Genomic DNA, 143,305 nt, shown 5'->3' on the forward strand with positions numbered 1-143,305 from the left:
CATTTTTTAAAAAAGGGGAACTGTTTTTGCTGCACTATACTATTTCAGATTGCATGACTGACCCTCTCCTCACTCTCACCATATAAAAAAGCATCTTGGGTGGAAGTCTGGTTTAAAGGTTATGTCAAGCTGGCAGGCCAAAGTTGGGGCATTCCTCCACACCTGGTATGTTACTTAAACCCAGGGGTTGTTTTGTAGAAAAATAGGTGGTGGAGCTCACCCAGGGATTGTTATGCAGCTGCACCTACTATTCAATGGATAAGGTGGGAAGGAGGAGGTGGAACTCTCAGAAAGGTTCAGGAGCTGTGCTCCTGTGAGCTACTGCTGAATCTGAGGCCTGTTTAAACCTGCAAGTTGGGGTGCACATCTCTGCATGTATTATTCACATGTTAGCACTCTCTGCCCTGGGAAGGGTTGGGGTGTTGATGTTTTAATTCTGAGGACCTATTTTAAAGAAAACTGTGGTTACCTGGAATAGTAGGCAGCCAAGTTTTCCCTACGGTTCAGTATCACATCAGTCTGGTCTGAATTCTCTGTGATATGTTTTGCTTCCTGCACAAGGTCCCCTTCCCCTGCCCTATCATTCAGTGGTCCGGTTCAATGCAAGCTTTACTACTTGATTCTGGAAGGCCAGGATGGGTGTGTGTGCCCGAGATCCAGCAAGCATGCCAGAGAACTGTATTTTAACTCCTGGTCTACATATGCTTAGTACAATTCCTCTGCTGGGGGTGGAAATACTCTGCTCGTAAGAGAAGGCAGGTTGGATCAGGCCAATGGCCCATCCAGTCCAACACGGCATCACACAATGGCCAAAACCCCCAGGTGCCATCAGGAGGTCCACCAGTAGGGCCAGGACACTAGAAGCCCTCCCACTGTGCCCCCCCCACAAGCACCAAAAAATACAGAGCATCACTGTGCCTCTACCTCAGACAGAGAGCTCCAACAATACGATGTGGCTAATAGCCACTGATGGACCTCTGCTCCATATGTTTATCCAATCCCCTCTTGAAGCTGGCTATGCTTGCAGCCACCGCCACCTCCTGTGGCAGAGAATTCCACGTGTTAATCACCCTTTGGTTGAAGAAGTACTTCCTTTTACCCATTCTAACCCGACTGCTCAGCAATTTCATTGAGTGCCCTCGTAGTTTCTCTACCTTCTCCATCCCATGCATAATCTTGTAAACCTCTACCATGTCACCCACCCTCAGCCGACGTTTCGCTTCTTCGGGGCCGCCGCTGCCGGAGAAGGGGGTGAATCCCGTGCACGTGCTCAGAGGAGCCTTCCCCTCTTCAAACAACGCACTATTACCTGTTCAGAGGAGCCTTGTCCTCTTCAAAATAAAGCACTATTATCTGGCATCTGCGTATGCCGGAGCGTTCCAATCCAAGCGCATCGCTCCTGCGATCTCCGCGCAAAAGAGGCCGTCACTGGTATCCTCCTACGGTAAATGGGGCGGGGGGGAGACGGACAGAAGAGGTAGGCGGCGAACGCGCCAAGGAGGTAGCCCATCCCCGCCCGCCCGCAGCACACGAGCTCCGCCTCGCCTAGGCCAGCCGCCCCACCCCTCGGCGGGTCATTTCCTCCCAGCTTTTCCCGGCGCGGCTCAGCTCCTCCCCTCCTCGTAGCTTTCAGGCCGGCCACGCCGCCGTCTCCGCCTCCTTTCGCGCTTGGTCCACGCCGCTCGCAGCTCCCCGCTTGTCCCCGGAACGGCCCGCCGCCCTCCCCCCTTCCCACGTGCAGTAGCTGGGCGACGCGGCGCGGCCATGGGCAGCCTGGTGCTGGAAGACGGGACGGTGCTGCGCGGTCGCTTCTTCGGGGCCGTGGGGGCCGCCGCTGCCGGGGAAGTGGGTGAGTCCCGTCGCTAGCAGAGGCACAGGGGGGAGGGGGGAGGGTGGGGGGGGGACAGCAGCAGGCTCACCCTCCCCCCCACGTGGAGGCCCGCCCCTTCGAGAAGCGTGCCTACGGAGGCGGAGAATGGTGAAGCTCGCATGCTTTGTGGGACCAAGGGATGTTCAACTTCCAGACGCGTTCCGTGGCTGCCCGGTGTGGTTCTCGACCTGCTTGGGTGCTTGCAAAGTTCAGGAGCGTGTGCAAAATGCAGCTAGTAAAGAGTGCCTCTGAGCAGGTGCAGCGTGCTTAAGGCTTCTGGACTGCTCTGTCGGAAGAGCGGGTCTAGAGCTCCAGGATCTGTCTGGAGCCCAGTGACGTTTTGGCTCTGCCGCTGGTCTTCCTGGGGCGGCAGGATGACAGAGTTAGCCGCTGTATCTCTGAGACCGACTTAGAAGGCGTCTGTGGCAGAGAAACAGTCTCTTCAGGGAGCACAGCACCCTTCTGACATTCTTTCCAGCCCTTGGGTTTAGGGTTGCTAGCTCCCGGTTGGAAAATACCTGGTTTTGAAGTGGAGCCTGTGGAGGGCGAGGTTTGGAGAGGGAGTTCAATGGCAAAGAGTCCACCTTCTCCAGGTGAACTGATCTGTTGCCTGGAAATCATGTGTAATCTCAGATCTCCAGCCACCACCTGGAAGTTGGCAATCCTACTTGGGTGGTACAGTAGCACCTAAATGCTCAGTCATTTTACTTGCTTGTCAGGGATTAGTCACCTCCTCCTATTCTTAACTTGCCCCTCACTCCATCATTCCACTTCCACTGTTACAATGCTCAGTTTAAGCATGATGGTGGTGCGAGGCAGAGAGCTTTCTCTTGTAATGAGTAGCTGACTCATGGAACTCAGTGCCACAAGGTGCAGCAATGGCTGCTGGCTTAGATAGATTTGAAGGGGGTGGGGTTTGGACAGATTTATGGAGGGTAGGCTTGTCCTTGTCTAAGGTAGCCAATTCAGAGGCAGCATTCCATTGATTGTCAGCTGCTGAGGAGCAGTCAGCAGGTAATCCCATCTGCTTGTGTGCTTCCCTGGGGCATCTGACTAGCCACTGTTGGAAACAGGGCTAGAGAGACAATCAGTCTGAACCAGAAGGTGACTCTTGACTTTTGTGGGCTCAGTGTCTCATTGCTGTCACCCCTGCAGAGCATCTACATGTTTAGTTTGCTGGCCAGCACAATGAACGTGATACACAGATAGATCCAAATAGGCAGCAATAGGAGAACAAAATAGGAGTCAATTGCACCTTTTAAGACCAATGTAGTTTTATTCAGAACATAAGCTTTCGTGTGCATGCACACTTCTGCAAATCTGTGGTGTGCAAACTAAGCATGTGTGGCCGCTTTGTTCAAGCTGCAGCACAACTTGTGCAATCTTAGCATCTCAGTTAAGTTCACCCAGAAAAGTTCTTTGCTTAAAAGGTATTTTAAAAGATGCTTTTAAAAATATTGATAGAGATAGCCTAGTGGGGCTCTTGTTCCCCCAGTCATGGCCATTCACTCCTTTTCTTCCGGGGTTTTGCTCTTCAGACTGGGCATCTAGCAGGCTGAGATGTGAGGCTGGATGCATCCTGTGGGGGCCAACTCTGTGCCTTCAGTCTTCCATGCATTAGCAAAGTGCTAATTGCATACACTTCACTTTGCATGCAACAGGGCACAGATAATGCCAGGCAAATTATTTGAACACAACGAGCCCTTGCTCAGATGGGCCACATCAAAAGTTGTTCCTCTCTTAAAGCTTGCTGGGCTGCTTCTTGCTAGCAGGTGGGGATTGCAGCCACAGGCCTTATTCATACAGTACCTTATAGAATTCATTGTCATGGTGATGGGGAAGGAGTAATAACCGCTAGTCTAGATGGCTTTAAAAGATGATTAAACAGATTCTTGGACAGTAGCTCCATTAGTGGCCATTAGACCTCATGACTAAGGGGGACGTCCATGTTCCTGGTATATCAGTACCAGGGGCAAAAATGTCCTTTAATGATACAGCTCTAATGCCCTAAAGACCATGAGCTGAATCAGAATAAAATTTGTTCAGTCACAATAACATTTTACCCCTGAGGTAAAATCATACAGTCAATTTCTATCTATCATTTCCTTTCAAATGAATTTTGCAATTTACAGGGTTACATTAGGATCTGCCCCAGCCAGTAGGAATTTCAGTTTGTCGTTTATGGACACATCAATAACTTTTTGCAAACAAGGATAAATCAATTTATTTCTTATATGTGTGTATAGGATATACTCTAAAAGACAGTGTTCCAATGTGTCTATTTGTCCCAATGCACACAAGCCTGTTACTATATTGACCATATAATCTGGGATAGTTTGCAGGAGACAGCATAACAAGCCCTCCAGTAGTGTGGCAGTTATAAAATATATAGGCAGGAGGGCCTTGTGGGTACAAAAGATCCAAGTAGACTGGAACAAATCCTTTAACTTCACATACAGGAGCTAGATAGATTAATTTAAAAACTGCTTGGAGATTAAGGTACTAAGCCAGCCCTAAGGATGTTAGTTCCTTAGGCTGAAAACCTAATAGTGAGGGTCTTGATTCAGCTAACTCCCTCCAAGGATTTGAATAAGGATATTCTTAACAGGGATAAATATCTACCATTAGTGTATCTGAAGGAGTGAGCAGTGATTCACAAAAGCTCATACCCTGCCACAAATTTTGTTAGTCTTTAATGTGCTGCTGGACTCTTACTCTTTTCTACTCTTTTCTACTACCATGAGCAAACAATATTTTCAGCCAACACCTAAAGGTGGGTGGCTCTCCATGCACGTACCTTGAGTGAATGTAAACCTAATTCTAGCCTCAGAACAATTCCAGCAACACATTATGATGCCCCCATAATATTTCGAAGAGCAGATAACAATACATTATCTAGAGCAGGGGTGTCAAACATGTGGCCCAGGGGCTGAATCAGGCCCCTGCAGGTCTCCTATCAGGCTCCTGAGCAATTGGTTGTCATCTGCTTCCTTCTTCCTCTCTCTTGCTTCCTTCTGCATCACAGCTTGCTTTGCAAGGCTTGCCCAACTGCATAGGAGCTACAGAGCAAAATTTCTATTTTCTCCATTGGCTGAGGATCCTCCCTTGGGGCAGAGCTTGCTTTGCCAGGCTCACTCAATTGCACAGCAGAGCTACTGAGCCAAGCCAGAGCTCCCTTTGCCCAGTTCCCTGGCTTCCATGGGAGAAATACAAAGAAAGCATCCTTAAGACCAAGTGCTACTGTTTTAAGCATGTTTTGTTTTAAGGGTTTTTTTTTTAAAAAAACTTTAATTGTGTTTGTCTGTGACCTTTATAAAGTTTATATCTCTGCTACCCAGGGCTTTTTTTGAGCAGGAATGCAGTTCTGGCTGGCTTGGTTTCAGGGGGTGTGGCCTTATATGCAAATGAGTCCCTACTGGACTTTTTCTACAAAAAAATCCCTGTGTGAAACAATGATGACATCAGGGGATGTGGCCTAATATGCAAATGAGTTCCTGCTGGGCTTTTTCTACCAAAAAAGTCTTGCTGCTATCTAATCTTAAATAGGTACACACATGGCCCAGCAAGGTCTCATTTATGTTGGATCTGGCCCTCATAACAAATGAGTTTGACACCCCTGATCTAGAGATTCATCGATGCCTCTATCCACACAGGAGCACCATATAATAGCTGGGAAATGACCTTGCTGTTAAATACAGCAACAGTATTGGGGACAAAATAATGGGGAATCCTCTGTACTCTGCTTGTACATTTTCAAGGAAAGCTGGTTGGGCAGTGTAGAAAACAATTTGCTAAACTAGAAGGACCAGTGGTCTGTTCCTGCACAGTTGCTCTTATGTTACAATATTCCAGGGCTGTCTTAAGGGTCAGCTCAGCCTTGAAGTTATGGAAGTCTGGGGTGAGGACCAGATGAAACAGCAGTTCAGGTTCATTTTGCATGGAATGCAGACAGAATAGACTGGTTTGAGGCTTCTGCTGGCATGAAAAGCCCAAATTCATGCTGCATTAGGCTAATCCTCCTCTGAGGTTAAGTGTGGCAGAAGATGGTCACGATATGAAGGCAGGAGGCATCATTGGAATGCCAGAGAGGCTGATTTGGACATCTGGAGAAAATAAAGGGAAGTTTTGGAATGCAAGTACTAGTTTTGGAAGCTGGTCTAACAAGACTGCATGCACTACCCGTTTATAAGCCTGAGAATATTGGGCTGTTGTTAACACGCACCTAGTCCTTATGCAAGCCAGGCATGAGGTCTGTAATGTGGAAAGGACTGTGTGGGAATTTGATGGAAAATTCAGCAAGGCTCTTTTTATGTTCTTATGATCTGATTATGTCTGTATGATACAGCTAGTCTTTGCTTGTGATCAGAAAGCATGAAGTCTCATATCTGGGAGGGTAGCACATTATGCCTGTTGAAAGAATCAGTGTAATTTGTTCCATGTGTAGGAATAACCCTAAATGGAGGACAGGGGTGGGGGGCTTCCTGGCTGTGGAATTTGTGGAGGTTGGACAACTGCCAGCCACACTTTTCATAGCTGCTTTGCCCTTTCTTTTGCTTGGTGCATCATGGCAGCAGCACCTGATACCCTGACAGTGTCTGATGCAGCTCTCATTGGGTGTCACCTGAGATGACTGGGAATGTAACATCAAGGTCAACATGTCCTTAAGCTATGTAGATGGATAGAAGCAGGAAGAAAGAGAGAGAATGGCTGGGAGCATAGAGTCAGGTCATGCCATGTTTCTTGGTCAGTCTTTTTCAAGCTTTGTGGACTTGACTGTGTTGTCTTCTGGGTGCAGTGTTTTGCCATAGACAAGGGTTCTTTTAATGGATTTGGGCAGTCAAAGAAGCTCAGTGAGGCAAGGTACTTGGAAACAAATATACTTCAATTACAGAAAAGGACTTGGTTTATCATTCGAACATTAGACAAGGTCCCAGCTTCTGTAGTTCTTTTTCACTCATCCAGAAACCATGGACCTCTGGGTCTCACAACCTACTGAGTCACTCTCCCAGTGGTTCTGAAGATACCCCCTGGCAATGCGACAACTCAGTCTGGATACAATCAGGAACCATGCAGATATGCTGAGGGGGGGAGCATTTGGTGCTCCCTTTGGCCTACTCATCACTAATGGACATGACTGCCAGGTATCTTAATTCTTATCTTTTCCCACAGTCCATTATTCCTCTTCTGATGACCCCCAGATGTCTCCATCCTACATCTCTGGGCCTACTTAAGGAGGAATTTGACAAGGCCAGTGTTCACGGGGTCAGCACAGAGACTGTGCTTTCATCAGTTTCTACAACACTAGTGAACAGCTAAGGTTTGCTTACCTTATCTGCAGCTGCTAGGCTCCCTCCAGTCCCTCCGGCAAGAGTGCTCTTTGCAGTTGTGACATTGCAATTTTATCCTGCAATTTCCCACCCTTTTTTTGGGCAGTTTTCCAACATTTCCAAGTCATCCTGAGAGCTGTCAGAGGACCAATTCAGCCCCCCTTTTGGCTTTTAGTCCCCAGTTTCCACCCCTCATTCCACTGGGATCAGACCATTACCTTCTGCCACCTTAGAGTCCTAAGCAACCGTGGGGAGCAACCCAGTTCAATAGCCGAGCCATTATGCCCCATTCCAGCAAAGTAGCACATGCAGGTATCTGGCTCTTCTCCAGCCCTTTACTGTTTGTCTTGCTTCACAGAGACCATCCAAATATCATCCTTGTCACCAATTGTTTTGCTATAGGCAAGGGTTCTTTTGGTTGGTCCAAGAAGAGAGGCAAGGCACTTGGGTGACACTAATATATTTCAGTTACAGAGAAGAAAATAAGCTGCAATATAAACAAAGACAGAACATACATCCCTCTTTTTCCATTCAAGCCCACTGGCTACTGCTTCCTGTTTTATACTTTCCTGCCTGTTTAGATGCAGCCCTCCCAGTAGAAGTAACACCTGGTAATCAGGCCAACTTTGGGTTAATGCATGCCCAGGGACTTCCTTTAGAAAGGCTGAATAAGTAGGAAGTAATCCTGCAGCTACTTTGGTGATGGACCCTGGCTGCAGACATACTTGACATCAGGATAAGGTCACCCGACAACACTGTTCCCTAATCCTCCTGGGCCAGGGTTCTTCTGCATTGGCACTATAGGCAGGATGCAGTGGGTTGTTCTGTAGCAGGGGTGGCTAAACTGTGGCTCATGAGCCACATGTGGCTCTTCCACACACATTGTGTGGCTCTCAAAGCCCCTACCACCCAGGACTTTCTTTGTAGTAGGAACTCCTTTGTATATTAGGCCACACACCCCTGAGGTAGCCAATCCTCCAAGAGCTTACAGGGCTCTTCTTACTGGGCTTACAGTAAGCTCTTGGAAGGTGAGGATTGGCTACATCAGGAAGGCATGGCTTAGTATGCAAATGAGTTCCTGCTACAAAAAAAAGCCCTGCTACCACCCCATTGGCTGGCTTGGAGAAGGCATTTCTCTCTTTAAATCACTTCTCCAAGTCAAGCCAGCCGGCAGCTTGGAGAATGCATGTAAAGTTAAAGTTGCTTTCTTTCCACCTCTCTTTCATTCCTCCCCATCTATTTTCCTTCCTTCCTCCCTCCCTCTCTCCCTTCCATGTTCACATCTTGCAGCTCTCAAACATCTGATGTTTATTCTATGTGGCTCTTACATTAACAAGTTTGACCACCCCTGTTCTGTAGTATTGTATTTAGTGACCCTGGAGCACAACGGAAGGATGTACAGATGCTGAATATAACACCTGTCACTATGCTACTGCTTCCCAGGGGCAGGTGATAGCCCTGTACTGTGGCTGTGAGACTGCATAGGAGAAAGCACGTACTGAGCTTGGCTTTGCTGTTTTGGGGCAGGATGCTATATCTTGTGCCTTGGGTGTAGTATGTACATATATCCTGGGCACACTTGCCAAGCTACTATGGACCCAGTCCCCTGGTATGACCTTGTGCTGGTGATCTGATTTGTGTTCTTTCCCCTGGACTTGCAGTCTTCCAGACGGGCATGGTGGGATATCCTGAAGCACTGACAGATCCCTCCTACAAATCCCAGATCCTGGTTTTGACGTACCCTCTCATTGGGAACTATGGCATTCCTCCAGACGAGTTGGACCAGTATGGACTCAGCCGGGTGAGTGTGAGGCAGCAGGGAGAGCTCACTTTTGTTTTTTAGGTGCCAGCACTGCAGAGAAGTGAATAAATATTTCAGATTACTCCGTACTGGCATCCAATTTCTAGGCTCTGTGAGGACTGAGTTAAGGGAGATTGTTCCAGCATAGGTTAAAAGGTGATATGGCTTTCTAGCTATGGCTCTGACCTGGCAAATAACTCTCAGCTAAACTGGCATTCAAGCTCTCGGTCTGTTAATGCTGTACTCTGTGGATACACCTGGTCTGTCAACAGGTTCTGCTAGACAAAGGGTGTAGAGTATATTGTAGAATACAGAGGATGCTGTCTTGAAGAAGATATTCTGGAACAGCACATTTATTGATCCTATTTGGGGTATTTATATCCTGCTTTTCTACTGTGTAACTAAAAATAACACACCTTGAGTCTGTTTATCAGAGAAAGGCAGGCTAAAAATATCTCCTATAATAGGTAACATTGAAAAAAAATACTAAAACATGTACAAACATGCCACCTAAAATAATTAATAAAATATATAAAAGAACAAATAAACTCAAAGGGTAACAGCAAATAAAGGCAGTAATCTAAAAATTCCCTACCTTTGAATGCCTTCTGAGATTAAAAAAAAGTCTTAACAGAATGCTGACGGTAAGGAACAAGAGGATTAGGCTGGCTATTTGGGGAAGAGAATTCTAGTCAGGGCACCATAGCTGAAAAAGCTTTGTTGTACATACCCTCCAGTCTCACCTTTGTTAGCATGGGCATACACAGTGGCACCAACCAACACTCCCTCTAAGCTGTGGAGTCTTGAGCAAAAATTCAACTTTGTGAGCTACTGGCATTGAAGTTGTGAGCTACTGCTCTGGGGCCATAAATTAGTTTGCTCTGGGGCTGAGTTAGTGTGAGCTAAGACAAAAATGTGTGAGTCAGAGGCTAACAAACTGTGAGCTAGCTCACACTAACTCAGCTTAGAGGGAACACTGGAACCAACTGCTGGTCTCCAGTCATGGGCTGGTGCATAGGCACAGAGATGGGCTTAAAGTATCGTTCTAGGCCATTTAAAGTTTTAAAGGTTAGAACCAGGACTTGCAATGGAAATAAAATTGGCAGCCAGTGAGTGGTGTGTGCTCCACCTGTGGGTTCCCATCAAGACTTTCTCTGCTGTTTTCTGGAGATTAATCAATTGTATAGTACATTACAGCAGACTAACTAGCCCCGATGAGCCTGAGATTCACCGGACTCAGATGCTAAGCAGGGTTGGGTATGGTCAGCACTTGGATGGGAGACTATCAAGGAAGACCAGGGTTACTGTGCAGAGGAAGGCACTGGCCTAACACCTCTGCTCATCTCCTGCCTTGAAAACCTCATGAGGGGTTGCCATGATGAGTTGGTTGCAACACAGCGGCACTTGATTATGGTTACTTTATTACAGCGTGTTACTGTGGTCTAATCAGGATGCTTTGCCCTGACCTGGATAGCCCAGGCAACCCTGATCTTGTCAGAGCTCGAAAGCTCAGCAGGGTCGACTGTGATTAGTACTTGGATGGGAGACTGTCCTTGAAATACCCAGTTGTGAGGAGGAGTCAGGCTTATTCAGCCACCTCCCTGAATATCCTGCAGACCCTGAGTAGGGGTCAGTCACCAGAGGTTCCAGGTGCAGACACACACACGAAAAATAAAAAAAGGAATCTGTTAAGCATCAGGATACTTTCAAGCAATGTGTAAATGATCAGATCCACTTTATTCAGCAGTGGTCAGTGCTGGCAAAAAGCACTTCTGGCTTCTTCTGTCATTTAGTATCCCACCCTGAAAATGCAGTCCTTTGAAAAGGAAGGCAGATCCACCCAGATCTGATGGTGTCTCTAACCCTTGAACAGCATTCTCTTGGAGCAACAGTGATTCTGGGCATGCATATCCCAAAGGGAAGGGAAAGGGGGTTCTGGTGTCCCCAAAGTAGCTGCCAGTGGGCTGACCACTTTGGTTCCCTCATTTGAAGAAACACGTTTCTCCAGTGGAGTTGGGATACTAGAGTGTGTTCAGCCCTTTTCCTTTTGCCTCCACAGTGGTTTGAGTCCTGCCGCATCCACGTGGCGGCTCTGATTGTGGGTGAATGCTCTCGCAGTCCTAGCCACTGGAGTGCCACGCGCTCACTTGACCAATGGCTACAGGAGAATGGCATTCCTGGTCTAGAAGGTAAGAGGTCCCCAGCAGACAGACTTGTGGGGAGGATTACTTTGGCGGGGGGGGGGGTGCTCACTAAAAAAACTAGCAGATTAGGTTTCAAAAGATTTGGAGGAGTGAATGCTTCCACTGGAGATACCCATCTTGGAATTTTCTGGTAAATTCTCGGTTTTAGCCACAACCATGTATGATACAGAGATTTCTGGAACCAATGATTTTTGAAGTAAGAATGTCCTTTTAATCTTTGATACCATAAATACGCATGCCAACCCAAATTGATGTTGTGTCCCTCTAGCAACAACTGTCTCTTATCATTCAATAGTACCCAGACTCTTACCTACTACAGAAGCTCTGTAGTACAATTGCCAATCTGGGAGGCCCAAGCCTGCTCTCAGTTTAGAGTCTTGCAGTATCTTTAGTTTGATTCTTGGTTTTTTGCCTTGCCAGATATAATTAGAGACCATCTTATTCAATTCTTGAAAAAACACATTAGTTAAGAGTACTGGGATAGTTTGAAATAAAAACAACAATCTTGGCAAAATGTTCGTATTTATTGAGGCTATTCTTCCCATTAGTGATAAGTTCAAATCTTGCCATTTTCCCAGGTCTTTTTTAATTTCTTTAAGTAATTTATCATAGTTGTCCATCTTTAAGCTGCTACACTTATTTGAAATGTGTACACCTAAGTAATTCTTTTCTCATACAGAAAACCTGATTTTTGCTGGAGAACTTGAATTTGTTCTGTCGTCATATTCTTCGTCAGGAATTTTGTTTTGTGATAATTAATCTTCAATGCTGCCCAGTAGCCAAATTGGTTAATCTTATTTATCAAACAGTCAATTGAATCCGTTGGTTGCTCTAATATAAAAACCAAATCATCCGCAAAGGCTCTCAATTTGTATTGTTCACCTTTAATCACTGCTCTCTTAATACTTATATCTTCTCTTATTTGGTTATTCAGTATCTCTAAGTACAAAATAAAAAGGAGTGGTGACAGTGGGCAACCTTGTCTCGTACCCTTTTGAATAGCAATTGCTTCTGTTAGTTCACCATTCACCATCACCTTTGCCCTTCGTGAGGAATATATTGATTGCATTGCTCTCAAAAAATTCTCACCACATTCCATTCCCTTCAATTGTTGCAACATAAATTGCCAACGAACGTTAGCAAAAGCCCTCTTTGAATCCAGACAGATTAATGCCAATTGTTTCTCTGGATGCTTCTCATAGTATTTCATTATATTACATACTATTCTGACGTTGTCTTTCAGATATCTTCTAGGAAGAAATCCTGCCTGGTCTTGATGCATTGTGGACTGTAAAACCTTCTTCAAGCATTGTGCCAATATTGCTGCAAAAATTTTGTAATTCACATTTAAAAGAGAGATTGGCTGGTGTTTTTTTATATCTTTCAAGTCTGCACCTTGCTTTGGAATTAGAGATATTGTAGCTTCTTGCCATGAAACTGGTAATTGAACTTCCTCTTGAATCCTTTCAAGAAGAAGTTTAAATGGCAACAATAAAGGCTCCTCATAAGCTTTATAGAACTCAGCAGGTAGGCCATCTGGACCAGGAGCTTTGCCAGTCTTTTGGGATGCCATTGCATCTCCCACTTCCCTTATCGTTATTGATTCATTTAAAATTTTTTGTTGTTTTTCTGTGAATTTATTAAGATTATTTTGGTTAATATATTCTTCTAAGTCTACCTTTTGAACTTGTTTATCTTCATATAATCTTTTATAAAATTGTTCTGGACTTCCTCTGTCTGGACTTTCTCTTTGTTATTTTCATCTTTCAATACCAGTATTATTCTTTTGGCATTCTCTCTTCTCATTCTGTAGGCCAACCACCTTCCAGGTTTATTAGCATGTTCAAAAAAGTTTTGTCTGGCAAATCTCAATTTTTTTCTCCATTTCCTCTATAAGCAGTAAATTAAGTTGGTGTTGTGTTTCTTTGACCTTATTTTGAAACTCCTGTTTTGTCGGTTGTGCTTTTACATTCTTTTCAGCTTCTCCTGCTTGCGATAATAGTCTTTGATAATGTTCAGTTCTTTCTTTTTCTTTGCACTGTATCTAATTGCAAGGCCCCTAAAATATGCTTTAGCGGTATCCCAAACTACTTGCATCTTTACATCTTGAGTTATATTCTATTTAAAGAAAGATTCCATTTCAACCTTGGATTCTTTAAGAAAGTCTTTATCTTTTAAAATAGAAGTATTTAACCTCCATGTTCCTCTCAATTGTGTACCTTTAAGTTTTATCATTATTGGACTATGATCTGATATGACTCTTGTTTGAATTTCGGTCTCAACTAAATCTTTAACCAAGTTTGTGGAGAGCCAACACATATCAATTCTTGACCACATTTTGGTGGCTAACAGAGTAATATGTAAAGTCTTTTGAATTTGGGTATCTTGTTCTCCATACATCAACTAGCTCCAGTTTATTTATTTATTTATTTTATTTATATTAAGATTTATACCCCGCCCTTCTCACCTAAGTGTCTCAGGGCGGCTTACAACATGATAATTCAACAACTTCAGCTTAAAACATTTAAAAATACAATCAAACCATAAATTAATAAAGACAAGATAAAATAAGATAAAATAGAACCGGCGGCCTATAAATACATTTTGTTCCATCCAAGATGTTTCCATTGTCAGTTGATGTCATAGGCCTGCCGGAAGAGGACTGTCTTACAGGCCCTGCGGAATTGCCCTAGATCCCGCAGGGCCCACACCTCTTCCGGCAGCTGGTTCCACCAATAAGGTGCCGTTGTTGAGAAGGCCCGGTCCCTGGTGGATTTTAGGCGGGCCTCCTTTGGCCCGGGGACTACCAACAGGTTTTGTGAACCTGAGTGTAGTACTCTCTGGGGAACGTGTGGGGAGAGACGGTCCCTAAGGTAGGCAGGTCCTAGGCCATATAGGGCTTTAAAGGTAATGACCAACACCTTGTACCGGACTCGGAATATTACTGGCAGCCAGTGCAGACCCTGGAGCCCCGGCCGAATGTGCTCCCATCTTGGGAGCCCTAATAACAGCCGGGCAGCAGCGTTCTGCACCAACTGCAGTTTCCGGGTCCGGCACAAGGGTAGCCCCATGTAGAGGGCATTACAGTAGTCCAGCCTCGAGGTGACCGTAGCATGAATCACTGTTGCCAGGTCGTCACGTTCCAGGAAGGGGGCCAACTGCCTCGCCCGCCTAAGATGAAAAAAAGCGGATTTGGCAGTGGCTGCTATCTGAGCCTCCATCGTCAGTGAAGGCTCCAACAGCACCCCCAGGCTCTTGACCCTGCCCGACGCTGTTAACGGAGCGCCGTCAAAAACTGGCAGGGGGATTTCCCTTCCCGGGCCGCAGCGACCTAAGCAAAGGACCTCTGTCTTCGCCGGGTTCAGCTTCAGCCCGCTCAGCCTAAGCCACCTAGCCACTGCCTGTAACGCCCGGTCCAGATTTTCTGGGGCGCAGGCGGGCCGGCCGTCCATAAGCAGATAGAGCTGGGTGTCATCAGCATATTGATGGCAACCCAGCCCATACCCTCAGGCCATCTGGGCAAGGGGGCGCATATAGATGTTAAATAACATCGGGGAAAGAACCGCCCCTTGAGGCACCCCGCAATCAAGCGTGTGTCTCCGGGACAGTTCCTCCCCAATCGCCACCCTTTGTCCCCGACCGTCAAGGAAAGAGGAAAGCCATTGCAAGGCCAACCCCTGGATCCCTGCGTCGGCAAGGCGGCACGCCAGAAGCCGATGGTCGACCATATCGAACGCTGCCGATAGGTCCAACAGCATCAGCACCGCCGAGCCGCCTTGATCCAGATGTCGCCGAAGGTCATCCACCAGGGCGACCAGCACCGTCTCCGTCCCGTGGCCCGGGCGGAAACCAGACTGGTAGGGGTCAAGGACAGAAGCATCCTCCAGGAAACTCTGTAGCTGCAACGCCGCTGCCCTCTCTATAAGTTTGCCCAAAAAGGGCAAATTCGATACCGGCCGATAGTGTGCCAATTCGGTCGGATCTAACGTTGTTTTCTTCAAGAGGGGACGGACCACCGCCTCTTTGAGCGCTGATGGAAAATGTCCCTCCAATAGGGATCTATTTATGATATCCCGTATAGGATATCTTAGCTCCCTCTGGCAGGTCTTAATAAGCCAGGAGGGGCATGGGTCCAATTTACAAGTTGTTGGGCGTGCAGATAGGAGGATCCTGTCAACTTCTTCCAGGCTGAGCGCGCCGAAGCCGTCCAGGACACAATCCGAAGACAGGCACGGAGCCTCAGGTCCACTAGCTGTATCCAATGTGGCAGGGAAGTCGGAACGGAGCGATGCGATTTTATCCGCAAAAAAATCCGCAAAAGCCTCACAGCCAATTTCCAATTCATTAATATTTGGTCTGCCCTGTGGCAGCGTAGTAAGGGTCCGAATTGTATTGAACAGTTGTGCCGGGCGCGAAATTGCGGACGCAATCTCTGCTGCAAAGTAAGTTTTCTTTGCGGCCTTGACTGCCATCTCATAGGACTTCATAACCTCTCTATAAGATGTTCGAGTCGCTTCGTCTCGAGTACGCCGCCATTGCCTCTCTAGCCGTCTGAGTCCTCGTTTCAACCGCCGCAACCCCTGGTTGTACCAGGGTGTCGGCCTTGAACGAGGGCGCAGAGGACGCCTAGGCGTGATCTCATCGATGGCCCCGGTAAGCCTATTATTCCAAGACTCCACCAGGTCATCGAGGGAATCGCCAGGGGGCCAGGGATCCCGCAGAGCCGTCAGGAACCGTTCCGGGTCCATCAGGCTCCGCGGGCGAGCTAAAATAGGCTCGCCGCCCAAACGGGGTTGGGGTGGGACGTCCACACGAGCCTTGAGGGCATAGTGATCCGACCATGGCACTGCTATAGAAGCAAGATCGTTCACTAAAACTCCCGACGCGAAGATCAGGTCTAACATGTGACCGGCCTGGTGAGTGGGTGTCGTAACTACTTGGGAGAGTCCTAGTGTCGCCTGATTGGAGGTCACGTCATCGGCATGAGCATTGAAGTCACCCAGGATCAAAAGCCTCGGGTGCTCCAATGCCCATCCTGCTGCGGCCTCCATCAGTGATAGTAAGGCGCTGGCCGGTGCGTTAGGCGGTCGGTACACCAGCCAGATCGCCAACCCCTCCCCAACATCCCACGCCAGGCCGGCACATTCAATGCCCTTGATCTCCGGAGCCGGGAGGGCCCGGAAGGAGTAAGCCTCTCGAATGAACAGGGCCACCCCTCCCCCCCGCCCGCTAGTCCGCGACTGGTGAAAGACCGAGTATCCTGGGGGCGCCATCTGGGAGAGAGCTACGGTCTCCCCATCGCGGACCCAGGTCTCGGTCACGCATGCCAGGCCCATGTCCTGCTCAAGCAGGAATTCCCTGAGGATAGAGGTCTTATTATTAATGGACCTGGCATTACATAACACCAGTGACGGAGGCGAGTAATTTCGCCTTGCCCCGCTACCTGTCACCATCGGGATGGGACGCAGGCTGGAAGGTGGTCGAGCACTATCTTGTCTCGATCTCCTTCCCTTCCATTTCTGCCTGTTCCCACCGTCATACCTTCCCCTCCCCAGGAGTATCGGAATCCCTAGGCCAATCATCTCTCACTGGTGCCACCAACCCTTCTACTGACAGATACTTGGTTTTGTCTCTTCTCAGCCCTCCCACCTCTGATTGGCCTATCAATAAATACCCACTAATATCTAATAGTTACTTAATCTAATAGTTATTTAATCTACCCCCCCCATCCAATCCAATTCACTAGCTAACAATAATAATTTATAATTCCAATTGGCTTCTTAATTAAAACTCTACAGTCCTTATCCCTTTTCTCCAATTAATTTGCCATAAATAATTCCATTAAATTAGCTAGTCAATAACCAATTTTAAATAACCAATAATCAGTCCAATCTTAACCATTTAAATAACCAATAAAATTACAATTTAAATAACCAGTAAAATTACACCAATCTTAATAATTTGGGAGATAGGATCCAGTGGGTAGGAGGGAACAGTTTGTACCAGCTAAAGTGCCGGGGGCAATAAAGTGCAAGTGTTCTTAGTAGTCTTATTTGGCTAAAGTGCTGCTGTTTTAAGTCCAGATGTTTTAAGGTGCTGGTGACAATGGAGTGCAATTGATCTTGATTTAAAGTGCGGTAGTGTCTATAAAGTGCAGGTGTCTTGGTCTGAGTCTTAGGCGCTGATCTCACATTTCTTCTACAAGCAGTTCTTCTACAAGCTTCCAAAAACTTGTTGGTAGTCGGAGACCCTTGGCTTTAGTATGTTTGTGTGTTTTTTTATCCAATTGTCTGTCAGAAACTGTGTTAAAGTCTCCTACTATGCAGTATGCTGCATCATCCAAATTTGACAACCTAAGATGTAAATCTTTGAAAAAATTTTCTTGGTGATCATTCAGTGCATAAATATTTGCCAATAAGATTTTTTTATTGTCCACCATTCACCAATAGGATTCTTCCATCTTCTGAAGCATACTGTAATTGTGGATTAAATTTATCCTTAACGTATGTTGCCAATCCCCTTTTCTTTTTATTTGTATCTGTTTTCTGTAAACAAATTGCCAAGTTTCTTATTTTTCAAAAAATGTTGGTCTTTGGCCAAAATATGTGTTTCTTGTAAACAAATTATATCCATTTCCAGTTTTGTTAGATATCTAAAGGTCTTCCTCCTTTTTATAGGAGAATTAAGTCCATTCACATTAATAAAGATTATTGATGCCATTATGGATTTTTCTTATCACTATCTTTCTTATCTTTTTTAGTCTGCAATCTTGTTATGTATTTCCGTGGTTTGTTTGGATCCTCTTCATCTGAGCTTTCTTCTTCCTCTTTATCTTCCTTTTGTTTCTTCCCCTCTTTTTTCTCCACTCTCTCCAGAAAGTTTTGAGCTTTAAAGATAGAGTTTATCCTATATCTATTCTTTTCATACGTAAAGAGTAAGCCTTTTGCATTAGCCATGTATACGGTATTTCTCTTTCTCTCAGAAAGTTTGTCAGGGTTTGATATTCTTTTGTCTGACTGGCCATGGCACGTCTCTCAAAATTTTTGCTGTATTTCCTGCTATCGTCACTGGTTTATCTCTTGCTTGCTTCAAAATATTGTCTCTGGTCTTCTTTCTTGTGAGCTTCAGATGGATTTTGCTAGGCAATTTATTCCTTCTCGTAAAACTTGATGGTACTCGCTTAACTTGATCAAATTCTTCTTCCTTCCTTTCAGGTGTCACCTGTAAGATTTCTGCCAAGGCCTCACTTAGTATTTTCTGTAAATCTTCAGGGGTTTTTTCTGGTACATTTTGGAACCTCAGCATGTAAGCTGCTCTATCTCTAGCTGTAGGAGTCTACTATCATATACTGTCTGTTCTTTTCCCAGCTGTTCCACCTTTTGTGTGTTATCAGTCACCTGTGCATCTAGTACCTTTAAAGCTTTATTGGTCTCTGCTGTCTTTTTTCTGTTCTCTTGAAGCTCTTGTTGATTTCTGCCATCTTTTCTCCTATGTTATCTACTTTACCAGTCAGCTGTGCTATGGCACTTAATAGAGTATTTTGCATCTCATTCATATCCCCCTGCATGGTTGTAAACTTCCCTGGACCAGACAAAGAGCTGGGTGAGGGGATTGGTGGTTTACCTTCTCGATTATCTTTTTTTAAAATTATCTCTTTTAAGTCAGTAGCAGCTTTATTTTCCATCCATATTAGTATATTTGCACTCACAGCCACAAATTTCATGCAATGCCTCTTCAGTAGTTTGTTTTGGAACAAAGTGTTCCTGTTTATATTAGTTGAGTTAGTATCTATCAGACAGTGTCAATATTATACAAATATAATAGTTTGTTTAAAAAAAAACCCTTCTTGCTTCTATCAACAATTTGACAAACCCCAAACAGCATTAAACAAAACCTTTTTACCACAACAATCTTTAGTATCACCTAGACAAAACAGTACAACTCACTGAAACAGGGACAATTCACTGTAGTGTCTTTTCCAAAGCAAATAGTTCAATGAATCCAAGTCCTAACAAATTCATCCAACTGCTCCAAGCTATAATTTGTAATTCAGGGCTGGCTGCCCCATTTGTATAACCCACAGGTAAAATCAGAGGTTGAAAAGTAACCCAGAAAAAAAAAGATAAAAATACAGCAATCCAGATGTTCCCAAAATAAAAATGAAGGAATGAAGACTCCACAGAAAGTGAAGAAAAGAATATAGAATGGAGAAAAATAATTGTAAAAAAGGTAAAAAGGAAAAATATTCAGACCATATAAAAATAGAATCAAAATTAAAAGGTCATATCCATAATATCCACCATCAGAAGTTTATAATCCACTTAGAAGCTTTCACAGCTATTTTTTCATCAGCCAACAATATAGCTGCATTTTATATTGTACAAATATAAAATGTACACTGTACAAATCCCATAGGAGTTTAAATCTCTGTTTAGGACCCACAGAAGCTTATTCAGGATACTTCAACTTAAACTTCAAACTCCTTCCTTTTCTTATATCTTTCAAGGTCTCAAAAGTTTATATAGCAATGTATCTGTCCTATAGGATTCAATTCTTTATACTGTTCATTGACAACTGTGCCTTCTTGCACCAACTGTCCTTCTCATCCACATATGCTTGCAAGCAACTTTCCAACAGCAAAGTCTTCCTCCCAGAAAAAATAAGATAGGTCAGTTCAATTCAGCCATCAAGTCTTTTCTATCATTAGAAACTGGTGTGATTCATATTTCCCATTGTAACATTAGAAAAGTCACCAGGTTAGGCAGGAGCTTTTGGAAGCCTCCGAAGAGAAAGGGAGAGCATTATACCCCCCCCCTTTCTCGCTGCCTTTGCCTCTGTCTGTGTTCCGCTTTGCTCCCTACTCTCCAATTCTCCTGGTTAGACAAGTAGTACTTCAAGACTCAATATTAGAAGAAAAAAAAAGACTTACAGTCTTCATAATCTTATTCAGCTCATGCAGAAACGCTTGATAAAGAAGATAGAAGAGGTCCAGCAGTCAACCCCGATGCCATTTAAAAATGGCGATCGGAGCAGCGAGGCTCATAGTGAGCCGGGCTCAGGAGACAGCCGCCGCTGTCAGTCCCAACCCTCAGCACAAGCTGTCTACCTTCTGGGACCCTTCCTGGATCCCAGAGTCAGGTCTCCCAAAGAGAGAGACCCCTCGACTGTGCGATTAAGGAGCGGCTCTGGACGAGCTGGTCTGAGTTGCTCCTTAGTTCAGGTCGCTGAAACCGGATATGAAGAATTGCTGAAAAATGATAATCAACTGAAAACTAGGGAAGAGTTGGAAAACATGAACATTAAAATGAGTTGGTGGTTGAGAACACGTTGAATCTAGATATGCCAAAGACAAGATAACAGATTTTAATACAGAACATTATCTGTTTGACAAAATCTTCTTAGGTTCTCAAGAAAAAGTAATTTCCAAGCTATATTCATATTTATTACAAATGAAGATGCAAGATGAGATAGTAAAAGATTGTATGGTCCAATGGGTGAAAAACTTGGGGCATAACATCATGTTAGAAGAATGGAAGAAATTGTGGAAATTCAATATTAAACTAACTAAAGGGTGATTAACATGTGGAATTCACTGACACAGGAGGTGGTGGCGGCCACAAGCATAGCCACCTTCAAGAGGGGTTTAGATAAAAATATGGAGCAGGGGTCCATCAGTGGCTATTAGCCACAGTATGTGTGTGTGTGTGTGTGTATGTATATATATATATATATATATATATATATATATGTAGGCCACTGTATGACACAGAGTGTTGGACTGGATGGGCCATTGGCCTGATCCAACATGGCTTCTCTTATGTTCTTATGTTCTTAACTAAGTCAGTAACCTTTAAAGAAAATCTGTACAAGATGTTTTATATATATATATATATATATATATATATATATATATATATATATATATATATATATATTGTGTAAGATGTATACTAACATGTCTAACAAATGTTGGAAATGTACTAAACATGTGGGGTCTTTTTATCATATGTGGTGGACCTGTGGGGTGGTGAAAGACTATTGGAAGATGGTACTAAATAAATAAATAAATATCCTACCCTTCACTCTAAATCTCAGAGTAGTTTACAATCTCCTTTATCTTCCTCCCCCACAACAGACACCCTGTGAGGTAGGTGGGGCTGAGAGCGCTTTCACAGAAGCTGCTTTTTCAAGGACAGCTCCTGCAAGAGCTATGGCTGACCCAAGCCATTCCAGCAGGTGCATGTGAAAGAGGGGAATCAAACCCAGTTCTCCCAGATAAGAGTCTGCACACTTAACCACTACACTAAACTGACTCTCAGTTACTTTTGGGTTACTTTTGCAGGTATGCCACCTGAATTTCAGTGTATATTCGTTAAAGGGTTTTCATGACATCTGTTGCTCTTGGCAGGAAGGGGTTAACCTTCTTTTTTTCCTGTTTGTTTAAACACCATTTCCTGCAAACCAGAAGACAGGATAGGATGCAGTTTGGTTTTTTAAGTCCTCATGAAAGTTATTCATGGTGATTATGTACAAGGATCAATACTCTAGGTCAGGGGTGGGAAACAGTGGCTCTACACTGTTTGCCTACAACTCCCATCAGCCCTAGCCATTGGCCATGCTGGCTGGGACTGATGGGAGTTGTAGGCAAAAAAAAATCGGGAGAGCCACTGTTCCCCACCCCTGCTCTAGGTGGGCAGTACTAAGAGGCAGTAATGGATGAAAGCTGAGAAGTTTTTGCAACGATATGCACTTATCGCCTTGATGGCCACTTAAATGACTGTCTGTTTCTCCTTGTCTTTGCTTCGTGAGACATACTACAATGTGTGCGTATTCTGAGGTTGTGTGTATGCATTCTGAGGTTGCTTCAAGTCAGCCTTCATTGAATTATTTCTCCCAGTGAGTGCAGGAAGTTATAGGGGAGATCCATCTCTTTTGGTACTCCTTTATTTTTTTACCTCCACAGGAGTGGACACACGAGCACTGACCAAGAGGATTCGGGAAAAGGGGACCTTGCTGGGCAAATTGGTTTCTGATGGCACCCATAACCGGAACTTGCCATTTGAGGATCCAAACAAGAGGCATTTAGTGAAGGAGGTCTCACTGAAGGTCAGTGTATGTATGGGGGTGGGTGGGGGCAAAGCAGTGTGGCCCATAAATAGTAGCATGTGAGATATTGAGGGTCTGAACCAATAAAGTGCTTTATCTATCCAGATAGCAATCTTGGTCAAACTTCAGTCAAGTGGTGGTCAAAAATTGCCTGCTGTTTGGAAGTTGACTATATGTGAGAGATATTTCTGCCCTTGGTTTTATCGCACTGACCTTGCTCTGCAAGAGCAATGGTGATTGCCTGCCTTATGAGAGGATCTTCAGGAATACGTTTATTTTCCTCAGCACCTCCTTCCTGAGCGCCTCCCTCCAACACTGAGGAGGGAAGGAGTGTTGGCATTGGTACAGAGTAGTGATGAAAATACGATCTTTCTGGCGACGAGTTAATTTGAAAAGGGGTTCTTTGTGCGCATTGTGGGGTAGATTTTTTTCTCCCTTTGCTTTAAAAGTATCAAAAATATAAGATACACATTTGCTTATTATGATTTCTTATAAAAGTACTTGGCAGTTTGTGTTGTGTATGTATATGTGTGAGTATATGTACTGAGTGTTTGTTTGTATTGAAATAATATTTTTAAAAGTATCAAAATGTTTCATTGAGGAGACTGAGGTGTAAGGTATTGTGAGTATTAAGGGCTGAATTTTTTACATGATTGAGTAGAGGAAAAATCTTCCAGTCCAGCCCTTAAGATAAGGAGGAAATAGCTGGGACTGGCTTGTGATTGTCTTGATTAAATTGATCATTCATCAAATTATCAGGAAGGGTAACTGCTTGGGTCTTAGCAGGGGTGGGGGGAAGGCTCTTTGGTTGACTGCCACTGGAGATGGGCGTTCTCATGAGTAATGGAGGAGCTGCCTTCACATTCCTTTCATGCCCTCTGCATGACTCACTGTCTCTTTGGTGTCAGTTTGATCCAGGCTCCATTTTTAATTGCTGGGCTCATGCTAAGGTGTGCACATGTACAGGGATCAAAAATGGCAATCCCGGGGGGGGGGGGGGGATGTCCTGGGGCATCAGCCCTTGGGGTTGCTATTTTGTAGTGGCATCCATCACTGTTTCTAAAATGTCCATGAATGTGGTCTCAACAAAGTCAAGGACACTTATGCTGGAGGAAGGGAATGTTTTGACTGGGTTTTATCTGATGCTTGAGTTTTTCTTCCCTCCCCTCCCCCCCATAATATCACAGGCACCCCAAGTTTTCAATTCTGGCGGTTCTGTGCGGATCACAGCTATTGACTGTGGCTTGAAGTACAATCAAATTCGGTGTTTGTGTCAACGCGGTGCAGCTGTGACCGTGGTGCCCTGGGATCATCCACTGGACAGTGCAGGTGAGTAGCTCAGGGGAGAGGCTTGCAGGGCCCTCACCTGTGTGGGGGCTGATGGGATGCCTTAGCCATGGGGCCACTAAGAATATGCAATGACACTGAAGAGCCACATGATGGCTTACCCTGGCAGCTTGACTTATTTGAAATGATCCTTACCCAGTTTTCTGTGTTTGATGTTTAAAGTTAAAATAATACTGTTAATACAAACAACATATCAATCCACAGTCCCAACAATACAGAAAGTATATGTCGTTGTTAGCAAGAAAAAAACAGCAGCAAAACAAAGAAAAACTCTCCCCAACTTTTTAACTTGCCATCTAAAGGGTAGCACTGATTATTGTGTGTGGCTAGTTAAGTCAATAAAGGGCACTATTGGCTAATAGCATCAGCTGCTCTTTACAAGGAGGAATTATGATCTGCTAGTCTGAAATCTAATGGTTCATTACAAGGAGACAGTTTTCTAAAGTCCCTGAAAACTGGCAGAGAGAAGGGCAGTACATTTCTTTTGTTGTTGGTTGTTCTTTCTTTTGCTTTTGACATGGAAGAGCACTAAGATTCCCTTAGAGCTGGAGTGGGCCTGAAAGGCACTTTGTTGAATTGGCCCCAGTCTTATACTACCTGGGCCCACATATCTGAAGCCCTGTCTCTCCTGGTGCTGCGTCAGTTCAAGTTCCCAAATGTAGCCTCTCCTCTAATGTGTTACTGTAATGTGAAGCTGACATTCCAAGAACACAAATCTCTTTGGCAAGGTCACCCTTATCTAAGAGAGAGTGCAGCTGGTGGAGCAACTGAATTTGGTGAAGGGTACTTCAAACTACAGACACCTCTTGGGCTTCTGTAAATAAAGGTGACTCCAAAAACACCCCTATTCTGCAAAAAGGATATTGCAGCCCTATCTGGTACAAAATGACCACCTGAGTCCTAGAAAGTTAAAACCACCATTTTCATACCAGGATTATTCTTCAGTTTAGTAGCTTGCATCCCAGCACGTTGCTAGCACCAGGCTTCTGTTCAAGACATCCGCAGCCTCATTTGGATCAAATTCCCTCTTTACCCTCCCAGAATTTGATGGGCTTTTTATCAGCAATGGACCCGGGGACCCAGTGTTCTGCCAAGCAACTGTTGCCAACCTGCGCGGTGTTTTGGAACTGCCAGCCCCTAAGCCTGTCTTTGGGATCTGCTTGGGCCACCAGCTGCTAGCACTGGCCATTGGGGCCAAGACCTACAAGATGAAGTAAGTGTGCATGCTTGGGAAAGGGTGGGGAGGGCTGGAATAGCCAGGTGAGCTTTCTTGAGAGATGCTAACTGGCCCAGCCTCTTCACCACAAAATAACCTTTCTTTGTGGATGGGCTCTCCAGTTGCTCTCCCAGGCTGGGCCTTGTTTCATCTTGTCATTTCCTCCTCAGGTACGGGAACCGTGGGCACAACCAGCCTTGTCTCCATGAAGGCTCTCAGCGCTGTTTTATCACCTCCCAGAACCATGGCTTTGCAGTGGACCCAGCTAGCTTGCCAGCTGGCTGGACACCTCTCTTCACAAATGCCAACGACCGCTCCAATGAGGGCCTTGTGCATGACTCAAAGCCCTTCTTCAGGTGGGAGCAGCCCCTGGGGAGAAGCCATGTGGGGGACGCTGTGATCTCTGTGGGAAGTGGCTGGCTTAGGGAGGGGCACAAGGTGAATTGGATGGAGCACTGGCTGTCACAGTGTATCGTGTGCCTGTGTAAGTCTGAAGGCACTTAGGACATCAGCTGTGGTTTCTGACCCTCACATGTTCCCCTGCTTTCTCCCCTCCCAGTGTGCAATTTCACCCAGAGCACAAAGCTGGCCCAACGGACCTCGAGTGTCTTTTTGATGTTTTCCTGGAGACCGTACACAACTTGATTGCTGGAGGGCAGAATCCCAAGACAGGTGAGAACAGTAGGGCAAGGCTGGTTGTTATTTTTTTTTTTTGAGGATCCATGGAAAGCCTGGTTTTGCTCTTATACTGCACCCAAACTGGGGAACAGTTGCTGAAGTCACCCTCCCTTCTTTCCTGTCTGGGGTTTGCATGGCTGGCTTAGATGGGTTTGGGGGGCTTTGCATGGGGAAGAGTAACAGATTTCCCTAATTAATGGGATTGGCTTTCATCTGTCTCTCTCTAGTGCGTGAGCGGCTGCAGGACTGCCTGCAATCTGCAGAAGCCCCGCTTGCCAGTGATGTGTCCCGGCCTCGTAAGGTGCTAATCCTGGGCTCTGGGGGCCTTTCGATAGGGCAGGCGGGTGAGTTTGACTACTCTGGCTCTCAGGTGAGTGTAAATGTGAGGATGTGGAAAGTCTGGAGGGGTGGGTGGGTATTGTTTGTTGTGAATGAGAGTTATGAGGGGAGAGCAGGAAAAACAGGTGGTGCAAAGGTGTTAAGTTGGTACAGGAGATCTCCAAGGAGAACTGAGAGGCATCTGGAAAGTGCAAAAAATGTTTCTCAGCTTGCTCTCTGGTTGTGGAATCTTTGGTGTCATCATGTTCTCAAGGTGATATCAGAGATTCTTTTGTAGGAGAGCACTTGGTGGCTGAGGTTTATCAGCCCACACTTACTGCAATACACTACAGTAAAGTGTTCAGTAAAGCACATACCTGTCAGCCAGACAACTGTATGCATTTACATCCCCCTGTGTCTTACAAGGTGAAGGGATACATGAAATCACCCTCTCCGGAAGAGTGACCCAAACTCTGTAAACACCACCTTTGAGCTATTCTCTAGACATTTTTATTAATGCCTAGAGTGGTACAGTGGTTACAGTGTCAAACCAGGACTGAAGAGACCTGGGTTGAAATTCCTTCTCAGACATGAAACTTTTGGAGGGACCTTTGTTCAGGAACTTGCTATATTCCCAGCCCACCTCTTGGGGTTGTTTTGAGGATATAATGAAACCTAGTTTCTCTCCTTACCAGGCTATCAAAGCCCTCAAGGAAGAAAGCATCCAGACTGTGCTGATCAATCCCAACATTGCCACGGTGCAGACCTCTAAAGGCCTGGCGGACAAGGTCTACTTCTTGCCCATCACCCTTGACTATGTTACCCAGGTGAGTTGAGCTTTTCTATCTCACTCCACCCTGTGCACTGTGCCATACCTGTCAAATCTCTGCTTCCATTTGACCTTTGTCAGGAAAGTGTGACACCAGGATGGCCTGGCTTTGGGTGGAAGGGTAGATTTTGATGGTAGGTGTTACCTATCCCACTGCTGCAGTCCTATTGTGTCCCCCAACACAAACAGGTTGTGTCTGCTTTCATTGACCCTTGAAGTCAGTGCTGTTGAGCTACAAACCAGCTCCTCTTGGGTTTCTACCACCATTGTTTTCTTTTACTTGGGAAACTCAGCAATGCCTTCCCTGGTCCCTGTGGTGCTTTAGATTGAGAGGGACCATTGCCTCTGTGGAATAAAATGTATCATGCACCTCTTATTCACAAATCTACCTAGCTTCCATCCAACACTTTACCCGCTGGCAGGAGGCTAACAAGGAATGTAAAATAGTGAAGGCAGTTGCATAGCTTAAGAATGGGTATGCAAGGGCACAACATTCTAATGTGATTTCTTGCTTGCTGTTCTGTGTAAGGATACAGCACTTACCTGTTAGCCAGACAGCTGTATGCATCTGCATCTCTTTCTCTCTTGCATGGTGAAGGGATACATGAAAACAATCTCTCTGGAAGAGTGACCCAGACTCTGTAAACTTCAGCTTTTTTCTCTCTCAGGTTTTTGGTCCATCTTTTAAGGACTAGCAATTAGGTCAGTTCATTCCTTGCTTGGCAAACTGTCTCATTGATCCCTCAACTGAGCCAGTTCAATCCAGCTACTTTTTAGCCAGGTTGAATAATAGAATAGAGTTGGAAGGGATCTCCAAGGTGATCTATCCCCTTCACAATGCAGGAAATTCATAACTACCTCCCCCCACCCCCAGTTACCCCCGCTTCATGCTCCAAAGATGGAAGGAAAAAAAAACACTCCAGGATCTTTGCCCAAACTGGCCTGGAGAAAATTATTTCCTGAGCCCAAAGTGACAATCAGCATTTCCCTGGGTGTGTAAGAAAGGGCCACAAGAACTAAGCACTGATGCAACCCTCTCTGCCCTCCCTCTCATGATCTGCCTAAGTTCACAGAATCAGTATTGCTGTCATCTAGCCTCTGTTTGAAAACCTCCAAAGAAGGAGAGCCCACCACCTCCTGAGGAAGCCTGTTCCACTGAGAATCTGCTCTAATCATTTGAAAAGTGGAAACTAGAAAAGTGAAACTCGGGCCTAAAGGTGTGGTTCATCTGCTTTGCATGCTGGAGGTTTCAGGTTCAATCCTCAGCATCTCGAAAGGACCAAGCAGTAGTTTTCTGCCTGAGACTTGGAAAGCTGCAGCCAGTAAGAGTGGACAACACTAACCTTGAAAGACCTGTGGTCTAACTTGGTATAAACCAACTTCGTGTGTTCATCTCCACTTTCCCTTCTATGTGTTGATTATCATCTCTCAGATGAAAAATTGGACCATTTCTTTCAGTGGTGTTCAGGAGTGAACAAGGCTGATTAATGTTCCAGGGCAAAATTCAGGAATTAAAGAATGCCTTTTGTCTGTCTTTGTGGAATACAAGACTGAAGTTTGCCATGAGTTGTATATGGAGAAACTTCCTTGGCCCTTCCCTCTTCCACAGTGGCCTTTTTCCTCCCTATGGATAGGTGATCAAGAATGAGCGTCCAGATGGTATCCTGCTGACCTTTGGAGGACAAACAGCACTGAACTGTGGCGTGGAACTGACCAAGGCTGGTGTGCTGGAGCGGTATCAAGTGCGTGTCCTGGGCACCCCCGTGGCTTCCATTGAGATGACTGAGGACCGCAAGGTCTTCGTGGAGAAGATGGAGGAAATCGGAGAACACGTGGCCCCCAGTGAGGCCGCCTGCTCCATCGAACAGGTATGGGGTTAACCTTGCTTTGACAAATGGGGTTTTCTTTGAATAGCCAAAGTGACTATAACGTTCTGACCCTGACTAATTACATGGCAAGAATTGTACTATGATGATGAGTGCAGTTCAGGGAGGAAAGCTCAAGGTTGACTAAAGGGAACCTCCACATCCAGAGGCAGTAAATCTCTGAATGCTGATGGTACTAGGAGATGACATTAGGGCAAGGTCCTGGCTTTATATGCCTTATTTGTTGGTCCTCCAGGCAAGGTAGTTGGCTGCTGTGTGAAATAACATAGTGGACTGGTCTGATACAATGGGGCTGGTCTTTTATTCTTAGGAGCTCATTTCAGCCAAGGCTCAATATAGAGTGCCTCAGTACAAATACAGAATGCCTTTTCCCCTCATCCAGTGATCACAAACTGCCCCTGTGTTTCTGGGATTAAGAGAACAGGTTCCCAGTGAAGATTTTGTGACTAGTTCTTGGAGGTGGATTGCTGTGAAAGCATTATTCTTGGCATAATCTCTAGGAAGGGTTTTCTGGCCTTTGGGGAACAGTGAATCTTGGGTAGGATACTGGCAGTGACTTAGAGCCTACCTGGCTAAATCATACCTGGATGCTGATGGTATCTTCTTGTGTGCTAAGTCCATGGAGACTTGTGTTCCTAAATGCTTCCTCTTCATCCCTCAGTAGTTACTATGGCAGTGGAGCAGCCTTTCCTTCTCTCTCCCCACTCACAGGCTCAGGCAGCAGCTGAACGGCTTGGCTATCCGGTGCTCATGCGTTCAGCCTATGCGCTGGGTGGGCTGGGCTCTGGCTTTGCCAATGGAAAAGAGGAACTGACGGCACTCGTGAGCCAGGCCTTCACCCACACCTCGCAGGTGCTGGTGGACAAATCACTCAAGGGCTGGAAGGAGATAGAGTATGAAGTGGTTCGAGATGCTTATGACAACTGCATCACGGTAAGAGCCTTGGGGATTTGGGAATGAGGGCAGGGTTTTTATCTCTGAGTCCAAAGGAAAGGAGGCATGGCTAAATTTTGTAGAATGGTTAGCATAATTAACCAGCCAAATCTTTGGCTGCAGGGTATTTGTCTGTACAGAGGCTGGACTGTAACTATTCATGATTTGTAGCAACTGGTCCTTTCTGAGCCCTGTGTACATCTAACAGGGTGCAAGGTGCAGAAAAACAAATTAGACTACCCAGACTGAACCACTTTTAGTGTGGCAGGATTGACCAGGCCCCAAAATTCTGTGGTCTCTTGTCTGTGACTTGCCCTCTGTTCTTCTGCATCACTTAAAAAAGAGAAGGGCCAGGAGTGTTTGCTTCTAAAAATAATGATTCCCCCTTTGACTGATGTGGTTAATCCTGGCAGCCTTGCATCAAAGTTTGGCTCACTGATTCAGATATGTACATGGCATTGAGTGTTGCCCCCTTGCTTTGTCAGGCCTCTGGCTTCCCCCCTCTCATTCCTTTCTCAGCATATAAGGCCTCCTATCCCTGTACTGTCTACGAGGTCTCTCTCCAGGTCCAGTGGCCTTTCTGTTTGCTCCCTCTTTCTCTCTGCTTGTTTGGTGTAGTGGTTAAGTGTGTGGACTCTTATCTGGGAGAACCGGGTTTGATTCCCCACTCCTCCACTTGCACCTGCTGAAATGGTCTTGGGTTAGCCATAGCTCTGGCAGAAGTTGTCCTTGAAAGGGCAGCTGCTGTGAGAGCCCTCTCAGCCCCACCCACCTCACAGGGTGTCTGCATTATTTACAGCATTTATTTCCTCTGTTCCTCAGCCCACACTCTCTCTCTTTCCAATGAATCTGCTTCTTCGTTTTCTGTCTCATGGGCCTTAGTGCTGCTTCCCCTCTCTCTTCCTTTCTGCCTACCCAACATTTCTGCTTCTCCTTCCTGGCAAGTGGAGACAGTTCCTCCCATTTCCTGAAGCCCTGTGGTGCTGCCTAGGTAAGCTGGCAAGGCCAGTTCACCATCCAGCTGACCACGTGGGCAGGCACCAAATCAATGGGAGTGGATGGCAGCATGGGAAGAGCTGATGCAGGCTACAGAAGACATGTTATTTCTGCATCCACCCAGTCTTGGCTCAGGAGAAGGGGGATTTGGGTTGGCTCAATTGATCCAAGGCTTGCTCATTGTTTCTGTCTCAGAAGCTGCGCTGTGTGCTGATATTCTGTTGCTGACACTTTCCTCCTCAGTAATTAGAACAATGCTGCAGCTAGGCTGTTTTCTCATCTGTCAGTGCCAGCATCTTCACCATCTCAGCATGAACTTCAAGAAGAAAAAGAGTTGGTTTCTATACTGTGCTCTTTTCTACCTTCCTGAGTCTCAAAGGGTCTCTCTTTCCAGTATGGTGTAATGGTTAAGAACTGTGGACTCTAATCTGTAGAACTGGGTTTGATTCCCCACTTCTCCCAAGAAGTCTGCTGGATGACCTTGAACCAGTTTGAGAGTTCTCTCAGAATCTCTCAGCCCCTCCTACCTACCGAAGTGCCTGTTGTAGGGAGAGGAAGGGAGAGTGATTGTAAGCCACTTTGAGATTCTTTAAGGTAGAGAAGGCAGGGTATAAAACCCAACTCTTCTCCTACTTCTTCCTTTCCCTTTCCTCCCCCAAGCAGTGTAAATCAAATTATATCATTAAAGTTGGGAGATCTTGGGTTAATATGTGGAAATCTAATTTTTGTACATGATGGACAGATCTGATCTGTGTGACTGTGGCTTGGTTTGCTGTTGAGTGTTCTGAAGCAGGGAACTTCCTTCCTTCTCCCCTTTCCTTCTCTCCTAGGTGTGTAATATGGAGAACCTGGACCCTCTGGGCATCCACACTGGGGAATCTATCGTGGTGGCCCCCAGCCAGACACTCAACGACCGGGAGTACAACCTGCTGCGCACCACGGCCATCAAAGTGGTTCGGCACCTGGGGATTATTGGCGAGTGCAACATCCAGTACGCGCTGAACCCAGAGTCTGAGCAGGTGAGCCTCTGCAGGGGTAGAATTGCGGACATTGGTCTGAGCTGTGGCTCAGTGGTAGGGTGCTGGCTTTGCATGCAGAAGATCCCAGGTTTGTCCCCCTGGCCACATCTTCAGCTAAAAGAATCTCCAGTAGCTGGGCTGGTGGAATGACCTTTCTCTTCCTGAGAGCCTCTGTTAGTCTGATTCAGTACAGCTTCATTTGACTCCCAGGAATTCTATGCCTGGAGGTGGGGAGGAGTATATTGGTGGTGGGAGTAGGCAGACTTCTTTGCTCTGCTCACCATAGCTGGCCTTTGGTTGGCCTTGTTTGCTGCATTTCTTTCTGTCTCTCCCCTTTCCCAATTCCACAGTACTACATCATAGAGGTGAACGCCCGGCTCTCACGGAGTTCTGCATTGGCAAGCAAGGCCACCGGTTACCCATTGGCCTATGTTGCTGCCAAGCTGGCTTTGGGCATCCCTTTGCCTGTCCTCAGGTAATGTCTGTACAACTCTTGGGGCTTGGGGTGGCGGTGTTGGTGTTGGTGGTGAGAATGCATTGCATTGCTTGATCCTACCTTGGAGTCTGCTGACTCACTTCTTCTCATTGGACAGGATGATGTTTCATGTAAATGAAGAGAATTTGGCGACCTTGCTGTTTTTCAGCCTGGCCTACCTCATATTTTATTAATTTTTTTCATTTATACGCCACAAAGTGGCTTGAACTTCCCTGTTTTATCCTCACAGTATCCATGTGAGATAGTGTAGGGCAGCTGAGAGTTGGATGACTGGCCCAAGGTCACCCAGCAAGCTTCCATGTAAAGTGAAGATTCAAACCTGGGTCTTCTAGATCTGTCTGACATGCTAACTGCTAAACCACAATGGCTATCTAAGGGTTGGTTGGGACAGGGGAGAACTGTGCATGCTTGCTTTGAGGTTTTTGTTTTTTTTTATGAACGGGGGATAAAATATACAGAAGTGTTCTTTCTGCTTGACTCTTTTAGAGCAAACCTCTTGCTTTGCCATAATTTTCCTTGAAGCATGTTGGACCTAATTTGTCTTTTAAAAACTACATGCTTGCATAAAGGGTTGCTCGTCATAGCTGCTTTGGCAGCATCTCAGATTTGATTATTTATTATTTTTTATTTATAACCCGCCCTTCCCCTAATGGGCTGTGAGCAGGTAACAATAATTTTACATCATCTGGCTCAGTCTCCTTTCTCTCACAGCACAATGGCTCAGAGGGGAAGAGACAACCCCTGCTGATTTGGAGACAAAGAACCCAGGCTTTGCTCTGTCTTGGATGTTCAACTTTGCTTCCTTTTGTCCTCTTCATCATGGTGTGCTGATGCTCACTTTATTCTCCCTAAGCACACACTCCATTTCGGTCTCCTAGTACCCACTAGCCCTGCCTTCCTTTCCCACCCTGCCAGCTACAAGAGTGTGCTTCAAGAGCACACTTGACAACATCCCCCTCCCCCAACACTCTGCAAAAGTATTGATATCAAAGCACTATTTTAAAAAGAATTATGTGAAAAGAGAAGGTGAACTTAGAAAAAGCTCTTTCCCAGCCTGGCTTTCCCCATGTGTGAATTTTCCAGCATTGGGATGGGGTGAAGTCGTAGAAGATTGGTGCCATTACTCCTTTCTGGCTGTAATGACTCCCTCATTTTCTCATGGAATGGGACATGTCGCTACCTTGGTGCCTCCATCTCCACCCTGCCCTGGGCTGACCCTTCTTTGTTACTTCCCTGCTCCAGGAATTCTGTCACCAACTCCACCACAGCCTGTTTTGAGCCCAGCCTGGATTACTGTGTCGTTAAGATCCCCCGTTGGGACCTCAGCAAGTTTCTGCGTGTCAGCACCAAGATTGGCAGTTCCATGAAGAGTGTGGGTGAGTGGTGGGGGAAGACTTTGCTGGTGATGGGTCCTGAAGCTGAGAGGAGCAGGGCTTTTCCCAGAATGCTGATCACCTACACTTGGATGTTCCATTGGTGTTCCTATCAGTTGCCTGTGTTACTTGCTTCTGTTATCCCCTGCTTCCTTTGCCAATTAATCTGTTTTGCATCCATGTTCATGGTGTCAGGGCAGGTCTGGTGACGTGATTCTGATCGCACAGGATCCTGCATCATGCTTTGAAACTCCACCCCCCATGTCTCTTACTCTCTCATTTTGTACTGAACATTTAGTCTAATAAAGGAGACTGGAGAATTTGATAGCCTGCACTGATTGCTTTGCAGTAGCTTAGTCCTCATAAAAGGAGGGACTGTGGCTCAGCATCTGCTTGGCATGTAGAAGATCCCAGGTTTAATCCCAGGCATGTCCAGATAAAAAGACCAGGCAGTAGGTGATGTGAAACATCTCAGCCTGAAAGCCTGGAGAGCCGCTGCCAGTCTGAGTAGATAGTATTGTGACCCTGATGGATCAAGGGTCTGATTCAGTATAAGGCAGCTTCAGGTATTGACTGACTTGCAATTGTACAAATTTTTCCGCAAAGCAGAGATGCAGTGGTTGCAACAAAGAAGCACCATCAGTTTGGTATTAACAGACATGTGAAAATGGCAGTGTTTTCAGAGAAGTTTCACTGGTACCCACTATTCTCTTCTGACAGGTGAGGTTATGGCCATTGGAAGGAGCTTTGAGGAGGCCTTCCAAAAGGCGCTGCGCATGGTGGACGAGAACTGTGTGGGGTTTGACCACACTGTGAAACCAGTCTCTGACATGGTAGGCTTTCCATTGGAAGCAAAGGTGGGAGGGATGCCTAATGGACTTCCATGAACTTGGGAACAAGCACTCAGGGCTGTGTCCTGTCACCTTTCCCCACCACTACAGGAACTGGAGACTCCGACGGACAAGCGGATTTTTGTGCTGGCAGCTGCCCTGCGGGCTGGCTACTCCATTGAGCGCCTCTATGAGCTCACCAAGATCGACCGCTGGTTCCTGCACAAGATGAAGAACATCACTGACCACGCCCTGTGTCTGGAGTCATATCGCCAGGCTGAGCCGGGCTCCATGCCAGCCACGGTGCTCAAGCTAGCCAAGCAGCTGGGCTTCTCAGACAAGCAAGTGGCTCAGGCTGTCCTCAGGTACTTGCAAGATCGTGGAGCTGAAAGCAACCGCAATAATCTGTGTAATTCAGAAACCTGCCTCAAAGCAGAGACATGGAACCAGCTTCCTTCCTCCATGCCAGACAGCAGGGACATTGCCTGCTGGGGGAAGGATTAGGGAGGAGGAGGCAGAATCTGCAGAAAGAAAGATGGAAACTGCGTGAGAAAAAGCTGCAGGCTATATTGTGCTGATGAGCTAGTGTAGGTGTCCATCATGTGGTGCTTGTGAGGACTGTAGCACCTTTCTTGGTGCCCACCAATGTTCCCTCTAAGCTGCAGCTTCTTGTGAGCAAAAATTCTACTTTGTGAGCTACTGGTAGTAAAGTTGTGAGCTTCTGGCATTCAAGTTGTGAGCTACTGCATAAATCATTGTGCTTGGGGGCCATTTTTCCTGAGCTAAGGCAAAAAAGTGTGAGCTGGAGGCTAAAAATCTGTGAGCTAGCTCACACTACCTCAGCTTAGAGGGAACACTGTGCCCACCCAGTGTTTTTAGAAAGTGGGTGGGGCTCCTGCCCACCTGGGCTTCTGATTGGCCACTGAAGATCTGATTGAGTATGCAGATTTGTTTTATTTTCTGCACCCCTCTTTCCCAAGATATTTTTAATTAATTCTCTTCTCCCATTCACCTGGGCTTCCTCTGGGAGTGTGGCTCCGCCTCCTGTGGTAGCCATTTTGTGGTTGCACCCATTACTCTGTGTCAAAATTCTGAAGATACCCACAGACACAAAAAGGTTGGGGATCCCTGTGTTACAGTGTCAGATAGGATTGGGAAAATCCAGACTTGAATTCCTAATTTGCTGGGTGATGTTGGACCCAGTTACATACTCTCAGCCTAACCTCTCTTGCACAGTGGTTGTTCTGAGAATAAAACAAAAGCATGGAGAACAATATTGTGTGATAAGCCACTTATGGTCCCATTCGGGATCAAAGTAAGATAATAATATCCAGATAAATAAATAAGGAATTAGACTTTGCTTCCTGCTGTGCACTACTCTTACTTTATGTAAGAATTTTTAAATCCATCCCTTTCTTCCAAGCAGGTCAGGGAAGCTTACATATTCCCCCCTTCTCTGTTTTATCCTCATACCCTTCTGTGAGGTATGTTAGGCTGAGGGAGAGTGACTGGCCCAAGATCATTCAGTGAGTTTACACGGTGGAGTAACAATTTGCACCGGCGTCTCCCAGGTCCTGCACTCTAAACCCTACACTAATCTGGGCAAAAACCCGTTCACCCACCCTGCTCTTATCTATCTACCTCCCTCCATCCCTCCCTTGCAGTACAGAATTAGCTGTGAGGAAGATGCGGCGTGACCTGAAGATCCTGCCGGTGGTGAAGCAAATAGACACAGTAGCGGCTGAGTGGCCAGCCCAGACCAACTACCTCTACCTCAGCTACAATGGAACTGAGCATGACCTGGTCTTCCGTGAGCCTCACGTCATGGTCATTGGCTCTGGCGTCTACCGCATCGGCAGTAGTGTAGAGTTTGACTGGTGTGCTGTTGGATGTATCCAAGAGCTGCGCAAGGTGAGAACTTACATTCCTTTTCCCAGTGGACATCCTGAAGCCTGCCTTGAGACAGTGAAACATCTAGAAGCCAGGATTCCTTCCGTTATTCTCTTAAGTCTCACAAATGTCTGCTCCTCTCCATGTCCTAGCTAGTGATGAATGTTGTGCTGCTGCACATTAGGGAGTTAATTGGTCTTGACACCTGCGAACCCTCATACACTGAGCACTCAAGGCAAGCGGTGGTTTCCTGAAATAGCAGGCCAGGTTGGGCTAGCCTAATCTCCACAGCTTTATTGACATTGAGGGACTTGCTCTTACTCATGTGGTGGTAGCTAGATTGGAGGGGGTGTTACCCAGATGGGCCAGTGGTGTGTATACTTTGATCAAAGGTGCATCTTTCCTTTAAGGGGTCAGAAGCTTTTCCACACCTGTGCTTGGGGCAAATATGATTGAGACCATATTACTTCTGTCTACCAAGTTCCAAGATCTGATCTGACACCTCATAAGGGGGTACATATTCTTATAATAAATGGGCATCGGTTTAAAGTTATGGATCTAGGAAGAAAAAGAATAATAGCAAACTGGATACAGAGTTCAAAACATGTGCAATCATATGTTCTAAATAAATGTTGTACAAAGGTTAACTTCTACTAACCTAAACAAATAGTACTGAATAAAAGAGAGTCTAAAAAGAAACGGGGGCAGGGAGAAGGAGTGAGAAAGATATATTAGCCTGTCCTGGTGAGTGAAATCTGGTAGAATCTGTCACAGGAAGGAGTCAGCAGTGTGAGAGAAGACAAGATGGAGGAACTGAGCACAGTTGCTTGCATTGGGATAGCTGGTCCAATGCATAGTCACACACACCTTCCCCCAAGGCTCATTTTCATCCAGAAGTTTGTGGCCAGTAACTAGAGCCCACTATTGAGATGGGACCCAGCAGCTGGAACACAAAAACTGGGATTCTTCTGGCTAACTTTATACCGCATAAGTGTGAAGACAGAAGAGAAATAAGATGCTTTTCAAAGCAGATTTGTTGGGAGTCAGAAGTTTCAAACTTCATTGGCAGATCAGGAACAGAACAAGGAGGGGGAAATTTGGAGTATTTATTACTTCTTTGAAGAGCTCCATGGTGCAGAGTGGTAAGCTGCAGTACTGCAGTCCAAGCTCTGCTCATGACCTGAGCTCAATCCCCAGCAAAAGCTAGGTTCAGATAGTCAGCTCAAGGTTGACTCAGCCTTCCATCCTTCCGAGGCCAGTACAACAAGTACCCAGCTTGCTGGGGATAAAGTATAGATGATTGGGGAAGGCAATGGCAAACCAACCCGTAAAAAAGCCTGCCATGAAAACATTGTGATTTGACATCATCCCAGAGTCAGAAATGACTAGTGCTTGCACAGGGTTTACCTTTATTGCTTCTTTGAGGAAGTGTATGGCCCAAATAGAATAAGAAGCTTAGGTTATGTGGTCACTGTCAGTTTGGATTGAATTCCAGGAGAAAATATAGTGAAGGAAATAAATATATTGAAATCAGAGACTGATGAGTTGATGTGTCCTTCTTAACTAATGGACAGATCCTGTTATTGCTTGTGGAATGCTGACTGTAATTAATTGAGATATAGTTATTAGTTTTGAAGAGGAGGGGAGAGTGAGCTCACTCACATTTGCCTTTTCCCAAGCATGGGGGCAATAACATTACATTCTCTCCTTTAAGTGATGTGATTTGCTTTACAGTGTTTTCCTTCTGCCCCCAGATTGCAATCTACTAGTTCAAGCTCTGGTAGAAACAAAACAAAAAGGATTCATAGCCCTTTTGGGGATAGTATTTTTTATTTTATATAAATAATACAAACATTGAAAAAAGGCAAGATAAGATAGAAATATCAGTGTTTCATTTATACATAAACAGTCATATTTTGATCAACAAAAGCATAAATATCAATAAATGAGAAAACCCATCATTTATGATAATGTCTAATAAATTGTAATTGATAGCATTTTTCTATCTATAAAATTGTTGAACAGATCTTTTGTTATGTACAAATTACTAGTATACATTTGTTTTGGTCTAGTCTACTTTCAATTACATTTTAATTCCTAACGTTTCTGACCTTAGGTTTTTGTAAGCATAAACATTATAAATATAGGTTTCTCAGTTCTGTCTCTTAATCCTTCTGGACTTCATCATTTGATTCTTATTTTAATCTTTAAAGCTTTCCAGCCTAATTTGATCAAATGTATGCAAAAAATACATTCCATTTTTCTTGATGCATAACCCTTCTGGAGGATCGGTGAAGGGATCCCAGCTAAATACATAAGTGCTGATTTGAAAGCCTGCTCGTGGGGTAATAGATGGGAAGCATAGATTCCAAAAGAAGTTCCACGTGCCTGGATAATATTTCTTCTTTCTTCCCCCCCCCTCCCCACCACAGATGGGCTACAAAACCATCATGGTGAACTACAACCCTGAGACGGTGAGCACGGACTATGACATGTGTGATCGTCTCTACTTCGATGAGATGTCCTTTGAGGTGAGTCCTGCACATTTGTATTCTGGGGGCCTGGTAGGCGGTTCTCAAGAGTGCTCCCCCCCCCACAGTTGTAGAATTCAAGGGGAGGCAGTGAGCCAGTGTAATGAGAGAAAGCAAGTGTGGCCTAGTGATTAAGAGCTGTGGGCTCTTATCTGGAGAACCGGGTTTGATTTCCCACTTCTTCTCCACATGAAGCCTGCTGATTGACTTTGGGCCAGTCACTGTTCTCTCAGAACTCTCTCAGCCCCACCTACCTCACAAGGTGGCTGTTGTGGGGTGAGGAAAGGAAGGTGATTGTAAGCAGCTTTGAGACTCCTTAAGGAAGAGAAAAGCAGGATATAAAAACCAACTGTTCTTCTCTTTTCTGCACTTTGCCCCTCAACCTGGAGAATTTCTCTGCTTTGTTTCCAGCTGTAGTTCGGGGTCCCTGCCAGTCTGCCAAGTTAGAACCTCTGCTGTGGCAGGACCTCTGGGATATGGGGGTCCCATGTTTGAATCCCCACTCTCCCATTGTAGTAGTCTGGGTGATGCTGGATTGGTTGAATTGTTTTAGCTTAACCTACCTCATAGGGTGATTGTGAGGATAAAATGGAAGAGGGGGAGAAGAAGGAGAAATGATGATGTAAGCAGCTTTCAGTCTCTGTTGCAGAGAAAACCAAGGTAGAATTATCTAAATCAATTAAAAGGTGGGGTTTCCTCTCTCCTAGTTCTTTATTTCCTTTCCGTATAGAAAGCACTTACCTAAGATGCCTTCTGAAATCCTCTAATAAATAACTTGGATTTTCTAATCCTCTAATAAATAACTTGGTCGTTCCCCACCCCCCACCCCCCAAAAACCTCTTTTGTGGGGGGTGGGGAACGACTCCTTGGCACTGTGCAAAATTCCTTTGAATACCTATTGTGTGTAGGTTGTTGGCTATGCTAGTAAGAACTGCATCAGTATAGTATAGTTGTTACAGTGTGGGGACTAGAATCTGGGAGACCTGGGTTTGAATCTCCGCTCTGCCCTGAATGCTTTTTGGATGGCCTTTTGCCAAGTCAGTCTTCCTCTCAGCCTAACTTGCCTCATAAGGTTGTTATGAAGATAACATGAAATAGGAGAGAATGTTGTGATCTGCTTTGTGTATCCCTTGGAGAGAAAGGGGGGGGGGGCGGGTTATAAATGGAGTAAAATAAATACAAATGTCAAAATTCCAGAAGTCATCTGTGCAGTGAGAATTAGAAGAAGAGACTGGATTTATACCCTGCCCTTCACTCAGAGTCTTAAAGTGGCTTACAGTCTCCTCTTCCTCTTCCCACAACAGACACCCTGTGAGTAGGTGGGGCTGAGAGAACTCTGAGAGAACTAGGGTTGTACCTGGGACAGTCTGGATGGGAGACCACAATACCCCGCTGATGACATTGGACTAAATTTGTGAAATCAAATTGGATTGGTTACTGCTCATAAAGGTACTTTTGTTTGCAGAAAATGCGAGGATATAGGTTTATGTTTTTGCTATTGCAAGGCTGGATTTTTTTGGAGCTGACTATGGGGTTCTCATAAGCTGCCTCTGGTTTCAGCCGTGTGAAGCATTCACTCATCCTTACCTTATTCTATTTTCCTCCCTCCTCCCCCCCATCTTGCTTGTGACAGGTGGTGATGGATATCTATGAGCTAGAGAACCCCGAGGGTGTGATCCTGTCCATGGGAGGGCAGCTTCCCAATAACATTGCCATGGCGCTGCACCGGCAACAGTGCAGGATCCTGGGCACTTCCCCTGAGGCTATCGACTCCGCCGAAAACCGGTTCAAGTTTTCCCGCCTTCTGGACACCATCAACATCAGTCAGCCCCTCTGGAAGGAGCTGTCAGACATGGAGGTAAAAAGCCCACAGTTGGTACCCAGGAACTTCTGGCAGGTCTGCAAGACAGAGTAGGCAATGGGTCTCCTTTAATGGCTCCCAGGAATTGGCATTGTGACATTGGCAGGCATAGGATAAGCTGAAATTTTTCCACCTGGGGTGTTTGGGGTGAGTGGGAGAGAACTAGGATCCAAGCAAGACTCACTCCTCTGCTTTCTTATGAATAATACAAAATGGTTGTGGGGACGATGACAACTGATTTTCTGAAATTGTGGGATGTTTGCTTTTGCTTGCCTTGTTGAGCTGCACGTGGATTTAGGGGAGGGACCTGGGCTGCTTCCACATGGAGATGATTCTCACTGTAGCTCTCATTGCTACTGCAAATGGCAGAGCAAGCCTGTAATGCTTCTGGTTGCAGAGTTATAAGAAGAAATGTGCAGCCATTACATCTCCCCTTATAACTTTGCAACCAGAAGAACTAGAGGCTTGCTGTTTCTTAAAATGAAATTTGGGAACTAGTACATATTGCTACTACCAATTAAAAAAGAAAAGACCTGGGGGGAAAATTCTAGTGTGTGCATGTGAGGAAATCACTGGCTCTGGAACTGAGGTAAGGAAAATGATGCCAATGTGGGTAGGACCTGAAAAACGTGCACTTTCACATCCACATGGTGACCAAAGGGGCTTTGACAGTGATGTTTCTGAAAATACCAAGCCATGTTTGGGAAAGAGTTCAATACAATGTGAGAAATCACAGAAAATGAGGTCACTTGAATGCTCCTGAAAAAATTGCTGCTTTAAGGAAGCCAAGATGGAGCAGAACTTCCATGTGGAAACAGCCGAAGATGCACTCAGGGACTTCCTTATAGTAAAAAGAGTTTGGAGGTCCCTGTTCTTTGCCTGAAAATGTAAATAGAAACTGTGACAGAGGATGTGCCAATGTTGGCAGGGTGTGTGTGTGTGTTGTATCTCACTTCAAGTACCCTCATCACCATCTAGTGACATTTATGCATGTCTGTCCTGCAGTCGGCCAAACAGTTCTGCTGCAAGGTGGGATATCCCTGTGTGGTGCGCCCTTCCTATGTACTCAGCGGTGCTGCTATGAACGTGGCCTACTCAGACAGCGATCTGGAGAGGTTCCTCAACAATGCTGTCGCTGTCTCCAAGGAGCAGCCAGTTGTCATCTCCAAGTTCATCCAAGAAGCCAAGGTGAGCGGGGTTGTTGGGGTGGGAGTCAGGTGTGATGTTGCCAACAGCCTGTTGCAGAGATGCTCATAGCATTGCTCTGTTGTGGGATAGCAGATGGGCTTGCACCAAGATAACTTCTGAACTATGGACCACCAGAAAAGCAGGAGATTTGCTTGGCCTGCATGTAGTTCTCCTCCAAGGAAGTGGCACTAGGAAACCCCTGCTAAGCAAACAGGTTTATTTAGGAGATTTAAATTAAAACGTCTTGGGCTAAGACAGTAGGAAGCAAAGGAATAAGAATAAATGGATATTGCTGTTTCTCTTGCAACATGGAAGCAAACTTGGCCTTTATGTTCCTCTTTTGAGGCTGGTTTTTACTAGTGTTAACAGAGAATCAAATTCAGGTTTCAGAAGCTAACAGCAATATTTTCCTTTGTACTAAACTCTGGAGCATGGCTAATCATCCTTCTTTTTTTTTAAACTTTTTTTTATTTAGTAACATATGGTAATAATATCTAATACTAATAACATAAAAATAAAAACACTCTATACCTATCCCATACATTACTCAATTTTACCCTCCCTTCCCCCCATATCAAGACTCCCGCTGGTGTCAATTACTTAAAATACTAATAAAAAAAAGGTAACCTTATCACTTAAAGAATTTCCTTAAAAAATAAAACTACATATCATCCTACAAGGGAGTAAACAAAATCTATATAAACCAACTCAGTTTAGTCCATTTTCATTATTCAATTACTATCAAAAATCACCCATGAACATATGAAGCTGCCTTATACTGAATCAGACCCTTGGTCCATCAAAGTCAGTATTGTCTTCTCAGACTGGCAGCGGCTCTCCAGGGTCTCAAGCTGAGGATTTTCACGCCTACTTGCCTGGATCCTTTTTGGAGATGCCAGGGATTGAACCTGGGACCTTCTGCTTACCAAGCAGATGCTCTACCACTGAGCCACCGTCCCTCCCCTCAATGTCCTTTTATTTTCCATTCTTTTTCCACATATCTTCTGAACTTCTCTCACTCCATTTTAAATCTCTCCAACTCATAGTCTTTTAAAATTCTTGTAAGTTTATCCATTTTACTGCAGGACATAACTTTTAAAATCCAGTCCCATTTTTCTGGTAATTTCTCTTGCTTCCACAACTGCGCATACAATGTCCTAGCAGCTGAAAGTAAGTACCAAATTATTGTTCTGTCTTGTTTTGGAAAATTTTTCCATTTGTAATCCCAATAAAAAAGTTTCTGGAATTTTATTGAACTCATATCCCAAAATTTTTGAAATCTCTTGTTGAATCATTTGCCAAAACTGTTTTGCTTTTTCACACGTCCACCACATATGGTAGAAAGAACCCTCATGTTTTTTCAAGAATATATAAATTACTATTGAAATGGTCTACAAAAGATGAAGCAGTAAAATCACAAATGATAAAGTGGGCAATTAATATAAATAAAGAAATACAAATGGAATCATGGGAATGAATGCTTATGGAAGAACTCTATGAAGATATCAACGTGTTATAATATTAAAGAAAATTGTTTTAAAATGATGTACAGATGGTATATGACACCCAAAAAACTGGCAAAAATGAACAATAAGGTGTCAGATAGATGCTGGAAGGCTAATCATCTTTCTTGAGGGGCTGCCACTTAGAATCTTGCAAAGGCTCCAAAGTGGCATCTGAAGAGAAGTGAGAGAACCCAGAGTTTAGTGACATGGAAAGTGAGGAGAGGGATCGATAAGCCATGTGCATCCTGAAGTATTGGTCCTAACAGCTTGCCAAGGAGCATTTGGGGCTTACCAACACATGCCCTCTCTCAGGATTTGACTGTAGAAGAAGAGGAGATTGGATTTACACCCTGTCTTTTGCTACCCAAAGGAGTCTCAGAGCAGCTTACAATCTCCTTCCCCTTCCCCTCCCCACAACAGACATCCTGTGAGGTAGGTGGGGCTGAGAGCTCTGACAGAAACTGTTCTTGAGAGAACAGCTCTGGCAGAGTTGTGGCTGACCCAAGGTCACTCCAGCAGATGCATGTGGAGGAGAGGGTACTCAAACCTGGTTCTCTCAGATGCACTTAACTACTACATGCACTTAACTACTACAGCAAACTGGCTTTGTATCTTACAGGGAACAAGCCCTTAGAAAGCTTTTGTTTTAAAACCCTCTCTCTGAGGGACAAGGGGTAGAGGGGGATGGGATGTGGTGTGTTACGTGGAGGAATGGTGGGGCCAAGTGGTCATGTTCATGTATTGTGGGAAGGCAAATGCTTCAAAGGACAGGTGGGGATTCTGTTCCCGCCTTAACTCCCTCAGAGATGATTGCTGATTTGCAGAGTATGTGGTTCATGCTTTGTAAACAGATCCAGTGAAGTTGGGTGCTTGGATGGTTCTGATCAATCCCTGCACCACTATCACCTGCCCCTATTTAACATGGATGCTGGAGTCTAATAGTGGAAGGGTCTGTGAGTTCTGCAGTGTGTTGATGCTTCTGTTCCTTTTTCTCAACAGGAGATTGATGTTGATGCTGTAGCCTGTGACGGGGTGGTGGTGGCCATTGCCATCTCTGAGCATGTAGAAAATGCAGGCGTGCACTCGGGAGATGCCACACTGGTGACCCCACCCCAGGACATCACACCTAAGACTCTGGAGCGGATCAAGGCCATCGTGCATGCCATTGGGCAGGAGCTACAAGTTACGGGGCCCTTCAATCTGCAGCTCATCGCCAAGGTAACTGGAATGGGGCAAGAAAGTAGGAGGCAGATATGGATGTGGGTTTGAATCTCTGTTCAGTTACAGGCTTGCTGGTTGGCCTTGGACGCCATCTGTGTGGCTGTCCCAGTAGTCTACTGATGAAATGGCAGGAATCGTGAACCACCTCACAGTGTTTATTTGTATAAAGGATAGTAAAAGTGCTAATGGAATTCTCTGTCTGGGGCAGTGATGCTCTGTATTCTTGGTGCTTGTGGGGGGCAGTAGTGGGAGGGCTTCTAGTGTCCCGGCCCCACTGATGGACCTCCTGATGGCACCTGGGTTTTTTGGCCACTGTGTAATACAGAGTGTTGGACTGGATGGGCCATTGGCCTGATCCAACATGGCTTCTCTTATGTTCTTATGCTTCATTTTCAATGTTGGTAGTTGGCCTCTGACCTTGATAGGGAATCTTCTGTGTTTTCTCAGTCAGTAACATCAAAGAGGGCACCGGACAGTTTTGGAGGTGATTAGACAACTGTGTTCTTTGCTTTCCAGCATGACCAGCTGAAGGTGATAGAGTGCAACGTGCGGGTATCCCGATCCTTCCCCTTTGTTTCTAAGACTCTGGGTGTTGACCTAGTGGCTCTTGCCACACAAGTGATCGTAGGAGAGGAGGTGGAGCCCGTTGGACTTATGACAGGCACCGGCATTGTTGGAGTCAAGGTGAGTGGCCAAGGTGTGGGTGGTGGTGGTACTGGTGGTAATCTGCCAGAAGGCAACAAGATCTATCATTTCCTCTTCCTGGAAACGTCTTGCTGCTTAAAACGCTCACCTACTTATCTCTGCCTTCCCATTCAGGTTCCCCAGTTCTCATTCTCACGCCTGGCGGGTGCTGATGTTGTGTTGGGTGTGGAGATGACCAGCACAGGCGAGGTGGCTTGCTTTGGCGAGAACCGTTGTGAGGCCTACCTCAAAGCCATGCTGAGCACCGGCTTCAAGACTCCAAAGAAGAACATCCTGCTGACTATTGGTAGCTACAAGGTGAGTAGAAAAAGGAAGAAGAGCCACTTTGGCTATATGTGGAACCCACAGGTGCTGATGTCTTAAAGGTACTTCCATCAGACTCCCTATTGTTTAATGATTAAATATACACCTTTGAAACTTTACCAGTTTTTCTTTTCTCCACAAATGTGTGTGTGTGTGTGTGTGTGTGTGTGTGTATATATATATATATATATATATATATATATATATATATATATATATGTATATGTATGTATGTATGTAAAATTCAACTTATATCCTGATCTTCCTGCAAGCAGGCTCAGGGCATTCCATCAGTAGGGCGGGTTATTGCTTATGAGGCCATAATAGAAAAGCTGGCCTAATCTAGATGGCCCAGGCTAGCCCAATCACATCAGATCTCAGAAACTAAGCAGAATTGGCCCTTAGATGAGAGACCAATTCTGGGGTTCTGGGGTTGCTACAGGGATTGCTACAGAAAGGCAGGCCATGGCAAAAGTCACCTTTGTTAGTCTCTTGCCTTGAAAACCCTACAGGGTTACCATAAGTCAGTTGTGACTGAATGTCACATGTTACTCTTTGCAATGACTTCCGTTGAATGTTCCATTTTATCTCTTGGCTGGCTAGTGCTCCTTCCAATGCTTGTGTCCTGTCTCATCTTCTTCCTTCCGCTTTTTCTTCCACTCCTTTTCCAGAGGTTTCTCAGTTGCCCTTTTTAAAAAATCTCCCAGCATTTCATATCACTCTGCTTGCAGCTTCTCCACCCATTGATCAGAGTGAGGATTCCATGGCATCATATTTTAAAGCACATTACTTTATAAAGGTGTCACAAATTGACTTAGATTGCATATGCCTGAGAGAAAACACTTGAAATTTAAACAAGCCTTGAAAATTTATGGGAAACTGAAGAGGAGACTTGGTCCATTTTGTATGGGCTTTAGAACCCCTTTTGTCATCCGAAGGCATCACACACCTTAAGGATAAAACACTGTCCTTCTGCACTTAATGAAGTTTTAATCTGGGTTTTCCAAAAGTCAGTCCCTCCCTTCCTTCCTTCCTTCCTTCCTTCCTTCCTTCCTTCCTTCCTTCCTTCCTTCCTTCCTTCCTTCCTTCCTGCCTGCCTTCCTTCCTGCCTTCCTTCCTTCCTTCCTTCCTTCCTTCCTTGAAAGGAAGAGGCAGTGGCAGGACAACTGTGAGAATGTGACTTCATTTATTCAAGAATTTCTTATTGCACTTTTCTTATCACATTTCTGAATGTAAAAAGTCCTCCCTCCCTCCCTCCCTCCCTCCCGAAGCCAAAGAGTAAGTGTGAAAGGGACCCGAGTTTGAGGACAGGATGGGGTGAGGTGAGATGAAGGGTCATGAGAAGATCTTAAGGGATGGAAGAAGGGAGCTCCACTCTCACAGAGGGGGGGGGGGTAACTTAGGATCAGGAGTGCCCAGCAGTGGATTCACTGAAAGTAAGTGCACCTCTGACATGGAAGGGGGTGTCCCATATCTTTCCTCTTGGCATCTCTTTCAGAACAAGAGTGAGCTCCTTCCTACAGTGCGCACCTTGGAGAGTCTGGGCTACAACCTGTATGCCAGCCTGGGCACTGCTGACTTCTATACAGAGCATGGCATCAAGGTGAGTATAGATGGGCAGGTAGAGTCTTGCACTAGGGAGGCTTCGGTAGTGTCTCTGTTTGTGCCGTGAAGTTTAGGGGAGTTCATGTCAGATATCGTGGCTGCTTTTTGTCAGTCTTTGTTTTGGAAAGGAAGAGGCAGTGGCAGGACAGCTGTGAGAATGTGACTTCATTTATTCAAGGATTTCTTATTGCACTTTTGTTATCACATTTCTGAATGTAAAAAGTTCAGCACCTATGTGGGAAACGCGAAAAGGACAGTAACTTTTATTTAATCCCAGGGACAGGGAATAATGTGATTTAGAAAAGAGGATAAAAACTATTTACAGATATAGCATGGTCTTGCTGGGCCTATTCATTTATAAGGTTACAGGTGATAATTTAGGAGTGTAGAGAGCAGTTAGTGCTCAAGCTTATATATTTGAAGTGAATATTGGCCTCCCTTTTACCTCAGGATTCCCCCTCAGAATCCACAGATCTTTTACTGGTTTCCTTCAGAAATTGAGGCTTCAAGAAGCTACAGTCTTTTCCTCAAGCTAGCCCTTCTTTATCACAAAGGACGGGTTCTAAGAAACCCAGTGTGCTGGGTGTAACTTTTTTCCTGAACTTTTCTCTTGGGGTAGGTGAAGGCTGTGGACTGGCACTTTGAGGAGGCTGAGGGCAATGAGATACCTGGCAAAGACACACAGCAGCGCAGCATTTTGGACTACTTGGCTGAGAATCACTTTGACTTGGTGATCAACCTGTCCATGCGCAACTCAGGCGGGCGCCGCCTCTCCTCCTTCGTCACCAAGGGATACCGCACCCGACGCTTGGCTGTCGACTACTCTGTGCCCCTCATCATTGATATCAAGTGCACCAAGCTCTTTGTTGAGGTAGGGGAGATAACCAAAGGAGAGGAGGGAGAAAAGGGACTATAAAGGGTCTCCTTTGCTCAGCCTGGACTTCTTAGGCAAGTGGGCCTTGGCGTAGTGGTAGGCCATCAGCTTAGCATGTGGAAGGTCCCAGGCTCAATCTCTGACATCTCTAGTTAAAGGGATCAGGTAAGGTGATATGAAAGAGCCTGAAACTTTGGAGATTGGCTGCCAGTAACAGGACACAATACTGACCTCAGATGAAAGGTTGGTATAAGGCAACTTCACATGACATGTGGTTCTGCCTGTGAGATTTGAATCCTTTCTCCATTCTGCACAGGCATTGGGCCAGATTGGGGGCCCGCCTCCACTGAAGATGCATGTGGATTGCATGACCTCGCAGAAGCTCATTCGTTTGCCAGGTAGGTCCAGAGTTGGGGTGGCCTGGAACTTTTGTGTGGAGAGTGGATGAGTGTCCTTTTCCAAGGCACCATGTCCAGCATCTTCCAAGTCATGGTACTGGAGCACCTCAAGCTGTGTTCAGAGTCCTGTGAGATGGAAACTGACCAGTACCATTTGTGGGCTCAGAGTGGACTCCGCGGCCCTGCAGCAGATGTGGGGTGGGTCATTCCTTCACCACCTGGGCTGCACATTCCCTCCTGGAACTTTTCTCCTGGTGTTCTGAATAGCTGCCTCTTTGGGCTTCTGCCAACCTTTCCTCAGTTCCTCAGGGTTTACAACTGATGGGCTTTTGTTCTTTGAGCATTTGGAGTCTACACCTGTTGCCAAAGAACAAGTCGAGCTTCATTGAGGAGAGCTATCCAGAGACAATATAGTCTGACCCCCCTTAATGTTCCTCAGAACACCAGGTGCTCCTCATAGTATCCAAGTTTTTTTTAGTTATTAACAAAACAAATAGCAACAGCACAGTGGTTCTGGCTGCAAAATCATTTGGTTTGTTGTACTCCTTTAGAAAAGCTTAATTCTGCTTCAGGGGCATGAGACTCAGTTCCCATTGGAAAAGACCTGGTTTTCTGAAAGCTTTTGTGCACGTATACTGTACAGATCAAACCAAGGTTATCACAGCCTATCCACTTAAAAGGAAGCCATGCTACTGGCTCCCTGACAAGTGTGCTGTACAGTGCCTACATAATATGTATAAACATGGGAGCCAGAATTACATTACGAGCATCATGGACCCAGGTTTGAATCCTCACTCTGCTGTGGAAGCTTGCTGGGCTAGTCACTGGCTCTCAGCTTCTCTACCCGGGAGAACAGGGTTTGATTCCCCATTCTTCCTCCACATGAAGGCTGCTGGATGACTTTGGGCCAGTCACAGTTCTCTCAGAACTCTTTCAGCCCCAAGTGCCTGACAAGGTGGCTGTTTTGGGGGGAGAAAGGGAAGGTGATTGTAAGCCACTTTGAGACTCCTTAGGGTAGAGAAAAGTGGGATATAAAAACAACTCCTCTTCTGCCTCACAGGGTTGTTGTGAGGATAAATTGGGGAGAGGGAGAATGTGTAAGGATCCCCCACTGGGGGAGAAAAGGGGAGTATAAATGAAGTAAAAGAAAATGTACTTGGGTTACATGATGTGTGAATGTGACATTTGAGGTTTACTCTTAAATGCCTTAAGAGTCTGCCTTTAAAAAATCTATATAAAATCTATAAAAGAGTGCCTTTTTTCCTATAGTTCTACACCTGCCACAGTGGAGCACAGAAGTAATAGGAAGGGAGGATGATTCCCTTCCCCCAACCTTTAGTAATGGTTGCTTTCCTATTCCAGGACTGATTGACGTCCATGTACATTTGCGTGAGCCAGGGGCTTCCCACAAAGAGGACTTTGGCTCTGGCACAGCTGCTGCCCTGGCTGGAGGCATCACCATGGTGTGTGCCATGCCCAACACCACCCCTGCTATCACTGATGCTGGATCCTTTGCCCTGGTGCAGAAGGTAATTGTGGACCAGGCTTATGAAGGGAGACAGGGCAGTGGATCATAGCAGAACAGAGGGCATGCACATCGTAGCCATTGGAGAATGGGCACGTATGAAGAAAGCCCTTGGTCTGAATTAGGCAGAGGTTTAGGGTGGTGTAAAGCTGCTAGATCAAAATGCAAAGTCATAGAATCATAGAGTTGGAAGGGACCTCCAGGGTCTTCTAGTCCAAACCCCTGCACAATGCAGGAAACTCACAAATACCTCCCCCTAAAATCCATGCATGGTGAAGTGTTAAACTAGGATCTGGGAGACCCAGGTTTGAATCTCCACTCTCCCATGGAAGTTGATTGGGTGACTTTGGGACTGTTTCTCTTTCAGCTTAACCTGCTTCATAAGGTGAGGGTTGAAAGTATAAAATGGAGGCGGTGGGGAGAATACCATCAAGAGCTTAGGAGTGACACTGGATATCTCGCTTTCAATGGAGGCCCAGGTCACACATATTGCCAAGGTGGCATTTTTTCATCTCCGTCAAGCCCAGCAGCTGGCTCCCCTCCTGTCTTGCTGGAGCCTAGCCACAGTAATCCATGCAATGGTCACCTCCAGACTAGACTAGACTACTGTAACTCGCTCTATGCTGGCCTACCCTTCAGTCTGATCCGGAAGCTCCAACGGGTTCAGAATGCGGCAGCGTGAGTCCTGACAAGAACGCCATGGATGGCACATATTCTACCTGTGCTACGCCAGCTACACTGGTTGCCAGTTGAGTACTGGGTCAGATTCAAGGTTTCGGTTATGACCTTTTAGACCTTGAGCGGTCTGGGACTGATGTATCTACGGGACCGCCTCCTGCACTATGTCCCTGGAAGGGCATTGCGGTCCAGTAGTCGAAATCTGCTGGTGATCCCTGGCCCAAAAGAGGTCCAGCTGTCCTCAACAAGGGCTAGGGCTTTCTCAGTCCTGGCCCCAACCTGGTGGAATGCTCTGCCAGAAGACATCAGGGCCCTGTGGGATCTTTTACAGTTTCGCAGGGCTGTAAGGCAGAGATGTTCCGCCAAGCCTTTGCATGAGGACAGCAACATCCTGGCACCTTTTCCTCTCCATCCCCTCTTGGGGGGATCCCCCCACCCCTGATGTGATCCAATAACTGAATAAGAGCACTTTAAAGACGCCATCAGGGTTTGTAATTTTTACAACGCCAGCTCTCTGGGGCCTGTGGCTGGGTTTGCTGCTGGCCTCAAGATGTATCTGAATGACACCTTCTCTGACCTCAAGATGGATAACGTTTCTTTGTGGATGGAGGTTGGTCTTTGGCAAAGAGAGGAAGGGATGACGTGTACTGGTGTGGGCTTTGTTTTGCCCCTTTCCCTTGTTCCCAAATCTTGATGTGGGGCCTTCAGTGCCCCACTGGACTGCTTGCCCATTCATGGGGGCAGCTGGAGAGGGAAGGCCAACATGACAGTCTTATATATAAATAAATAAATGTAACTGATTTTATTGTTGTGCATGGCCCTGAGCCTGGCGCTGGCCAAGATAGGGCGATTCATCAAATATAATAAATGATAATAATGATTATGATGATGATGTAAGCGGCTCAGAGTGCCTAATTGGAGGAAAGCAGAGCATGTATAAATAATTTGAAAGAGGGCTATTTTACTGAAGAGAATCAATGCTGAGAACAGCAGGGGTGGTGTTGTGTCTGGGGGGTTGGGCTTTGGTTATATCAGTTTAGGCGCAAGAGTGTCCAATGATGCAAGCACAATGGATTGGACTAGATGACCCTGGAGGTCTCTTCCAATTCTGTTATTCTATGATTCTGACTCAGTCTCAATTAAAGATATGCTTACTATTTGGAGGTGCCTGTCATGTCCTTGTAAACCTAAGTTAGGTTTTTACAAAACGGGATGAGCTGGGAGCTGGCTGTGAGGGAGCAGTACTTTTCTGGAGTGTCAGAGCCATCTTGGGAGTCTTCATCCATTCTGAGTGGGATAAAAGTAGTGTGGTGAAAAAGGAAGCAGATTTACTTTTGAGTTTGATATCCCGCTGTGTTTCTTTCCCCAGTTGGCAGAGGCAGGGGCCCGCTGTGATTTCGCCCTGTACGTGGGAGCCTCTTCCGACAACGCCAGCTCTCTGGGGCCTGTGGCTGGGCTTGCTGCTGGCCTCAAGATGTATCTGAATGACACCTTCTCTGACCTCAAGATGGATAACGTTTCTTTGTGGATGGAGGTTGGTCTTTGGCAAAGAGAGGAAGGGATGACGTGTACTGGTGTGGGCTTTGTTTTGCCCCTTTCCCTTGTTCCCAAATCCTGATGTGGGGCCTTCAGTGCCCCACTGGACTGTGTGCCCATCCATGAGGGCAGCTGGAGAGGGAAGGCCAACGTGACAACCTTAAGTTTGTTTCAGCCAGTGTCACCTCTATGTCTCCTATGGTCCCTTCTCTTCTTCTGGCCTCCCTCCACTGACATTAATCTATATTTGGCCTCTATTTCTGCTTTTCTCTACTTCTTCCCAACCTTTCCAGCATTTTGAAAAATGGCCCAAACACCTTCCGATTGTGGCACATGCTGAGAAACAAACAGTGGCTGCCATCCTGATGGTAGCTCAGCTGTACCAACGCCCTGTCCATATCTGCCATGTGGCCCGCAAGGAGGAGGTGAGTTACTTTGGTGTGGGTAGGGAGGGATTTTTTTTAAAAAGTTTGAAGAGTCCTTGATCTTGTGTGGCAGGGAAGGGGAAATTCTTGTCTTGAAATCCCAGTGACCAGCCTTGCAAAGAATCCTCCCTTCCTGCTTGGTCAGTGGCTGCGTTTCAGGGGCACAGCATTTTCTTTGCATGAAGGAGGTCTCAGGTTCAGTCTCCAGCATCTCCGGTTAACAGAATCAGGTAGCAGATGACGTGAAAGACCCCTGCCCTGGAGAGTTGTTGGTAGTCATAACAGACAACTATGATAGGTCAGTGGTCTGACTCAGTATAAGGTAGATTCATGTATGTGTGAATCTTGTCCAATGTGCTTTCTCTATTCCTCCACCTATACAAGATGAATAGGACTTCCTGACATGTGAATGGCACCTGGTTTCTTTTTGGCCACTGTGTGACAGAGTATTGGACTGGATGGGTCACTGGCCTGATCCAACATGGCTTCTCTTATATTCTTAGATCAGGCTTGCAATCAGTGTTCTCTCTAAGCTGAGTTAGTGTGAGCTAGCTCACAGTATTTTATCCTCTGGCTCACACATTTTTGCCATAGGAAGGATGGCCCCAGAGCACACTAAAGTAGCTCACAAAAATTTTTTCTCACAAAACTCTACAGCTTAGAGGGAGCATCACCTGCAGTGCATTTTATTTGTTTTTCTGTTTATTTTTACTTCATTTACTTGAGAGAAAACTCTACAGAAATGATTCAAAACAAAAATACCAAAAGACAGGATCAAGGTTGATCCTGTATGTGTGTTTAACATGCACAGAAGAACAGCAAGTCTTTATGTGGATCTCTATCTGTTTTGTTTTTTCTTCTATAGATCTTGATCATAAAGGCAGCAAAGCAAAAGGGCATTGAGGTGACATGTGAGGTGGCACCTCACCACCTCTTCCTGTGCCAGGAAGACCTGGGGCGCATTGGGGAAGGCCGAGGTCAGGTACGACCTATGCTGGGCACTCGTGAGGACATGGAAGCACTCTGGGACAACCTGGACACCATTGACTGTTTTGCCACAGACCATGGTAACATGTGGGGCTGGGCCAGGGTCAAAGAGCAGTTGGGATGTCTTTCTGTCCTCTTTGGGCTTCAGTGGGCACTAGTGATTTGCTGGGCCTTTCATGTTGTGGGGTTATATTGTGTTTGTGTATGCGTGTGTCCAGGGGTGGAGTGTGGCACAAAGGGCCTATCACGCCCAGTGCCTGTAGCAAAGTGGGGGGGACGGGGAAGAGGAGCTGTAATGAGGGCTTCTTCTCTGCCATGTGTCTCTTCGCCCTTCTAGCTCCACACACACTGGAGGAGAAGCTTGGGAAGGACCCTCCTCCTGGCTTCCCAGGACTGGAGACAATGCTGCCGCTCCTGTTGACAGCTGTGTCTGAGGGACGCCTCACTGTGGAAGATATTGTCAAGCGCCTCTATGAGAACCCCCGACGCATCTTTGGATTGCCTGTTCAGGAGGACACTTACATTGAGGTACATGGCCTGAGTAGGCCTGAGACCTACTTTGAGGTATCTGGCCTGTGTAGGCCTGAGGCCTACATTGAGGTATATGGCCTGTGTAGGCCTGAGACCTACATTAAGGTATATGGCCTGTGTAGACCTGAGGCTTACATTGAGGCATATGGCCTAGGTAGACCTGAGCCCTATACTGGGGAGCTGCCTTATGGAACTCTGACAGAAAGAGCAGGAAAGACTTGGAAATGTTACATCAGGAGTGATCTTACATCAGCTACAGCATAGCTGGCTTCCTTCCCTTGCACTCTTGTTATTGCCTGAACATCTAGAAGACCCTCCTGCCATAAGGCCACATGCCATAGGGCATCGCTATACTCTGCAGTTGCTCTATCTCCTCAGTGGAGTTCTCATAGCCCACACTTGCCCAGGTGTCCTTACCAGTGTCTGCAGTTCTTAATTAAACTGTTCCTCCTGGCAGGTGGATCTGGAGCAGGAATGGCTGGTGCCTACCTACACAACTTTCAGCAAATCCCGGTGGACACCATTTGAAGGGATGCGGGTCAAGGGGACTGTCCGGCGTGTTATCCTGCGTGGAGAGGTGGCCTACATTGATGGGCAGGTGAGAAAAGAGATGCTGAAGAAGGGGATGGAGGGAGAATAGCTTAGCTCTCCAGAAAGGAACTGATGCCACTTCCTAAGGTTCTAGAAGCAGGTTGTGGCACCAGACAGATGGATAGAGTTGCCCTCTCTGTGATCATTTTTGTGTCTTGCAGGTCCTTGTACCACCAGGCTATGGGCAGGATGTGCGAAAATGGCCAACAGGCACAGTGGTTTCACATCCAGCTCCAACCAAGGAGATCTTGAAGGTAAGCCCTGGTGGCATACCCAAATTGTGCTCTCAGGATGTGGGGAAGACCTTTGCCTCCCTCCCAACAGCAAGGATAATATCACTGATGAGGTGACACAACAGCTTAATTGAAGTGAATGAGCAATGTGGTGAAGGAAGGCACTTTAGGGGGCAAATTCAGTTGTTAAGGGGTAGGAGTGGGCACTCTTCCCCTTCTTGTTTCCCACTAACACCTTTCTTGCAGACGCCTGAGCGCCCTCGTCCCACCATGCAAGCAGAAGCCTTGCGCAGCCGAGCATCGAGTCCCCGCCGAGCAGGCCCAGTGGGAGATGCACGCTTTCATCTACCACCCCGCATCCACCGTGCCTCAGACCCTGGACTGCCAGGTGAGATTTGAAAGAAGCAGGTAGTTTGTGGCAGGCAAAGAGCATCTTGGGAAGGGAGGGTTGGTGGTAATTGATGGATGTTCTCTTTCTTCTCCCTTAACCTTTGTTATTCTTATTGTCTTTTTCCTGCAGCTGAAGACCTCAGAGAAAAAATTGTCAAAAAAGCAACTGAGCCTGGTCAGTTTTCCTTCTGGCTCCTTCTCCCAGTTTTGGGCACCATCCAAACTCCTTCCTTTCTCCCTCCCTTCCAGTTCTGTGATTAGAATAAACCAGCCATGTGGGCAGAAGTCATTGTTCTGTACCTTGTTTTAATCCAGTTTGGTTTATGGGGATTTGGTACTTTTGGAGTTCAGCTCTTGGTGGGATTGGGGAAGGAAAAGCAAGGAGAGAGGACTGAAGTGAAAAAGTAACCTCTTGGGAAGGTGGGTAGGATTTGTGTGGCAAGGAGTCCTTGATTTGTGGCCTCTGATGGACAGCCACGGTTCAGCTGTGTGTTTCTGGCCAGGCATTTTTCTGGAAAACATATGATTACCCTTTACTAGTATTAGTATTTTGATTTTGGCATATTTTAAATATTATCATTATACAAAAACACACAGTATATGCAGAAGAGAGACTGAAAACAGACAAAGCAATGTCCCTACTTGGCAAGATAACTTAACTTAAGCATCATTGGCCTCCAGATCATCTCTGTTGATTGTACTTAATTCCCATTCCCATCAGTCTCAGTTGATGTATTTCTAGACTTTTTAGTGCCCATACATGAATGATTGGAACAGCAGTCTGATTCCAGGGCCTTCCAAGTATGATTCTAGCAGCTGTAATAAGATGTAGAACAATACAACGCAGGTTACTGGGAACCCTTGGTATGTAGTTAAGCAGAAAAGCCTGTTAAAAAGGAGTCAGATCCAAAGCCAGCCTTCATTACACCGACTGCCAATATTTTTTAGCTCAAATACGAGCCCACCACATGTGGATGCTTTCTTATGAGTTATTTTGGGTGAAGGGCTTGAAAAGAAGCCCACAGGGTGTGATGGAGGCACCTCATCTGCTAGAAGCAGAGAAATGGGCAGAGGGGGGGGAAGGAGGGGTGGGGCCAGGTGACACCCACATCTTATGGGGCTGTTCTTTCCTCATGCAGACCTGGCCATGATCCAAGATGGCTCGCTGTACCTGGCTGGTCCCTTACCCAGACAGGCTTCCCCACAGAGCCTGCCACACCCACAGACCTCACCACTACTTCACCCTCTCATTGGGCAGCATGTGATGTCAGTCAAACAGTTCACAAAGGACCAGGTACTTGGCATTCTACTCCTGTGGTTTTGGGGATCTCTGGGCAGGGAGGGTTATTCTGGCTAAGGAGGTCCCATCACTGAGTGCCCTCCTTTTTTCCTTGCTGTAGATGTCTCACTTGTTCAATGTGGCACACAACTTGCGCATGATGGTGCAGAAGGAGCGCAACATTGACATCCTAAAGGTGAGAAGAGTGCTGAAGGCCAGAGTTTGAGTGAGGTTTGAGAAATATTTCTTGGTCTTTCTGTGGGAGAAAGAAATAAAAATATTAAATCTGCACGTTTCTGCAGGGGAAGGTGATGGCTTCCATGTTCTATGAGGCCAGCACACGTACCAGCAGTTCCTTTGCCGCGGCCATGTACCGCCTGGGTGGTTCCGTGCTCACCTTCTCTGAAGCCACCTCGTCCTGCCAGAAAGGAGAGTCGCTGGCTGATTCGGTCCAAACCATGAGTTGCTACTCAGATGTCCTTGTGCTGAGACACCCCCAGCCAGGTGCAGTTGAGGTGAGACTGGGGCAATTCCATGGGGTACCTGGGTGTGCTTTGCTGTCCAGTTTGATATTCCTGGACTTTTAACAAAATTTATCTACCAGAGGCTGCACCATCATGTCAACAGAGTGTGGCGGGGGGGGGGGGGGGGCGGGATCAGATTTCCTGATGAAGTAATCCAGGGAGCTACATTTTGTGGCGCTAATCTGCTTTGTAAACAAATCGTCCTTATGGTGGTGCCTTTCAAGGTGCCTGCCAAGACTTCCTTGTTCATTCTGACCTCTAGTTGTATAAAGCCCTTGCTGTCCACCCTTTGTGTCAGCCATTGAGCCATGTGTGTGTAATTGACCCAAGTAATCTAACTTGCACAGTTCTTCCATTGCTAATGGCGAGGAGGGGCACAGAGCTAGTCAGGATGCTTGCACTGCTCTTTGGACTCTGGAATTCTGGTCCTGCTCCATCCACTGCCTCTCAGTTTCAAAGGCCTTTTAAAATATTCCTTCCTCAAGTTATTGTTCATAGCCATGAGGATTAGGCACTTGCTTTAACTCTTATTAAGACATGTCATTCTGTGTCCAGAAAGTCAAACGTCAGGGATGCCATGCATGCACACACAAAATGGGGAATAATATTGCACTATGTTGCTGGCTTGTGATAACCATGGAGGTTGCAATTCAAAAGGGAAGTAGAACCCATGACAGAGGTTGACTTCCCCCCTCCTCTTTTTGTTTCACCTCATGAGGCTCACTGTGTCTCTCCTTTGCCTCCCCCCCAGTTGGCTGCCAAGCACTGCCGCAAACCTGTGATAAATGCAGGCGATGGAGTTGGGGAGCATCCAACACAAGCTCTGCTAGACATCTTCACCATCCGTGAGGAATTGGGCACTGTCAATGGCATGACGGTAAGACTACAGTGGCTGTTTGGATTCAGAGACAGTATTCTTGGCCAGCCTAACTTGGCTCTGCGTTCTGCAGGAGATTTCATGCCCTCCCTGAAATGGATCAGAATGGAGGCTGGTGTTGGTCTCCAGGTACTCATCACCCTTTCCTCCTTCCCCAGATAACCATGGTGGGAGACCTGAAACATGGGCGCACAGTCCACTCTTTGGCCTGCCTGCTGACCCAGTACCGTGTCAGCTTGCGCTACGTCACTCCACGTAACCTGCGCATGCCATCTGATGTCTTCCATTTTGTGGCCTCTAAAGGGATCAAGCAGGTGAGGACAAGGAACGAGTCAAGAGAGTTCACCATGCAGGCTTTTTAGTTTCCTCACTGTTGACAGCTTCCTTTCCCCCTTTCTGGTCTTAGGAGGAATTTGAGAATATCGAAGAAGCTCTTCCCGATACCGATGTGCTCTACATGACCCGCATTCAGAAGGAGCGCTTTTCTTCCATCCAGGAGTATGAAGCAGTGAGTTAAAATGGCCCCTGTTACAGTAGAAAGGGGGGAATGGTGTCTTTCCTTGCTGGGAAACTCCCTTAGACCAAGGGTTCCCTGGAGAACACACAGCCACCACTCAGGACCTCCTGAGAACATAAGAACATAAGAGAAGCCGTGCTGGATCAGGCCAATGGCTCATCCAGTCCAACCCTTTGTGTCATACAGTGGCCAAAACCCGCCCCCCTAGGTGCCATCAGGAGGTCCATCAGTGGGGCCAGGACACTGGAAGCCCTCTGCCCCAGATAGAGTTCCATCAATACGCTGTGGCTAATAGCCATTGATGAACCTCTGCTCTATATGTTTATGCATTCCCCTCTTGAAGCTGGCTATGCTTGTAGCTGCCCCCACCTCTTGTGGCAGTGAATGCCATGTGTTAATCACTCTTTGGGTGAAGAAGTACTTCCTTTTATCCTTTCTAACTCAACTGCTCAGCAATTTCATTGAGTGTCTACGAGTTCTTATATTGTGAGAAAGGGAGAAAAGTACTTCTTTCTCTACCTTCTCCATCCCATGCATAACCTTATAAAGCTCTGTCACCCCACAGTCAACGTTTCTCCAAGCTAAAGAGCCCCAAACATCTAGACTGATCTGATAAGAATGTATTCTCTAGTATTGTACTAGCGCAATAACAAAGTGGCAGGGTGGAAACCCTAGAAAATACCTTATAACCGCTATGTAGGACCTTTGCAGTGTAGCACACAAGGAAGTGATTCAGATAAATAATTGTATTAAATGAAGTTTTTTTTAAAAAAAGTCTTTATAAAAGTTTATTATAAAAGATGGAGTAGGGGGGAAAGAAAATAGCTGGTTGGATTCAAAAAGGTGGTGGGAAAAGGCAAACAAAAAAGCACACAGGGAAAGCACACAGCAACAACAGCAGCACAGAAAGTTTGATGAAAAGCAATACAGTTGGATTCATTAAGGTAAACACACATCACCTAGACTGTAAAAGCTTCCTTAGAACATGTGCAGAGTTCCTTGCAGTAATAGGAAGATGGAGGGGCTATTAACCCCTACCCAATCTCCTGCGGATTCAGTTTCCACTGAAGACAAGGGAAAATCTCATATGTCCAAATTGTTGTCGTCGTTTAGTTGCACAGTCAAATCTGACTCTTTGTGACCCCATGGACCAAATCTTGCCAGGCCCTCCTATCTTGTAATCTCAAAACAGAGAACTGGCTGTCTCAGGGAGCGGCGCATCCTGAAATGATCGGCCCTCAGAAATTAGTGTTTTCCTAAGCAATTATGGATTAAGCCTTTGGAAGCATGCAGAGGCTCCTGTGGTGTGCTCTGTGTTCTCAGATGTGAATATCCTGAAACACCACAAGCCTGGCAGGCTGCATGAAGCACATGGGCCATCCTAATTTCTGTCTGTATGTACTTACTGGGATGGGAAGATATCTGCATTCACTGAAGTTCTCTCTTTCCATCCACAGTGTTTTGGACAGTTCATCTTGACCCCACACATCATGACCAGAGCCAAGAAGAAGATGGTGGTGATGCACCCGATGCCTCGTGTCAACGAGATCAGGTGGGGCTGGGCTCCCATAGCCTAACTTTGTATGAATCTGTATCCTCCCAGTTACTGATCACTGGGGCATATCACTGGGGCATATCTTGGCATAGGTTCCCCTCTCAGCAGGATCCTGAGAATTGGGGGCAGTTTTGCACAATTTTGTCTAGTGGGATGCAGGTAGGATGGTAAAGATAGGTTGCATCTCCTCTGAAGCAGCATTCTCACTTTCCTCTGGCACTGGTAAAGATTTGCTTCTGATTCCTGTGAGCTGCTGTGGGTCAGAAGTTGAGATAACAGGTGTAGCATCAGGAGTGTCTTTGTACTACCAAATTTAGTGTTTGCCACTGGATGTGGCTGGTCCCTTCTGCCAGATTTTGCCCCCTCTCTCTTTGGGAGTAAGGACAGATCAGTGGGCTTCCCAAATCAAGTTGGAAACAAAGTAGCGTACACACACCATTGGTGCTTCTGTTTCTGAGTTCATTCTCATGTTGTGCATCTAAATCCCAGCCTGAACCTCAATTCTGCTTCTTTGGTGGTTAGCAACATGGCATTGTGGTTAGAGTGTACAGCTAGGGAAACCCAGGTTCTAATCTCCAGTCTGCCATGGAAGCTCACTGGGTGACCTTGGACTAGTCTCTCTCTCTCTGTCTCCCAGCCTAACCTACCTTGCAGGATCTTGGTAGGATAAAATGGAGGAGGGGAGAGTGCTGTTGGGAAGCTGCTTTGGGTTCCCACAGGGGGAGGAAAGCAGGCTATAAATGCTTAAATGTCTTCTCCCTCCTGCTTCGGAGCCAGAGCACAGAAGGAAGCTTTCTGGTACCCCACCAACTTAAGCAGTCCCTCTACAACTCATGTTAAAGCTGGATCCAAGAAATCTTGCTCACTGAGCGCTCAGTTTTGTTTCTTGAGTGGCCTCAGCCAAGTCACCCTCTTCCTCTTGCACCAGCTTCCCTGCAAACTAGACGTGCTATAGAAACTGTTGGAATGTTTGTTTGTGGATAGGCAGGCAAGCTTGATCTTGTCAGAGCTTACAAAAATGCAAAAAACCCCCTGAATGTTTGTTTGTGCTGAGATTTGGAGGCGGGGTGGCAGTTAGGTGATGCTTATCTGGCTGTTGACCTTTTATCTTGACCTCTCTTTCCAGCGTGGAGGTGGATTCAGACCCCCGGGCAGCCTACTTCCGGCAGGCAGAGAATGGCATGTATATCCGCATGGCACTGCTGGCCACCGTACTTGGCCGGTACTGACGGTTGCCTACACTCCTCTCCGAGGGGCACAAGGGCGTGGCTCTGTTCTCACCTCGCCTATTGGTTGGTGCCATTCTGTTGGGCTTGTGCCCATTTGACTCCACCAAAGACCAAAATGAACTGCCTGGTGGGAAGGGCCTGTTGCCAGCACAGAAAGGCTGGAGGTGATACAGGCCTAAGAAGGAGCGCTCTACCCCCAGCTCTGATCTTCCACTGCCCTGCTTGTACCAGGATCTTCAGGCATGTTTGATTCTTTTGCCTTTTTTCTGCTTGCCCTTTTGGGCTGAGCTGGTTCCTGGCCCAATGCTGGAGGATTTCTTCGCACCCTTCCTTCTAAAAGCTTCTAGGTTCTGGTTTAGGCATTGATACGCTGAGCTATCCCCTGCCATGTAGATGCCACTCATGGGGTATGTGAGGTGGTGCTTCCTGCAACAGGGGAACACCCTTGAGGTTCTTTTCCAGACCGAGAGGCATTCCACCTCACCCCTCTCCGGTGTGCACTATGCAGTGATTTTTCTACACACACTGTGACCTAAGCTGTCTCCCTCGTTTTGTTTTGTTTTTTAAATAAAAATAAAATGACCATAAATCTACCTAGTTCTGTTGTATTTTGGTGGGGGTGGGTTGACAGGGCTTTTTTTTCTGGTGGAATGCAGCAAGTTGAATTCTGGAACCTCTTCAGGGAAACAAAATTCTCAAATGTTTATAAGTTCATGAGGGACACGAATGTGTTTCTCCTTCACTTCCGTGCTGGAGGGAGGGTGCCATAAACTAAGCCTACCTCAGCTGTTGTCATATGGAACACTCACAAGGGGTCTAAATGGGAAGAGTGTCTGGGCCAGTCAGAAAAGGCAATGGGGTTCTTTCGGGAGGCAGATCTTTGAATCGTAAATGGAGAGTCTGACACCACTGTATAAATGTGTAACATTCAGTGACCAGACCAGAGGATAGCTTCAAAGAGTAGCCATGTTGGTCTTCAGCAGAACAGTTAGATTCCAATCCCGTAGTATTTTAGGGACCAATAAATTTGAAATGTGTGAATTTTCGATAAAACAGTGCAGCTTTATTATAGGAGCTATTTGCTGATTCTCTTTGTCTCTTTCCCTCCTCTTTGGGGGAAAGATCCTGGTGGGTCCAGGTAGATTTGGGGCTGGGGTCTAATCTACATTCAGCTCATTTACTCTAGGCTTGGCTCATTTTGTGCTTGACATTCTCCCCCCCACCCAAGAAAAAGGGGGAGGGTATACAGGCACATGTGTCTTACTTTACGTGTGGGAAAGGCTTTCAGAGTTGCCAACTCTTAAGATTAAGAAGATGAAGATATTGGATTTATATCCCGCCCTCCACTCCGAAGAGTCTCAGATCGGCTCACAATCTCCTTTACCTTCCTCCCCGACAACAGACACCCTGTGAGGTGGGTGGGGCTGAGAGGGCTCTCACAGCAGCTGCCCTTTCAAGGACAACCTCTGCCAGAGCTATGGCTGATCCAAGGCCATGCTAGCAGGTGCAAGTGGAGGAGTGGGGAATCAAACCTGGTTCTCCCAGATAAGAGTCCACACATTTAACCACTACAAGTTGGGAAATCTGTGAAGATTTGGAGGCAAAGGCTTGATAGCTCAGTGAGGATATGCTACCATACAGTCCACCCTCTGTCATTTTCTCCAGGAGAATGTAATCTGGAGTTATAATTCCGTAATAACGTCCAGACCTGTTTTTAGTCTCCAGCTCACACATTTTTGTCTTAGCTCAGGAAGGATGGCCTCAGAGCAAACTAATTTATGCAGTAGCCAAATCACTCACAACTTTAATGTCAGTAGCTCACAAAGTAGAAATTTTGCTCACAAGACTCCACAGCTTAGAGGGAACATTGTTCCAGACCCCTCTGGCAGGGAAGTTTCCAATGGGCCAAACTTCAAAGGTCTTGGGGGCTGTTTCACTGACATGGTCTGTTTCCAAAGGATCCTCAAATAGTGCAAAGTTTTGAGTTCTTTAGGACTCATCAACTATATTCCAAGGAGATCCAGGTGGGTAGCTGTGTTAGATGAAACAATACAACAAAGAGTCTAATGGCACCTTTAAGGCCAACAAAGTTTAATTCAAGGTATGAGCTTTCATGTGCATGCATACTTCCTCAAACGAAACTCTGAGGAAGTGTACCTGCACATGAAAGCTCATACCTTGAATTAAACTTTGTTGGCCTTAAAGGTGCCATTGGACCCTAATGTTGTTCTATATTAAACGTAGCCATTCAGCTTGATTGTTTATATTGGGAAATGGCATCTTTGCTGTTAAAGAGAGTGCCCATTTGTATCTGTGTTGTCCCAGCAACTTCGTGCTGCTTGAAAACTTGTTCCTGCTAGTGCAGCTGTCTACCACACACCCTGTTTATATTTTATGTGCAGACTTCGGGCTCTATTTACCATGCCTTATTTTACTTTGCACTTTGTTTTTGGACACTGCTTTGTGTTCAGACAGGGCAAAACTGCTCCAAAGGAGAGGAGTCACTCAGGATGAGGTTGTGAAGTCCTTCAAGTGAATAGATCCTGGTGAGCAGCCCTGTTGGTCTGAAGCAACAGAACAAAGTTGGAGTCCAGTAGCACCTTTAAGACCAACAAAGTTTTATTCAGGATCTAAGCTTTTGTGTGCTAAAAGGAGACTTCATCAGACAATTTTAGCACACAAAAGCTTACATCCTGAATAAAACTTAGTTGGCTTTAAAGCTGCTACTGGACTCCAACTTCCTTCAAGTGAATCTGCTGGAACCCATCCTCTTGCAGATAAATCCAGGTGGGTCTGAAGTAGGGTTGCCAAGTCCAATTCAAGAAATATCTGGGGACTTTGGGGGCGGAGCCAGGAGGCATTGGGGGTGGAGCCAAGATCAAGGCTGTGACAAGCATAATTTAACTCCAAAGGGAGTTCTGGCCATCACATTTAAAGGGACGGCACACCTTTTCAATGCCTCCCTTCCATAGGAATTAATGAAGGATAGGGGCACCTTTTGGGGCTCATAGAATTGGGCCCCCAGGTCCAATCATTTTGAAACTTGGGGGGTATTTTGGGGAGAGGCACTAGATGCTATACTGAAAATTTGGTGCCTCTACCACAAAAAACAGCCCCCCCAGAGCCCCAGATCAATTATCCATGGTTTTCTATGGGAATAAATCTCGATAGGGAATAACAGAGTTCCCAGCAGACATTTCCCTCCCCTCCCCCCACTTTCTGACGACCCTGAAGCGGGGGGAGGGCCTCCAAACCGGGGAATCCCCTGCCCCCACCTGGGGATTGGCAACCCTAGTCTGAAGCAATGTGACGAAGTTAGAGTCCAACAGCAGCTTTAAGACCAACAAAGTTTTATTCAGGATGTGAGCTTTTGTGTGTATCGTGTGGATGCGCACGAAAGCTCACATCTTGAATAAAACTTTGATGGTCTTAGAGGTGCTATTGAACTCTACACTTGCCTCATTTCCTTACAGTGGGAACAAAGCTCAACCAGCCATCCCCGTGCATTGCCTCACTCAACTTTTTGCATTTCAACCCAGGCACACCCCCCCCCGCCCATTTCACCATGTGACCCTTTTTGATATGACGAAAGCGATGTTTGCACCAATCGCTGGCTACTGCGTCATTTCTCGGCGCTCAGCCGGTGTGGAGCGAAGAGAGCGTGCTTTTGCATAGTGAAGCTGGGAATTAAAGGCGGCCGACACTTCCGGGGCGTCCAATCCATTTTGCAGGTGTAGCCTCCATATTCTCTCCCTACCCCGCACTCTGCTGTAACTGGAAAACGAGGCCAAGAATGGGCCGGCTGCCAGAAGCCTCTTTGGGGCTGCAGCGCGGTCGCGGCTGAGGGAAATGTACTCGGGCAGGGGCAGCGCGAGACTAAGTTTAAGAGACCACCTCCACTTGCTTTCCTGCCGCACTTTCATTGCGACGGGGACAGATGCAAAGAGCAGCAAGCCCGCCGTCTTGAAACAGTCCTTCGCAGCCCTTACAAGCAGGGCTTTTTATGAGCAGGAACGCTAGCGTGGTGTCAGGGGTGTGGCCTTATATGCAAATGAGTTCTTGCTGGGCTTTTTCTACAAACAAAGCCCTGCTTACAAGGAATATTGCCAACCTCTAGCTATGACAGTCACGTGCAGCCCGAAAAGTGGGGGGAGGGGCTCTCCTTCCTGTTGTGTGGGCCCTGGCTCAGTAGTAGGGCATCTGCTTTCCATGCAAGGTTCCAGGGCCAATCCCTCCCCAACATATCCAGCTGTGGGCAGCTGTGTTGGTCAATAACAAAATATAAACCTAAACCCTGCTTAATACTTTAAAAAAAAAAAGGCTACCCCAAATAGTAGGTGATGTGAAAGCTCTCTGAGACCCTGGAATGCTGCTGTTGGTCATTAGACAAGACTTAGGCAGACCAAGAGTAATCTTAACCAGGTCTACTCAGAGCCCTATTCAGGTCTACTTAATAGGGCTTACACCCAGGAAAGTGCTTTTAGGATTGTGCTGCAATACTCTGGCTCAGTAGCAAGCAGCTTCATGTGCCTCCAAGCCTAGGTGAATGTATTTGAAGTTATAATTCATTTTCTCATAGTCTTAAAACTGTAGACGCCTCATGGTCTTCCACTGCTGCCGTACTCTCTGGACCCAGTTTGCAAGAGAGACTTGTGTACTAATCAGTAGGGGCTTGCTGAAGGGTGAATTAGAGGATTGCATTCCAGCTACTTCTGATCCAAGCAGTGTGGTTTCTATGGGCCCTGTAGAAAGTGGAGCTGGTGTGTCAAACGATTAGGCCATTCTGCAAAGCAACATTGTAGAACTGCAGTGCAATCCTATGCTCACTTATCTGGGAGCAAGCCCCCACTGAATACAACCATGTACACTCTTGAGCGAATGCATCAAAGGTGTGGCTGTATATATTTAAAACCAGTTGTAGAAATGAGAGTGGAAAAAAACCACTTCTCATTCCCAGAATACTTAGTGCCTGCTTCTGATGCCATACGATACAAGTCCAGCTGGTAAGGTGCTGAAGAGGGGAGAAGTAAGTGGACTTCAAGAAAAAGAGGAATTTGTTTCTATATACCCTGCTTCACTCCCTGGTAGGTCCCAAAGCAGCATGCAATACAATTCTCCCCTCCTCCATTTTATCATCATAGCAGGAACCCAGTCAGATTGGATAATAAGTTGAGAGAGAGTTGGCTGTCCCCAAATCACCCTGCAATCTTCAGTGGCAAAGTGGGGATTTGAAGCTGTGTCCCCTAGGTCCTAGTATGAGTATAACAATGACTTGATGAGAAGAAGTAGGAGATGCTTCTTGTAGCTTGATCTCTTTGTTAGGAAAAGCTTCATTTTCTATGATTCCTGCCTGTCAAACTGCAGGAGATACATGGCAGGGGCAACACTGCTGTTAAAAAGGGATATTGGAACCAAGCTTGTGGTCTGTAAACCTAACTCTTCTTTTTTACATGCAGTCGGCAATATGGCAGCCCTGTGGAAAGCTTACCAGAGGCTGATGGCCAGGCATCCCTGGAAGGTGCAGATCATCACAGCTGGTAAGAAGAATTTCACCCTGATTTGTGCTTCAGCTTTAGAGAGGGTAAGATGTGTGCCTGCTATATAAAATCTACACTTGAACCTCCTCAGAAGCAGTTAAGGGATTCATTCTGGCCTGCTTTAAAAGGCAGGAATAATCCATGCTCAGTAAGTAAGCAGCTTAGAGGCACACAAGGCAGTAAACTGTCCCCATGATGACCAGATGCTGGACAGCAGGAGACAGAGGCAAGGCCTCAGAACTTGGATGGGAAGCTGGGAGTCCTGACCCTCCCAGCAGGCAATTCCTACAAAGTTCAAGTGGTAGTGGTGCGTTCTCAGAGATAAAGAGGAGTCTCTCTACATCAGTGGTCCGCAACCTTTCCACAGACTAGTAGGGGTGGTGGTGCTGGGGTTTTTGCTGCCCTAGACTGCCCCCATGCCCTGTCCCTGCCCCCCCATAGGAGTCTTTAAATGAGGGGTAGGCAAAGATCACTGCTGTGCTGCCCCTTCCGCCCGCCTGGGACCTGGGCAGATGGAAGAAATGGTGCTTCGGAGTGAAGCTGTGCTGCATCTTTCGTCCGCCTGGGAGCTGGTACCAGTCCGTGGCCCGGGGGTTGGGGACCCCTGCTCTACATGTTGGGAAAAACTTGGAGGGCATGGTGGAACAAGACCTACAAGCCAGAGAAGGACTGTTCTTCCACAAAAGCCCTTAAAATACAGTAAAAATTCTGTTTAGAACAACAAGGTCATACCATCAGTACCGGCCCTAGGGTGTGTGGTGCCCCAGGCAGACTACCTGCCCACCGCCCCCCCTCCTTCCCTCTGCAGCACCTCAACACAGCGCTGCGCTCCATTGCCCCCCCCCCCCCGCTTGTTTGGTCAGAGGGTTGCCACAGCGATGCTTGGCCCTACCCGCTTCGAGGCGGCCGGCATCTGATCATTCTTTGAAGAGAGCGCTGGAGGAGACTTCTCCCCCTCCTTTCCATAACCTTAAAAGAATGATCAGATGCTAGTCACCTCGAAGCAGGTAGGGCTGAGCCTTGTCGTGGCACACTCCTCTGATCGCTGCTGGGGGGGTGGCAAAGTGCAGTGCTTCGCTGCAGAAGGAAAGGGATGGAGCAGGCAGCGGTGGTGGCAGCGGGGTGTTAGAGACAAAATTAGGCATTTGTCTTGGGCACCGGGAGAGGGTCCCCCCAATTTGGAGCCCCCCTCCCGGCGCCCTAAGCAAATGCCTAGTTTGCTTAGTGGGCAAGCCGGCCCTGCATACCGTCACTAAAATACCCACTGTTGTCACTCCCCTGCCACACCAGTTCTCATTGGTCTTCCAGAAAAGGCAAGTCTGCAGATCCATCTGGAAAGTCTTCCAAGAATCAGCCATTCCTGCTGTAGGAGTTCCGAAATCCATGAACAGTGCTTCAAAAAGCCTTTCCCAGATTCCTGCCAGGATCAGTAGGACTTCGAAGATCAAAGCCAGCACTTTTTATTGAGGGTGGAAACAAATTGGAAACCAGTGTAGATGATGCATTTGAATATTCTATTTCGTTCTGTCGGGGAGCAATATGGCATAATCAAACAGACTGGGGAAACCTAGCCATGAAGCTTGCTGGGTCTCCACTCTCTTAGTCCAGTGTGACTCACGAGGTTGTAATGAGGAAGGGAGAAAAATAACAGATGGGATAAAAATGTGAAAGATAGACAAGCATATATTCTAGGGCAGGGGTGTTGATCTCATCTGTTTTGGGGACCGGATCTGACATAAATGAGACCTTGTTGGGCTGGGCCGTGTGTATCATAAAATGTAATGCCAGGTAGCGGAGATATAATATAAAGGATACAGACAAAGTTTAAAAACAACAACACTTTAAATAAAACATAATTAAAACATTAGCACTCTTAAAATATTTTCTTTATTTCACAGTCTCTGATGACTGACACCTCTTGCTCTGAATTATTGCATCAAAATATGGAGACAATGTCTGTGCTGTAGCAATCTTGATTATGTTGTTCAGTGTGTGTCTGTCAGTTGCAAGCCTACTTTTAATTCATTGACATTCATTCCAAAAATCTCATGGTTGATGCTTTGAGCCTAAGACCCAGAGGAAAACATTAAATGGCAGGGCATTGCGAGCTTTTATACATAAGTTGCTCCATGTGCTAGTCAGTCAATGGAGAAAACAGAAGCTTTGCTCTGTAGTTTGATTTAGCGATTCTGACAAAGCCAGCTGTGATGCAGAAGGAAGCAAGAGAGGGAGAAAGAAGCAGGCAACAGTGAGTTGCTCGTGGGCCTGATAGGAGCTCTCTGGGGGCCTGATTTGGCCCCTGGGCTGCATGTTTAACATCCCTGTTCTAGGGCAAGGGTCTTATGGACACCTTTGGGATTCTAACACAAGATGGTGGGTGCAACCACAACATGGCTGCTGTAGGAGATGGAGCCTCAAAAAGTTGCGGTACAGGGGGAAAGGGGAGTAATTAAAAATATACTAGGGAAAAATGAGAGAATAAACCAACACTGGGGGCAACTGCCACTGAAAACAATGGAATGGATTGAGTGACAGATTGTTTTAGATATTGGGATCTTGTGGCAGATTGTTATTAGACACTGGAATTTTTAAAACCCCTAAAAGGATGTTGCCTCAAGGAAAAGATGAATGGATAAGACAAATCCCTTCATTAGGAAATGCTCATAAAGCTGAAAGTTCAAATATGGGTAAGGCCTGACTCCACACCCCAGAAATAATGTTAAGTATTTTGTTGAACCTCTAAAAGCAATGACAGAGATAATTGAATCCTTACTGAGGCAAAGAGTAGTAGTGCAGATGTCAAGCATTATTAGCTGGCCAGTCTGGAAACCAGAGTGTTCTTTTAAATCTGATAAATAAGTTTAAGAACATGAACTCTGTGATACCCAACCCAGTCTTGGTGGTAATGAGGAACTATGAGGTTTTTGCAGGCACAGCATGGTTCATTTCTTTGGATTTCACTAACATGTTTCGTTCTGTACCACTTTCCAAATGATATCAGCGCAAATTTGTGTTGACCTTTAGAGGTTGCCAGTGCTGCTTTTGATGACTGTCCAGAGGGCTTTATGCCAGCACTGGAGCGTGCCATTAATATGTTATGAAAATGTTAGAAAAAACCTCCTTGCATTTCTGAGGGCCCACAATGTCTAATGTAGATGATATTTCAATTTTTGTAAGTGATCCAAAATGTGTATATGAGGCAATTTTGGGCAGCACTTGGGATTCTCTGGGAGGCTTGATACAGAATTAACTGGGATAATCCCACTTAGTGCATCCAGAGGTAAAATATTTAGGAGTCCAAGATACACAGAGAGTAGAAGCTGCTGGACAGCCACCTGTCCCAACAGATGCACATTCACTATGAGCTACTTTGGTGGCTTTCAGTTTTTCTGAGAGTTCATTGAGAGCATTGCAGAAAAGATACATCCTCTGTAGCTGTTGGAAAAAGAACCATCACTGGAAGTCATGTCCTCAACAATGGGAAATTAGAGAGTTGGAAAGTGTTTGGATCAAGGTCAATCTCTGATTTATCATAAATTGTGAAGACATGAACTGCATTTTTGCAGTTCAACTCGTGGTTTGTGACTGAACCATTAACCAATACATTGGTTCACAAACTGAACCCATTCATATCGGTTCTGCTTTCTGCTCCCCACCACTTTTTGCAGGGAGCAGGAAAGGGATTTAAATAGCTCAGAACCATTTAACCGCCTGCTTCCTGCTTTTTGTGATACACCACAAACTACCCATTCGTGGGAAGGGCGGGATATAAATCTCAAATAAATAAATAAATAAGTTCATGGCGGCTCTTAAGTTTGTGAACATCAGTTTGTGAACCACAAACCAGCCAAAAAGTTTGATGATCTTGAGTTTGTGAGCTGCTTCATTCCCATTCGTAGTCTGGAAGGGGACTTTGTCTTGGTGGCTTCAGTGGCAGTTCACTATAGTATCAGGCATAGTTCTTAAGAACATGAAAATCCAGAGAACAGTATTAACCTTCTTCTTTCATTATTGTTTGTGATAGCAGTATAGATTCATCAGGTATCCCAAAGAGATGCTCTTGCTCCTGGATTTCTTTTGATGATTTTCATATTCTGTTTCTATTCAGTGTTCTTTTTTTATTCTAAAGGGTTCTCATTTGAGCTGAATGAGAATCTGCTGTAAAAATCTTCAATAGTTTGAGAAGATGGGCTTGATTTAAGGTTCTTGCTTCTGATTCACCAAAGCCATCTCACAGCAAAGGTCTCAAGTTTAGGGTCTTCCAGATTTTCTGGGACACTCCCCCCCCCAAGAAAAGTTGTTTCTATTGCTATGGTTTTTGTGATTCTGGACTTTGAACAGCAATTTAGTTCCGGTTTTAGAGCCACTTTCCCTGATGGATAAGCCTCCATGGTGCTTATCCATCAGGGAAAGTAGAGGTGGAGGTGAAGAATAGGTTTAAGAAACTAGAGTTGATAGAGTGCCTGAAGAACTATGGATGGAGGTTTGTGACATTATACAGAAGGCAGCAATCAGCACCATCCCAAAGAAAAAGAAATGCAAGAAAGCAAAGTGGCTGTCTGATGAGGCTTTACAAATAGCTGAGGAAAGAAGGAAAGCAAAAGGCAAAGGTGAAATGAATGATTCACCCAACTGAATGCAGATTTCCAGAGAACAGCAAGGAGAGATAAGGAGGTCTTCCTGAAGGAACAATGCAAAGCAATAGAGGAAAGTAATAGAATGGGAAGGACAAGAGATCTCTTCAAGAAAATTGAAGAAATCAAGGGAACGTTTCGTGCAAAGGTGGCCATGATAAAGGACAAAAATGGTAGGGACCTAACAGAAGCAGAAGAGATCAGGAAGAGGTGGCAAGAATACACAGAAGAATTATAGAAGAAGGATCTCAATATCCCGGACAACCATGACAGTGAAATCGATGACCTTGAGCCAGACATCCTGGAGTGTGAAGTCAAATGGGCTTTAGAAAACATTACTAACAACAAAGCGAGCGGAGATGATGGTATCCCAATTGAGCTATTCAAAGTCCTAAAAGATGATGCTGTTAAAGTGATGCACACATTATGTCAACAAATTTGGAAAACACAAAAGTGGCCACAGGATTGGAAAAGATCAGTTTATATTCCAATCCCAAAGAAGGGTAATGCCAAGGAATGTTCAAACTATCGCACCATTGCACTCATTTCACATGCCTGCAAGATTAAAGATCCTACAAGCTAGGCTTCAGCAGTATATAGATCGGGAACTACCAGAAGTTCAAGCTGGGTTTCGGAGAGGTAGCGGAACTAGAGATCAAATTGCCAACATTCGATGGATTATGGAGAAAGCAAGGGAGTATCAGAATAACGTCTATTTCTGCTTCATTGATTATGCTAAAGCCTTTGATTGTGTGGATCACAACAAACTGTGGCAAGTCGTTAAAGAGATGGGAGTACCTGACCACCTAACATGTCTCCTGAGAAACCTGTATAAGGGTCAAGTAGCAACGGTCAGAACGGGATGTGGAACAACTGATTGGTTTAGAATAGGAAAAGGAGTTCGACAAGGATGTATATTGTCACCCTGCTTATTTAATTTATATGCAGAGTACATCATGTGGAATGCTGGCCTGGATGAAGCACAAGCCAGAATTAAGATTGCTGGGAAAAACATCAACGACCTCAGATACACAGGTGACACTACTCTAATAGCAGAAAGTGAAAAGGACCTAAAGAACCTCTTGGTGAGGGTGAAAGAGGAGAGCATAAAAGTAGGCTTGAAATTCAACATCAAAAAAACTAAGATCATAGCATCTGGCCCTATCACACCTTGGCAAATAGAAGGGGAAGACGTGGAAGTAGTGACAGACTTCACATTTCTGGGATCCAAGATCACTGCAGATGGTGACTATAGCCATGAAATTAAAAGATGTTTGCTCCTTGGGAGGACAGCTGTGGTGAACCTGGACAGTATAATAAAGTCCGTGTAGTCAAAGCGATGGTATTTCCAGTAGTAATGTATGGCTGTGAGAGCTGGACCATAAGGAAGGTTGAGCACAGAAGAATAGATGCTTTTGAGATATGGTGTTGGAGAAGACTCTTGAGAGTCCCTTAGACTGCTAGAAAATCAAATCAGTCAGTCCTAAGGGAAATCAACCCAGACCATTAACTGGAACGTCAGATGCTGAAGCTGAAGCTCAAATACTTTGGCCACCAAATGAGAAGAGAGCACTCCCTGGAGAAGATCCTGATGCTAGGAAAGACAGAAGGCAAAAGAAGAAGGGGACGGCAAAAGATGAGATGGCTGGACAGTGTTACTGATGTAACAAACATGAATTTGGGCAAACTTCAGAGGATGGCGGAAGACAGGAGGGCCTGGCGTGACTTTGTCCATGGGGTCACAAAGAGTTGGACTCGACTGTGCGACTGAACAACAACAAACTGCAGTCCTAAGCTCTGCTCACGACCTGAGTTTGATCCCTGGTTGAAGCTGGGTTTTCAGGTAGCCAGCTTGAGGTTGACTCAGCCTTCCATCCTTCTGAGGTCGATAAAATGAGTACCCAGCTTGCTGGTGCGGGTGGGGGGGGAGTGTAGATGATTGGGGAAGGCAATGGCAAACCACCCTGTAAAAAGTCTGCCGTGGAAACGTTGTGGAAGTAACGTCACCCCAGAGTCGAAAATGCCTGGTGCTTGCACCGGGAACCTTTTCTTTTCCATGGGGTTTTCTGTAGTGTTCTCTTTCTCTGTGTACTAGGAGGTCTAAAGGGTCTTGATATCTGAGAAGAGATACTTTTGGTTTCCTTTCATCTCTGCATAAAGACTTTTAATATCTTCTTTAGTTTCTAGGTTTATTGGTTGCATTCACAATTTTGGTTGATCATCTTGTACTTTTTTCCTGCAGTATTGAGTTCACAGTTTGCATTGCCAGGAAAAAAAAGTCTTTTAGGTGGGATTGTTGATATGTCCCCTGTCATTTTCTTCATTTTGCAGGCTATTCCTGATTAATAATTGCTCATATTAATTATAGATTATAGCACTGGGGATTGTACCCAAGATATAGGAACCCAGCATCAATGGGCATTCTTCCCTGCCGAGAATTGTCTTCACTTTGCCCTTGTGTCCTGGCTTTCTCCTTGCTATTGTATCTTTCTCCCTTTTACAGCTATATCGTTTACTTTTTTTGAACATAACCATGCACAATATATTCACTGTCTTACAGATTCCTTGACAGATTCTCTGGGCCAAATTCTTTTGTGACTGGTTCCTAGACTTCACTGGTTTTCTTTCAGGTGCTAATATATTCACCATCCCAAGGGAAATAGTCTAAGTTCCTTTCTCAGTCTAGAAGCACACATCCCATACTATGCTTAATCTATATCATCATGATCCAGTGAATCAATAGAGGAAGAAAAAAGGTCATAGAAACTTCACATCTTGAAACACCCTTTGCTAGTACAGCATGTGTCCATTTCGTTAGTTACATTATCAATATTTCATTAACTTTTGTCCGAGTGTTCTTTGACATGCATTATCAATTTTATAACTTTAACTTTTGCAAACATTTGGGAATGGTCTTGGGATCATTGTGTAATCAAAATAAAGATTGCTCATAGACCTGACATAATTGTTATACAACATGTTCAGCAATTTAAAAACATAGATCCAGGTGGGCAGCTGTGTTGGTCTTGAAGCAGTAGAACAAAACAGAGTCAAGCAGCACCTTTAAGACCAACAAAGCTTTATTCAGAATGTAAGCTTTCATGTGCTCTAAGCACACTTCATCAGACAGGAGAATGGAATGGCAAGCAGTCCTAAATGTAGAGAAAGTGGGCAATGAATCAGCATGCAAAATCATGGAAATGTCCCGTAGCAGATTAAAAGAATCTGCTAAGGGACATTTCCATGATTTTGCATGCTGATTCACAGCCCTCTTTCTATATTTAGGAATGCTTGCCATTCCATCCTGCTATCTGATGAAGTGTGCTTAGAGCACACGAAAGCTTACATTCTGAATAAAACTTTGCTGGTCTTAAATTTAAAAACCTAGTTTGCATTCTGTCTCAATCACCTTACTTCCCAGAGATTTGAATCAGTTAAAAAAAATGGCTCCATTGTTTATTCAAATAAGAAAATTATAGGGGGCTGCCTGTGGATCAAAGTCAATATTCAAGCTCAATCTGATAGAATGAAGTTTCAAAGGGTGGCTGTGGGCCTGAAGTAGAAGATCTGGATTTGGCTCCAGTAGCACCTTAGAGACAACAAGATTTCAGGGGGTAAAAGCTTTACAGAGTCATCTGTCAAAGGGAGCTATAACTGCTGAAAGCTTACGCCCTGACAATCTTTTGGGAGTCACAGGACTCATGTGGGTCTATCCATTTGCAATGAGTGGGGCTGCAGTGGAGAGGGGGACAGGAGTGAAATCACATCTCTCTCTTGCAAAATATTGGAACCCAGTGGCATCCAATGAAGCTGGGTAGTAGGTTCAGGACACAAATGAAAATAATGCTTTACACAGTGAGTAAAATGCGGAACTTGCTGTCAAGGAATGTAACGATGGCCACAGGAACAAAGAGCTTTAAAAGGGGATTAGATGGATTCATGGAGGAAAGGTCTGTCAGTGGCCACTAGCCATGGTGACTGAGGGGAATCTCCATATTCAGAGGCAGGAAACCTCTGAATCCTAGAGCAAGGAGGAAACACTGGGGAAGGCCTCAGCCTCTGTGCCTTGCTGTTGGCTGTCCAGAGGAACTGGTTGACCACTGTGTGAGATAGGATGCTGGACTAAATGGACCATCGGTCTGGTCCAACAGGGTTCTTCTTATCTTTTGATTCATGGAGGATAGGCCCATTGATGGTTACTAGCAAGATGACTACAGTGAACCTTTGTGTCTAGACCTTCTGAATCCCACTACTAGGAGGCAACATAATGGTCTGGGGTTTTTTGCCCTGATTCTTGGCCCTCCAGGGCAACTAATTGACCACTGTATGAGAACAGGATAAATGGAACAGATGCCCCACTGGTCTGGTCAGGTACAATGTTCTGTCTGAGCTGTGGAGTATTCTGAGCAAATATTCTACTTTGTGAGCTACTGGCATTAAAGTTGTGAGCTACTGCATAAATTAGTTTGCTGAGTTTTGTGCATTGATTCTTAGACTGCGGGATTTGCATTTTAAAAGTTCTTAAATTTAGATTGCTAGTTTTGTATAATATGTTTGCTTTTACTTTTCTAAATAATGTTCACACTGTATTCTGGTGTTGAGACTGTAATAAACTAAACGAAATTAGTTCACAGTGTATTCTGGTGTTGAGACTGTAATAAACTAAACGAAATTAGTTTGCTCTGGGGCCATTTTTCCTGAGGTAAGAGAAAAATTTGTGAGCCAGGGTTTAAAAAACTGTGAGGTAGCTCACACTAACTCAGAGGGAACACTGATCAGACAGAACACTTATATACTCTTACGCTGTGTATAAGTAAAATCATCTGTCCTTTCTATATATCCCAGAGCATCCCCAGTTTATGTCTCTTGCAGTGCCAGACTTCACTCCATCAGGGAGATTATAGATGGCTTCTGGGAGAGCCGGTTTGGTGTAGTGGTTAAGTGTGCGGACTCTTACCTGGGAGAACCGGGTTTGATTCCCCACTCCTCCACTTGCACCTGCTAGCATGGCCTTGGGTCAGCCATAGCTCTGGCAGAGGTTGTTCTTGAAAGGGCAGCTGCTGTGAGAGCCCTCTCCAGCCCACCCACCTCACAGGGTGTCTGTTGTGGGGAAGGAAGGTAAAGGAGATTGTGAGCTGCTCTGAGACTCCTCGGAGTGGAGAGCGGGATATAAATCCAATATCATCTTCTTCTTCTTTCCAGCTCTCCAGTTTTTAAGCATGAAGTAGGATAAGAAAACGTGATGTGATATCACCCGTGGGTTGGTAACGACTCAGTGCTTGCACAGGGGTCTACGTTTAACTTTTTAGGAGGTGGCAGATGGTACACTTGCACAGTGTCTCCACTAGAGGGAGGGCTTTCACAGGAATCAGCCTTGATAGAATGGCAGTATCTGTCCGGACCTAAAGGGGAGTTCTGGATGTGTTTTCAGGATGGTCGAAACAGCCACGAGTGCATTACAAGACCTTTTTCTGGTCTCTTCCTGCTGCTGCCTCCTCCCCAGACACTGCAACTGGAAGGCCTGGATAAAATGGTCAAGAGGAGAACGATGTTAGCCTCTTTGGAGAGAAAGAGGGGGTGTATAAATGAAGTTAACCACAAAGTCCATTAAATGCAGTGTATGCTGACCTGGCAGCAAGAAAGGGTCTTCCTCAGGTCTTGTACTCTTTGTTCTATGGGCTGAGGGTTTCCCCCTGGCCATTCAAGCCCGTGATAACCTGGGCAGCAGCGGATTCAAGATCCTAGCCAATGCCATGTGGGCCACTTTCTTCCTGTCCTGCCTTGGCTGCCTCTCCCTCTTCTCTCCTGAGCCACCCTGGCCTTGGCTGGTTGGGCTCCACCATCTTTTGACATGAGCTCCAGTGCAGTTTCCTGTGAATTGCAGAGGGAAGGGGGTGCATCACTTGGGTGTTCTGTAAAGAGCCCAGAACCCCCTCGGGAAGCTGGAAGCACAGCATGCTGCTGATCTGAAGTCTGCATCGGGGGGTGGAAGAGCCTGGATAGATGGTGAAGGGCTATCAAGCCTCTCCTAGAATCCTGACAGTGGCCTGTTTGGAGAAGCCCTCTTCCAAGCTGGAAACTCTTAAGTTCTTTGCCCATCTAGTAATGAAAAAATAGTCTGAGATGTCTTCAGACTCGAATGCAGATTCCAGAGACCCTTGAAAGCTTGTGTTCCTTTATGAGATTTGCATCCCACCTCTTTCTCTGAGGGCAGCACACAGAGGGCCTTTGCATTGTTTTCTCACAACAACCCTGTGAGGTATGCTTGGCTATGCCTGCCCAAAGATCACCAGAGAGTAGGTGGATGAGTGAGGGTGACAGTCAGATGACTGCACAGGGATCTACCCTGTACTAAGTCAGAGCACTGGTCTGTCAGAGTCAGTATGGTCCCTTCTACCTCACAGCGGCTCTTCAGGGTCTCAGGCTGAGGTCTTTTGCTTCACCTCCTACCTGACCCTTTTAACTGGAGGTGCTGGAGCTGAACCTGGGACCTTCTGCATGCCAAGCAGGTGCTCTCCCACTGAGCAACAGCCCCTCCCCTTAGTTGAGTGTTCTACCCTGGCTCTTGAACTGAACCTGGGGGCTGGGTTGAGCTGGTAATCTCTCTAAAAGGGTTGCTGTTGCTGCTTCCTTGGGCGAGGGAGGGATGAAGTGCAAATGCTGGCTGCGCTTCCTGGCTCCAGGCCACAATTTGCACAGCACAAACTAGCCACCTGCCTGCCTCAAGGACATTGTGCTCCCCTGCTTTCCCCTTGCAGTTTCCCACCCTGCTGCACCACTCTCAGCTGGAGCGCAGAGCCAATAGCAAGGAGTATTTGGGGAGGGGGAATGATGGCTCTCGCTCTGCCAACAGCCTGGAAGGCACTAAGGGCTGCCCAAAAACATCCTGCCTGCCATCCCTTCAAGAAGCATTTGTGTCGGTTCTTCCTGCTCCTCCCCTCCCAGGGAAGCAAAGAGGCTGAGGTGTGGCAGACTTCATGCAATTTGTATTTCATCCACAATGGAAGATGAGGGTTCAGATACATCAGGGAAAGAGAGGCACAATTCTGACAGCAGAGCAAATGGGACCAGCACCCCACTGTTTCCTGCCCAGACCAGGCACCTGAGAACTGGCTTGTGTTTGCTGCAGCCATGAGCCTTCCTGTAACTGTGAGAGTGAGGGTTGGTCTTCTGCTCAGAGAACACAGGAGGGACTCTTGCCCCTTGCAAAGGCAAGAAGGCAATTCCCTCGCCTTCACAGAGACCTACCTGGGTGCCACTGGCAACTGAGAAGGCCAGGCTTCTTGGGGTCATGTGGGGTGAGCCTGGGCTGTCACATGGACAGGGCTCGATTGCCCTCCCCCCCACAGCAGTCTCCACTTTATGTAGATGTCAGAATTGAAGCTGCCTTGAAGACCCTTGGTCTCTCGTCATCAGCGTTCTCTGCTCTGCATGGCAGTGGCTCTCCAGGGTCTTTGGATGAGGTTTTTCACATCACCTTCTGATCTATTCCTTGTAACTGGTGGTTCTAGGAATTGAATGTAGGACCAAGACAGATGTTCTACCAGTGAGTGAAAGCCCCTCCCTTAATGCCGAACCAGGCCTTCTGATGGTGCCAGAGGATATTCTCCTAGTCAGAGTTTGGAGAGGATCCACTGTGGCCCAGAAACACAGAAGTGCGAGAGTGTAGGAAAGATACCCCAAGACTGCATGAAGCAAACAGCTCTTGTCCTCTGTGGATATTCCTTCTGTGGGGGAGGACAGGGGACTGCAGATGCCCCATCATGCCCAGTAAGAACAACAGTTTTGCATATGTGTGCCGTAAGAGCTCACAAGGACATGTGACTTCCCGCTGCAGAAATGTTAATCAGAATTGATGTTCACAGTTAATCACACAAGTATGGACCATGTGGGGTACAGATTTAGTAAAGTGATGGCCCATAGAGGAAATTGGCAGTAATTGGACAAAGAAAGACTTTGGCTGAGGAAGTTTCAGGGTTATGGGGGAAAGTTTGGGTCTGCAAAAAGGGCTGCTCTGAAAGGAAGCATGCATGCAGTTCTCTTTACCTTCACTGGAAGGTTAGTCTGTCCTTGGTCCTGTCTCGAGGACTGGGATCTTGACCCTCAAAGGTGATGAGATCCGTGTTGGCTGCCCACAGCAGCCCACCTTGCTCAGAGGCTCAAATGCAGAATAGACATAATCCTCCTTCCATTTATACCCTTGTGTCAGTGGCAAAAATGATGAAACTGTTCTCTTCTCACCCGCATTTTTTGAGTCTGTGTCCCTCCCTCCCTATCAGGATCATCAAAAGCGGTCAAGTGCATTACAGAAGGTCCTGATGGGTCAATTCCCATCTTGCAGATGGTTCAGCCCCCATCTTCTCCTGCTAAATGTGGAGCACCATGGCCCATTCCCAATCAAGTGTGGAGTAGCCCACACCAAACAACCTGTGAATGGTTTCACTGGGACTATGGACAGTTAGCTGCTGTGTGAATTTCCTTTGTGGTCTTACTAGGGATTCACAGCTTCACTCTACCCCTTCCCCCATCTCCCCTGCCATCCATTCATCTAGCCAGCCCACACCGTGCTGTGTACCCAGCCGAGCAGGACCATCCATCAGGTGTCTTGCTGCAGGGAGGGTGGGTGAGCAGAGCTGGCAGTCCTCCAAGGTGCCATGTGGGTGAATTCATCACCCAAGGAGACATCAATCGCAGTGACTTGGCTGGCACAGAGCAACTCTCATCCCATTACACTTGGCAGGCTTGCCAGCTGCACCCTTCAGGGGCCACCTCCCCTCCCCCTTCCCATCTGGACAGAAGTTTGAATGAATGAATGGAGGGGTGAATGAGCAGAGGAGGGAGGCAGTGTTTGCTGCTGGATTTATCAATGAGCGACTGGGGAAGCCAAGCCAGCTTGTTGTGTCTGTGATGCGACATCCGAAGAGAGAGACTGCCAGAGGTCCTTTCTGGGGAACAGACTGTGTTTAGTGGGGTCTGAATCTCTCACCCAACAAAGTCTATGCAGGCACTTGTCAAGGCTTCTGAAGCAGGGTGACTCTCTTGGTGTTTCTGGTGCTGATGGGAAGTTAAGTTAGAACTCATGGGTCGGTACCCCCAGGTGCTTACCAAGTCCCATGTGCCTGGCCATGAGGCCTTGTATTTTTACTGATCCTTTTTTGGAAGGCCATGCTGATTTTGCACATGTGCAGAGAGCAAGGGCACCACAGCTCCTGCTGCTTTGCACTCAGTGCAGTAGAGGAGAACTGTCCACTCAGCACTGGAGTGTGTTCCTCTCTGGCTCTGACCCTTGGAAGATTTCTTCCTTGCTATGGTAAGCCTCCTGGCGCTTGGCTTTTGCTTCCTGTCCCCAGCTATTACAAGACCTTTCTCTGGTCTCTTCCTGCTGCTGCCTCCTCCCCAGACACTGCAACTGGAAGGCCTCGATAAAATGGCCAAGAGGAGAACGATGTTAGCCTCTTTGGCGTAACTTTTTTCCTTGATGAGATTTCTATGATTACATAAATGCAGTTCACCCTGTACTTCTGCTTTGGAAAGCTAGTCCAAGTGAAATTAATAAAAGGGAACACAGGCAGTGGCAAATCAAATGCAAGATTGTGATCAGGCAGGCAAAAAGGGACTATGAGGAGCATATTGCAAAAAACATAAAGACCAACAATAAAAATTTCTTCAAATATATTAGAAGCAGGGAACCAGCGAGGGAGGCAGTGGGGCCCTTGGATGACTAAGGGGTCAAAGGATTACTGAAGGAGAATAGGGAAATGGCTGAGAAGCTGAATGCATTTTTTGCCTCTGTCTTCACTGTGGAAGATGAGAAGTGTTTGCCTGCTCCAGAACCACTAATTTTGGAAGGGGTGTTGAAAGACCTGAGTCAGATTGAGGTGACAAGAGAGGAGGTCCTACAACTGATAGACGAATTAAAAACTAATAAGTCACCAGGTCCGAATGGCATACATCCAAGAGTTCTGAAAGAACTCAAAGTTGAACTTGTGGATCTTTTGACAAAAATATGTAATCTTTCATTGAAATCTGCCTCCGTTCCTGAGGACTGGAAGGTAGCAAATGTCACCCCCATCTTTAAAAGGGTTCCAGAGGAGATCCGGGTAACTACAGGCAAGTCAGTCTGACTTCAATACTGGGAAAGTTGGTAGAAACCATTATCAAGGACAGAATGAGTAGGCACATTGATGAACACGAGTTATTGCGGAAGTCTCAGCATGGGTTCTGTAAGGGAAGATGTTGCCTCACTAACCTGTTACATTTCTTTGAGGGGGTGAACAAACATGTGGACAAAGGAGACCCGATAGATATTGTTTACCTTGACTTCCAGAAAACTTTTGATAAAGTTCCTCATCAAGGCTCCTTAGTAGGCTTGAGAGTCATGGAGTAAATGGAGTCAGAAATGACTGGTGCTTGCACAGGGGACTGCCTTTACCTTTCTTTTTTTAACTATCTGTTCACTTGCTGCTAATTGATTTTCCTGTTTCAAATAAACCTTTTTGTTGTTGTTTGTTAATCTGCCTGATCTACCTGCCTATTTTCTTGGCCAAAGCACAGGATCTGAAGGGCTTGGGAGAGTACTCTGGGCCTTCCCAAGGGACCCTAATTCCAGAGTGGTAGCAGCGATTGTTAACACCCTGAATGAAACTACATTGATTTTCCTCAGGGACCCTGGTGGGTGCCGGAGATGTGATCTCTCAGCAGCTGGTGGAAAGGAGAGGGTTTGCCGGACACAACAGCCAGAGGACTTTGAAGATGATGACTGTTGGCTTTTGTTTTGTGGTAAGCAAGTGACTTGGAACAAGAGGTGCAAGATAAATCGTAGGGGAATGCTGGTTGTCCTTCCGGGTCTTGACTGATCCTGGGGCTTTCCTATCAGTTCTTTCTACCGCTGTTCCCTCTGGGCTTCAGGTGTAGGAAGCAATGAATGTAGAGGTGTTGCTGGCATGGTAAGATATTGTGCCCCAGCTGCTGGAGAAGTCCTTCTGGAAGCCATGTGCATGCAGCACACCCAGCTGTCCCTTGAGCGGCTTTTCTTGGGAAAGACCCTCTGGGTCCATTTGGCTATCAACTGAGAACTTCCATGTCTCAAGTTCCTGAAGAGGGTAGGTGGGGCAGTAAGTGGAGTGTGTGTTAAAGGCTTCTTCTGGTCTTTTCCTGGCCTGTGGACTTAGGAAGAGGTCTGGTGGGTCATTCACTCAACCCAACCCCACATTAGCCCCTGTCATCACGAACTCTCCATCACCTCAAGCATTTCTGACCAAAGCCTTCTTTCTTGCAGGGCCCGGTGATCGGAGGTTGGTACCATGTACTGGATCGTCTGGTACCAGGCAAAACCAAAGCAGCTGCTCTCCAGAAAATGCTTCTGGACCAGGTCAGCAGAGTATTCGTGCTGGATTCCACAGCCCCCTCCTCACCTCACTTAGCAGCACTCTGCTCATGTTTGCAGATGGTGATGAACTTTGATTCTTGCTGCAGGTTTCACCACTAGCCCTGCTCCTGTGCATGTGTCTGAGTGCAAGATTGCACTCTGCTAGCGGATCTGCTGGCCTGTTCTGGAAGTTGAGCTTTTTTGCCACTAGGCTGAACCAGACACATTCCCCTTCCTTGTTCAGTGTCGCTTTCTTAGCTGCCCACCCCAAATATTGCCCTTGGTATGCAAAGCAAACGTCTGTGCCTGGGAAATGCTGGAGGCCTGGTGCCCATTTCTTTGACCCTCCCCAGCAGGCATTCCTGGTCCCTCTTCACAGTCTTCTGCTCAGCTTGCTCTTGGGCACAAGCCTGACTGGTTTCCCTCCTTATCTCAGAACCCTCTTTCTCTTCCAGGGCGGGTTTGCCCCCTGCTTCCTGGGCTGTTTTCTGGCTGTGGTGGGCACGCTCAATGGCTTGTCCATGGAAGAAAACTGGAGCAAGATCAAGCGGGTGAGCCTGCACTGGAGATGCCCCAGGGAAGGGATAGGTGGGCGGCAAAGGGATGCAACACTGCATGGCCCAAACCAAGCATCCTTTCCTTCCTGCTATCTGATCCCTTCCTTTGAAGTAGAATGGTACTCTTAGGGGCAATTTCCTCTTTTTTTGCTCTCTCGCACACGCACAAAGAAGGGGCATGATCTCTTCATCTTGCACCATGGAGTCTGGACATGTGGCCAGCACCCAACACCATCTAGTTAGCTAGAATAGGTAATCTATTCGTATCACTTACCTGCACTCTCCTGCATGTATTTCCTTTAATGAAAGTTGCTTATTAGTCTTAGAACTGATTGCTGACTCCGTGTAACTTTGTGAAGTCTGCTGCCACATCTAGTCCCAGCTCTGCTGTGTTAAAGCTTTGCTATTTTTACATGATCTCTGGCAGTACCAAGTCCAAGACAATCCAGTCCTGTGTACCAAAGAAATTAAGTCTGGGAAACACATATACTTGGGATCTGTGTGCTCCCAAGGCAATTTGTTAAGATACCCATCTGTCCTCCCAATCCCCTACTTGGAATCAGTTACAGGAAGTGGGGTTTTCTAGCTTTTTGGAAGACAAGAGAGGTTCTTTAAAGGGAAGGGAAGAGGTCCCCAGATGTCTAAGCTGGGTGGACAAACATCCTGTTGGGATACTGACTCATGTAGATGGACATGGGAATAGTGTAGGCATGCTCAAGTCAGCCTGTTTCCCCACTTTGACATTGGTCAAGGAGAAAGTTATGTCAAGTTTCAACAGGAACAAGGAGCATTCTACCTTGTCTCCAGTCCGTTGCAGGATTCAGCATTCAGGAATGCAGCCAGGCTTCAGCAAGAAAGCACATGCCCGATTTCCCTTCTGTTTTACTTGGCTCCTTTGACCAGGGCTAGCATGGTTTCACTTCCCAGGGAACCAGTCTCAATGCTCCTCCTCTAGAGTGGAGTTCTAGGATGTGGTTGGTGGGACTCCCAACTCCATCCACATCTTGGCCTCATGAATAGTAATTGACTTTTACTACTGCAGACTTTTAAAATATATATATATATATATATATATATATATATATATATATATATATATATATATATATTGCTTACTGGTTTACAGCACTTTATATTTTATAAAGCTCCCCTTCCCCTGCTTGAGCAAAAATTTGGAATTTCTAACTCCATTACAAATGTGAATTCTCTTAGCAAAACCTGGGACTCCACAACCCAGACCTGCCAGCTTGGATATCTAGCTAAGCGTAACTTTTTTCCTTGATGAGATTTCTATGAATACATAAATGCAGTTCACCCTGTACTTCTGCTTTTTATTGCCATTCCTTTAGTCTTTCTGCGCAGGACTTCACATCATCTTCACCATCCTCCACTCTCCTTTCTGGATTGTTGCTGTTTTTTGGGGATATTTTGTACCCCAATAGAAAAATGATAGTATAGTGAGGTCCCCCTGCCCATTGCATATGAAAACAGTGGCCTCTTGACCACCAGAGCATATGGTGGAATACAAGGCAGTTCATTGATAAGGGTGGTACCCACAAGACTCAGATTTATTTATTAGTGCACCCTGTAAGCTGTCTTGAGCATGTTAGAATGGGGAGACAAAACATCCCCTTTTAGATGGATAAGATGGCTGTGATGCTGGGGGAAGAGGGAGGGCATGACTTTGGTGAGTGCTGCTGCAGTTTTGAATTCCTGACAGATTCTCTCCCCCCCCCCGCCACTGCCTGTTGCTTGGAATTTGCATTCAGCCAGCCCTAAATAGCCAAATCTTCCCGTTGCCTTTCATGCATTGTGCATTGCTTCTGCTGCATTTTGCGCCACAGACGGCATGTATGCCAGGGTACCTATAACCTCCATTTAAGACTTCCCTTTTAAACTATCCCTAAAAGCTGCAGTTTCCCTGAGTCTCATGAGCCTAGCTGTTGCATTAGTGGTGGCCCCTATTATCAGCTGGTTGGCAATGGGCCAGACTCTGGTATATCTTCCCCTTTGAGCCCCTTCAAGCTGGCAGAGGGCAGATACCTGCAAGGATGGGGTTGGCAGAGGTGGTGCCTGAGAGGTGAGGAGGATGTCTTATGGCTGGGTGTATTGTTCCCCCCACTACCACCCCAGAAGATACAAACAATCCAGAAAGGAGGGTGGAGAGTGGTGAAGATGATATGATAGAAACACTAAAGGGTCTGGGATATATAGTACCTAGAAAACAGGACTGGGGAACACATATTGCTGGAAATGCTAAAGAGAAAGGAAGGAAAGATGAACGGAAGGAAGGAAGGACATCAGCTTTTGATTGGGTACTGTTACTGCAGGCAAAGAGGTTGGCAAAAGAAAACTTTTGAGGGAGGTAGATTTGAATGTCTTGGGGCAGGGGTGGCTGAACTTGCTTTAATGTAAGAACCACATAGAATAAACATCAAATGTCTGAGAGTCGCAAGACATGAACTTCAAATGAGGGAGGAAGGAAGACAAATAGATGGAGGAGTGAGGGAGGTGTGAAAAGAACACAACTTTAACTTTAAATGCATTCTCCAAGCTGCCAGCTTGCTTGGCTTGGAAAAATAATTTAAAGAGACAAATGCCTTCTCCAAGCTGGCTGATGGGGCAGTGGAGACTTCAAGAGCCACACAATATGTGTGAAAGAGCCACTGTCAAAATCTTTGCCATTTAGCCCTTGCAGGCATTAATGGCCCCACCAAAGCCCTTTATGTAGCATTTGTAGATCTAGCTGCTGCATTTGATTCCATAGATAGGAACCGTCTCTGAAAGAAATTAGCCAGCACAAATAGTGGCAAACGTTTGCTGTTCCTTTCAGGAATTACATGCGGACATTTTTGCTAGGATTAGAGTAGGCACATCAGACTCTCTAACAAATGGAATCCCAATTTTTAGAAATGTTAAGCAGGGGTGTGTTCTTGCTCCCCTGCTCTTCAACTTGTACCTAAATGTCATTGTGCACAGGTTGTCAGGGCCTGAGTTTGTCGCTCCCTCATTTGGCCATCAGAATATTTTGATATTATTATATGCAAATGATATGGTCCTAATTTTGCTTACACAAATTAGATTTAAAAGATTGTTGCACCAATTAGGTGAGTACTGTAAAGAGGAGGCCCTTAACATAAATTATGACAAAACCAAGGTTATGGTCTTTTGAAAACGGCCCAAAAAATTCTCCTTGAGTATTCACGGAATTTCTATTGAAAAGTGTAGCTCCTTTAAATATCTGGGAGTGACCTTTAGCGAGATTTTAAATTGGAACCCACATCTGAAAATTGCCAAATCCTCCACCATAAAAACAATAAGGGCAATCCTGAGATTTTACCATACTAGGGGTGGATTTCTTATAGATCCAGCAGTAAAAATATTCATACACAAGGCAATCCCCCATTTTCTTTATGGTGTTGAGGTATGGGGCTGGAAGGAACATATAATCTCCAGCCTGGAATCAGTCCAAAATTTATTCATTAGGCGACTTCTTGTTCTGCCCAAGGGGACCCCTGCAGCCCTTATGAGGGCAGAACTTGGCTTGCCATCAGTTAGGGCCCGTGTCCATCTTGCCTTACTTAAATTTTGGAGCAAGGGTTACATCACTACCACCAACTAGCACAGTAATCAGTGTTTCTGGATAATGTCACATAAGAATACAATCTGGTCTATATGCTACAATAGCATACTCACCCGCTATGACTTGTTGGGGGCTTTGAACAATAGTTCCAGTTTACGAAATCGGGTATACAGATGCGATGCCTTACTGGATAGCTTTACCATTTCCAAGTGCAAATTTTCCCCTTGGTTTAAGCTAATTAAAAGAAATCACATTAGATCTTCTTACTTGGTAAATATCTCATCCCAAAACCTCAGAAAGGCATTCACTTCTTTACGTTTTCAGACAATGCCAATGGCTTTGCTTATAGGAAGATATTCTCAAATACTGATGGCATTACGTGTTTGTATATGTGGTGCTTCAGTTCCAGAGGATATATTACATTACACTTTATTTTGTCCCATGTATGCAGAAGTTAGAACTAAATTCATTGGAAACCTGTTAAAGGGACAACATTTTTCCTCTGATCTCAACAAGCTGGGTTTTTTACTGTCTGATACTGCCCCTTTCGTTACCTACAGTGTCGCTCTTTGCCCTGGCTGCAAAAAAAATTAGGGCCAAGATTGCCGTTTCAGTTACTAAATCTTATGGCTAACTGGTTTTATTTTAGGTGTTCATAATTGTATCATATATTAATATTTGTAATTAATTAGGTTTACTATGGTTGAGCCTAATGGTAATTGCATTTCTGTAATTCGATATTACTTGCTTTTATATCTCATCTTGTAACTGATTTTTTTATGATGCTTTTAATCTTTTTTATCATTAAGTTCTTAATTTTTTATAATGATGGCCTTTGGCTATAAACAATAAATATTTCTGCTCTGCTCACGTGTGGCTCCCAAGCTGCCATTTGCCACCCCTGCTTTGGGAGATGCTCTATGAAGCAGTGCTTTGAGGGGCTGGACTACGACTGGGAAAGACCAGGATTCGAGGAGGCAACACTGGGCAGTCACCTGTTCTCTGTCAGCGTCATGTACCTTGCAGGGTTGTTGTGAGGATAAGACTGCAGGGTGGCGGAGAACCATGTGTGATACTTGGAGGGATGGGATAAAAATAAATAAAATTTTGTCTGATCACTGCAGAGTTTTCTGATACTGGGACAGCTGCCCAGAAAAGTCCTGGGGAAAGTCTTTGCATTCCAAGAGAAGGCTGGGCTCGGCATCTGTGGGGAGGGGTCCGGCTGAGTGGTGAGGAGCTGCTGCAGCTCCAGCTGGAGCCCTCTGAGGATCCGTTTCTCCTGCTTTCTTACAGGACTACCAAGATACCCTGATCACCAACTACTATGTGAGTAGCTCTCCTGCCTCCTTGGTGGGATTCGCATTCAGGGCATGCCATGCCATGCCATGCTACACTGGGACAGCATTCTCAGGCAGAAGGCGGGGGTGGGGGGGACAATGACAGTGGTGCTTCTGAGTTGGGGAGATGCTGCTTCACTGCTTTATCTGAAGTGACCCTTGCCAGAGAATCTGCTTTTCATGCAGAAGGTCCCCAGTTCAGTCCCCAGCTGGCATCTCCATTTCAACAGAGCAAGGAATAGGGGGTGTGCAAGACCCCCCTGTGACCCTGGAGAGCTGCTGCCAGTCAGAGCAGGCAACACTGGCCTTCATAGTCCAATTATCTGATTCAATAAAATGCCACTTCATGTGTTTAGGAGGTTGTGATAACCATGGAGATAGGAAGGGAGGCAAAACTGGGTAGGCTGGCCCCTTTCTGCTAGTTGGAGGAATCAGCAGTTGGGTCTCACATCCACCCACCCAAAGATGCATCTCTTACAGCTGTTCCCGTGCAGTTCCTCATTGGCTGATAGGAGGGGTGGACTCTCATTTGGGGTTCACCTTTCTTCTCCCAACTATGTCATGTGTCTTTCAGATCTGGCCAGCTGTGCAAGTTGCCAACTTCTACTTCATCCCCTTGAACTACAGGTAACAACTGTTCTCCCTGCATGCCCCAGCTTTGTCCTATCTATCTGCAGCTACTGAGTTGAAGCCACCTGGGCAGCCGTGTTCCCAGTGAATATCTGGAAACTGCAGGAATTCTCCCCACTAACCTTTGGGTTTTCCAAGTCAAACATCTAAATTCAGGGCCCCACACCTTGGCTCCTGCTGGCGTGCTGTCAGTCTTGGTCATCCTGATCCCTCTTTCTCTGCTCCCAGGCTGGCTGTGGTCCAGTGTGTCGCCATTGTCTTCAACGCCTACCTCTCCTGGAAGACTAATCAACTGTGACTTGGCAACGTGGAGACACAGAGGCTGTTCTGGGCACCAGCACATCAGAGCTCACTTCTTCCTTCCTGGTGCCTGCAGCACATGCTCCCTTTGGCCTCTGTTTCTCACACAGGGGAGCTGTCTGTTGCCCACAGCAGAGTATCCTGCCTTGGCACCCCCTTCCCCCCTCACATGGCCCCTGTTCCATCTTGAGCCCCACACAAGTTGAGACTACCCTGAATCAGTCATGAGGCTCAAGTGTATATGTCTCTGCCAGCATGAACCAGGCTGAAGATACTCCTCAACCCCAGGAGGGCCAGGAGTTACAGGCTGTCTGTTGGATGGATCAATTTCCTGAGTTGTGGAAGACCTTAATATTGCTGTGGGCATTCAGAAACATGACTTGCATTTGCAGTAAGAGCCTTTTTGAAAATGGAACATTAAGGGAAGGCAAACATGGAGCCCAAAGTCTTTGCCAGTTCTCAACGGCTGTGAATAATTTCCAGGTAGTTGTAGGTAGATTCCACGAATCAGGTAGAAACTGATCAGACAATTTCCAGCTATGGGTCCATTCTGTGCATCTTCAAGACCTGGTTGTCATTCTAAGGAATGAATAAGCTGCTACACCATGTGGTCACAGTCACGGTCTTGGATCAGGGAAGAGATGATGGGTCTTTCAGTGGGTTCTGTTAGGCATGATGGCTGAAGGGAACTTCCATGTTCAGGTGCAGTGTACCTCTGCAGAGCCTCTGTAACCTGCTTAGTAAATAGTTGTGACAGATGTGGACACGGGAGCAAATGTAAATATATCAGAGAAGCCATGTTGGATCAATAAGATGGCCCATCCAGTCCAACCCTCTGTGTCACACAGTGGCCAAAACCCATCAGGAGATTCACCAGCGAAGCAAGGTTCCCACAGTTGCCGTTCCCCCAAGCACCAAGAGTGTAGAACATGTGCTGAGCAGTGTTCCCTCTAAGCTGAGTTAGCGTGAGCTAGCTCACAAATTTTTAGCCTCCAGCTCACACATTTTTGTCAGCTCCGGAAAGATGACTCCTGAGCACACTAATTTTTGCAGTAGCTCACAGCCTTAATGCCAGTAACTCACAAAGTAGAATTTTTGCTCACAGGATTATGCAGCTTGGAGGGAACATTGGTGCTCAGGTTCTGAAATCAGGATAATGGTCTCTAGGGTCCTCCCCTGTCGAACATGGTGGCTTCAGTAATGGGGCCAGTCCCAGTGGAGTTTTTCTTGAGTGAATCTCTGTATTTATTTAGAAAATTTCTAAGCCACCTCTCCATAAACCTTGTTCTAGGCAGACAATACCTGATAAACCAGAGCAGAAAAGGGAGCAGTGGAAAGGGGCAGGTGGTGGAGCTCCCGTCAGCTTCAGAGAGGAGCCCTGGAGCAGTTTGGAGTGCTCAGAGACCCTGCCTGCTTCACTCTACTAAATGTGGGGAAGCCCTTGAGGGAGGAATCAGGATTTTTTTCAGTAGCTAAAGACTGCATAGAATGGCACTGTGCAGTGTTCCCTAGAAGATGAGTTAGTGTGAGCTAGCTCACAGGTTTTTAGCCTCCAGCTCACACATTTTTCTCTTAACTCAAGAAGGATGGCCCCAGAGCAGTGTTGCTCACTCGCAACTTCCTCACAAATTGCTCACTCACAACTTTAAAATTAGCAACACACAAAGTAGAATTTTTGCTCACAAGACTCCACAGCCTAGAGGAAGCATTGGAACTGTGCTGTGATTTTTTTAAACTTTCAAAAGAACTGTATTGAATTATAAAAGTACATAAAATGGGCTACACAGAAACAGCAAATAAAGTAAACTATTGTGCCTCTTTACAATATGTGCTAAGTTATATTGCAGTTAACTTTGATAAGTGGTACGTATGTATGTATTGTGGACTCATCTGCTGACTGAAATAAACTAGTGGTGACAGAGGTGGACATTGGAGCAATTGTAAATATATCAGAAGCCATGTTGGACCAGGCCAATGGCTCATCCGGTCCAACCCTCTGTGTCACACACTGGCCAAAACCCAGGTGCCATGAGGAGATCCACCAGTGGAGCCAGATTCCAGAAGCACTCCCACAGTTGCCCCCACCCCCACCCAAGCACCAAGAGCACAGAGCATCAGTGCCCCAGAACATGTGCTGATGTTCACTCAGAAATCAGGATTATGATCTCTATAGTCCTCCCCTGAAGAGCATGGTGACTTCAGGAATGGGGCCAGTTCCAGTTGAGGATTTCTTGAGCGAATCTCTATTTATTTAGACAATTTCTAAGCCACCCCTCTGTAAACCTTGTTCTAGGCAGGCAATATCTGATAAGCCAGAGCAGAAAGGGGAGCAGTGGAAAGGAGCAGGTGGTGGAGCTCCCGTCAGCCTCAGAGAGGAGCCCTGGAGCAGTTTGGAGTGCTCAGAGGCCCTGCCTGCTTCACTCTACTAAATGTGGGGAAGCCCTTGAGGGAGGAATCAGAACTTTTTTCAGTAGCTAAAGACTGCATAGAATGGCACTGTGCAGTGTTCTGTTTAAGATTATTTAGTGTGAGCTAGCTCACAGGTTTTTAGCCTCCAGGTTACACAGTTTTCTCTTAACTCAGGAAGGACCACCCCAGAGCAAAATAATTTATGCAGTAGCCAAATTGCTTACAACTTTATTGAATTATAAAACATTGCATAAAATCGATTACATAGAAACAGAAAATAAAGGAAACTACTGTGCCTATTTACAATATGTGCTGAGTTACATTGCAGTTAACTTAGATGAGTGGTACATTCATGAACGGAGTTATTCAAGTATATGCTAGTGTATAATATAATCAAAGTCTCAATTGATATCCATACTTTGTCTATTAATCAGTAGACTTTCTTTTAAAAAGTTACCCAGCATCATCCCAAGCCCAAAGGAAAAGTAGTGGACGTTTTCAAGTGAGAAGTTGTTGATATATCAGATTAAGGGGTTAGGATGTCAGGTTTTGTTGTATATTCAATAAATGGAAACCATTTTTCAGCAAATGAAATAGTTCAAAGGTAAATGTCTGCTAAAGACATTTGATCAGTGATCTTCTCCATCGACTCAAATTTTAGAGTACCAGATGGAAAAGTGATGGTATTGAATTCAATTTCCAAAGTGAAGCAATAGTGAGTTTTGCTACAGTCAGCATCCTGTCAATTTAGTTATGTCTAAGTTTAGGGATCGTAGATAAAAAGGGGACTCCCTGCGTTTAAGCAGAGCCTTAAGAGAAAAAACGTCAGGATGAAACCATAAACACTATTCTGTCAAAACATTTCTTACAAGAAAGTAATGGGGTGATGAAAAAAACTGTAGCCTCTGCTTCTAAAGAGTCTATAATAAGAAATACAAGTGTGCACATAGGCACTTTAACATTCCAAAGCCTCTACCTTTAAACAGACTGCAATAAAATACACAAGAGCGCACACAGGCACTTTAACTTAACCTTTTTCCAAACAGTCTGCAATTGAATGAATCCAAACAGTCTGCAGTAGAATAAATCAGGGTGCACGCAGGCACTTTTTAAAGGTTAAGAGTCTGCATGTGACTCATAAATCAAAATATTAGAAAAGAATCTGTAATGAATTCTTTCACCAAGATTGCACAAAGGCATTTTTTATGGGGTTCCACGTGAAATCCTCACATCAAACAAATTATTCCACTTCAGTGTCATGCACATTCAGTCCTCTGTTATTTCAGTGAGGTGTTAGGATAAAGAATAAGTTCATCCACATAAAGCCAGTCCATGTTGGTGTCAAACATTTCATTGCCTTATCAAGACTGATGACTTTTAAATGGAACCCAAAAATCCTGTCACTTCCTCACAAGACTTTAGCTCAATCTTTGTAAAGACGGAGTGATGCCAAGAGCATCAGCTTTGCATGCAGAAGATCCCAGGTTCAGTCTCCAGCATCTTGTAAAAAGATCAGGGAGAAGACAGACTGTGGAAGTTTAGTTTAGCATCCTTCTCATACTTCATATTTGCTACGTGGCATAAGTACATGCTTGTAGGCCATGCAGTGTGGTCCCTGAGAACAGGGAGTGATGCTTCATGGAACAGCCGCCTTCACTCCTACGGATGCTGATGCTAGGGGGCGGGGGCTTGTTCATCCTTTCCCCTGGACAAAGGCCACACACTGCAAGGCAAAATGGATTCAAGTTCCTACAGGCCCCTTCTTGGCCAGTCCTTGCCTGCTCCCTCTGTTCAACCTGCTCGGGGCTCTTGTTTGTCCAGGAGTGAGAGAACTGTTGCCTGGAGTTTGCCTTGGTGTCCCAGGACATTGGGCTCCAGCTGATGCCAGTGCTGCAGCTTTGGCCCCAGTTGCCCAGCAGCTCCCCTCCAGCCATCCTCAAGAAGCAATGCTTCTATGAAAATGACCAGAAAGTTTTGCTAAGAAAGGAGAGTTCCATGGGAGGAAGTTGTGTTCAAATGGCAAAATAAATCAGAAAATGCCCCTTGTAGCTTAGGTGGCAAGAGGAAGAGGAGAACTTCCTGGTCTCTAGGGGTCAATGCTTTTGGATGCAACCTCCAATACCCGCCCTTAAGATGAAAAGGGAGGAGGGCTTCAAGGTAAGGGAGACAATGATGCCACCCAGCCAATTTGGTGATGGCAGCCCTGGGATTCTAGGGGGACCCTGGAACATTCTCAGGGAGGGGTCAAAGGTACCAATAATTTTTGCGGGGGGGGGGGGAGAGTTGGTCAAAAGAAAGAAACCACAACTCTGTTTTTATTCTATTGGTTCAAGAGGAGGGTAACTTGTGGGTCGCTTTGCTGCCGTGAAGATCCCAGCCTAGAGGGTTGCGCTCTCCACTCCCCTGTGGCGTCAAGCCCAGCAGCACCTCGTCCCTGCAATATGGCAGGGTGTAGCAATAGCGGCCCTTCTGTGTTTCTCGCCCTCCTCGCCCCCCGTTTCCTCCTTTCAGTACCTGGTGTCTCAGCCATCGATCTTGTTACCAACAAACGCCTGCCGGGAGCCCATTTCTCCAACTCCGCTGCTTATGGTGGCTTTTTCCTTCGCCCCCGCCCGTCTGATGCGTCCCTCCTTGGCCGGGCTGGCTCTCCAGGCCCCGCGCTGACGTCACTGGACCTCCCGGCCGGGCTCTCTATAAAGTTCCCGCCAGAGGCTCCCTGGGCACTGCCTCCGCCCCGCCTGCGCAAGGACGCCTCGTGGTGCTGCTGGTGAGTGCCTGCCCGCTGCCCCCGCAGGGCCCAGGCCCAGCCTCCGCTCCCTCCTCCACGCAGCTCGGGGGCGGCCTGCCTGGGTGGCCCCTGCTGGCCCCGCGCCCAGAAAGTGCTGCCAGAGGGACGGCGAGGCTCCGGCTCCAGCGCCCGCCTTCGGCACCTCAACCCCCCCCCCCCGCTCCCAACTCTTGGCCCCGGGAAGAGAAAGCAAGTCCCGCTTGGGTGGCCAGAGCGCCTCCTTCCCCTGGGACTCAGCGGTCTCTCGCTCTCCCTCCCTTCGCAGGCCTGGACCCGCCCAGCATGAGAGGGGCGCGGCCGCTGCTGCTGCCTGTCCTGGGGGCCTCGCTCCTGCTGCTCTCCCGGGCGTCCCTCGGAGCCCCCCGAAGCCCGGCCTGGGAGGGCGACGGCGGAGAGAGCGGGCTGAGCCTCCGGCCTGGGGGAGAGGACCGCGCCCCCCGCAGGCCCCGCCCGGCGTCCTCCCCACCTGCTCCCGGACACGGCGACGGGGCGGCCGCGGCGGTGCGATCCCTCATCCGGGCGGTGCGGGCCCGGGAGCTGCGCCGCCGCCTGATGCAGAGGATCCAGCGCACGAAGCGGGTGTGGTGGTTCATTGGCTTAGGCTTATATTTTTTGGTGGGTCTCATAATACGGATCAGCCAGGATTGGTCTAAGAAAGGGAAATAAGAGCTGATAACGTCGGTGGGGATGCTGATGATGGCTAAGGACCACATTAGCTATGCACATCACACAGTTCAGGGGAACCGAAGCTTTCAATACCTGAGACATATCTCAGAGTGAAAAAAGTTGTGCCTTTCACCCATCCCAGGGAATGAGCCAGGGTCCCCCTAGAATTCCAGGACTGCCATCACCAGATCGGCTGGGTTACTTTACTGTCTCCCTTACCTTGAAGCTATACTCCCTTTTCATCTTAATGGCCTTTCATCTTAAGGTAGCTGTTTTACTGCAATGGAAGTTCAAGAACAGAATAGAGAGAGAAATTGCTGAATTACAAATTATTATGAAACTTGGAACAAACACCTCCCCAGGACCGAACAGTGATATTGGTTTTTTATCTCATTATATATGCTAAACCCACACTCAGTGAGTATAGCTATACATCCGCTGTATTCCAATGTAGTTCTCTTTTATAATAGTGTATCAGAATAATGTTTTATATTGACATACTCAAATAAGGGATATTGACTATTCATCTCATTACGTATACCTAACCCATTTTCATTTTATGTATTCTTGTTTTCTAATGGCAGACTAGAATGATGTTTATAATGCATAGATTGATGCTGATAAGTAAATTAGGTAGCCTACAACTAGGAAATACATGTCCTTCTGTGATCTGCAAAAACACCAATCGGCAGGGAACTTTATTACGTTTTATGGCTATCCAGACCAAATGGCCAAGCCACACTGTTTTATCATGTGACCACAGCCAGTTTGCACTCTTAAACAAATTGCATATATTTCAGCCCACAATACCTGATCCCCTCGTCTGAAGAATTGTGCTGAGAGAGCACACAAAAGCTTATATTCTCAATAAAACTGGGTTGGTCTTAAAGGTGCCACTTGACTCCTGCTTTGTTCAATTGTTTCAGACCAACACGGCTGTCCTCTTGGATCTTAAGGGCAGGTATTGGAGGTTGCAGCCAAAAGCACTGACCTCTAGAGACCAGGAAGTTCCCATCTTCCTCTTGCTACCTAAGCCACAAGTGGTAGTTTCTGATTTATTTCACCATTTGAGTACAACTTCCTCCCGTGGACCTGTCCTTTCTTTGCAAAACTGTCCTATGATTTTTGTAGAAGCTGCTTGTAGGATGGGTGGGGGGCAGCTGGGCAACTGAGGCCTAAGCTGCAGCCCTGGCACCATCTGGGGGCCATGTCTAGGACTCTACGGAAACACCAGGCAGCAATTCTCTCACTCCTGGGCAAACAGACCCCCACAGGTTGAACAGAAGGAGCAGGCAAGGACTGGCCAAGAAACAGCCTGGAGGAACTTAAGTCCCTGTTGCCTTGCATCATGTGGCCTTAGTCCAGCGGAAAGGATGAACAAGCCCCACCCCCTTGCCCCAAGTATCAGCAAGCATCTGCAGGGGTGAAGGCTGCAACAAGACTGGATCTGCATGTTTTTTGAGGGGGGGGGCAAAATTAAAAGCCATTCTGTCATATGGTCCCATAGAATACAATGGACTCCATATCCAATTTGGCGCCCCCTCCATTTTTGTCCGGGGCAGGTACCCCCTCTGCCCCCCCTTGATCCAGCCCTGTGCTACAAGCGTCTGTAGGGGTGAAGGCAACTGCTCTATGAAGCATCACTCCCTAGTTATGTAGCCTACAAGCATGCACTTATGCCATGCAGCAAATATGAAATATGAGAAGGACTGCTAAACTAAACTTCCACAATCTGTCTTTCTTTGGGGTATGCTCCTCTTTCAAATGGGGGGGGGGGTAAACTGCCACATGCACACATGGACTTGCCTTAACCAAAGCAAACCTTGGGTCTCTCAAGGGCAATATTGCCAATCTGGACTGAGAGCAGTTCTCCAGGGTCTCAGGCTAAGGTCTTTCGCACTGTCTTCTTTTTGATTCTTTTACAAGGAGATGCCAGAGACTGAACCTGAGACCTTCTGCACGCCAAGCTGACGCTCTTGCCTCTGAACCTCAGCCCCTCTCCCTTCAAGGACCCATTCATCCCTTGGGCTAAGCACCCGGCTCTCAATGGGGATGTCCAAGATAGAACCTGGGACCTTCCACATGCAGAGCAGATGCTTTACCACTGAGCCTCAGGCCCTCCATTAACTTTGGATGTTAAATAACAGCATAGTAGACCAAATTGCAATTATAGCTAATTATGATATCCCTGTATCCCCACGTACAATTTTTCTTCAGGATTGGCAAGACATGGTGATCCCTTAGATGTGACTTAATTTATAGCATGTTGATTGCAGCAAAAACCGTGATTGCTTCATGTTGGAAATCGAATACAGTACCATCACATTCCCTCTGGTACACCAGAATTTGAAGCCAACTGATCATGGAGAAGATCACCGATCAAATGTCTTTAGCAGACATTTACCCTAGAACTGTTTCATTTGCTGAAAAATAGTTCTCATTTATTGAGTATACATCACCTGACATCTTACCGCTTAATCTGATATATTGACAATTTCTTTTACTTTAAAACATCCACTATTTCTCTCCATTAGTATTGTTTATTCCTTCTAAGTTTCTTTGGGCTTGGGATGATGCTGCGTAACTTTTTAAAGGAAGTCCACTAATTAATAGACGAGATGTGAGTATTGATGAATGAGACTTTGGTTATATTTTACACTTGCTCCATATGTTTATCCAATCCCCTCTTGAAGCTGTCTTTGGAATCTTATTTATTTATTCCTTGGATTTATATCCCGCCCTCCCCGCCGAAGCAGCCTCAGTGTCAAAGTAGGGAAACAGGCTAACTTGAGCATATTCACAAATCATTTCTGCCAATTCTGGGACATCTTCCAATTTAGCCTGATCAAGTTCTCCAAAACTTCACAGACCATGCGTCCCGGGGCATTAGATGGTGGGCTCATGGGTGGATCTGTTGATGGAGGAGGGGGAGAAGGAGGAGGAAGAAGAGGAGGGGCATGGGGCACAAGTTGGACACCAGTGCCTTTTAAGGGATAATCTTTGGAGAGCTGGCTTAGGTTAGAAACAGGCATAAACTTCTCTACTGCATACCTGCATTTATGCCAGACTTGCAGCAGTTCAATAGAAGCTCGGAGCTCTGTTTGAAAGATCTTCCCTATCTTCTCCCAGTCTTGAAGTTTAAGAGAACCTCCCTCTGGATACCAGGGGCATTGCTTACTGATCTCTTGTAACAGAGTCTTAAATTGGCCAGAAGTTACGGACCTGCCGGACTTTTGGATCAAAAACTTTAACTCACCTAAATGTTTCTGCTCAGCCTGAGAGAACTTTCCACCCATACTTACCAAATGAAAGGGGTCATTTGAAGACGACGGAGTGTGCACTTGGGGCCTGTTCCAGGCGTTTGATAAGTTGGAGCTGAGCTGCTGGGCTGTGCCAGGTGATAGCTGAAAGCAGGAGCTCTCCCTTGTCCCGGGAGCTGAGCTGTCCCTGCTTCGGGGCGCCACTTGTTGGAATGAACCACACAACACGTGTGTTGAGGAAAGAATGCTTAGCTTGCAAAGGCAAACTTCCTTTATTATGTAGGGTTCAGGTATCCGAAAATATCTCAGCTTAAGACATAGCAACACAAAGATTCTCACAGGAAGCATGTGAAATATTCTGCTTAGTATGCACAAAATCTACAGTAGCTTAGCAAGTTCCTAAAATACCACTGTCTCAATGTGATCGATGCGAGAGCGTCTATGTTTTCAGACATTACAGAATCTGGGTAACTGGGCGTGTGACCCTCCTATGCCTTTAGGGGTTACAATAGCAAGCAGACACCATTCCAGCTGCATGGTCCTACAACGTTAGTCGGTGTCAAGTGTTTCATTACCTTTATCGAGACTGATGGCTTTTAAATGGAACTCAAAAATCCTGTCACTTCCTCACAAGACTCTAGCTAATTCTTTGTAAAGACGGAGTGGGCGAGGGGCTGTGGTTTAAAGCCAAGAGCATCAGCTTTGCATGCAGACGGTCCCAGGCTCAGTCTCTGCCATCTCCTTGTAAAAAGGTCAGGGAGAAAACAGAATGTGGAAGATTAGTTTAGCATCGCTCTCATACTTCATATTTGCTACGTGGCATAAGTACATGCTTGTAGGCCATGCAGTGTGGTCCCTGAGATCAGGGAGTGATGCTTCACGGAACAGCCGCCTTCACTCCTACGGGTGCTGAAGCTAGGGGGTGGGGGCTTGTTCATCCTTTCCCCTGGACAAAGGCCACACACTGCAAGGCAAAATGGATTCAAGTTCCTACAGGCCCCTTCTTGGCCAGTCCTTGCCTGCTCCCTCGTTCAACCTGCTCGGGGCTCTTGTTTGTCCAGGAGTGAGAGAATTGCTGCCTGGAGTTTGCCTTGGTGTCCCAGGCATTGGGCTCCAGCTGATGCCAGTGCTGCAGCTTTGGCCCCAGTTGCCCAGCAGCTCCCCTCCAGCCATCCTACAAGCAGCAATGCTTCTATGAAAATGACCAGACAGTTTTGCTAAGAAAGGAGAGTTCCATGGGAGGAAGTTGTGTTCAAATGGCAAAATAAATCAGAAAATGCCCCTTGTGGCTTAGGTGGCAAGAGGAAGAGGGGAATTTCCTGGTCTCTAGGGGTCAATGCTTTTGGATGCAACCTCCAATACCCGCCCTTAAGATGAAAAGAGAGGAGGGCTTCAAGGTAAGGGAGACAATGATGCCACCCAGCCAATTTGGTGATGGCAGCCCTGGGATTCTAGGGGGATCCTGGAACATTCTCTGGGAGGGGTCAAAGGCACCAATTTTTTTTGCGGGGGGGGGGGGGGAGTTGGTCAAAAGAAAGAAACCACAACTCTGTTTTTATTCTACTGGTTCAAGAGGAGGGTCACTTGTGGGTCGCTTTGCTGCCGTGAAGATCCCAGCCTAGAGGGTTGCGCTCTCCACTCCCCTGTGGCGTCAAGCCCAACAGCACCTCGTCCCTGCAATATGGTAGGGTGTAGCAACAGCGGCCCTTCTGTGTTTCTCACCCTCCTCGCCCCCCCCCCCCCCCCGTTTCCTCCTTTCAGTACCTGGTGTCTCAGCCATCGATCTTGTTACCAACAAACGCCTGCCGGGAGCCCATTTCTCCAACTCCGCTGCTTATGGTGGCTTTTTCCTTCGCCCCCGCCCGTCTGATGCGTCCCTCCTTGGCCGGGCTGGCTCTCCAGGCCCCGCGCTGACGTCACTGGACCTCCCGGCCGGGCTCTCTATAAAGTTCCCGCCAGAGGCTCCCTGGGCACTGCCTCCGCCCCGCCTGCGCAAGGACGCCTCGTGGTGCTGCTGGTGAGTGCCTGCCCGCTGCCCCCGCAGGGCCCAGGCCCAGCCTCCGCTCCCTCCTCCACGCAGCTCGGGGGCGGCCTGCCTGGGTGGCCCCTGCTAGCCCCGCGCCCAGAAAGTGCTGCCAGAGGGACGGCGAGGCTCCGGCTCCAGCGCCCGCCTTCGGCACCTCAACCCCCCCCCCCCCCGCTCCCAACTCTTGGCCCCGGGAAGAGAAAGCAAGTCCCGCTTGGGTGGCCAGAGCGCCTCCTTCCCCTGGGACTCAGCGGTCTCTCGCTCTCCCTCCCTTCGCAGGCGTGGACCTGCCCAGCATGAGAGGGGCGCGGCCGCTGCTGCTGCCCGTCCTGGGGGCCTCCCTCCTGCTGCTCTCCCGGGCGTCCCTCGGAGCCCCCCGAAGCCCGGCCTGGGAGGGCGACGGCGGAGAGAGCGGGTTGAGCCTCCGGCCTGGGGGAGAGGACCGCGCCCCCCGCAGGCCCGGCCCGGCGCCCTCCCCGCCTGCTCCAGGACACGGCGACGGGGCGGCCGCGGCGGTGCGATCCCTCATCCGGGCGGTGCGGGCCCGGGAGCTGCGCCGCCGCCTGACACAGAGGATCCAGCGCACGAAGCGGTTGGCGTGGTTAATTGGCTTAGGCATGTTTTTTTTGATAAATCTCATACTAAATCTCGGCAGGGATTCGTCTGGTTCTGGGAAATAAGAGCTGATAACGTCGGTGGGGATGCTGATGGCTAAGGACCATATTAGCTATGCACATCACACAGTTCAGGGGAACCGAAGTTTTCAAGAGCTGAGACATATCTCAGAGTGATAAAAGTTGTGCCTTTCACCCATCCCAGAGAATGTGCCAGGGTCCCCCTAGAATCCCAGGACTGCCATCACCAGATCGGCTGGGTTACTTTACTGTCTCCCTTACCTTGAAGCTATACTCCCTTTTCATCTTAATGGCCTTTCATCTTAAGGTAGCTGTTTTACTGCAAAGGAAGTTCAAGAACAGAATGGAGAGAGAAATTGCTGAATTACAAATTATTATGAAACTTGGAACAAACACCTCCCCAGGACCGAACAGTGATATTGGTTTTTTATCTCATTACATATGCTAAACCCACACTCAGTGAGTATAGCTATACATCCGCTGTATTCCAATATAGTTCTCTTTTATAATAGTGTATCAGAATAATGTTTTATATTGACATACTCAAATAAGGGATATTGACTATTCATCTCATTACATATACCTAACCCATTTTCATTTGATGTATTCTTGTTTTCTAATGGCAGACTAGAATGATGTTTATAATGTATAGATTGATGCTGATAAGTAAATTAGGTAGCCTACAACTAGGAAATACATGTCCTTCTGTGATCTGCAAAAACACCAATCGGCAGGGAACTTTATTACGTTTTATGGCTATCCAGACCAAATGGCCAAGCCACACTGTTTTATCATGTGACCACAGCCAGTTTGCACTCTTAAACAAACTGCATATATTTCAGCCCACAATACCTGATCCCCTCGTCTGAAGAATTGTGCTGAGAGAGCACACAAAAGCTTACATTCTCAATAAAACTGGGTTGGTCTTAAAGGTGCCACTTGACTCCTGCTTTGTTCAGTTGTTTCAGACCAACACGGCTGTCCTCTTGGATCTTAAGGGCAGGTATTGGAGGTTGCAGCCAAAAGCACTGACCTCTAGAGACCAGGAAGTTCCCATCTTCCTCTTGCTACCTAAGCCACAAGTGATAGTTTCTGATTTATTTCACCATTTGAGTACAACTTCCTCCCGTGGAATTGTCCTTTCTTTGCAAAACTGTCCTATGATTTTTGTAGAAGCTGCTTGTAGGATGGGTGGGGGGCAGCTGGGCAACTGAGGCCTAAGCTGCAGCCCTGGCACCATCTGGGGGCCATGTCTGGGACTCTACGGAAACACCAGGCAGCAATTCTCTCACTCCTGGACAAACAGACCCCCACAGGTTGAACAGAAGGAGCAGGCAAGGACTGGCCAAGAAACAGCCTGGAGGAACTTAAGTCCCTGTTGCCTTGCATCATGTGGCCTTAGTCCAGCGGAAAGGATGAACAAGCCCCACTCCCTTGCCCCAAGTATCATCAGCAAGCATCTGCAGGGGTGAAGGCTGCAACAGGACCGGATCTGCATGGTTTTTTTTGGGGGGGGGAATTAAAAATGATGCCCCCTTTTGGGCCATTCTGTCATATGGTCCCATAGAATACAATGGACTCCATATCCAATTTGGCGCCCCCTCCATTTTTGTCCGGGGCAGGTACCCCCTCTGCCCCCCCTTGATCCAGCCCTGTGCTACAAGCGTCTGTAGGGGTGAAGGCAACTGCTCTATGAAGCATCACTCCCTAGTTATGTAGCCTACAAGCATGCACTTATGCCATGCAGCAAATATGAAATATGAGAAGGACTGCTAAACTAAACTTCCACAATCTGTCTTTCTTTGGGGTATGCTCCTCTTTCAAATGGGGGGGGGGGGGGTAAACTGCCACATGCACACATGGACTTGCCTTAACCAAAGCAAACCTTGGGTCTCTCAAGGGCAATATTGCCAATTTGGACTGAGAGCAGTTCTCCAGGGTCTCAGACTAAGGTCTTTCGCACTATCTTCTTTTTGATTCTTTTACAAGGAGATGCCAGAGACTGAACCTGAGACCTTCTGCATGCCAAGCTGATGCTCTTGCCTCTGAACCTCAGCCCCTCTCCCTTCAAGGATCCATTCATTCCTTGGGCTAAGCACCCGGCTCTCTATGGGGATGTCCAAGATAGAACCTGGGACCTTCCACATGCAGAGCAGATGCTTTACCACTGAGCCACAGGCCCTCCATTAACTTTGGATGTTAAATAACAGCATAGTAGACCAAATTGCAATTATAGCTAGTTAAGATATCCCTGTATCCCCACGTACAATTTTTCTTCAGGATTGCCAAGACATGGTAATCCCTTAGATGTGACTTAATTTATAGCATGTTGATTGCAGCAAAAACTGTGATTGCTTCATGTTGGAAATCGAATACAGTACCATCACATTCCCTCTGGTACACCAGAATTTGAAGCCAACTGATCATGGAGAAGATCACCGATCAAATGTCTTTAGCGGACATTTACCCTAGAACTGTTTCATTTGCTGAAAAATAGTTCTCATTTATTGAGTATACATCACCTGACATCTTACCACTTAATCTGATATATTGACAATTTCTTTCACTTTAAAACATCCTGTTGGTGTTTAGATATATGATTAGCAGAGTAACATGGAGAGAACCACGAATAACAGCCAGGCACAAGGTTTAGCTTAAGAATAAAAGTAGTTTACTTTACTAATGCGGAAAAGGTATGATTTGGAATTTCTAGAAAACAAAGAAGGATTCAATAACCTATCTAGCTTCTAGACTACATCTCGACTCTCTTGAGTCTAAGGGCTTAACATAAAGGGCAACTGACCAAATGGTTTCCCCTAGACCACCACCTAAATATATGGATTAGCCTATTAGTGCTCTCCCTCAATGGTCACTATGCATATTGACACCTAGCCTTGGTGGGAAGTACGTGCAAACATTCTCATTGGCTCTTACTCAGTGGCTAAACATCAGCATGCATATACAAACACTTAATTAACTCATGACAACAGGAAGTGAAATTGCATCAAAAACCCAACAATCCCCTTCTCAAGTTAACCAACTGAAGTCACGAAGTTTCAGCTTCTCTCTCAGGTGCTCAAACTTCTTCTTGGTGAGCGGCTTGGTCAGGATGTCAGCAATCATTTCTTCTGAAGGACAAAACTTTATTTCAATCATTCCTTGTTGCTGCAACACCCTCACCCTGTGGTATCGCACAGAAATGTGCTTGGTCTTGCCTTTGACGCTTTCACTCTTGATCAAACTTAGGCAAGGTGTGTTATCTACAAACAGGGTTACTGGAATAGGCTCTTCTATTCCAAAGTCTCTCAGCAGGTGTATGAGCCATTCAAGCTCATTGCAGGCACCTGCTGCAGAATCAAACTCAGCTTCCGTTGTGGACTTAGCTACTATACTCTGCTTACGACTTGTCCAGTTGATCAGGTTGCTTCTGTAGAAAAACAGATGCCGACTTACTGATTTGTGCTCAGTAGTGTCTTCAGCCCAGTCTGCGTCCATGTATCCAACCAATCGGGTCATTATCAGCTGTAATCTTCAGTTTCAGATCAGCTGTCCCAATAAAATACTTAACAAGTCTCTTCACCGCATTCCAATCATGGTGATTAGGTGTGCTTGTCTTTCTGCTCAAGATTCCTACAGCTGTACTTATGTCAGGTCGGGTGAGTTGCGCTAGATACAGTAGTTTCCCAATAGTTTCTCTGTACAGACAATTGTCCTTGAGAGGCACTACATTTTCCAGCTTGAGGTAAGATGGGTCAAGTGGGAAACTTGCTCTCTTGATATCTTCCAGGCTCAGTGCCTTAGCAAGATTCAGGATTTTGGTTCTTTGATTCAGAAGAAGTAAGTAAAGTAAAGTAAAGTAAAATTTTATTTGTATCCCGCCCTCCCCTGCCAAAGCAGGCTCAGGGCGGCTAACAACAGGAGAAATAACAATACATTAATAAAACATTGCATTAATAAGCGTTAAATTAGCCTTAAAACCACTTAATACATTAATTAAACTTACTAATCTAATAACATTAAGTTAAAATCTAACAGTTGATATTGACGGCGGATGTTTCTTTGTTATGCACTTGTAGTTCAGCTGTTCATGAACGCCAGTTTAAAGAGGGCGGTCTTGCAGGCCCTGCGGAACTGATCAAGGTTCCGCAGGGCCCGCACCTCCTCTGGGAGCTGATTCCAAAGATATGGGGCCGCGGAAGAAAAGGCCCGTGTGCGGGTATTCTGGAGTTTAATATCTTTTGGCCCAGGGGTAGTCAATCTGTTTTTTCCTATCGACCTCAGTGCTCTCTGGGGCTCGTACGGGGAGAGACGGTCCCTCAGGTAGGTCGGTCCTCGGCCATATAGGGCTTTAAAGGTAATAACCAGCACTTTGTACTGGACCCGGTATTCAATCGGTAGCCAGTGCAGCTCGCGTAGCCCCGGCCGTATATGTTCCCATCTTGGGAGAACAAGCAACAGACTGGCCGCCACATTCTGCACTAGCTGTAACTTCCGGGTCCGGTACAAAGGCAGCCCCATGTAGAGGGCGTTACAGTAGTCCAATCTTGAGGTGACCGTCGCATGGATCACCGTCGCTAGGTCCCGGCGCTCTAGGAAAGGGGCCAGCTGCCTCGCCTGCCTCAGATGGAAAAATGCTGACTTGGCAGTGGCTGTTATCTGGGCCTCCATTGATAGTGAAGGCTCCAGTAAAACACCCAAACTCTTTACCCGTCAAACACCCAAACTCTTTACCCGTCAAAGGTCGGGAGAGATATTTCCCTCCCCAGGGCGCCACGATAGTTGAACCCTATCTTCGCTGGGTTCAACTTCAGCCCACTCAGTCTAAGCCACGCTGCAACAGCCTGTAAAGCCCGGTCCAGGTTCTCCGGGGTGGAGGCGGGCCGTCCGTCCATTAGCAGATAGAGCTGGGTGTCATCTGCATATTGATGACAACCCAGCCCAAACCTCCGGGCAATCTGGGCAAGGGGGCGCATATAGATGTTAAATAACATCGGGGAGAGAACTGCTCCCTGAGGCACCCCACAATCTAGTGTGCGCCTCTGGGATCGTTCACCCCCAATCGCCACCCTTTGTCCCCGACCCATGAGGAAGGAGGAGAGCCATTGTAAGGCCAACCCCCTAACCCCTATGTCGGCGAGGCGGTGGATCAGCAACTGATGGTCGACCGTATCAAATGCAGCCGACAGATCTAGTAACACCAGTACCGCTACACCGCCTCGATCCAGTTGCCGCTGGAGGTCATCCGCCAAGGCGACCAGGACCGTCTCCGTCCCATGGCCCGGCCGGAAACCAGACTGGCACGGGTCTAGGACAGAAGCGTCATCTAGAAATCTCTGTAGCTGCAACACCACTGCCCTCTCAATAATTTTACCCAAAAATGGTAAATTAGACACCGGTCGATAATTTGCCAATTCGGCCGGGTCTGCTGTAGATTTTTTCAGGAGGGGGCGGACCAAGGCCTCTTTTAAAGGTGTTGGAAAACGCCCCTCTAAGAGGGATCTATTTATGATGTCCCGTAAAGGACATCTAAGCTCCCTCTGGCAAGATTTAATCAGCCAAGAGGGGCAGGGGTCCAGATCACATGTTGTTGGGCGAGCAGCAGAGAGGATTCCATCGACTTCTTCCAGGCTGAGTGGGTCGAAGTGGCCCAGCATTAAATCCGAAGACAGGCGCGGAGCCTCAATTTCACTTACTGTATCTAATGTGATAGGCAGGTCTTGGCGGAGTGACGAGATTTTATCTGCAAAGTATTTCGCAAATGCCTCACAGCCTATCTCTAATTCTCTAACGTTTGGTTTGCCTTGTGGCAATTTTATAAGGTCCCCAATTACTCTAAACAATTGTGCTGGGCGCGAATTTGCAGATGCAATCTTGGCTGCAAAGTATTCTTTCTTTGCAGCTTTGACTGCCATCTCATATGACTTCATAAACGTTCTATAGGATGTTCTCGTCGCTTCGTCCTGAGTATGCCTCCACCGCCTCTCTAGTCGTCTGAGCCCTTGTTTCAGCTGGCGCTGAAACCTCCATTCTCTGTTCTCTCTATCTGTATTCCGAGATAGTGTTCCAAAGTCCCAAAACGTTTTACTTTCACTTCTGCACTCAGCTTGTCAACTACCTCTTGCACATCAGATTCATATTGACAGCATAACAACAGTCCATCAGTTGACATCAGTACATACTGGCATTTATCATTCTTCAGTTTGAAGAACAGGCTGGGTTCTATTTTCCCTTGCTGGAACCCTTGCTTCTGCAGAAAAGCAGTTAGCACTTCATTTAGTCCTTTATCAGGTAAGTTTTCCTTGAGGTTTGCCTTTTCAATCTCAAGGTGCTGCACATGCATTCCTTTCTGTGCTGCTATGCTCAGTAGGGTTCTGAGAGTGGCATACTTTACAATCAGCTCCCTTGGGATTTCCTCATTGTCTGAGGATTCTTCTGCAGTTTGCAGAACATTACAAAGTCCATATCTGGCAGGTGGTACGCCCTTGTTGCTCCTCTGAGATTGCCTCACAGTACTGCCTGTGTCCCTTTCTGGTCCAGCTTGATCTGCCTCCCCTTCTGCTTCTGGGGTGCTTTCTGGCCGACCTTGAGGATCAGTGCTACTGGCAGTCAGCCAATCGACCATTTCAGTGAGGGAGATTCCTACATCAGATTCCTGATCTTCCTGCACTGTAGGCTTCACTGTCTCAGGTATCAGGGGTACACTGCTCTCATCAATATGCACAACATTGCATTCTTTAGATAACAGAGTCTTTGGATCCATCACATCGCTTTTTACAGTCTCTAGAGACTTCTCATTGTGCACTGGCTTTCTCTTGCCATAGTGTGGCACTGTGCCTTTCCCCTTTACGCATACATCGCAAGCTTGCAACTCTTGGTCACATCCTGCAAACTTTTCTTCACATGCATTCAGCAACTTCTTAACAGATCTTACATTCCTGTGTCCCAGCCCTTTATGGCAGGCATAAAGGCATTCCTTATGAGGACACAAACTTGCTGTTGCCTGATAGGCATGACCCATTTCTACAGGGTCCAGATAGTAAGCACCATCAAATCTCACTGCTTCAAAAAGCACATCACTTCCTGGGTGGGCAATGGTGCATTGTCTATCTTTAAGCAAAAACACATTTCCTTGATCTGTCAATTTCATTACAGAGATTAAATTCTGATCTGCTTGCTCAGAGTAAACACAGTCCTTCAACAACACATCAATTAGCTCTCCATCCTTTGAATAAACCGAGATCTTCACAGATCCCTCGCCGTTTGTCTGTAAAGTATCTTCATTAGCAAGTTTCAAAGTTCTCCTCTTGCTTTCATCCAAACAAACAAACAAACAAACCATTGGCAAAATCTACGTATATGTGTGCTAGACCCCGAGTCAAGCATGAAAGCTTTCTTAGCGTCTACGTCACCAGATCTCAACATGTAAGAGACTTCACCACGAGGGTTGCCTTTGTCTGTGAGTTACCAGCCCCCTGCTGAGACACAGCTCTTTCTCCTATCTGAGGAGTCGGGGCTCTTGCCTTTAGGGCTGTTCTGCTTCGAGTCACAGAATCTCGCTATGTGGCCTGGTTTCAAACATCTATAACAGATTCTGTGGTCTTTCTTCCCTTTTTCCTTCTTTACAGCCAGTGCTTGCATTTGGCTGGACAATCTAGAAAATCTGTGTTTAACACTCAAGTCTCTTAAATACGCAATTGTAAAATCGATATCAATCTCTTCTTTAGATTCAACAGGGGCTAGAATGCTCTCATAGCTTTCAGGAAATCACGAGACAATCACAGCTTGAATTTCTTCGGTGGATACCGTAGCTCCTGCTAATCTTAATTCGGCGACAAGGGCCAGGATGGTATCCAGGTGGGCTGAGATATCACCCCCCTGGGGCAAGACTGAGGGAATACAGGCGTTTGCGCAAATACTGCCTCTGGAGAAATGTGCGCTGGCCATATTTAAGATTAAGATTATTCCATATCTCTTTTACATGATCACAACTGACCACAATGGCAGTTTCCTGAGATGAGACTGAACTTAGGATCAGCAGTTTAGCTTTAAGTTCATCTGCATCAAACTTCTCCCTCTCCTCTTGGGACATATCCTCTAGTATATTAAAGTCCAACACATACTTTAACTGTTGAACTCCAAGAGCACACTCAGTTCCCATTTTCCATAAAAGGAAGTTATCCCTGCTCAACTTAGGGATGCTTAACTTGGGGGAGCTTTCCATACTGCATACAACCTGTTCAGATGGTTGTAACGTCATGCTTTTCTCAGGCGAAGATGCTGTTCCAGAATCAGCAGGCATTTGCCTCTCTCTGGGCTTCTTAGGTCTGTGCCTCCAAGGGGACATCAAAGAGAATCCATTCCTGTTATTCCCAAGCAGTCAGCCGGCGACTACAAGCAATGGGGAAGGAGTTCCTTCAGATGCAAATTCGTGGAGAATTGACCTGAGCACTTCTCTATGCCTCACTCTTAGCTAATTACCGCCTTGGCTTTTGTTTGCAGCTGTAAAGCTTACTGCAGCCCAAAACCTTTGTTGGGGTTTAGATATACGATTAGCAAAGTAACGTGGAGAGAACCACAAATAACAGCCAGGCACACGGTTTAGCTTAAGAATAAAAATAGTTTACTTTACTAATGAGGAAAAGGTATGACTTGGAATTTCTAGAAAACAAAGAAGGATTCAATATCCTATCTAGCTTCTAGACTACATCTCAACTCTCTCAAATCTTAACTTCAACTGCTCTGGAGATCTAAGGGCTTAACAGAAAGGGCAATAAAACTGACCAAATATATGGATTAGCCTATTAGGCCTCTCCCTCAATGGTCACTATGCATATTGACACCTAGCCTTGGCGGGAAGTATGTGCAAACATTCTCATTGGCTCTACCTACTCACTGGCTAAACATCAGCATGCATATACAAACACTTAATTAACTCATGACAACAGGAAGTGAAATTGCATCAAAAACCCAACACATCCACTGCTTCTCTCCATTACTATTGTTTATTCCTTCTAAGTTTTTTCTTTGGGCTGGGGATGATGCTGGGTAACTTTTTAAAGGAAGTCCGCTAATTAATAGACGAGATGTGAATATTGATGAATGAGACTTTGGTTATATTTTACACTTGCATATACTTGAAAAACTGCTTTTATGAGAGTACAGATTATCTAAGTTAAGTGCGATATAACTTAGCACATATTGTAGAGAGCAATGCGCATGCGCTAAAGACTCGGACGCCTTGTCCCCACTCTCCCTTAGAAAACAAAGATACAAGCTTTAAAAGAACGTAATTAAAAGTGGGAGACACTGAAACTGATTGCGAGACGTCTGGCATAATAAGAAGCAAAGTGAGAAGATAAGTGAGTTTAAAGATAAGTGAGCTTAAATTGCAACAATATCAAAGGAAAGGAGGGGAGGTTTGGGGAAACTGAGATAACATGGTGGTCACTGTGAAAAGCCTCTCGGAACAATTAGCACATTTCCAGTCTTTAATGCTTGAATCTCAAACTAAAATACATACATCGTTGACTGACCTAACAACAGAGATGAAGAATTTAGGCACACAAATTAAGACAGTAGCTGACATAGAGGCAGAAGCAAAGGCTCTTTCACAGCAAAATAAAGGGGAAATTGACCTATTGAAAAAACAATATGTAGACCTTTCAGACCAAAACAGGAGGAGGAACATTATCTTCTTTGGCATTTCAGAAGAAGTTAAGACATGTGATTTAGAGCAAACATTGGCGGAACTGTTATTAGAGCGGGGAATGGAAATAGGACTAGAAGAGATAGAACGTGCCCACAGACTTCAAACAAGAAGGAAGGGGAGGGCCTCGCCCAGTAATAATGAAGCTAGTGAGAGAGAAATTGCAGCAGAGGATCTTCAAAACACTTTAAAAAGTTAAAGAATTAACTTTTAAAGGCAGGAAAGTCTATGTGAAAGAAGATTTTTGTAAAGAAACTTTATACCAAAGATCACAAATGAAACCCTTTGCATAGAAACTTAATCAAAGTGGTATTAATTTTAGCTGGGCATATCCAGTGTCTTTAGTTATTTATCAAGATGGAAGAAGACTTTGTGCACGGCACCCTGAAGAGGCACGGGAGTTAATAAAGACATTGGGAGCAGACGGGAGGAACAGTGAATCAACGCCAATGGAGGAACCTCACCAACTTCAGTCACAGGAGCAGGACCCAGAAGAAGGACCATCCACCCGCTTGGATAAGAGGCCAAGACGGTCTCAAGACTGAGATATATTAAGGGAAGTATCCAAATGGAAACAAAACGGTTAAATAAGTAGTAATATAACCCAGGAGGGGGGGGGGAGTGTGCTTGCTCAAAGGTGTAGAGAAGGGATGAGTGTTCATCCTCAGCTTATGGCTCTACACAAAGGTGGGGGGGGGGAGATGGGGAAGGGGAGGGAAGAGGTATTTGGGAACGGGAAGGGGTAAAAAAATAAACTAAGCATCCGGCCAGGGGAACAAAAGAATGGTAGTTTTAGGTTTAAATATGGCTAAAACATTAAGGGTGCTGATGCTGAATGTCAATGGCTTCGGATCAGATTTAAAGAGATACAAGCTTTCTAGATTCCTTAAACAACAAAATATAGACATAGTTTGGCTCCAGGAAACTCATAAATCTAAAAGAGATAAAAGACCTTTGATTAGTGACCCAAACTGGGAGATTTTGGCAGAGGCACGAGGATCAAATAAAGCAAGGGGGGTGGCGATCCTAATTCATAAAAGAAATGATATAAGAACAATAGATGTGATAAGAGATGCTGAAGGAAGATTTGTTATGGTTAAGTGTTTGGTTGAAAACAGGATAACATCATTGATAAATATATATGCTCCAAATACAGGACAGAAAACTTATTTATTAAAAGTTCTAAAAAAAGCTAGTAAATTTATCGGAGAGGTGATATTAGCAGGAGACTTCAATAAGGATGTTAATAAGGATATAATAATAAATTGGAGACAATGGAACTTAATTGAAGTATATAAAGCTCTTAAATTGGTGCCTGAGCCCACATACTTCTCAGGGAGATACAAAACGACCACATGTTTAGACTATGTATTATGCCATTAAAGGTTTGGTATGGTATGGTTTAGACTATGTATTAATTAATAGAACATGCAATTGGGAAATTAAAAAAGTCACTACCCACCCAATATGGATATTGGATCATGCCCTGATAAGTGTAGAATTCAAAATAACACACAAGCAAACCAAAAGAACATGGAGATACAACAATATGGTTATGGTTAAGGATAAGGATAAAAGACAAATTATGGAACAAACGAAGCTATACTTTCAAGAGAATAGAGGTACAATGGAAACAAATATCTTATGGGATGCAGCTAAAGCAGTGATCAGAGGACATAAGAACATAAGAGAAGCCATGTTAGATCAGGCCAATGGCCCATCCAGTCCAACATTCTGTGTCACACAGCGGCCAAATATATATATATATACATACACACACACACATACACACTGTGGCTAATAGCCACTGATGGACCTCTGCTCCATATTTTTATCTAACCCCCTCTTGAAGGTGGCCATGCTTGTGGCCGCCACCACCTCCTGTGGCAGTGAATTCCACATGTTAATCACCCTTTGGGTGAAGAAGTACTTCCCTTTATCCGTTTTAACCTGTCTGCTCAGCAATGTCATCGAATGCCCACGAGTTCTCGTATTGTGAGAAAGGGAGAAAAGTACTTCTTTCTCTACTTTCTCCATCCCATGCATTATCTTGTAAACCTCTATCATGTCACCCCTCAGTCGACGTTTAATCATTCTAGTTGCCCTTTTCTGAACTTTCTCCAATGCTATAATATCCTTTTTGAGGTGCGGCGACCAGAACTGCACACAGTACTCCAAATGAGACCGCACCATCGATTTATACAGGGGCATTATGATACTGGCTGATTTGTTTTCAATTCCCTTCCTAATAATTCCCAGCATGGCATTGGCCTTTTTTATTGCAAACGCACACTGTCTTGACATTTTCAGTGAATTATCTACCACGACTCCAAGATCTCTCTCTTGGTCAGTCTCTGCCAGTTCACACCCCATCAACTTGTATTTGTAGCTGGGATTCTTGGCCCCAATGTGCATTACTTTGCACTTGGCCACATTGAACCGCATCTGCCACGTTGACGCCCACTCACCCAGCCTCAACAGATCCCTTTGGAGTTCCTCACAATCCTCTCTGGTTCTCACCACCCTGAACAATTTAGTGTCATCCGCAAATTTGGCCACTTCACTGCTCACTCCCAACTCTAAATCATTTATGAACAAGTTAAAGAACATGGGACCCAGTACCGAGCCCTGCGGCACCCCACTGCTTACCGTCCTCCACTGCGAAGACTGCCCATTTATACTCACTCTCTGCTTCCTATTACTCAGCCAGTTTTTGATCCACAAGAGGACCTGTCCTTTTACTCCATGACTCTCAAGCTTTCTAAGGAGTCTTTGATGAGGAACTTTATCAAAAGCTTTCTGGAAGTCAAGGTAAACAACATCTATCGGGTCTCCTTTGTCCACAAGTTTGTTTACCCCCTCAAAGAAAAGTAACAGGTTAGTGAGGCAAGATCTTCCCTTACAGAACCCATGCTGAGTGTTCCTCAATAACCCGTGTTCATCAATGTGCCTACTCATTCTGTCCTTGATAATGGTTTCTACCAACTTTCCCGGTATTGAAGTCAGACTGACTGGCCTGTAATTTCCTGGATCCCCTCTGGAACCCTTTTTAAAGATGGGGGTGACATTTGCTACCTTCCAGTCCTCAGGAACAGAGGCAGATTTCAATGAAAGATTACAGATTTTTGTTAGAAGATCCACAAGTTCAACTTTGAGTTCTTTCAGAACTCTCGGATGTATGCCATCTGGACCCGGTGACTTATTAATTTTTAATTTGTCTGTTAGTTGTAGGACCTCCTCTTTTGTCACCTCAATCTGACTCAGGTCTTTCAACACCCCTTCCAATATTAGTGGCTCTGGGGCGGGCAAACACTTCTCATCTTCCACGGTGAAGACGGAGGCAAAAAATGCATTCAGCTTCTCAGCCATTTCCCCATCCTCCTTCAGTAATCCTTTTACCCCATGGTCATCCAAGGGCCCCACTGCTTCCCTGGCTGGTTTCCTACTTCTAATATATTTGAAGAAATTTTTATTGTTGGTCTTTATGTTTTTTGCAATATGCTCCTCATAGTCCCTTTTTGCCTGCCTGATCACAGTCTTGCATTTGATTTGCCACTGCCTGTGTTCCCTTTTATTAATCTCACTTGGACTGGTTTTCCACCGCTTAAAGGAGTCCTTCTTACCTTTTACAGCTTCCATTACTTTGTTTGTTAACCACGCTGGCCTCTTCTTATACCTGTTTGTGCCTTTCCTAACTTGTGGTATGTATTTTATCTGAGCTTCTAGGATTATAGTTTTAAATAGTCTCCAAGCTTCCCCAAGGGTTTTGACCGTATTTACCTTTCCTTTCAGTTTCCTCCTCACATGCCTCCTCATCTCAGAGAATTTACCCCTTTTAAAGTTAAATGTGGTTGTGGCGGTCTTTTTGGGCAACTCCCTATTTATACAAACGGTGAAATCAATAACATTATGGTCACTGTTCCCAAGCGGCACAATGACTTTTACGTCTCTCACAAAGTCTTGGGCATTACTTAGGACCAGATCCAGGATCGCCCCACCTCTAGTAGGTTCTGAGACCATCTGCTCCATAGCACAGTCATTGAGAGCATCAAGAAACTCAATCTCTTTCTCTCGACCAGAACACATATTGACCCAATCAATCTGCGGGTAGTTAAAATCACCTATTACGACACAGTTTTTACGTTTAGCCGCTATCTTTAATCCTTCCATCATATTATAATCGTCCTCTCTCTTTTGATTTGGTGGGCGATAACAAACTCCCATAGTTAAATTTCCTTTTGGGCCCTCTATTTCAACCCAAAGCATTTCTAAAAGGGAATCTAATTCTCTGACCTCAGTCTTACTGGACCGTATATCCTCTCTGACATACAGAGCCACCCCACCTCCAACCCTTCCCTCCCTATCCTTCCGATATAACTTATATCCAGGAATCACCGTGTCCCACTGATTCTCCTCATTCCACCAAGTATCATGTATCATTCCACAAGTATCATTCCACAATGTATCATGAAAGAGAAGGAGATAAAGAAAAAATGGTATGTAGACAGAGAAGGGAGACTTCAAGAACTAGGTAAACTGCAAAAAGATCAAGCACAGAAGTTTTGCCCCATTAGACACAAGTTAATCAGGGACTTACAGAAAAAACTAGACGATCTGGACTCTATGGCATTATGGAGGAAACAGGTCATGGTTAAAAATGAATATCAGAGAAATACCCTTAACTCAGCTAAGAGACTGGCAAATTTTCTAAAAAATAAGAAACAAAGGTAAAGAGTAGGGTGGCCAGATCGTCCCGGTCACCCGGGAATGTCCCACTTCTCGCCCCCAATTCCCGCCTCCCGACCTGGCTATACCGGGACCATTAAAAATCCCGGTTTAGCCAGCGAGAGGAGCTGGCGGGCCGCCTGCGCGGGCGGGGAAGGTGGCGAGTGAGGGAGCGAGGCTCTGCGCATGCGCAGGGCCAGGAAAGTGGGTGGCGTAGGGCCTGCCACACCGCCGCCAATCTCCCTGCGCAGGCGCAGGGACGCTCGCTCCCTCACTTCCCGCCTTCCTCGCCGGCGTGCGCGGCCAGCCGGCCCGATGGCGGAGGGGGAGGCAGCGGAGAGGCCGGCGCGGGAAGCTCGCGGGGAGAGGCGGCGGGACAATGGCGGCGGCAGCGGTGGCCGGAGCGGGCGGCGCCTTCCCCAGACCCGGACGGGACGTGGGGCCGCCGCCGTGTCCCCCGCACTGCTGGCCAGGAAGGCGGCCAGGCAAGGCAGCCCAGCGCCCCGGCCCCAACCGCCCGCCCACCCACCATGGGGAACGCACCCGGCGCCCTGCGCCTCTGCTCACCGGACTCCGGCCTGGATGAGAGCGCCCCAGCCGCCAGGTAGGAGCTCCGCCGTCGGGGGGCGGGGGTGGAGGGAGGAGAGGCTCGACGCAATCCTTCCTTGGCTGACTCTCTGCTCGCCCCGCCGCCCGCCCAGCGCTAGTCCGCCCGCTGTCTTCTTCCGAGCGGGATCCCGGCCGCCACGGAGAAGGCCCTGCTTGCTGCTGGGCCCGGCCTCCTGCTGGGCTGCGCCGTGGTGGGGAGGCTGGCCGCTGGGGCCCGAGCTGGGCTGAGTCGGGGAAGGGCAACGGCATCCACGCAGCCCCCGCCCGCCTGCCCCTTGACCTCGCAGCAGAGCGCTGGCGGGTCTCTGTCTTTCCTGAGCAACGTCAGCTCCACCCCCCCAGGTCGAGGTATGTGCATTTGAGGCTAATATTTCAAGCATTTGAGGATTCGGTCGGTCAGGAGGACTATTGTGTTATTTTGCTTACTATAGGTGTTAGCAAAAATCCGGGGGGGGGGGGTGCAGCAGCTCGGAGAGGCCTGGGGGGGGGTCAGGGCGCGCCTCCCCTTCCTTCTGCTGGGAGGGGAGGCATCTCCCACCAACAGACCGGGGGCTTCCTTGGGAAAGAAGGCGGCGGCGGGAAGCGATTCTTCCATTTGGCAGTGTGATGACCGAAGCTGACTTCCAAGCCTGCCCGCCCGCCGGCCTGCCTGCCTCTGGGCTCCACCAGCCTTGCCCAGATTGCGGGCGCCCCCTCCCTTCTGCAGGGCCCCTCCCGCTGCCCGGGAAGCCCGCCGGGCCCTCGGCTCCTCCTTCTCTGGCCGCCTCTCCAGCGGGGCAGAGGGAAAGGCCTGGCTCCGAGAGCCCTCGACGCCCGCACTGGCGCGGACTCCCCCTCCCGGACTGCTGCAGCCGCCCCCTCGCCCCACCCGTGGGACCCCGGGAGGGAGAGGCCTGCTGCTGTGGAGGGGCGGCCAGCCTGCCTTGTTTCTGCCCCTCGGACTGCGGCAGCAGCGGAGAGGGTGGGGCGGGGGGGGGGCAGCCGGCTTCCCTCCAGGCTGAGTGAGTGTGCCATTGTTTGAAAGAAAGTTTGCTGTTTGAAAGATCGCTGCCTTGTTTCTGCCCCTCGGACTGCGGCAGCAGCGGAGAGGGTGGGGCGGGGGGGGGGCAGCCGGCTTCCCTCCAGGCTGAGTGAGTGTGCCATTGTTTGAAAGAAAGTTTGCTGTTTGAAAGATCGCTGCCTTGTTTCTGCCCCTCGGACTGCGGCAGCAGCGGAGAGGGTGGGGCGGGGGGGGGGGGGCAGCCGGCTTCCCTCCAGGCTGAGTGAGTGTGCCACTGTTTGAAAGAAAGTTTGCTGTTTGAAAGATCGCTGTTTGAAAGAAAGCAAGATCACAGCCAGAATGGCCCACAATGCTGCTAGCCTGAGCACTTCTATCGGATTATTTCCCTCTTATCCCCTGGAGCTACTATAGTGTGGTCGCTCACATCGCAGTGGTGTAGGGAGGGGGGGCGGGTCGCCCCAGGTCTGCGTGGTCCCCGCATTGGGGCGAGTCTATTTAAAGCCAGCTTTTTTGCCGCCAGCCGGCTCCCGCCACCTTTCGCCCCTCCTTTTTGCTCAAGCGATTTTAGGCTCCGGCTGCAAAAGCTCCAGTATGTCGGAGCAGCCCTACAAAGTTGGTAAGCGGTTTTCTTCCTCTTCGCTTGGGGCTGGTGAGCTGCCTCCGTGCAAGGCCTGGAACGGTAGCTTGGTTCCTTTGCAGCTCTGATGGCGAATCACAGAAGTCCTGGCGGTGGCAGCACTTCTGTTCCCCGCGGGGCTGGCTCGAGCGGCGGGGATGGTTCGCTTTCACCGCAGATTGCTCTGCTTCATTGCACCTCTATAAGCGTGCTTCTCTATGCCCAAAGGGTTCATCTTACGTTGATTCATTCCCCTCCCACTTAGAAACCAGATGTGCGCGCAGAACTGCCTTCCTTATACAGAGGACTTGGCCATAAAAAGGAGCTATTTATGTGCACTCTGTTGTGGTCCGTAGATGGATTTATTTTCGCCTTTTAAAAATCCAAAACGGACTTCAGCGTGACTAGCTAGCGTGTAAGCCTCTGAGCAAACTCCATGTGGCCTCAGGAGGGAACCGTGGCTTCTGGGAGTTGTAGTACTTCGGGTTCACGGACAGAAGGAGTGTGATGTAGTCTAGGGGATGCGGCAACTACATTTCCTATAATCCTAGGGAGCGTGCTGTCAAGCAGCCGCTGGCCCCTTGCTATCTTAAGCACACTGATGTCTGCCTGCCAATAGTCCGTGTTACAGAGAAGCTGGGCAGTTTTGAAATGAGCTTCAAGAAGTACGTCAGAGTTGAGAGTTGCCCTTTAAAAAAAATTAAAAAGCACAGTTTGTCCAGTTGCGTAAAAGCAGGTATTTTGCAAAGTCATGACCGCCTTGGCCTTTGCACTCAAACGAAGAGCAGTAACTGCTCTTTATCACTGGACTGTTCCTCATTTGGAAAAAAGTCTTATTTTGTTTCAATTAGAGTTATGTTTTCCCAATTAATTCTCTTCCTAAATAGAGTGTTTAGTTTATACTTTCTTTTGAGTTCCTCCAGTATGGTGTAGTGGTGAAGTGTGCGGACTCTTATCTGGGAGAACCGGGTTTGATTCCCCACTCCTCCACTTGCACCTGCTGAAATGGCCTCAGGTCAGCCATAGCTCTGGCAGAGGTTGTCCTTGAAAGGGCAGCTGCTGTGAGAGCCCTCTCCAGCCCCACCCACCTCACAGGGTGTCTGTTGTGGGGGAGGAAGGTAAAGGAGATTGTGAGCCACTCTGAGACTCTTTGGAGTGGAGGGCGGGATATAAATCCAATATCATCATCCTCCAGCATTAATGCAGAGAGTTACATTTGCCCGTTTGTATGTTACAGTGATCGCATGTATGTGTACAGCTGTTAAAGTGAATCACTTTGCAGATTAAATCAAGGACCAGAACCAGAATTGCACAGTCTGTTCTACATGTGTTGAATGTAACTTGAGAATTATTTTTGAGTCATGTTTTTATTCGTATATTTTGCTGGAGTTGATGATCATGTTAAGAATTGACATAAATGAAATGCTGACTCTGTGGACAGAAATACTGATTCAATTCATTTTTTTCTCACCCTGCTGCACACATACATACCTATTATTAAAACTACACCCCTGAAATTACTACATTTCAACCCATACTTCCTGGTACCCAGATCCTGCTGTTTATATTTAATATCTTCTGCATGAAAAGTCTTCCTCATGAGGAGGCTAACACTTCAAGCATTGTAGAGGCATTGTGTTCATGTAAAGAATGGACTGTAATCAAAAAAGCTTTATGTGGGAATAAATGTTTGTCAGTGTTTAGGTTGTCATAACGTTCCTGTTAATTTTTGCTGCAGTAGAGTAACACAGCTACTCTTCTGGAATTACTTAAAGCACCTGTTGAAGTGAACTTTACTCAAAGGTTCATACTACAGTGACTCTGCTGGTCATTTGTGGTGCCACTCTATTCTCTCTCTCTCTGTGCGTATATATATACAGAGAGAGAGAGACAATATGTGTGTGTGTGTCTTTTGTTTGGGCTTTTTTGCTGTAACAAAGGCAGGAATGAATTCATTCAGACTCACTCCCAAGGAAGTGTAAATTGCAGAGGTGACCAAACTTGCTTAATATAAGAACCATATAGGATAAATGGCAGATCCTTGAGAGCCCCAAGACATGAATGTCAAATGTTTGAGAGCTGCAAGACAGGAAGGCTGGCAAGCAGGCAAACATATGGGGAGAGGGAGGAGGAAAAGAGAGGTGGAAAGAAAGCAACTTTAAATGCATTCTCCAAGCCGGTGGAGGTTTTAAGAGCCACAAAATATGTGTGAAAGAGCCATATGTGGCTCCAGAGCTGTAGTTTGGCTACCCCTGGTATATTGGATGGTAATCTCAAAGGCAATCACTCCTCCATATGTCTCTCACCAGTCAAGGATCACTTAAGGGTGCATTAGTTATGCTTTGGCATACACCCTGCATAACAGATGACACTAAATTGCGGATGACACTAAATTGTTCAGGGTGGTGAGAACCAGAGAGGATTGTGAGGAACTCCAAAGGGATCTGTTGAGGCTGGGTGAGTGGGCGTCAACGTGGCAGATGCGGTTCAGTGTGGCCAAGTGCAAAGTAATGCTCATTGGGGCCAAGAATCCCAGCTACAAATACAAGTTGATGGGGTGTGAACTGGCAGAGACTGACCAAGAGAGAGATCTTGGGGTCGTGGTAGATAACTCACTGAAAATGTCAAGACAGTGTGCATTTGCAATAAAAAAGGCCAACGCCATGCTGGGGATTATTAGGAAGGGAATTGAAAACAAATCAGCCAGTATCATAATGCCCCTGTATAAATCAATGGTGCGGTCTCATTTGGAGTACTGTGTGCAGTTCTGGTCGCTGCACCTCAAAAGGGATATTATAGCATTGGAGAAAGTCCAGAGAAGGGCAACTAGAATGATTAAAGGGCTGGAGCACTTTCCCTATGAAGAAAGGTTGAAACGCTTGGGACTTTTTAGCTTGGAGAAACGTCGACTGCGGGGTGACATGATAGAGGTTTACAAGATCATGCATGGGATGGAGAAAGTAGAGAAAGAAGTACTTTTCTCCCTTTCTCACAATACAAGAACTTGTGGGCATTGGATGAAATTGCTGAGCAGACAGGTTAAAACGGATAAAAGGAAGCACTTCTTCACCCAAAGGGTGATTAACATGTGGAATTCACTGCCACAGGAGGTGGTGGCGGCCACAAGTATAGCCACCTTCAAGAGGGTTTTAGATAAAAATATGGAGCACAGGTCCATCAGTGGCTATTAGCCACAGTGTATGTGTGTATATAAAATTTTTTGCCACTGTGTGACACAGTGTTGGACTTGATGGGCCGTTGGCCTGATCCAACATGGCTTCTCTTATGTTCTTATGTTCTTAACAGAGTTCTTTAAAAACTATAAATGGACTTTTCTTCCAACAGTTATGTACAAACTTATGTTTGCAAAAGTGATTCAAACCTCTCTCTTCCATAAGCCTTTGAACGAGAAGCTTTGATAGGTGAAGGCTGCAAATACATGCTTGCTTGGAAGAAAGCTCTCTTGAATTCAGTGGCAATTACTTCTGTAAGCATGCATTGATTTGGAACAGGGGTTTCAAATCAATGAGAGGCCATTTGCACAGATGGCTTGGCAATAAATATGCAAGGGTTTGATATTTATTTTGAAGTTTATATCCCACCATACAGGCTGATGGGGTTCTCAAGTGGGCGAACAACACTGCCATCTATAAAGAAAGAAGTGGGATATAAATTTAAATAAATATAACTTATGACTGGCTCAGGAGAGCTGTTGTGACAGAGGAGGACTTTGCCAGACAGACACCCGCTCTTTTTCCCCCCTCTCACTTCGCAGGGAAGTTTGTTCGGAGAGCAAAGTCGCCACCACCAAGTACCCGTGTCTGAAGCCCAGCGGGGAGCTCACCACCTGCTTCAGGTCAGTCAGTGGCGCCGCCGGCTTTCCCGCGCTCCCCGTGCCTGAGGGGCGAAGGGAGAAGAGTCTTCCCCGCCCGGCCCTCATGGCAAATTGTGGCACCGTCTGGGCGGCTGGGAGATAGGGATGCCCTCTGGCATCGACGGCTTTAAACAGATTAGACAGATTCATAGAGGTGTCTGTTCTAGGCAGTTTCCCTGGAGGTGATGGGGACCAGTGTTCCCTCGAAGCTGAGTTAGTGTGAGCTAGCTCACAGGGTTTTAGCCTCCAGCTCACACATTTTTGTCTTGGCTCAGGAAGGAGCCCCCAAATGCCACTGTTCCCGGCAGTGGCATTTGGGGGAAATGATGTCACTTCCTGCTTCCGGCAGGTGGCGCGGGGAAAACGATGTCACAGGAAGTGATGTCACTTCCTGCTTCCGGCAGGTGACGCGGGGAAATGATGTCACAGGAAGTGGTGTCACTTCCTGTTCCCGGCGGTGGCGTGACATCACCGGAAGTGACGTCACCGGAAGTGACGTCACTTCCTGTTTCCGGCGCCGCGCGCGCGTTGCGCGCGCACCCCCCTCCCTCCCCCCTTCCCCCAGGTGTCCCTGGCTGGCCTTCAGACATTATGGTCACCCTAGTAAAGAGTGAGAAGTATTAGGGTAAATAAAAAGCTAACACAGAATTTAGAGGAAATAAAAGGAGCATTTGAGAGTTTTTATAAAAAATATATGGTGAAAAAGGAGTGAGGTATTTTGAAGAAGAGATAGGAGTAAGGTTGACAGATACAGAGCAGAGAGGATTAGAGGACAACATAACAAGACAAGAGATTGAAAGAGTGATAGCCAGTTTAAAGATAGGGAAATCTCCCGGACTGGATAGATTTTCAGCTGAATTTTACAAGGAAATAAGAGAAATATTAGTACCAGAATTGCAAGAAGTATTTAATAATATACTTAAAGGGGGCATAGCTCCAGACACGTGGAGAAAGGCAGAAATCACAGTGATTTTAAAACCTAAAAAGGATCCTCAAGAGGTAGGATCATATAGACCGATTAGCCTATTGAATCAGGATTATAAAATTTTTGCCAAAGTAATGGTTAATAGGCTTAAAAATATTATACAAAAAGTTATAAAAGAAGATTAATATGGTTTTGTAGAAGGTAGGACTATTGCACACCCAGTGCGAAATGTAATAAATGTTTTGAGTCATAACCAGTCCAGGAACTGTCATTATTGAAGTTAGATGTTTATAAAGCCTTTGATACATTGTCACATCATTTCTTATGGACAGTTATGGATAAATATGGGATAAGTCAATCAACAATAAGGGTATTTAAGGAGATATATAGAGAAGGTACGGCCATAGTTAGACTTAATGGAGAACATACAGCACAATTTGCAATCCAGCAGGGAGTCAGGCAGGGGTGCCCGATCTCCCCTTTCTTTTTTATAATGGCAATGGAACAGTTAGTCCAACGTCTTAGAAATTCGGGGAGAATTGAAGGCTGTCATCTAGGCAAGGAAGAAGTTAAGTTGAACTGATTTGCAGACGACCTGATTATAGTTACAGTTAATCCAAAAGAAGCAGTAAAGGAGATACAGATTATATTAGAGGATTTGGAATCAAACTCAGGACTAAAAATTAATATGGCAAAATCAGAAATAATGTACATTAATGTAAAAAAAGAGGAAAGGAAAGAGATTCATGAACGGACAGGGATAGGACTAGGGGTCAAGAAAATTAGATACTTAGGAACAGATATAGTTAAAAATGTTAAAAAGCTGGTAGAAAAGAATTATAATAGGATATGGAGCACAATAGCAAAGAATATGAAGAGATGGGGCAAGAAGAGGTTAAATATAACAGCTAAGATTAATGTAGCGAAAATGTTTTGGACTTCGAAATTGTTATACTTATTTCAAACGATACCTCTAGAAATTAAACAAACAAAAACTCGATAGCTGGAATGCGAAAATAAAAGAATGGATATTTGGTAGCAAAAAAAGTAGAGTTTCAAGGCATTTTATATATGCGCATAATACAAACATGGGTTGGGGGGCCCCCAGATCTGAGGAGTTATTATGAGGCATTTCAATTAAAAGCATTAATGGAAATAGGAGAGGAAAGGGAGAGGAAGTGGGTAAGAGTAGAGAATGAGGCAAACAATGGAATAGGGAATTTAGGGGGTTTTACTGGACGTAAGACTAAAGTTAACATATTAGAAACAGGACCGAGGAAAACAGCTCTGATGATTTGGAGAAAATGGCAATTAAAATGGTTAAAGGGAACATCTAAACAAACCCCATTAGAGGCCTTTGATAAGAAGAGCGAGGATAAGGATGGTGGAGGTTACTTAGGCAAAAAGGGTACAGTAGGTTACAAGATATGTTAGGTGGGCAGACACTTAAAGCATTGCAAATGTTATACGATGAAATAGGTAGGAAATATTGGTTGAAAATAACAGGGATATAATAGAATAAGGAAGACAATAGAAGATAGAATGGTGACTGAAGGAGAACCAATGGAGGAGCTGTTAAAAGGGATGATAAAAACAAAGAAGGGGATAGCAGGAATGTCACAGCTGGGGCCAGGTCAGGCAAAGTCCAGGGGCAGTCCGAGGTCTGTAGCCAGTAAGCAGGAGGGTCCGAGGCTCCAAGTCCAAATCACTGTACAAGTATCGCAGGTCCGAGGTCCAGAAGCCGAGGTCAGGGAGTCCAGAAGTCACAAGCCAAAGTCAGGGAGTCCAGGAACCAAAGTCAAGCCGGAGTGTATGCTAGCACGTCAGGGAGATGACTAGTTGCTTCCACAAAGCCTCCTCCCAAAGCCTACAGCTATATAGCCCTCTGCTGGCTGTTGCTCATTTGGGCTAATTGCTGGCTCAGAGAGGCAGCCAGGATCCTGTTACAACTCAAGCATCCTTGCTCTTAGAGGGGCCAGAATCCTCTCAAAACTCAGGGCTCAGGGAGCGTCTTGCTTGTGAGCGTGCCGCCCTCCTCCGATCCCTGAGGTCCTGACGGAGGCGGTCACGCACACGCGCCACCCGAGAGGGCGAGGCAGGGGGGCTGGGATCTTCTCCAGCAGGAGGCAGGGGCACTGGTGCAGGTGGCAGGGGCACAGTTTCTTCTGCAGGCTCAACTTCCTCTGCAGGTTCCCCAGCACCCATGACAAGGAAGGATATATAGGAAAATGACGATGGATAGGGAGGAGATAAAAAAATTAGTTAAAAAAATTGAAACTAATTTAGCAGATAAGGTATTTGACAATCTCAAAAAAGGTATACATGAGCTCAAAATGCATAAATTTAGAGAATTGGAGTTAAAATTCTTCATAAAATGGTATAGAATGCCAGCAATGTTAGCCAATATGTTCCAGGGTTTGAATTCAAACTGTTGGCATTGTGGAAAGAAAAAAGGATGGTACTCCCACATGTGGTGGAAATGCTTAGAAGTTAAAGCTTTTGGGGAGAAGGTAATAGAGCATATTTAAAACTTTTTTGCTATAAGACCAAAGATAGATGTAGACTTAATGTTCGGGAGCATATTAAATAAACACGGATATAAAAAAGGTCTAGACCTATTCAAAGCAATGGTGTTAGCCGGCAAGGCAGTAATAGCTTTTGGCTGGAAGGACAAAACTAAAGGGACCGAGTGTCACGAGCTGGGGCTGAGTCAGGCAAAGTCCAGGGGCAGTCCAAGGTCGGCAACTCGTGAGCAAGGAGGGTCCAAGGCGCCAAAACAGAATCGTAATCCAGGTATCACAGGTCAGAGGTTCAGAAGCCGAAGTCAGGGGGTCCAGAGGTCCAAGCCAAAGTCAGGAATCCAAAAGCCAAAGTCAAGAGCCGGAGTGGATGCTAGGATGTCAGGTATGTGACTAGTTGCTTCCACAAAGCCTCCTCCCAAAGCCCACAGCTATATAGCCCTCTGCTGCCTGTTGCTCATTTGGGCTAATTGCTGTCTCAGAGCAGCAGCCAGGATCCTGCCGAAACTTAAGCATCCTCACACTTAGAAGGGCCAGAATCCTTTCACCACTCAGGGCTCAGGGAGCGTCTTGCTTGTGAGCGTGCCGCCCTCCTCCGATCCCTGAGGTCCTGACGAAGGCGGTCACGCACACGAGCCACCCGAGAGGGCGAGGCAGGGGGGCTTGGATCTTCTTCAGCAGGAGGCAGGGGCACTGATGCAGGTGGCAGGGGCACAGTTCCTTCTGCAGGCTCTGCAGGCTCGGTTTCTTCTGCAGGGTCCCCAGCACCCATGACACTATCCCCCCCCCCCCAGGGCCCCCCTCCGTCGAGGGGCCTGGGAGGTCGGGGTGGTCGCTGTGGAATCGTTGCACCAAGTCCGGGGCATGAGGATTGTCCACAGGTTCCCAGGACCGGTCTTCTGGGCCGTATCCCTCCCAGTCCACAAGGTACTGGAGGCCTCCACGATGGTACCGGGAGTCCAGAATCTGGCGCACCTCATATTCTTCCTCGTCATCCACCAACACCGGTGGTGGCGGCGGTGGGGAAGGAGGCCGAGCTGGGTCAGGGGGTGCAGCTGGAACAAGGAGGGAGCGATGGAACACAGGGTGAATGCGGAGGTGGGGTGGCAACTGGAGCCTGAAGGCGACGGGGTTTATTTGTTCTACGACGGGGTAGGGTCCAATGAACCGTGCATCCAGCTTGTGAGACCGACCAGGCCGGCGCAGGTAGCGAGTTGAGAGCCACACCTGATCCCCCGGCTGCACTGGAGGGCCTTCTTGCCTCTTTCGGTCCGCAGCCCGTTTATATGCCTCCTTGGCCTGCTGTAGCTGCTCTCGGAGCAAGTCTTGACTGGCACGGAGTTCTTGCAGGTAGGCATCGACGGCGGGGACATTCGTGGGTGGTAGGATTGCCGGGAAGAACCGAGGGTGGTACCCGTAGGTTGCAGCAAACGGGGTCATTTGGGTGGATGAATGGACCGCATTGTTGTATGCAAACTCCGCTGGGGCAATAGAGTGGTCCAGTCATCCTGCTGGTAACAGGTGTAACAGCGGAGATATTGCTCTAGCGTGGCATTGGTGCGCTCTGTCTGGCCATCTGTCTGTGGGTGGTAGGCTGAGGACAGGTGCACTCGAGTACCCAGGCTGGAATGGAGGGCTTGCCAGAACCGAGAGGAGAACTGAGGGCCCCGATCGGAGATCAGATGGGCTGGGAGTCCGTGCAGACGAAAGATGTGTTGCAGGTAAAGCTGGGCCGTCTCCTGAGCTGTGGGAAGTTTCGGGCACGGAACAAAGTGGGCCATCTTGGTAAATAGGTCGACGACCACCCAGATACAAGTCTGACCCTTGGAGCGCGGAAGTTCCGTGATGAAGTCCATCGAGATGGTCTCCCAGGGTCCTGAAGATGTGGGCAAGGGCTGTAGCAACCCTGAGGGTTTGGCTGGGATGTCTTTGGCCCGTCGGCAGACGTCACAGGAGCTGACATAACGGGCAACATCAGCGCGAACTCGTGGCCACCAGAATTCCCTTGTCAGCAAGTGGGTGGTCTTATGCTGTCCAAAGTGCCCGGCGGGTAACGAGTCGTGGGTCAGGCGTAGCACTTCTGCTTGCAAGGGCCCGGGCGGCACATAGAGGCGTTCGCGGTGTAGCAAGAGGCCGCCTCGAGTCGTGAACTCGCCTGTTGGGTCATCTTGGAGAGCCTGGAGGTGTTGCCGGACCCAGGGATCATTGGCCTGGCTAGCCCGAATGTCCTCCACGAGTGCTGGTGAAGTGGAGGTGGCTGCAAATACTGAGGGCGGCAGGATTGGAGCAGCGGGCACGGTCTCAGTTGAGGCAGGGGCGTATTCCGGTTTCCGGGAGAGCGCGTCTGCTTTCCGGTTCTGGGTATGGGGGATGTAGGAGATCCGGAAGTCGAAGCGAGAGAAGAGTAGGGACCACCGGATCTGGCGCTGGTTGAGACGGCGGGTGGTCTGGAGGTGTTCCAAGTTCCGGTGATCGGTGAGCACTTGAACAGGGTGGCGAGCCCCTTCGAGGTAATGTCGCCAAACCTCAAACGCCGCCTTGATCGCGAGCAACTCCCTCTCCCAGATGGTATAGTTCCTCTCTGCAGCAGTGAGCTGGCGCGAGTAATAGGCGCAGGGCTGGAGTGGCTGGGACGGCTCCTCGCGCTGGGACAGCACTGCTCCCAGGGCCACGTTGGAGGCATCAGCTTCCACCGTAAAGGGAAGCTGGGAGTCAGGGTATCTCAGGAGTGGCCCGGTGGCAAAGCGAGTCTTCAGGGTGGAGAAGGCGTTATCGGCCTCTGGGGACCAGCGGAAGGGTTCTTTGGGGCGGAGTAGTTGAGTCAGGGGTGTGGTCAGGGATGCGTAGGCCGGGATGAATTGCCGATAGTAGTTGGCAAAACCAAGGAACCGCTGCAGGTCTTTGCGATTCTGAGGAGCCTGCCAGGTCAGGACCGCTTCTACTTTTTTCGGGTCCATGAGGATCCCCTGCGGTGACACAATGTGCCCAAGGAACTCGACGGAGCGCAGGTCGAAGTCGCACTTCTCCAGCTTGGCGTAGAGGCCATGGGCTCGTAGGCGCTGCAGGACCTGGCAGACGTGCTCGGCGTGCTGGGCAGGATTGCGGGAGTAAATTAGGATGTCATCCAGGTATATGATCGCGAAGCGGTCGAGCAGATCCCGGAATATGTCGTTCATGAACCTCTGGAAGACAGCGGGGGCATTGGTCAATCCGAAGGGCATCACCAGGTGCTTGTACTGCCCGTATCGGGTCCCAAACGCGGTCTTCCACTCGTCTCCGGGCCGTATGCGCACCAAATTGTACGCTCCACGGAGGTCCAGCTTGGTGTAAATCTGGGCCCCCTTTAAGCGATCCAAGAGTTCAGGGATCAGTGGTAGAGGGTACCGGTCGCGGATGGTGATCTTGTTCAGGGCCCGGTAGTCATTGCACAGCCGCAGCTCCCCACTTTTCTTCTTCACGAAGAGGATTGGAGCAGACAGGGGAGAGGTTGAGGGTCGGATGAATCTGCGTTTCAGGTTCTTGTCCAGGTAGTCTCGCAGAGCTGCCAATTCAGGCTCCGACATCGGGTACAGACGCCCCACCGGGAGTGGTGCCCCAGGTACTAGGTCAATGGCACAGTCATAGGGCCGGTGAGGGGGAAGCTGATCCGCTCCTGTCTCTTCGAAGACATCGGCGAAGTCCGCATACTTCTGAGGGAGCTGAGGACCACCACTTGGGATGCCGGCTGCTAGAGTGGTGGGAGGAGTCAGATGGGGGCATGGGTCTCGGAAACGTAGTTCCTGCTGGGCCCAGTCCATGATGGGGTTGTGCAGCTCCAGCCAGGAAAGGCCCAGAATCAGCGGGAAGCGAGGCATGCCGGCGACATTAAACTGCAGCTGTTCTTGGTGCTGCTGGACGTGGAAGGTGATGGGGCAGGTCTCCTGGGTGACGGGGCCAGAACGGAGGAGGCGCCCGTCGATAGCCTCCACCAGCGTTGGAGTCTCTTTTGTCTGCACTGGTATCTGGTGCTGCTTTACAAAGGCAGCATCTACAAAACAGTGGGCCGCTCCCGAGTCCAGCATGGCATATACAAACAGCCAGCGTTCATCAGGCAGACGGAGTTTGACTGGTAGCAGGAATGGGCCCGGGGTATCAGTCTGCTGTTCGGAGGACCCAGCTAGTCGCCCCAGGCTGGAGGGCCCACTTACGCCTGGGGCTGCTCTTTTGGCGGCGGTGGCAACGAGGGTCCGGGTATCCGACGCTTAGCAGGGCAGCCAGAGGCATAGTGGCCTGCCGTACCGCAGTAAAGGCACAGATTCTGCGTGCGGCGTCTGGCCTTTTCTTCTGGAGTCAGGCGGGGTCGAGCAGCTCCAAGCTGCATAGGCTCCTCCTCGGCTCTGGTACTAACTGGGGATGGGTGAGGAGCCAAGTGGCACGGCGCAGGGAGCTGGCGCCCTCTGGTCTTGGCTTGGCGGCGACTTTCCAGGCGGCCATCAATGCGGAGGCAGAGGGTGATAAGTCCTTGGAGCGTGGGTGGCGACTCCACCCTGGCCAGTTCATCCAGGACGTCCTCTGCCAGCCCCTCGGTAAACTGGTCCATCTGGGCAGCCTCATTCCACGCCAAGTCTTGGGCCAGGAGCTTGAATTCGGTGGCATACTGAGCCACTGAGGATTTGCCTTGTTTCAGCGCCCTGATCTTCCGGTTGGCTGTGGCTGCTTGGACTGGGTTTGAGAAGGCAGCAGACAGGTGGGCCTCAAACCCCTGGTAATCAGTCAGCAGGGGAGAAGACGCAACCAGCAAGGGTGTGGCCCATTTGGCCGCCTGCCCCTTTAACAGGCTGATGATGAAACACACCTTTGTTTTGTCGTTGGGGAAGTCCCGAGCTCTTAGTTCGAAGTACAGCCGGCACTGCACTAGGAAAGCAGGAAATTCTTCCACGGCACCCCCAAATCTGTCAGGTGGGGGAACTGGGCACTTGGCTGGAGCACTGGCCACAGGTTGTTGCTGCAAGTGTACTACTGCCTGTGTCAGCTGCTGTACCTGGGCTTGGAGCGCAGCCAGTAGTCCTGTGGTTCCACTTGCTTCAGCATCCATCCTGTGGAATGGGTGTTGGTTGTGGGTGGAAGCAATCTGTCACGAGCTGGGGCTGAGTCAGGCAAAGTCCAGGGGCAGTCCAAGGTCGGCAACTCATGAGCAAGGAGGGTCCAAGGCGCCAAAACAGAATCGTAATCCAGGTATCACAGGTCAGAGGTTCAGAAGCCGAAGTCAGGGGGTCCAGAGGTCCAAGCCAAAGTCAGGAATCCAAAAGCCAAAGTCAAGAGCCGGAGTGGATGCTAGGATGTCAGGTATGTGACTAGTTGCTTCCACAAAGCCTCCTCCCAAAGCCCACAGCTATATAGCCCTCTGCTGCCTGTTGCTCATTTGGGCTAATTGCTGTCTCAGAGCAGCAGCCAGGATCCTGCCGAAACTTAGGCATCCTCACACTTAGAAGGGCCAGAATCCTTTCACCACTCAGGGCTCAGGGAGCGTCTTGCTTGTGAGCGTGCCGCCCTCCTCCGATCCCTGAGGTCCTGACGAAGGCGGTCACGCACACGAGCCACCCGAGAGGGCGAGGCAGGGGGGCTTGGATCTTCTTCAGCAGGAGGCAGGGGCACTAGTGCAGGTGGCAGGGGCACAGTTCCTTCTGCAGGCTCTGCAGGCTCGGTTTCTTCTGCAGGGTCCCCAGCACCCATGACACCGAGCAAAACTGGCATAATTATTTATTTGAATATATTCAGTCAGATATTATAGCCATAATTAATCAAGATGAGCAATGGGAGTCAAAAATAAGAAGGACAAAGGAGAAATGGTATCCATATTTAAAGTGGTCATTAGAAGGTCAACGGAGGGACATTCAGTGGAAGCTCCTTAATTTGTGCCCCTGGCTAGAAAGATGAGTATCCAAGGGAGGGGGGAGGGAGGGATCAGGGAAGAAACATAGAGTGATGATTGTAATGGAAGATAGAAATCCTAGGTACTAAAACATTCTCATCCCTACTACTAGGACAATTAGAGCTCGGCGGTGACAAGAATAGGAAGATGAAAGAGGAAAAGGACCTAATAAGGCCTAGAAGAGGAAGAAGATTAAAGAGCGGCTGTATTTACTTGAAGGCGAGAAGGCCTCAATATGGACTCAAATAAGAATACTTAGACTGAAAGGACCGAACAAGAATATTTAGTAAAAGGGGATGAAGGTTTAGATGTATATTCTGTATGAGAAAAAGGATAAGCTTGATGTAAAGGATCAAAATAATAAAACATATTTTAAAAAAAACTTAGCACATATTGTTAATACGCACAATAGTTTACTTTATTTGCTGTTTCTGTGTAGTCCATTTTATGTATTCCTTTATAATTCTTTTGAAAGTTTAAAAAAAATCACAGCACAGTACCAATGCTTCCTCTAGGTTGTGAAGTCTTGCGAGCAAAAATTCTACTTTGTGTGTTGCTGGTTTCTGAGGTTGATGGGAGCTCCTCCACCTGCCCCTTTCCACTCTGGCTTATCAGGTATTGCCTGCCTGGAACAAGGTTTACAGAGAGGTGTTCTAGAAATTTTCTAAATAAATACAGAGATTCGCTCAAGAAGTCCACTGGGACTGGCCCCATTACAGAAGCCACCATGCTGGTCAGGGGAGGACCATAGAGACTATTATCCTGACTTCTGAGAGAACCTCAGCACATGTTCTGGGACAGTGATGCTCTTCAATCTTGGTGCTTGGGTGGTGGTGGGGAGGTTAACAGTAGGAGATCTTCTGGAATGTGGCTCCACTGGCGGATCTCCTGATGGCACCTGGGTTTTGTCTACTGTGTGACACAGAGGATTGGACTAGATGGGCCATCTTACTGATCCAACATGGCTTCTTTGATATATTTACAATTGCTCCAATGTCCACATCTGTCACCACTAGTTTATTTCAGTCAACAGATGAGTCCACAATAAGTACATGAGAAAATTAATTCATATAAAGTACATGAGAAAATCTTCAGGGCAGTCTCAACTTGTGTGGGGCTCTAGAAGGAACAGGGGCCATGTGAGGGGCGAAGGAGGTGCTAAGGCAGGATACTCTGCTATGTGCAACTGAGATCTCCCCTGGGTGAGAAACAGAGGCCAAAGGGAGCATGTGCTGCAGACACCGGGAAGGGAGAAGTGAGCACTGATGTGCTGGTGTCCAGAACAGCTTCTGTGTCTCCAGGTTGCCGTCTGAGTTGATTAGTCTTCCAAGAGAGGTAGATGTTGAAGACGATGGCAACACACTGGACCACAGCCAGCCTGGGGGCAGAGAAAGAGGGAATGGGGTAGAGGATCCACCCCAGATCAGGGAGACCGAGACTGACAACACACCAGCAGGGGCCAATGTGTGGGTCCTGGATTTAGGTGTCTGACTTGGAAAATCGAAAGGTTGGTGGGGAGAATCCCTGCAGCTTCTGAATATATACTTTGAACATGGCTACCCAGGTGGTTTCAAGTCAGTAGCTGCAGCTAGAGAGAGATGGGACAAAGTTGGGGCATCCAGGGAGAGCAGTTGTTACCTGTAGTGCAAGGGGAAGAAGAAGAGGAGAAGGAAGAGGTGGAGAGATTGGCTTTATACCCTTCCCTTCACTACCTGAAGGAGTCTCAGAGTGACTTACAATCTCCTTTCCCTTCCCCTCCCCACAACAGACACCCTGTGAGGCAGATGGAGTTGAGAGAGCTCTGACAGAAACTGCTGTTGAGAGAAACAGCTCTCTGAGAACTTGTGACTGACTCAAGGTCACGTCAGCAGGTGTATGTGGAGGAGTGAGGAATCAAACCTGGTTCTCCCAGGTAAGAGTCCGTGCAATTAACCACTACATGAAACTGGCTCTCTAGTTGGCAACTTGCATAGTTGGCAAGATCTGAAAGACACATGACATAGTTGGGGGAAGGAACATGGACCCCAATGGGAGCCCACCCCTCCTATCTCTCTTGGCCAATGAGGAACTGCACAGGAACAGTCACAGGAGATGCTTCTGTGGATGGATGGATGGATGGATGGATGGATGGATGGATGGATGGATGGATGGATGGATGGATGGGAGGTCCAACTGCTGATTCCCGCAACTAGCAGAAAGGGGCCAACCTACCCATTTGCTCCTCCATCCCTATCACTATATCACAGCCACCTAAACACACAAAACAGCATTGTATTGAATCAGTTTGTTGGGTTATCAAGGCCAGTGTTGCCTGCTTTGACTGACAGCACCTCTCCAGGGTCTCAGGCAGAGGGCTTTGATATCACCATCAGGTGTTGTCTACTCTGACAGGCAGTAGCACTACACAGGATGTCACTTCATCTCTTCACCACCCTCCTTTCTGGATTGTTCGTATCCTTGGTGGTGGTGGTGGTGGTGGAAGAAAACACCCAGTTGTGAGTCATCGTCCTCACCTCTCAGGCACCACTCCTGCCAACCCCAATGCTCGCAGCTATCTGCCCTCTGCCAGCTTGGAGGGGGCTGAAAGGGGAAGATGTACTGGAGCCTGACCCATAGCCAGCCAGCTGATAAAGAAGCTCCCGCTGATGCAGCAACTAGGCTGGTGAGTTGCAGATAAACAGATGCTTTAAGGGACAGTGTAAAAGGAAGTCTTGTGTGTGGGGGGAGGCTATTTATATCCTTTCATAAATGCCCCATGGCCCAGCCAAAGGCTCCAAAAGATAAACGTGGGATGTTTATCTCTGATGTCCTTAAGACAGCTTAGAAGGTGTACTAAAGAATAAGCAGACCTGAATCTCGTGGGTCCCACCCTTACTGATGAACTGCCTTGAATTGCACCATAAGCTCTTGTGGTCTAGAGGCCCCTGTTTTCGGATTCAATGGTGGGGGGAAGGGGACCTCACTGTACTATCATTTTATATTGGGGTAAAAAAAATTCCCAAAACAAACAGCAGCACTGGGGACCCATAAAAACCAGAAGTTCAGCGAGAACTGCCTTTCGGGGAAAAGTTTTGTCCAAGCTGGGTCGTGGAATACCAAGTTTTGTAATGAAGCTAAAACTTTTATTTATTTGTTTGTTTGTTTATTTATTTTGATTTATATCCCGTCCTCCCCACCAAAGCAGGCCCAGGGCAGCTCACGTGTTCATGTATATACATGAAATATAAAAGTAGATTAAGACATAAAAACATAAAATCATAAAAATATTAAAGCGTTTCAAGTGTCATATTGATCTTTGGATGGCAATCTGTGTGATAAGATGGATATCTGCCTATTCTATTTTATATCAAATTTTACTATTCTGCTGTTCCAGCTGGATGTTCTGTATAAAAACAGATGTTAGGTTCATGCTAGAGGTGGTCCAGGTATAACAGAGCTAAAACTTCCAAACCTTTGTTCACAAAGGGGAGGGGAGCTTTATAAAATGTAAAGTGTTGTAAACCAATCAGCAATAAAACACAGTTTTAATTTTGAAAAAAAACCACAGTCTGCAATAGTAAATGCCAGTAAGTATTCATGAGGCCAAGATGTGGATGGAGTTGGGAGTCCCAACAACCACATCCCAGAACTCCACTCTAGGAGAGTGTAAGGTTTTGCCCAGATATTATCACAAGACTCCTTGAGTGAAGGCAGAAGAAGTCTTATGAATAGATCAAGTAGCAACCATGATTAGCATGCCTTTGCAAGACTGTGTCTTGCCAAACTGAGGTGTATTGGAACTGGCTGTCCCCTGGCAATTATACCTTACAAAGTAACGGCTCCCCTTTTCCCCACACCCACCAAAGTCATTTGAATTAATTCATATAAAGTCTTTTCTCAGGTCTCAGTGTTACTTCCTGTCAAGGTCACATTCCACATACTCTTCCTTTTTCATTTGGTCCACAGAAGCATTATCCAGAGAGAGCAGATTATAGCTGTCCCCCCACACTCCTCTTTCACCTGCAGGCCTGGAACATCCCACTATACACAGAACACCAAATGTCTAAAGCAGGTATGTCCAACAGGTAGATCGTGATCTACCAGTAGATTGTGGAGGGGTCAGAGGTAGATCACCAGCCTCACTTGGTCTCATGGTTTGCTGGACAGGTGTTTGGATTTTTTATTATGATTGTTTGGTGTGATAGTATTTGATTATTGGTGCCAGTATGATGAATTCTTATTTTTACTTTTAGTACTGCATGTGTGGTTTTGGCATCATCCAGAGGTCCTCAGTTCCTATTGATTTTTAATACTTTGGGACAGTGACAGTTTTGGACCAGATTCAGCCAGTGTTAACTTAGCACCCCAGCCACCCCAGTACAATGAAGATGAGTGTTCCAAAGAAAAGCAAAACCTACCACTTTCATGATGAATGGGAAATGGACTACTTCTTCATCATGGTGAAAGACAAGTGTTGTTTAATTTGTAATGCCGCTGTATCCTTGCCCCAAAAGGGTAATCTGGAGCGTCATTATAAGGCTCTGCATAGCAATAAGTTTGATGCAGATTTTCCACCCCAAAGTGAAATTCATAAACTGAAGCTCAAAGAACTTAAATCTAAATTGGCTGCACAGCAACAGTTGATGGCGAAGGCAAGGTGACATTCGGTCAATGCAACCATGGGATCCTTCAAGGTCAGCAACCTGATCGTAAAGAAATGCAAACCTTTCAATGACGGAGAATTTGTAAAAGATTGTTTTCTTGAAGCAGCAGACAAATTTTTTGAAGGATTTAAGAATAAGAAAGAGATCATAGCTGCTGTTCAAGATGTATGATTGTCAAGAAACACCATTGTGTAGCGAATAGAAAAGATGTGTGGAGACACAACTGAACAATTGTTGGAGGATGTTTCAGTTTGTGTTGCTTTCTCACTCCAACTGGATGAATCTACAGACATAAGAGACATAGCCCAGTTACTAGTCTTTATCCAGATGGTTTTTGAAGACTTCATTGTTAAAGAAGAACTACTTGGAATGATTTCTTTAAAAGGAAGAACTACCGGTCAGGAAATATTCAGCTCTTTCCATTCTTTTGTGACAAAGTGTAATTTTCCATTGCATAAACTTGTTTCCACCACTACTGATGGAGCAAGAGCAATGACAGGTGAGGTTAACAGTTTCATAGGCCTCTGTAGACAGCATGACGACTTTCCAGATTTCCTTTCTTACCACTGCATCATTCACCAGCAAGTTTTGGCAAGCAAGAGACTCAATACAAAGACTGTCATGGACATCACTTTCAAAATTGTAAATTCAATTCATGGAAGAACACTTCAAAGATGGCTTTTCAATCTTCCTCTTGATGAAGGGGCAACGGAAATCATTTTGCACACAGATGTAAGGTGGCTAAGTAGGCACAAATTTCTGCAAAGATTTTGTGATTCGCTGAATGAAATAAGAAGGTTTTTGAAGGAGAGGGGAGATGACAAAGCAGAGTTGGAAGTTGAGGAGTGGTTATGTGATCTGGCATTTCTTGCTGACTTTACAGGTGAACTAAGTGATATGAACCTTGAACTACAAGGTAAAAACAAACACATTGATGAGATGATGAGTACAGTTCCATCCTACAAGAGCAAATTTGAGCTAATGATGACTGACCTTGCAAACAACACTTTTGATCATTTTCCTAATACACAGGACAATCTGGGACAATATCCAAATTTTGTTTTTCAGAATGAGAAGTATGTGACAGAAATCTGCTCTGTTATTCAGGAATTTGAAATATACACAGGAATATACACAGAACACCAAATGTCTAAAGCAGGTATGTCCAACAGGTAGATCGTGATCTACCAGTAGATTGTGGAGGGGTCAGAGGTAGATCACCAGCCTCACTTGGTCTCATGGTTTGCTGGACAGGTGTTTGGATTTTTTATTATGATTGTTTGGTGTGATAGTATTTGATTATTGGTGCCAGTATGATGAATTCTTATTTTTACTTTTAGTACTGCATGTGTGGTTTTGGCATCATCCAGAGGTCCTCAGTTCCTATTGATTTTTAATACTTTGGGACAGTGACAGTTTTGGACCAGATTCAGCCAGTGTTAACTTAGCACCCCAGCCACCCCAGTACAATGAAGATGAGTGTTCCAAAGAAAAGCAAAACCTACCACTTTCATGATGAATGGGAAATGGACTACTTCTTCATCATGGTGAAAGACAAGTGTTGTTTAATTTGTAATGCCGCTGTATCCTTGCCCCAAAAGGGTAATCTGGAGCGTCATTATAAGGCTCTGCATAGCAATAAGTTTGATGCAGATTTTCCACCCCAAAGTGAAATTCATAAACTGAAGCTCAAAGAACTTAAATCTAAATTGGCTGCACAGCAACAGTTGATGGCGAAGGCAAGGTGACATTCGGTCAATGCAACCATGGGATCCTTCAAGGTCAGCAACCTGATCGTAAAGAAATGCAAACCTTTCAATGACGGAGAATTTGTAAAAGATTGTTTTCTTGAAGCAGCAGACAAATTTTTTGAAGGATTTAAGAATAAGAAAGAGATCATAGCTGCTGTTCAAGATGTATGATTGTCAAGAAACACCATTGTGTAGCGAATAGAAAAGATGTGTGGAGACACAACTGAACAATTGTTGGAGGATGTTTCAGTTTGTGTTGCTTTCTCACTCCAACTGGATGAATCTACAGACATAAGAGACATAGCCCAGTTACTAGTCTTTATCCAGATGGTTTTTGAAGACTTCATTGTTAAAGAAGAACTACTTGGAATGATTTCTTTAAAAGGAAGAACTACCGGTCAGGAAATATTCAGCTCTTTCCATTCTTTTGTGACAAAGTGTAATTTTCCATTGCATAAACTTGTTTCCACCACTACTGATGGAGCAAGAGCAATGACAGGTGAGGTTAACAGTTTCATAGGCCTCTGTAGACAGCATGACGACTTTCCAGATTTCCTTTCTTACCACTGCATCATTCACCAGCAAGTTTTGGCAAGCAAGAGACTCAATACAAAGACTGTCATGGACATCACTTTCAAAATTGTAAATTCAATTCATGGAAGAACACTTCAAAGATGGCTTTTCAATCTTCCTCTTGATGAAGGGGCAACGGAAATCATTTTGCACACAGATGTAAGGTGGCTAAGTAGGCACAAATTTCTGCAAAGATTTTGTGATTCGCTGAATGAAATAAGAAGGTTTTTGAAGGAGAGGGGAGATGACAAAGCAGAGTTGGAAGTTGAGGAGTGGTTATGTGATCTGGCATTTCTTGCTGACTTTACAGGTGAACTAAGTGATATGAACCTTGAACTACAAGGTAAAAACAAACACATTGATGAGATGATGAGTACAGTTCCATCCTACAAGAGCAAATTTGAGCTAATGATGACTGACCTTGCAAACAACACTTTTGATCATTTTCCTAATACACAGGACAATCTGGGACAATATCCAAATTTTGTTTTTCAGAATGAGAAGTATGTGACAGAAATCTGCTCTGTTATTCAGGAATTTGAAAAAAGATTCTGTGACTTCCAAAGAATTGAAAAAGTTGTGGAGTACTTGTCATACCCATTCAAAGCAGATATAGACATTAAGGAAACTGCAGCTGCTATCAGTAAAAATTACTCATTGAACAAGGCATCTCTTGAAAACAAAATAGTAACCCTTAAAAAATGACATTTTTCTCAAATGTGCTGAGCAACAATCATTTTGGAAGCTAGTGCCTAGAGACAAATTTCCCAACTTGAGAAGATGCACTGAAGCTGCACACTCCTGTTTTGGTTCAACTTATTTGTGTGAATATGCATTTTCCCATCTGAAAATGACAGAGTACACAGCTTTCCAACATGACAGATGAACATCTCCAGGATTCCCTGAGACTGGCCCTCAAGCAATATTCACCCAACTTCAAAAAGCTGGTGGATGAAATGCAGGCTCAGACATTTCATTAATTAGCAAGAGTTAAGTATTAAAGATTGCGCAAGATCAGCCTGGATTAATACTTGACCTATATTTAACACAGATTACTCAATAAAAGTTAAAGGAAGTTATTAAGACAGTTAAAGAACGTTATAACAATAAAAATTTAAGAAAAACTGTTCGCAGTTCTTTCTTGATCTTCGTCTCTGTTTTGTTTTTGCTTATTTTGCTTACCAGTAAATGACAGAAGGTGCATTGTAAATGGGGGTGGGGGTGGAACCCAACTTTGGTGGGTTAAAATCTAATTCAAAACTAATTTGAAATTTAAATTTCATGGTGGAAGATCACCAACATTTTTGTCCGGAAAAAATAGATCAAGACCTGATCGAAGTTGGACATGCCTGGTCTAAAAAAAATCAATAGGTTTTAATATTCACGAATACCAGGGGTGGAATTTTAACAGGAGCTCCTCTGCATATTATGCCACACACCCCTGATGCAGCCAATCCTCCAACAGCTGACAGTAGATCCTGTAGGAAGAGAACTGTAAGATCTTGGAGGATTGGCTAAATCAGGGGTGTGTGGCTTAATATACAAAGCAGCTCCTGCTAGAATTCCACCCCTGATGAATACATTTACAGCATGGGGCTTGTACATAACACAAATACAAATTCATCAGCATTATAATCAGTCATGAATGAGCAAAGTTAATAATACCAGCAAAACACATAGCAGTGAAATCTCTAGCTATACCTGTCAGGGACTTGTTCCTGACAGGGAGAAGGACTCAGACAGGTTCCATGGGGAGAGAATACAGCATCACACGAAGAGGATACAAACAAAGCAGCATCACTTCAACCATCACTTCAACCAACAGAAGCCTCAATTTGTCTATGCTGGCTCTGGTACTCAAACCCAAGCAAAACTGGAGGGAAATTGGGCGTGTGCTTTCTTGCACAAGCCTGGCTGCGTTACCAAATGTTGAGTCTTCTAACGGGCTGGAGACGTGGCAGAACGCTGCATGTTCCTGTTGAAAGCTGACATGACCTATGTCAATGAGGAGAAACAGGCTGACTTGAGCAAGCGCACACTCTTCCCATATCTATCTAAATGGGTCAATGTCTGAAGAAGATCTTTGTCCACCCAGATTAGACATCCTGGCACCATCCCCCTACCTTTTAAAAAATCTTCCGATAAGCCAGTAGCCTTCACTTCCTGCAAGGCTTCCTCAATTGATTCCAGCAAGGAGTTTGGAGGACAAGAGGGTCCTTTAACTAATTGCCCTGAGAGAACACAGATCCCAGGAAAGTGGGTTTCCCAAACTTCATTTCTTTAGTATGTAGAAATGGGATGGAATGTGGGGACTGAGAAGACAGAAAGCAGGAGAGGGACTCTGTCATTAACTTCCCCTCATGGGGCCCTGATTGGCTTGGCATGGCTTATTGAGGACATGGCCACTTTGTTGGGTTTGGGCTCTCAATCACCCTCCCTGCCCACTGATGGCACCCATCCTCACCAACTCCTTTGAACCATCAGTTGAGGAAACCCTACAGGAAGTGAGGATGACTAGCTTTTTGGAAGACAGGGGAGGTTCTTTAAAGATAGGAAGTGATCCCCAGATGTCTAAGCTGGGTGGAAAACATTCTGTTGGCACACTGACCATGTAGATGGACATGGGAAGAGTGTGGGTATGTTCAAGTCAGCCTGTTTTCCAACTTTGACATTGCAAAGACAGCTTCAAGAGGGAATTGGATAAACATATGGAGCAGAGGTGCATCTGTGTCTATTAGCCTCAGTGTATTGTTGGAACTCTCTGGGGCAGGGATGCTCTGTATTCTTGGTGCTTGGGATGGGGGGAACAGTGGGAGGGCTTCTAGTGTCCTGGCCCCGCTGATGGACCTCCTGATGGCACCTGGTTTTTATGACTACTGTGTGACACAGAGTGTTGGAATTGATGGGCCATCGGCCTGATCCAACATGGCTTCTCTTATGTCCTTATGGTCAAGAAGATTATGTCAGCTTTCAACAGGAACATGCAACATTCTGCCATGTCCCCAGCCCATTAAAGGATAAGGTATTCAGTAACGCAGCCAGGCTTGATCAAGAAAGCACACACCCAATTTCCCTCCAGTTTTACTTGGCTCTGGGTAGAGAGTCCTTTGACCAGAGCCGGCATGGAGAAAGTGAGGCTTCCATTGGTTGAAGTGATGCTGCTTTGTTTGTAACTCCTTAATGTGATGCTGTTTTCTCTTCCCATGGAACCAGTCTCAATCCTCCTCCTTTAGAGTGGAGTTCTGGGATGTGGTTGGTGGGACTCTATCCACATCCTGGCCTCATGAATAGTAACTGACTTTTACTATTGTAGACTTTTTTTTAATGTGTTTTTGCTGACTAGTTTACAGCACTTTATATTTTATAAAGCTCCCCTTCCCCCACTTGAACAAAATCTTTTAGCTCCATTAAAAATGTGAATTCTCTTAGCAAAACCTGGGACTCCATGACCCAGCCCTGCCAGTTGGATATTTAGCTAAGCGTAAATTTTTTCCTTGATGAGATTTCTATGATTACATAAATGCAGTTCACCCCGTACTTCTGGTTTTTATCCCCATTCCTTTAGTCTTTCTACACAGGACTTCACATCATCTTCACCATCCTCCACCCTCATTTCTGTCTGGTAGCTGTTTTTTTCGGATATTTTTTATTCCAATAGAAAAATAATAGTATAGTGAGGTCTCCCTGCCCATTGCATCTGAAAACAGTGGCCTCTTGACCACAAGAGCTTATGGTGGAACACAAGGCAGTTCATTGATAAGGGTGGTACGCACAAGACTCAGATTTATTTATTTATTAGTACACCCTGCAAGCTGTCTTTTAGAATGGGGATACGAAGCATCCCCTTTTAGGTGGATAAGATGGCTGTGATGCTGTGGGCAGAGGGAGGGCATGGCTTTGGTGAGCGTTGCTGCAGTTTTGAATTCCTCATAGATTCCACCCCCTCCCCCCCGCCACTGTCCGTTGCTTGGAATCTGCATTCACCCAGCCCTAAATAGCCAAATCTTCCCTTTGCCTTTCATGCATTGTGCATTGCTTCTGCTGCATTTTGCGCCACAGACGGCATGTATGCCAGGGTACCTATAACCTCCATTTAAGACTTCCTTTTAAACTATTCCTAAAAGCTGCAGTTTCCCTGAGTCTCATGAGCCTAGCTGTTGCATTAGTGGTGGCCCCCATTATCAGCTGGTTGGCAATGGGCCAGACTCTGGTATATCTTCCCCTTTGAGCCCCTTCAAGCCGGCAGAGGACAGATACCTGCAAGGATGGGGTTGGCAGAGGTTGTGCCTGAGAGGTGAAAAGGATGACTCAGGGCTGGGTGTATTGTTTCCCCCCCCCCCCCACCACAGAAGATACAAACAATGCAGAAAGGAGGGTGGAGAGTGGTGATGTGCTGTGTAGAAAGACTAAAGGGTCTGGAATATATAGCATCTAGAAAACAGGACTGGGGAACATGTATTGCTGGAAGTGCTAAAGAGGAAGAAAGGAAGGACATTAGCTTTTGATTGGGTACTGTTCCTGCAGGCAAAGAAAAATTTGAGGGAGGTAGATTTGAATGCTTTGGAGGAGGGGTGGCCAAACTTACTTAAATGTAAGATCCACATAGAATAAACGTCAGATTGAGAGTTGCAAGACATGAGCTTTAAATATGAGAGGGAGGGAGGAAGGGAAGGGAAGGAAGGAAGGAAGGAAGGAAGGAAGGAAGGAAGGAAGGAAGGAAGATGGAGGAGTGAGGGAGGTGTGCAACGAACACAACTTTAACTTTAAATGCATTCTAAGCTCATCATCATCATCATCACATTTTATTTGTATCCCGCCCTCCCCGCCGAAGCGGCTCAGGGCGGCTAACAACAAGAATTTAATACATACATTGTACAATATAACATTTTAAATTACAATTGATTAAAATCTATTAAAATTCTAAAAACAATGACATTAGTATGTTGGTGCTATAAATACCGATGGCAAGTTTACTTAGCAGTTTAGCAGTTTCAGTCGGCAGAATGATTTAAAGAGACAAATGCCTTCTCAAGCTGGCTGATGGGGCAGTGGGAGCTTCAAGAGCCACACAATATGTGTGAACGAGCCATGTGTGGCTCCCAAGCTGCCGTTTGCCACCCCTGCTTTGAAAGATGCTCTATGAAACAGTGCTTAGAGGGAATGGACTACGACTGGGGAAGACCAGGATTCGAGGGGGCAACACTGGGCAGTCACCTGTTCTCTGTCAGCGTCATGTACCTTGCAGGGTTGTTGTGAGGATAAGACTGCAGGGTGGTGGAGAACCATGTGTGATACTTGGAGGGATGGGATAAAAATAAATAAAATTTTGTCTGATCACTGCAGAGTTTTCTGACACTGGGACAGCTGCCCAGAAAAGTCCTGGGGAAAGTCTTTGCATTCCAAGAGAAGACTGGGCTCGGCATCTGTGGGGAGGTGTCCGGCTGAGTGATGGGGAGCTTCTGCAGCTCCAGCTGGAGCCCTCTGAGGATCCCTTTCTCCTGCTTTCTTACAGGACTACCAAGATACCCTGATCACC

General features: G+C 46.5%; 2 protein-coding genes across 3 annotated transcripts; both read left to right on the plus strand.

The window, feature by feature from the left end:
• Positions 1-1,619: 1,619 nt before the first annotated feature.
• On the plus strand, positions 1,620-61,776 carry CAD (carbamoyl-phosphate synthetase 2, aspartate transcarbamylase, and dihydroorotase). The gene is made up of 44 exons (XM_060251181.1): positions 1,620-1,849; positions 8,859-8,998; positions 11,058-11,187; positions 22,166-22,308; positions 23,496-23,637; positions 24,697-24,868; positions 25,042-25,227; positions 25,431-25,543; positions 25,777-25,919; positions 26,563-26,694; positions 28,331-28,564; positions 29,294-29,515; positions 31,342-31,530; positions 31,881-32,005; positions 33,269-33,402; positions 34,120-34,232; positions 34,341-34,594; positions 35,894-36,140; positions 38,552-38,650; positions 40,284-40,508; positions 41,517-41,699; positions 44,204-44,422; positions 44,942-45,109; positions 45,245-45,427; positions 46,932-47,036; positions 47,658-47,909; positions 48,229-48,310; positions 49,673-49,839; positions 51,883-52,047; positions 52,343-52,474; positions 53,340-53,541; positions 53,799-53,989; positions 54,450-54,590; positions 54,745-54,837; positions 55,063-55,204; positions 55,337-55,381; positions 56,346-56,500; positions 56,607-56,681; positions 56,788-57,000; positions 57,761-57,886; positions 58,045-58,200; positions 58,293-58,394; positions 59,861-59,955; positions 61,085-61,776. Exons 1-44 carry the CDS (start codon positions 1,765-1,767, stop codon positions 61,185-61,187), a joined length of 6,723 nt encoding a protein of 2,240 aa, XP_060107164.1. The 5' UTR covers positions 1,620-1,764; the 3' UTR covers positions 61,188-61,776.
• Positions 61,777-66,642: 4,866 nt separating this feature from the next.
• On the plus strand, positions 66,643-90,953 carry MPV17 (mitochondrial inner membrane protein MPV17). 2 transcript variants are annotated; one of them, XM_060260023.1, is made up of 7 exons: positions 66,643-66,724; positions 82,022-82,137; positions 82,637-82,729; positions 83,182-83,277; positions 88,160-88,192; positions 88,778-88,830; positions 89,062-90,953. In XM_060260023.1, the coding sequence occupies exons 1-7, from the start codon at positions 66,652-66,654 to the stop codon at positions 89,129-89,131; spliced, it is 534 nt and encodes a 177-aa protein (XP_060116006.1). In that variant the 5' UTR covers positions 66,643-66,651; the 3' UTR covers positions 89,132-90,953. The 2 variants fall into 2 exon arrangements, with proteins under 2 accessions (XP_060116006.1, XP_060115997.1); XM_060260014.1 differs by lacking the exon at positions 82,637-82,729 and having other exon boundaries at positions 66,645-66,724.
• Positions 90,954-143,305: the final 52,352 nt, after the last annotated feature.

Source organism: Heteronotia binoei, chromosome 1 (genome assembly GCF_032191835.1).
Source record: "Heteronotia binoei isolate CCM8104 ecotype False Entrance Well chromosome 1, APGP_CSIRO_Hbin_v1, whole genome shotgun sequence".
Lineage (NCBI taxonomy): Eukaryota > Metazoa > Chordata > Lepidosauria > Squamata > Gekkonidae > Heteronotia > Heteronotia binoei.

Bases quoted from the DNA above. Each gene is read 5' to 3' on its own strand.
- CAD (XM_060251181.1), top strand. From the start codon at position 1,765: ATGGGCAGCCTGGTGCTGGAAGACGGGACGGTGCTGCGCGGTCGCTTC. The intron at 49,840-51,882 runs GTAATTGTGGAC...TTCTTTCCCCAG, and splicing joins CCTTTGCCCTGGTGCAGAAG to TTGGCAGAGGCAGGGGCCCG. The intron at 56,682-56,787 runs GTGAGAAGAGTG...ACGTTTCTGCAG, and splicing joins GCAACATTGACATCCTAAAG to GGGAAGGTGATGGCTTCCAT.
- MPV17 (XM_060260023.1), top strand. From the start codon at position 66,652: ATGGCAGCCCTGTGGAAAGCTTACCAGAGGCTGATGGCCAGGCATCCC. The intron at 66,725-82,021 runs GTAAGAAGAATT...GATTTTCCTCAG, and splicing joins GGTGCAGATCATCACAGCTG to GGACCCTGGTGGGTGCCGGA. The intron at 82,138-82,636 runs GTAAGCAAGTGA...TCTTTCTTGCAG, and splicing joins CTGTTGGCTTTTGTTTTGTG to GGCCCGGTGATCGGAGGTTG.